Source organism: Neltuma alba, unplaced genomic scaffold, assembly GCF_004799145.2.
Source record: "Neltuma alba isolate B1F8T4 unplaced genomic scaffold, ASM479914v2 tig00002944_pilon, whole genome shotgun sequence".
In the NCBI taxonomy this organism is placed as follows: Eukaryota; Viridiplantae; Streptophyta; class Magnoliopsida; order Fabales; family Fabaceae; genus Neltuma; species Neltuma alba.
Window position 1 is genome coordinate 218,194 of NW_021633078.1, and position 142,666 is coordinate 360,859.

Here is a 142,666-nt window from a genome sequence, read left to right on the forward strand (position 1 = left end):
AACATGTAAAACCCTTAACCTTAAAACGTTATAATTCGTCATAAGACCACTACTATGGTAGAAAAAGAAAGATGTTACAACAACTACCATAGTAGAAAGAAATTACGTAATTTTAGAAATATTAACATTTAAAACTTGGTTCCATCTCAAACGCAGTTGCATACAACTATCATCATTCAATCGCAATCACTGGGCCTCCGAGCCTCCGGCTCGGGTAACAAAAGACAACAAAATTAGCCCATCCAAATGGTTTCCAACCATGTAAATCCAAGTTCCATAATCAGTAAAAAGGGGCCTACGGCCCAATTAAAATAAGAAGAAGATACACTTCCTCCAGTTTACAAATAAACCGGGCAATCAAAATAGTTTAAAAGGACCCTAAACGTGGCAATATACAACTAGCCATACATCAACAAAGGCTAGAGGCCTAAAGCTAACCAAGCTCAAGCCTCTGCGTCTCTTCCCGAAGGCGCACGCCTAGAACCTTCACCTGAAAATATTGTAAACCACGGGGTGAGACAAAGTCCCAGTAACCAACCTTTCCAATACTAGGTACTACTAAATAGATGCTCGTGAGGTGTCAAGTGGGGCAGTTCACAAATCATATATATATATTGATAGCCACAACAATTCATGCAAGTGCAATGATGCAATCCCATCAATCAAATCCCTCGCTTTGGGGGATTTTTCAGGAGCCGAACCCGGCCTATCCCTCACTATGGGGGACGTAAGGAGCCATAAAAGGCCTATCCCTCACTCTGGGGGACGTAGGGAGCCAAAAGGCCTATCCCTCACTATGGGGGACATACTAAGCCAACCATCATGCATTAATGGAGGCCTTACCACGTGGTAGTAACAGACAAGACTCTCACCAATTCCCAATTAATGCATCATGCTCAAATCATAAGCAAAGAGTAACAATCAATTCACAATTAACCTCATTCAGTGGCATATCTTTCACAATTCCAAGATTCATTCATCATAAATCAAAACCCCACAAGACGGTTTTTCCTTTTTATATACAACATATAGTTTGAACACAATTACTATTTGGAGCACAAAACACAAATCTACTCACAATACCACAGAAGCAAGTACTAAGGATTGGAAAGTGGTTACCTCTCGTCTGAGCAAGGAATAACAATCAACAATGTGGCCCTGTGCACCACCAAGACTCACAACCGGTCTACACAAGCACACAAACATACAACCAACATATATTAGCTTTCAAACTAATAATGTGGCCAAAACAACACTTGGGGACACAAAATTCCTATCTTCCATCAAAACTCTACCCAACTCAAAGGGTATAACTATCAAAACAACACTCCAAAGTCCTCAAAGTCTATTAAAACATCAAGTCTCCTTCCAAGCATCAATTAGAGTTCAAACCTCAAGGACCCACTATAGGAATTCAACCTCCAACATCTCATTTGAGCAATTAAGGTTCCAACAACAAATCTAAACCGATTAAACATCCAATTTAACCCTCCTTAACATAACCCAATTCACAAAACTCAAAATCAATCTCTACATTATCATCCTCAATCCCAAATCATCCAATTCCATAAACCCTAGCTCCAAAAATTCAAGATTCTTTAAATCCAAGGAAACTACACCGATTAAACACTTAAACTAACTCAATGCAATCAATTAAACTCAAAACAATCGGTCAAAAACCTCAGTTCCAACACAACCTAGAAAATCCTAGGGTTTCACCATAATTCCTTATAGATTCCAAGAAATCCCAAGAAAGGAAGAAGATTAGAGGTTAAAATCACTTACTTGAGGTAATGGATCCTTAGAAATGCCTTTCCCAAGCCTCAACAACGAAACCCTAGTAGAGCTCCTCTCTCCTCCTCAGATTTTCTTATTTTTCGCACGCTGACTGCTCTCGCGAATATATAGATTCGCGACCTTTCGCCGCGGCGAACTAATCCCGAGAGGAATTAGTCGCCTGAAAACCTGACTTCGCCGCGGCGAACCCCAATTTTCGCCGCGGCAAAAGCTTCTCGAGAGGAAACTCTCGCTCGCCCAGAAAACATTCGCCGCGGCGAAACCTTCCCGAAAGAGAAGCCTCGCTCACCTGAACAACTTCGCCGCGGCGTCCCCTAGACTTCGCCGCGGCCAAACCTTCCCGAGAGAACACTCCCCTCTGAAACTCCCGGTGCGTCGTGGCGAAGTAAACTTCGCCGCGGCGAACATACCCTGAGAGGGGTACGTTCACCTATGCCTCCAACCAACCTCAAATCCAACCCAAACACCACGATCAAGATTAAATCACTAATCTATCCTCAAAATCAACCCAAAAGAGGCCATTAAAACCCGATAAAACTCAGGATGTTACAAAACATATCCGAAATTCTATTACCAAAGTCTTCATTCACAACCTTCTCCTTTCAAGACAGTGTAGTCTTTCTAATTTCTCCATGCTATATCCAATTTGTATATTTCAAATTTATCCCAACACAGATAAGATATTTTTTTATCTTAGAAATACTTCGCCGACTATTGTTTAAGCATTTGACACAAGGACAATAGTACAATCCATCTATTTTACTAAGGGTATTTCTCTGAGTAAACTCAAAAAACCTTTCAACCCCATCCTCATATTCTTTGCTAATTCTCTTAGCTTTCATCTAACTACGATCCATTATTCTATAGAATCAATGAACATAGTTGTCAAGTTCAATTCTAACTCCTTAATTCAAATATTGAAATAATAAAATAATTAAATGTTAGTCAAGAAATTAAAATTGACTAACACTTAATTACAAATTAAAGGGAATGTCTCTTTTTTAAAAATAAAAAATTCGACAAAATTTTCCCTTAAATATATAACAAAGGGAAAATTAGAGTGAAGGATCAAGAAAAAGTTATATTTATTATAAAGAACCTTAAAAATTGTAATTATTTAAAAGGATCATAAATATATTAAATATATTATAATAAAAAATGAAATATATAATTGCTTTTAAAAATTAGATTAAGTAATTTCTTAAAAAAATTGGTATATATAATGAATGAGCGAAAATGTTGATAAAAATATAAAAACAAACAAACATATATAAATTTTGTAAAATAGTTAAACAAAATTATTTTAATCAAAATTAAAACTATTCTTCATAACATATTTCAACATGCATAAAATTTTATAAAAATATTAAATTAATTTAATATAATTTCTTTTCAAACACTTGTTTCTAATTTAAAGTTATAGAAAAAATAAAAATAGATTTGAATATAAAATTTAGCTTTTTGTAAAAAAAAAATTAAAACACATATATACTTAAAGAAGTAAATTTATGTAAAAATATTATTCGCTTTAGGTCCTTCATTCTAATTTTTCCTATAACAAATCCTAAATTATTTAAAAAATAAATAAATCAATCAATCAATCAAACCAACTTAACAATGTGATAAACAAATTAAAGACATGATAAATTTGAAGAAATATAACAAATAAAACAAAAACAAGAATTCAATTTAAACTAATTCAATAAATAAAGATTCTTAAAGCTACAACTTCTGAATTCAAAACAGGAACACAAATGATATCCATTTGCAATGAAATTTTAAACAACATTTTATCATCAATCAAAGTTCATAACGGAAAAAAATTCACAAAACATTGAACAGATTATTTATTACTAAATTATCAACTTTATTACAAAAAATTACAAAAAATTCGAAATAAATATCAAAAAATTATAAAAAAAATAAAAACTTCAAAACTAATCAACTTCAAACATTTAAACATGTTTCTAATACCGTATATAGGAAGGAATTGAGGTTTTCTCACACCAAATGCCACCAATCAACAACTCAAGCATATAAAAAACGCAAAATCAATAATAGAAGCCAACCACAATGTAAAACTAACAAACCCATTTGAAATACAACAAATTTTTATGGTCAAAATATTTAAGAAACCAAGAAAAATTGAAAAAATGGAAAGAAGAGGATATTCACTCAGTAGACATGATGCAAAGGCGTGAAGTTGGACGTTTAGACGGCGGTAAGATGCTACAAGCTAAATAGAGGAGTTTAAACAATGGAAAAGGTTGGGAAATGGCCGGTAATGGAAGTTTGCTGGTAGTGGGACAGAGGGGAACCACGGCGCACTAATACGAAACTATGAAAATGAGTAAAACTGAATCCTATTGTGAATTATTTTAAAACTTTTCACGGCGGTTTTCTTAATAACCGCCGTGAAAAATCAATTGTCAGGCCACTTATTTACAAAAATGCAACTGACTTTTTTTCTACGGTGTTTTTTTTCTTAACCGCCGTTATTTTGCGACGTTAAATGTCTTTTTTCTAGTAGTGTCAAATAGAGAGAATAGCCTTAGGGAATAGAAAGGGAAGGGACGAATATGAGGCAAAGCGATTTCACAAAATTCAAAATGGAGTTTGATCTTGAAGAAAATAAATATAAAGTGAATTCAGCTGAAGGAAATAAATCAACAGTCGCGTCTCTGGAACCAAAACATAGACTCGGTTCAATCAAAGGACACAATTTCTATCTATCTCGATTCAGCATTTGCAAGGTACAACGAGGTAATTAAACACTAAATATTGGAATTCGCCCGAGACCAAACCTCAAGAAACTATGATGCCTAGAAGAAGAGAAATCCATGAATTTTCAGTAGTCTTTGTCCAATAAGATGGTTTATGCCTAGGCCTTAGCATATATACAAGCATTCATTAACGGAAGCTGGGATGGCTTAGAGGTCAATGTTGATGAGGCCCGCTCAAAATCTACGGATCTCGTGAGTTGTGGGGGGATTATCTTGGAATCTGACTCGTTGGAAGCTATTGGATAACCAAGAAATGCCCTTACAAGTCATGTTGAGTCTAATATCATCAACGACATTGGGCCCGTGTTGAAACGAGGGTGGGATGTGGATGGTTAAGGTACAACACGTTGCATGGGATGCGAATTGGCCAACAGGGCTCTTTCCTAGAAGTAAGTAAAACCGAACCGTAACCGAAAACCAAACCGAACCAAACCAAATTCAATTTTGGTTTTTCGGTTCGGTTATTTCGGTTTTCAATTATATATTCGGTTTTTATTTTTTAAACAATTCGATTTCGGTGTTCGGTTCGGTTAGTAAAAAACAATTTTGGTTATAACCGAATAACCGAAATAAATATACTATATATTTATATTTAATAAATATTATTATAATAAATATATATGTGGTATATATGAACTTTTTAAATATATTTATATTCAATAAATATGGTTATAATAAATCACATTGAATCATGAAATATTTATTAATTAATGGTTGTAATTGTGTTTTATTATTATTTTTAATTTAAAATCATTTTTCATAGTTATATATTTCAGTTAATCGGTTAATCGAACCGAAATTTTCGGTTAATTCGGTTAATCGGTTTCGGTTCGGTGTTTAAAATTTACTCTATTCGGTTATTCAGTTAATTCGGTTATCACCGAAAAACCGAATGCTCACCCCTATTCTTTCCTATATATTCCTGGATTTCACCCTCAATCCAATAGCTTTATAGAGTTAGATGTTCTTTTCAATAAGGACAATATAATGAATTGCTAGTTCAATCTTGTACTATCGTACATGCTAGGCTACGTTGATATGTTTTTATAAAATAATGGGTTAATATAATCTTTGGTTCTTTAAATTTGTCCTCATTTCGGTTTTAGTTTCTCAAATTTCAAATTATAGGTTTTGATCGTTGAAGAAGCAAAATGGTCTAAATTTTTATTGAATTATAGGGACTAATATTATAAATAAAAAGAAATTTGAAAGACCAAAACCTATAGTTTGAAGTTTGAGGGACAAAACCAAAATGAAAACTAAAATAATGTACTATTGCTCTACATTTGCATTATTTAAGTGAAAAATAATGTTGATATATTTCTAATTGTAAATTTGTACTAGGACATGTAAATGGTAAATGGTGAGTATTAAATTTAAAATTTTTCCTAATAAATAATTTGCAATTTTAGTCTGCATTTATATATATATATATTTAATTCAACTACATATACAATAACATGAACTTGTTAGCAGAATCAAAACTGCAACATCTTATTTTGGCTTAATACCATTTTTGTCCTTCAAATATGATATTCTTTTGATTTTAATTTCTGAAATTTGAAAACCTTTTTTTATCTCTAATATCATTCTTTTTTCAATTATAAGCACTAGTTTTTATGGTCATAATTTATTAATTATGGCTAATGTGAATAATGACTGAGTCCATGTTAAAAAAAAAAAGACTATGAGAAATGCAAATTGCTAGAAAATACCATCGGTTAATATAATATTTGTTCTTTTAAGTTTCAAACCATAGGTTTTGGTTATTCAATAAGTAAAATAGTTCAAGTTTTTACTAAGTTATAAGAATTTATGATTTGAATAAAAAAAACTTGAGGCACTAAAATTTATAATTTGAAATTTGAGATACTAAAACCAAAATAAAGATAAATTTAAAAAATTCAATAAGGAGAATTGGAAAAGAAAAAATTTGAAGAAAAAAAAGGAAGAAAAATAAAGCAGTGGATCGCAGCGGACAGCAAAGGGAAAGGAGGGAAGCTGTGCGCCGGGAGTGGAAGTATCCCAAGATCAACCTTTAACATGACCCTTTCATGATTTACCCCGTCAGCCGTAGTTTCTCCTCGCCCCCTAACGCCACTCTGCTTTCTCTTCTCCGGAGGCAGAAGGTTCGAACTCGATAAATATCAAAGGCAAGCGCTTTGATACTCTCCACTCTAAGCTAATTCTCTCTTCATTGCCCCACTGATTGCGTTGACGCTTGCGGTTCGTTTCGTCAATAATCTAATTAGGTTCCCCTCTCACTCTCTTTTAGTTTCCTGGATCGTTTTCATTGATATTACTTCTCCAGAATATTATATGCGAAAATATAGTTCTTTGGTTCAGAATTGAGTTTAAATTTTGGCTGAGCTGCGTTGCCTTTTGGGGTGCTTCCTTATTATTTAAACTTCACTGCGTTGTTTCTATTCTATTTTGCACTCGGAATTTTTTGCCCCTTTTGGACTAATGTAGCCCTAGGGTTCGACTTTGCCCTTTTTTATGTTTTCAAGCTAACAGATATATTAAGTTGAAAATGTAACGCTAATATGAAGTTTGAGTTTTTGTTTGGATAATGTGGTGTGATAGTTCTCTGATTACTACGATCTACGAATCCCTGGCAGTAAGAACTTGGAAATAAACTCAACTTTTAGAAGCTAAACTCAGCTGCTTTCGTACAAAAGTGCCCTCTATGTGCTCTTCATTTATTTCTTATTTTGTTTGCTGCCATTTAATTCTAGTGTCTCCACCCGAGCAAGGACTCGCCCTTGCTGAACCTGAGATGGAGGACCACTATTGACCAAGAGGCTGTTATGATGAACCACCATTGAAGTTCATAGTTACAACCATGCCATCTCCCAGCCTCTTTCCCCGTTACGCTTAGTAATTTACAGAGTTCATTCTTTTCCTCTGAGGAATCAGATCTCTTTTCTCTTTCTCAAGAAATCAGACCATTATTCTGAAAACAAAGCTAAACATAAAAGAAGGCTCCATAGTGTTGCCTCTAAACTGCAAAGCTGCGGTTAAACATGGTGGCCTCAAAACGAAACTATGAAAGCTAGCTGCTCTATGTTTTAAGGTTCAAGGGGACTCTTCGTTTGCTCTGTGAGAAACCCATACCTAGAAATTTCAGAAGACAAATTTCATATCTTGGTCACAAAATATAAATTCCAGAAGAATTTCATACAACAAATTTCAAGCAAGCAATAACTATTTCCACCAACTTTTGCTTAAATCTCCTTCCAGCTTCTTATCTTATATCTGCTAGCATATTATAGTGTCACCACATCATGAACTGGTTTCTAACCTCATCTAGACCAACCCCACAACCAAAAAATTGACATTGCTGTTGATGGGTTTACTCCCCATCTCAAATTCTAGCGCTAAATTACTCCTATTATTATTGCTCAATGATAATTACCCATTTTTATTATTTTTTCATTTTGGGGCGTAAGAGATAAATTTCATCTGCAAAGTCATTTTTTAAATTCCATTTTGTGTATCAAATGGGCCTTCTCATGTCAAATGCTATTTGTAAGCTACTTCTGTTTTACGCTTTAATCAAGTGAAGGCTTCCAGTGGCCAGGGATCATGTCGGTACTGAGGTATTAGCCTATTGTTTTTCTAAATTCCTTTTGTATTATGCAATATCCTATTATATTTCTTGGTTATTTGAATTTTTCATGGCGTTCTACGGATTAAAACCTGGGAGTTGTGTTTTTCCTGATATTGCACACCATATTGAGCTGAACCTTATGTGTGTCTATATATATATATATATATATAATGTTTTGGATTTCTTATTGTGTAGATGGCATCGCCAGCTTGGTTTGCTCAGGAGGCACGTCCACCAGTCTCTCAAATTCCTGTATCTGGTCAAACTTCTGGAGAAATATCTGTGGCTTCAACTTCAAGTTCTGCTTCTACACCTTCTGGTGCAGGTATTTGTACATGCATATTAAAGTTTAAGCTGCGTGACATGTGAATCAATGCAAAAACCTGCTTTTTCAAAATTCATTAATGTAGCTGGGTTGTTTATTCCAGTACAACCAGTCTCTTATGGTGTGCATCAGAGTTTGAATGCATCCGGGAATTCTCAGCTGGTATTAATTCATTAATTCATTATGTTAGTACGGATATATTTGTTTGTCCATATTGCCAATATATTGTTGTTATTAATGTATTCTGATATTTTATTAGGACTCTAATTGCGGAAATGCATCAACACTATGATGTTTTAGCTAGTTTTGTCATTTGGCTTTCAATGCAGGTGATGAATTCTGCTGTGCCACCAATGGTTGGTCAACCTCCAGTTCCTGGCCTCTCTTCATCTGCTGCACCTTCATTCTCATATAACATCTCGCAGAGTGTTAAATTTCCTACCGACCAGCATTCACAATCTAGCGCAGTAAGGCTTGTTCACTTTATTAACATGAGATCCTGTCTAGTTATGCGCTAATTTCAATAGTCTAAGCCTGTTCTTTTACTGATCAGTCCTCTTGTTTGAAAATTGTCTACCCAAGTTGGAATTATTGATGTTTCAAAATTCAAATTTACCAACTTGCTGCCATATTAGCAGTTGGCTGTCCGGTCCTAATAAGGGCCCCATCAAGTAGCGTCTTTGACAGATAATCAATTGAAGAAATGAATCTTAACCTGTCAGAGGGAAGTATAGAATTGTTAATCTAAACGTTTTGGAGGCAATTTGCTTAATAATTCAGTAGTGAACTTTGTTTATTTGCATCTACATAAAACATGTGGAAAAATTCACATAGAAACAAGGATGATACAGTCACACACATAATCACCCAGACACTTGCTCCCTAGGCAATCAACCACCTTATTTCTAAATTCTAATTTACAACTTACATATAACCTCATGAATTTACAGTGCTAAGTAGAGGCTTTGATTAGTATGACGACTGACTAGTGCAGCATAAAGTAATATCTTCCCTGAGATAATATTCAACTAACATGCATGGCTTCTGGGTTCTTGAGATTAGAGAGTCTTGTCTGAGATGAAGCCTTATTTAGTGAAATATTTAAGTGGATTTGAGGACAGGTGCTTCAATGTGGCGCTGACACCATGTAGTTGGTGTTGCATTCTGGACCCTAAGCTTCCTTACCCTAAATTTGTTCTTTCATCTTTAGGATCTCTTTGCTTTTTATCTGGCAAGTTCTTTTTGAAACTTTTATGTTGTAGAACTAGGAGGGCGATGGCAGAAAATAGTCAAATAGAGAGAAAATTAGGAAAAAGGGATAAAGAAGGGAGAGGGAGAAATAAGGGGATGAGAAGGAGGAAGAGCAAGAGGAAGAGGGAGAAACAGAAGAAATAGAGGGAGGAAGAGAAATATGATGATGGGGACCAAGTATATCATTTATAGTATAGCAACTCATGCACTCGGTCAAATGATCATGAGCATTGGCTGATGAACTTTGGTATCAAATAATGAATAATTTGATAATTAACTCTGTACTAATAGTTCCATCTGTCTGTTGCAGAATAAGTCTGAATCCGTTGGACAGGATGTTGGTAAAGCATCATCTGCCTCTAACATTCTACATTCTGCTTCTGTTCACACGTCTATGTCTGCAATGTCCGTATCATCAGATGCCAACTATCACGCTACTTCTTCTTGGATGCCACCTACTCCATCTTTTCCTGCACGTAACATAATGCCTGGAGCACCAGGAACTCCTGGTCCTCCTGGATTAGCTCCAGCTTCTTCAATATCCTCCAACCTAGCAGCTCCATCAGCAAACACAGATTCTTCCTCTTCCTCAGTACCTAGACAAACTATGCCAACTGCAGCCATTGCTTCAAACCCTGTTGGCTCCCATGTAGGCTTAACCTATCCGTCAATACCTTCTATGGCTGCTTCTCAGGGACTTTGGTTACAGCCGCCGCAGATGGGTGGTGTACCTAGGCCACCATTTCTTCCATATGCTGCTGCTTACCCTGTTCCCTTTCCACTTCCAGCACATGGTGTTACTCTCCCAGCTGTCCCAGTACCTGATTCTCAACCTCCTGGTGTTACTCCTGTGGGAACCACTGGTGCCACTTCTGCATCATCTTCAGCACATCAGCCAAGGGGAACTGCTGATTTGCAGACAGAAGTAGTTGAGGGGCATTCTGGTATGCGCACTGCATTATTAATGCTTCACTGATATGTTTGATGTATTAGCTCATGTTATTTTGCAATCCTATCCTTTTTATCTGTACTTCGGTGTTTTGTGCAGATGACAAGAAAAAATTGAATGCTACTGGCACTCAGGGCAGTGATGCCATTAATGATCAACTGGATGCATGGACTGCCCATAAAACCGAAGGAGACATTGTTTACTATTATAATGCCTTGACAGGAGAATCTACTTATGATAAGCCTGCGGGCTTTAAGGGGGAGGTACTGATGCGTATTGTTTACTCTCTTGGTAGATATTTTCCGGAGGTCACCTCTTTTGCATTCACAATTTCCGTCAAAATATCATATCTTAAATTGTCTTCTGGCATTAAAAATTTATTTATAATTCCAGTTTAATGATTTGAAAATTGTATTCTTGCATTTAACTAATCCATTAATCTCAGATTTTTTTTCTTTCATTTATTTATTTTCTGTTACGATATTGTTTCAATTTTTTTTTTAAAGTGATTTATATTCTTAGATTCTAGTAACTTTGACCAGATCTCTCTACTCTTCGGGGATTATTTGGAGAATGGTATCTATTATTGTATATATTTGACAGAGATGATTGTGCAACTCTTCGATATTTACGTATTTACATACTATTGGTAAAATTTACTTGTATAATTCTCGTTACTTTGCTGGAGCAATGTTTTTTTTTTTTCCTTCCCAATTTACTTATGTTTTGAATTTTTATGCAGCCTGATAAAGTCTCTGTGCAGCCAACTCCAGTTTCAATGTAATTTCCAGCTTTTATTTTCTGAGCCTGACTAATTCTGTCTTTACCGTTTCTTTAATTTTGTTTTGTGCCAATTTGCAGTTATTTACTTATGTTGTCTAGCTTTTTTAATCCTAGTTCTTGGTGACGGCATATGGAAGTCTCTTCTGGTTCTTTTTCATTTATAAACGAAAAAAATAATATAACTGTTTTGAGTTGTGTGATAGACTGATTGCAAGGTTTTTTTGTTCTTTTTTTAAAATTTGAAGTTACTGTTGCATTTTAATGGGGATGATTTTCTGAACATGTGGACATTGCCAATGCGGACTGCAAGGGTGACTTGACATGATTGTGGAATCCAGAGCAACAGCAATATCGCCTCTAACATTGCATTTGCTGACTGTTCTATAAACTTAGGTGAAAGCCCTAGTAATTTGACTTAGAAATGAGACAGATGTGTATTGGTAAAGCCTAAATATTTTTAGTCAATGCGTATCAATCTTCATGTGCCTAAGTTAGCAATGAATGCATCTCAGTTAGCAAAGGCATAGGGTAGGAAGAAAACCTAAGTAGCACCAATATGGGTATACATATAAGATACAATGCAATATGATCTATATGTATATGACAATTTTTAAAATTTTAGGATATTGGTATGGAGAGAGGAGAAGACAATGACCAAGTATGGATAAGGATTGTTGGAAAAACCCTTTTCATACGCTCTCACTTGCTGGCCCTGGGAGCCAGAGTGTGGTGGTGTGTGTTTGGTAAGTTAATGCTTCATGGGTCTGCCCAGACCCTTTGGGGATGATGAAGTGGTCTTGTGACAAGAAAAAAACTGGTCAGCTGTGATGTAGGAATCACAGTATTATGGAAGTAAGAACTTGTTTTTTTCCACTTGTGTTGTTGATGGAAAGTAGGACATGGGCTGGAAGGATACATGGCCAGAGGAAGGGGCACTGGAACGATCATAGTAGTCCTTATGCCATGATCAATTTGAAGAGATAAACAAGTTGTAAGGTGTTTTTGGCTCCTTACAAGATTTGTGGTTTAAAGGTAAAGAATATGTGTAGAGCAAGTGTAATGTTGTTCAAATGAACATAGACACTAGCGAATCTAGGCTAAATATGGATAACATTCCAACAATAGTGAATGTAGATTACGTCATGTATAATATTCCAACAGCTACAATTCAGAAATTCGAAAGCCAATGACAACTGTTGGTTTGGTTGCTTTCCCAAGTCTACACATCACTCATGATTTCCCTTTTTTTTTTGGGTTGAAACTATTGTTCTACTATCTTATTCTTCAAGATATAACTGTTATAATCTATTACCAGTTTTGTTTCCCTTGAGAGTGACTATTCTCTTCTAATGGTCCTCTTATTGCCATCATGCCCTGCTTCATAGCCTAATAATGAGCATTAGCTGTTTATTCCCATCAAGATCCAGTACCAGTTTGAAAAACAGAAGCTTTTTGTATGATCTCTGAGCCTTGTTATTTTTCCCTAGCATGCGGTCTTTAAGATCTGATACTTATAATGTATTTGAAGTTGATTTTTCCTTGCAAGGGACTGTTTATTTATGTATAGGACGGATATCCTTTCCTTCTATTGTCAGCAGAGCAGTATCAATAAACTGATCTATATTCTACATGTGACAATACAAAAGGAGGCTCATGAGGAGTGTGAAATGCTCTGTAGCCAAAACTTTCATGAATAGTGAGACATTTTTATTCTTTACAACATCGGAATTTGGATTCACTAGCATGGAAGGGTCTGATGGCTTGTGAAAAATTAGGGGGCTGCTCGTATTCACTATTGTTGAGCTGACACAAAATATACTTAGTATTAATTGAACTTTGGGAGCATGCCTCGTTGTAGTGCTTGATAGAGAGGGGGCATTTGTGAGATGATCTTTTTTCATGTTTAGGTGACTCTTCTGTTTTTACCTTCACATGAATTTTATTGTGTCTGTCTGTCTGTCTGTCATATTTACTAGAGGTGTAGTTATATCTAGTATCTAGCTTTTGTTGCAATTAGGAAGCTTTCTTTTACAAAACTTTCTGATTTTTCTTCCTCTATTTTTTGGTCCCTAAAGCTTTGATTATGATGAAACAAATATCTGTAACATTGTCTTGTGTTTTTGTTGTGTTTCCTTGTAATAGGGTCAATTTGCCTGGTACTGATTGGGTACTGGTTACCACAAGTGATGGGAAAAAATATTACTACAACAACCGAACTAAGGTATGATTCGTGTTGAAAATTGAGTTCAATCTTTAGATGTAAAGCCCTTATGGTTTCCTGTATCTGTTATTACAATATTTCATAGTACATAAACCACCAAATATATGGACTAACTATGAGAAGTAAGTAAATAGAATTCTAATGCTCCCTCCGGTCTATAACATAAGAACTAGTTGGAGACTCAATATTAATGGGTAGCTCTAATGCATATGATTAACAAGGACATTTTAGAAAATACAACACTCATTTATTACAGCTAACTGACTTAAAGTAATTTTGTTAATTTTCATTAATTAATTATCTAGTTCTTATATTAAGGACTGGAGATAGTATATCCTTAGTAGAAAGTCACCCCAAAATTGTGAACAATAATATTATTACTAGAGTAGCAATGCATGTTACCATAAATATAATTAGATATGCTTGAGTCAATAACCAGTGGCCTTTAAAGATGACTGTAAGTTGTACAGCTGAAATTGTCAATCTTTGGCACACAAGTGTTGACGTCTATGGTACTATGGGTACTTATTGAACATAGTCAAATAAAGTGGTACTCTATAAAGATTGCCCTTGGATTAGTTGGAGTGAGGTTCGACGGTAGCTGGTTCAAGTATTGCAGTATGTTCATGGAGGATGCTCAGGTTAAACTGTTTGATATGCTATGCGAATAGGGAGCTACATTGCTCAGGCAGACGTATTTTATTTTTGTTTCTTTCTCGATTTTTAATTGTATGAATTTATTTATTTTTTATCAGAACACCCCAATTTTTCAATGGGGAGGTGAACAACATTGAAATCTCCCCTAGCACATGTTTTTTGGGCGGGGGGAGGCTGCATAACAATGCAGTCTAATTTTAACTGTCACTCCCTTTCTTTTGACAAAATGTCTTCTATCTCCAAAACTAAAAATTCCTGTCTCTATATTCATTTGATAAATCAACTTTCTTAGTTGTCATTGGACCCTAGTGGCAATGTAAGTTGAGTACACACGAATGCAAACTGTTAACAATTTATATTTAGATCTTGATACCATCCTTTGGTTTCTTTCTTCAGACAAGCTGCTGGCAAATCCCAAGTGAAGTGACTGAATTGAAAAAGAAGCAGAATGGTGATGCTACTAAGGAAAATTTAATGTCAGTTCCGAATACTAATGTGTTGTCTGAAAAAGGATCAGGAATGGTTACTTTGAATGCTCCTGCTATTAATACTGGTGGTCGTGATGCTGCAGCTTTGAAATCCTCTAGTTCACAGGGTTCATCAGCATTGGATTTGATCAAGAAAAAATTGCAGGATTCAGGAAATCCTGTTAGTCCCCCTGCTATTCCTTCGCCATCTGGTCAGACACCATCTGAATCCAATGGTTCAAAAGCACCTGACTCTACTGCTAAGGGCCTACAATGTGAGAACAACAAAGATAAACAAAAGGATTCTAATGGTGATGCTAATATATCTGACACGTCATCTGATTCAGAAGATGAAGATAAGGGACCTTCAAAAGAGGAGCGTATCATTCAATTTAGGGTACCGTTGTTGCATTCTTATATGGTTAAAATATTGTTTGTATTTTTTAGCATATCGACCTTATAGTATTGCAGTATTTCATAAAATGTCAGCTTCAGCCCGTCTTGTCTTCATCACAGTATATCTGTAAATCTGACTTATAGCTAACTAGAGATAACTAACTAGGACTGAATTCCATTTCCAACATGCTCTGTGTGAAACGGTTACAGTAGGATGCATTTTTGGGTGTGCTTTTTGAAATGTGATGAAGTTGTTTATTTGTTTCTGCCTGTTTATTTTACAGGAGATGCTTAAGGAGCGAGGAGTGGCACCATTCTCAAAGTGGGAGAAAGAATTGCCAAAGATAGTATTTGATCCACGTTTTAAGGTTTGTTGAGTCTAAAGATTATAGGTTAATTTGTTCAGGAATTATTGGCCTTTCCTTCACCTGGAACTCTTGCATACAGGTTGGTTGTGCATGTGTTCTGTCTATCATTGAATTGGTAGATTTATTTATATATTTTTGTTATTTTCATAATTGTTACCATTGTTGTATCACACTCTGAATGCATCTGATGCAATTAAGGATTGATATCCTTGTGGTAGGAATATTTCCTGTAGACATTTATTCTATTATTTAATTGACTTGTTCAAAAGCAAGTAAGACGAGGAAAGATGTCTCATGAAATTAAGGGGTTTTTCCCCTAGTGGTTGAAGTTGTTAGATTGAGGTGCAAATCTCATCCATATGTCTTGTGCCATGTGGGATGTTTCATAAAATAAGGATTTTACTTTTTGCTGATTTTCATGAGTGTTGTATAGATTGTTTTAAATAAAGCCTCATATACATTTTCTTTAATAAAAGATCAATTGTTGTTCTAATTTTATTTATTCCTTGTACTTATGCCTTGACATGAGTTTGGATGTTGGTTATCTAGGGATTGAAATGTTTCGGGTGTCTTATCCACTTTAATTGTTATTGTTGTACTGAGTGTTCATTGTGCTATATGTTGAGTTTACATTTCCATATTCTGCTAAGAAATCTGGATTTAAATATCTGTTTTGTGCACTTTGGAGCATTAACTTTGGATTCACTATTTTTTCTTCTGAGGAGTTGGTGGTAGGGAGGGGGTGGCAGAGAAGGAGGGTTTTAACTTGTGTTATTTTCAGGGGAATTTGGTGTATTTTATTATTGTCAAGGCTGGACTCTTGCCCCTCTTTATTCCTTACACGATTCTGGCGATAGGGTTGTCTTCTATGGGTTTGAATTCATTGATCTTTAGTGAGGTTCTCTGTTGGACTTGCTGTGAGATTCAAAAGCTCCTTGAGATTTTATATTTTTACGTTTGCGTGAAGAGTATTTCTTTTACTCCAACTCTATATTTGTCTTCAGTTTTCATTATCTATGTTTTGTTTTTAAAATTTATACTAAGGAGATGATGTTTAGAGTTTTTAATTGCGGAGAAAATGTGCCACTGCAGGCTATCCCAAGTTATTCTGCCAGGAGGTCCTTGTTTGAGCATTATGTTAAAACCCGTGCTGAGGAGGAACGTAAGGAAAAACGTGCTGCTCAGAGGGCTGCAATAGAGGGATTTAAACAGTTACTTGATGAAGCCTCTGAGGTTTTATGCTGTATCCAATCTAACCTCATTTATGCATCTATGGTTTCTTTATGAAATGGCTTTGCCTTGAAGTTAGAACTTTGGAATGCTGATAATATGTTTGATATTCAGGATATCAATCACAACACTGATTATCAAACCTTTCGAAAGAAATGGGGAAATGATCAACGGTTTGAGGCATTGGATCGCAAGGATCGAGAGCAGTTGTTTAATGAAAGGTGTTACTGAGCTTTACACTTTTGATTTGAGTTATTTGTATTAGTTACATGTTATTATTGCTATTATTTCATGGTCATTATTGACTCCTCATTTGTTTTTAGTCAACTCATCTCTTAGAATTCAGTAAAGAGAGCTCTTTAAGAAACAAGGATATTTTATGGTGATGGAATTTAGGGTTTAGAGCTCTTTAAGAAACAAGGATGTTTCATGGTGATGGAATTTGGATGGCAGAATAAGAGAGGCATTGCAGCTGTAGTAATTTTCTTTTTCTTGTTGTTGGATGAAAGATTGAATACACTTCGGGTCAAATTGACCTCTATCAATCTTTGATGAAGTGGCAATCAACCTCAACTTTTTTGTACAGTCATTTTGTATGGGGTTCTCAGTTATATTGAGTGTTGTGGTGCTATATTGTCACAAATGACTTGAAGTTGCATCTGGGTTTCCACTTATAACTCTTGGAGTAGTCTTTTCACCGATTGTCTGTGCAAGAGCCCTATATTTTGCTCTTGTGCTGCTCTTTGCGATAACAGATTGTTTCTTCTGTGTAACCTAGTTTTCCTATACATCTGTTCACTATTTGCCGGTTGATCTTCTGTCAATTATAGAATCTCCCCAGTTAGCGTCACAATGAATTTCTGTGCTCCTTTGAATGTCTTTCCTATGGTAACTTTCTTTTCTAGTGTTCAGTTTTGCATACTTTCATAGTTTTGATGTCTGCTTCAAGGAGGTACTTAGTGGATTTAGTCATGTTGACCAATAACACTTTCTGGAAAGCTAATGCTAGTTCTTGTGTGAGTTGAGTAGATAAGCTTCCCTAACACATTGAAGTTGATTGTCATATTATTAGAGAAAATATCTTATCTAGAATGATTGCCGCTAGCCACATCAACTCCAATGGTCGACTAATGTTCTTACTAAAGCATTAAGCGTACCCTGCATTTCCTACATTTGGAAGGAGCTTGTCACATAAGACCTGACATTGCTACTTGAGGGGGATTGTTGATTCAGATGAGGATTTTTGTTGATTGACTATTTACTGTGATGGGTCACAATTGATTAGGATTGACTGTATATAATTAGGGATATTTGATTATGTATTTATATTTTGTAATTGTTCTGTAACTTTTAGCCATTATTACATGGTATTAGGCTCTCACTATAAATAAGATGCTCGTGTAAGTCAGAACTCACTCACCTTTCCCCCTTTTTTTGTTATATTCTCTCTTCATACTCTTACCGTAGAAGATCTTGCTGCTCTTATGCCCTGAAAATGTTGGAGAGCACCAAGGTCGGTGATCTCAAATTCCTTAGCTAGTGCTCTTTTGAATCTCTTTAAATGATTTTCTATGAGCTTGTTTGGTTTTTTGTTTTGAAAACAATTTTATTTTTTTTTATTTTTTTTTGCTCTTGTCCCTTCATGCTCAACCTTCATTACCATATGACGTTGTTGGTCTTATAACAATTCAATAGAACTTGAGCTCTGTCGGTATTTTGCCATTAGGTTTAGTTTCTTTGATTAACCATTAATGTTCTCTTACCCTTTAAACTCTTTGGATTTGCTCGGTAAATATTTTATATATGTCAGTGTCACATTATTGTTATACTGGGTGACCTGTGTTATATTTGTTTCAGAGTACTTCCCTTGAGGAAAGCGGCTGAAGAAAAGGCTCAGGCAATTCGTGCAGCTGCTGCTGCCAGTTTTAAGTCGATGCTCCAGGAACGAGGGGATATAACTGTCAATTCCCGTTGGTCAAGGGTATGGAACTTGGAATAAGTTGCGACATACCTTTGTGTTGTGACAGGTTTCTAAAGCACTTGTGTTCATTTGTTTCATGTTTAAATATCATTTGTGGGCCCGTTGTATCAGATTCAACTTCTTAGTTCTTAAAATCTGTAGATAGCATTCAGATCCCTTTCATCGAGAGAACTTTGTTATGGAGAGTACAACCTTCTTAGGCAATATTTTGGCATGGTTATTGGGGAAATTGAATCCTTGGCTTGTGATGCCTACAGATAATTTTTGTAATACATATTTGTCTGCTAGCTGGTGTAGATTGTTGCCCTGAATAGATTTGCTTGTTGATGCAGTACCTAGCTGAAAGGGAGAATTAATATCGGTGGGGTGATTGAGAGAGAAAAGATGGAGGACATTATCTCAATATTCAATTATGATTTAGGGGGTGTTTGGATAAAACCAAATCATGGTTTTAGAAATGATTTTATGGTATACGCCGTAAATATATGGAAGAGTTTATCTCAATTTGTGGAAAAGTGCTTTTCAAAAGCACTTCTCATGCCATCCAAACACCCCCTTAGTGGTTTTGGCTGTTATTTTCCTATTAGTTAGTATCTTAATTGTAATATTAAATCTGGGTCTTGCTTGATGAGTGACTGGAGTTTCTAGTATTGCAATAAATGTTTTGACTATGAAGTAGAGGGAAAGAAGTTAAGTTCTTCTATATTGATAGTGGTCTTGTCAGAGTCAAACTGAAGTTAAATGCTTTGCATCATCATCATCATTTATTGTAACAGTTGTCATGAGAGAAGAAAATTTTGAGAAATGGTAAGAACAGTACAATTCTATCTCAACTGTGGGAATCATTCTCCTGCTAGCGAGCCAGATACAAAGCAAGTTGCATAAACCACAAAAGACAAGACTTTGCTCTCATTCCTTCTTCATTTCATTAGATTCTTTTATATTGTTTAAATCCTTCCAGTGTATTATGCACATAATTTCAACCCCCCTCTCATATTATGGCATTGGGTTGTAGGTTAAGGAAAGTTTAAGGAATGATCCAAGATACAAATCTGTGAGGCATGAGGATCGGGATGTTCTATTCAATGAGTATATATCTGAACTAAAAGCTGCAGATCAGGCAGCAGAAAGAGAGACCAAAGCCAAGAAGGAGGAGCAGGTATGTGTAACCTGGTTAATTGCATAATATATGATGAATGTCTTTTAGCATGCTATATCCATCAATAAACAAATCAACAAGTAGCTGTGGTGATAACTACCTTCGGCTTGTCTTATGTTTGAAGTGGGGCAAAAAGTGTTGAATGGTTTATGCTGAAGTATTTTTGTGATTTTTTTCTCATCGGTGGCTAAGGTTTCTTAGAACGATCTTCCCTTGATATCTGGTTTTATATCTGTTGCTATTACTTCAGGAGGCTTATTTATTATTTTACACGTCTTCAAAGTTCAGCTAGGAATGTAATGCAGTTTATGCATATGTGCGTGTAAAAGCAGATTTCAACTCTAGAAACTGATTTACAGGATAAGCTGAAGGAGAGGGAACGGGAGCTGCGCAAAAGAAAAGAAAGAGAAGAACAAGAAATGGAGAGGGTGCGACTTAAAGTTCGAAGAAAGGAGGCATTTACTTCATTTCAAGCTTTACTTGTGGAGACAATCAAAGACCCTATGGTGAAAATTTATCCTTGTGTTCCTTCCTGTTTTCTCGTTCTTAGGTGTATAAAAATTATATTTATGGGATTGTGGACTTTTTCCATAATCCCATGAGGGTCAAATTTTACTTGCCTTTATTTTTTGCGAAGAATTTGGTCTCTTTCCTCAAAATTAATATTGCCTCAGCTGTATTGCCTTGGCTCTTTTCAACTATCTCTATCCAATAAGAGATTATAAGGACTTAACGTAAAAAAAATTTCGAAAAAAAATGGTAGACAAAAATTAGATGGAGGACTAAATTGGATTTCTTAGCTACTTGGCAGGTGTTCTGAGTAAATTATTCTATTGGCGATAACTAATTGCTTGCAGGTTACTCTTGGTCCTGCAAAGTTAGATGTTGATTTTTTATTTTTTTTTTGGGTCTATGGTCAAGAAGCTAGTGAAATCCTTGTTAATTAAAATATAATCATTTCTTAGGCATCATGGACTGAATCAAAGCCTAAGTTAGAAAAGGATCCTCAAGGCCGGGCAACTAATCCTGATCTAGATCCATCTGACACAGAGAAGCTGTTCCGGGAACATGTGAAGATGCTTCAGGAGGTAAGTCAAATATGGCTGCTTCTTCTCATAGTAGCAATGTGTTCTTGCTGCAATGTCATGTGCTTTATTTTATTTTGTGATTAATGAATTTCATTTAAGTTGAAGCTTGGACAAATAAAATGTCCCCATTGGTGAGGAGGAGAATTCTGATATAGAGATGAGAGTTTGCGTGGATGGATGTTGTGATTAAAAATGAAAAGTGCATACTAATTTTAGAAGCGTCTTGGTTTAGTAATGTCGATTTTCACTTTATTCCTTAAAAAGTGGATAATTTTGCAAATATCATAAAAGAAAATAGATATGGAGATGAAGAACATAAGAAGGCATGGGAGGAGGGGCAGTCACAGAAATCTCGTTTTCCTCCCTAAATCTCTCCATATATGGAGAGAAAATGAAACATGAGACGCACCTTATGTTTCCTCCCTACTTTTTCTTCCTCTCGCATTTTCTCTCTTATCCGAGCAGGAAAAAACTCATTTCTCCTCCTATTTTCCTCTCTAGTTTTCTCTCCCTAATTTTCTCTCAATCCAAGTAGGGGGTTAGCAAACAAAAAGGCAATTTATCCCCCCCCCCCAAAAAAAAAGAAGCTTATGTTGATCAATTCTGTGAACCTATTTCCAGATAGTCAACGTTCTTTAATTAACTGAGTTTTGGTCATGCGTACAAGAAACCTATACGTTGAAGAGCCTAATCAAAATGCAAGTAAAATAGAGTTATGAACAACAGACTCATGTTTAGACCCAAGCATAGCGTAATTGGCTTAGGACTCGTTTCCAAGTTGTGAACCTGCTGTCTGATTGAGATCCAGTGCTTTCTGCAAGTATTCCTTGACCCCTTGCGTTTAAATGTGCTACTGATGCAGCGTAAACAGTAAACTTGATACTGGTGATCTTCACTTGGGCAGCATTAGAAATATCCCAAGATGTCATGAACCATGCTTTAATGACTATCAATTGATACAAAAAGACTTGGGCAATCAAAAAAACAAAAAAGGGAACAAAGGAAGATCTGAAAAGAGTTAGAACTGGTTTACCATACCATTCTGTGACCTGCAATATTCTAGTGCCTCAAGGACTTTGCTAATTTGAGACTTCATTTCAGTAGGTCCTTAGCACCTCTTGCTTATTGAAGGTAACACATACATGTTCATGCATTACTTTGTTTTTTGTGTGTGTAGAGAGAGTGAGAAAGAGGATTGCTCAACACATACATAGTAATTGAATTACACTTGGAAGGGAAAATATATATTGAGAAGCAAAAGAAGAATGGAAGGAATCCCCTAGAAGCAAAAAAGCAAAATTTCTGATGGGCTTGATCTCACTGAAATTGCTGGCACCCGAGCTGAGGTTTCAGAGAGATTCAGCCCCTAATAACTCCCTTTTCCTACAGTTGTAAAATTTTGTCGTCATAAATATGATAACTAAGGATGAAAGAATATTGATTTAACCAGCCCTTATGATCTACGTTCTGACTGTATTCTTTTTTTCTTTTCTTTTTTTTTAAATTATTATTATTATTATTTAAATCAAGAGGCAAGTTACAACTTGAAAAGTACAAGACAAACAGAAGAAAGAAACAGATCACTGTAAACTAGTGTAGGATGTTCGCTTTCAGACAGACCCCACAGCCAGGATGGGGTTCTTTCAAATCATCATTCCCGTATTTAGCTGGTGAACTTCCTTAGCCGGCGAATCTGCACATTGAATAGCTTCCCGTGGTGCATATCTGATTTCATGTCTCAGTCCAAATAGATCAAGCTTCAGATTTCATTGATTTCTGACCACAGTGGGTGATGAGGTCTTCCGTCTCTCATAATCGGCTGTTGCATGGTGCATGGCGTTGATTGTTAACTGGGCCGTTCTGACTGTATTCCCAAACTTTGAAATTAACTGTCTAACATATCAATCGTATATTATTCCTGAGCGCAAGCCTTTCACTGTTTCAAAATCTGGTCTATTCATCAATCAAATTCATTCATTATTCCTCTACCAAAATACTAGTAATTTCTGACTGCAGGCCTACGTGGTATCTTAATCTGGTACGTTAACCAGTCAATTTCATTAATCATCCATCGTTCTTTCAAGGCTTTACCAAGACACCCTCTTGTAGCTCTGGTCTGGGTATTTGATTAATTTCAGGTGCAACTGGTTCCCCTAGGTAGTTACTAACAGATTAAAATTCTTTATTCCTTTACCACTATATTTAACTGAAAAGGCTTTACTTCTTCCTCACATGCATAAAAAATGTTTGCTTTGGTTCAAGTTAATGGAGTGGTCATGTGCTGGGAGTCCGTGAGGTTTTAATGCACAATTGGTCACTGTTGCTTTTTTGAATTCTCTTACTGTCATACTGACATCAACAACAAAAAGCCTTATCCCACTAGGTGTGGTCAGTTACATGAATCACACGATGCCATCATGTTTTGTTAACAACCCAGTCCTTAGATATGTTGTTGATAAGGAGATCTCATTCAATGATCTCATTAAGCGTTCTTCTCGGTCTTTCTTTGCCCTTTTTTATGGGACTCCATATTGTCTTATCTACCTTTCTTATCGGAGCCTCCAATAGCCTTCTCTGCACATGTCCAAACCATCTTAAGCAGTTTTCAATCATTTTCTCTTGGATAAGTGCCACACCGATTTTTGCTCTGATATTTTCATTTCAAATCCTATCTTTTCTTGTATGTTTACACATCCATCTCAACATCCTCATTTCTGCTATCTCAATTTTGTGTTTTGTTTTTTTTTTATTGCCCAACATTCACTATGATACATCATAGCTGGTCTTATAGCAGTCCCATGAAATTTTCTCTTAAGCTTCTTAGGTACCTTCTTATCGCAAATAACTCTGGTAGCCTTCTTCCACTTTAACCAGCTAGCTTGTATTCTATGAGAAATGTCTTCATCAATTTTCCTATCCTCATGTATAATAGATCCTAGGTATTTAAATTTTGATATTTGAGGAATGATCTGATCCCCCATCTTCACCTCCAAATCTCCATTGTTTTGCCTTCTCCTAAAATTACAATGCATATATTCTATTTTGTTCTTATTTAAGCGGAAACCTTTCGACTCCAAAGTCTTTCTCCATAACTCTAATCTAGTGTTAATCTCTTCTTTTGATTCCGCCGTGAGAACTATGTCATTTGCGAAGAGCATGAACTTAGGGATTCTTTCTTGAATAGGTTTAGTTAAAACATCCAAAATAATATTAAACAAGTACGGACTCAAAGAAGATCTCTGATGTAGGCCAATCTTAATGGGAAAGTCCTTTGTCTCACCTCCAAGCGTTCTTACATTAGTAGTTATCCCCTCATACATATCTTATATGGCTTTGATATGAGCAACCCGTACACCTTTCTTTTCCAAACCCTTCCACATTACTTCTCTTGATACACGATCATAAGCTTTTTTCAGGTCAATAAAAACCATATGTAAATCTTTTTTTTTACTCCTATATCTTTCTATTAACCCCCTTAGTAAATAGATTGCTTCTGTTGTGGATCTCCCTGGCATAAATCCAAATTGGTTTTTTGAAATAGAAGTATCCAACCTCAACCTATATTCCATCACTTTTTCTCACAACTTTATTATATGATTCGTAAGTTTTATCCCTCTGTAACTTGCACGGTATTGAATATCTCCTTTATTCTTGTAAATAGGAACTAAAATGCTCCTCTTTCATTCATCCGGCATATTCTTAGAGCATAAAATTTCATTAAAAAACTTGTTTAGCCATACCTCACCCTTATCGCCCAAACATTTTCAAATTTTAATAGGGATATCATCAGGTCCAACAGCTTTATCATTGTCCATTTTTTTGAGAGCTGCCTTAACCTCTTTGATGCAGATCTTGTGGTAAAAAGCCAAATTCTGATCATCTTTGTTAATTAACAAGTCCTATAAGTCCTGAGTCGCATAATTGCTTCCTTCATTAAACAACTTGTAAAAGTAAGCCTCCCATCTATTCTTAATATTACTATTAGTAACTAGCACTTTACCATCTTCATCGTTTATATACTTTACTTGGTCTAGATCTCTTTTTTTCTTCTCTTTTTGCTTTGCAATCTTGTAAATATTTTTTTTTCCCGCTTTTGTTCCAAATTCCTGATAAAGCCCCCCGTAAGTTTTAGTACCTGCTTCGCTCATTGTTCTTTTCGTCTTCTTTTTAGTCAACTGGTACTTTTCCCGGTTTTTTACACTATTGCACAAATGTATGGTCTTAAAACAGTCTCTTTGTTGTCTGACTTTCTTTTACACACTCTTATCCCACCACCAAGTTTCCTTATCTCTGTGACCAAGACTTTTGGATTCTCTCAAAATTGCTTTAGCTATCATACGAACCCTTGTAATTGTTTTTTCCCACATCCTGTTTGCATTTTCCTGCAACTCCCAAAGCCCTTCTTCCAAAAAGGTCCTTTTGTATAACTCCCGCTTCTCACCCTTTAACTGCCACCATTTAACCCTGGGTTTTACCACTTGATGGTACTTTTGCCTGATACTCTTAAAACGTACATCAAGGATGAGTACTCTATGTTGGGTAGTCACCCCATCTCCAGGAATCACTTTGCAATTAGTACACAATCTTTTATCTGAATTCTTAACAAAAAAAATCAATTTGTGATTTTGAGGCACTACTCTTGTACGTGATTACATGCTTTTCTCGCTTCTTAAAACAAGTGTTGACAATCTTGAGATTGTATGTAAAAAAAAAGTCAAAAATAGATTGTCCTCCACTATTAAGCTTCCCAAAACCAAAACCACCATGACCCCCGCCCAATTGTCCTGTTTCCTTACCAACATGTCCATTAAGATCCTCACCGATAAAAATTTGTTCTTCGAGTGGTATGCTTTGAATCAACCCCTCCATATCTTCCCAAAACTTATCTTTAAGGTGTGCCTCTGCCCCAACCTGAAGTACATAAGCACTAATGATATTGATAGTATCCTTTTCAACAATTACTCTTAAAGATATTATTCTGTCCTCAAACCTTTTAACCTCTACCGCATTTTTTTTCTATGTTCTATCAACGATGATACCAACACCATTCGTTGCACTCACCTTTCCTGTGTATCAAAGTTTATACTTTCCAAGTTTCTTGGCAACTTTTTCAGTCCATTTGGTTTCTTGGAGGCACAAGATATTAATCCTTTTGTCCCTCATTATTGTCATACTGACATCCAGAAGATAAAATCTATTGAACTATTGACGTTAAGGTGATTTTGTATTTTAATAATGATCTACTATTTACATGGCTCTAATCTATAGATGAGTCTTTATGCTCTAATCCATAGATGAGTGTTTATGTATACCTATTTAGTTGTAGAATTGAAAGTGATCAGTTGCTTTTTTTTCTTGCCGCCAATGGTGAAGGCTAATAAAAACTTACAATTTCACCAAAATGAATGAATGAAGGCTTACAATTACAAATGGAAATCTAGACTGAGATTTGACATGACTAGTTCTGGGCCTTCTGTTTTTTTGAAGGTATTCAATGGAAATGTGAGCTGCCTTAGGCATGTGATTTAATTTTACAATTCGCCATGCGTTCATTATGCATGAATCACGATGCTGGTTTAAGGAGAAACTCCGATACTTGCTTTTGGCTTGCAAACTGATGGGTTATTTATTGTTTAGTGTTGAATGCAATACTGCCTGTTTGAAGGCCGTTTTAACCACAGTACATTGCATATTTCCAAGATTCAGTAGCCGTATGTATTTTTTGTAAGTTAGCTGAAGCATGTGTAATCTTAACGTTTTTGGCATTCTGGCATTAGAAAAAATGGTTTCTTGCGTGTATATGCTAAACCCTAACATAAGTGATCTTTGTGATTTGGCCAGCGTTGCGTGCAGGAGTTCAGAGCTCTATTGACTGAAGTCCTGAATTCTGAAGTAGCATCTCAAGAAAATAATGATGGGAAAACAGTTTATAATTCATGGTCTACTGCTAAACGTTTTCTAAAATCTGATCCACGATATAACAAAGTTCCAAGAAAAGAAAGGGAAGTTTTATGGCGTCGGTATGCAGAGGATATGCTAAGGCGGAAAAAGTCAGCTCATGATCCAAAGGAAGATAAGCACGATTCTAAAGTTAGAAGCTCTCTTGATTCTGCAAAGCTGCCTCTGGAATCAAGGAGATCGGTTGATAGAAGATAATTTTTTTGTTTTAATTTCTTTTTCTTTTTTTGGATATCTCCCGTCTAGTTAAAAGTTGAAGTCATCTGTACCCTGGAAGCTGATATTGGAGCAGTCAAGTATTATTTTAAAGTGTCAGACGATGTACTTGATCTGATTCCTTTTAGATAACAGCTCCCCTGAGGCATGAGTGCTTTTGATGGCCTAATTGGCATATGCTTTATGTCATTGCTGGAGTCCTGTCGATGAGGGGATTTACATATTGTTCCATATAGCTCTGCCTCGGTAATGAGGTCTAGCGTCTCATTTGGTTGTATTTATTCAAAGACGCTATCATTAGTTGGTCAGTTAATTTCTCATAGAATTTGATGATTGACTTGCACATTATCTTTTTTGCTGAAGGTCACGGGGGATTGAAGGCTAAGTAATGCAATGAATGTTGGCTGTAGGACCAGTTTCTGGCTGTTGATTCTTATATCAAACCGTTGACGTTAATAGACATTGAAAATTTAATTGCGAGTCTTAAAATTCTAGTTCTAAGCAATCGATTTTGCAAATGGAATTGTTAGATTTCAAGCCGATTTTATAGAGCCATGCAATCATATAGTTAGTGCTTCATTGTATAACATTGAAAACAACATAATATCATGTTAAAATAATTATGTTTTCTCCATAGATGCCTGTAGCATATGGTTTGTTACGCGGTCTACTACGACAAAGTCAATATTATTTAATAAATGTATATTTTCGTAGAGTTAATTTCAGTAGTCATATAGTAATTTTGTTTGTTATAATATTTTATCTTATTGTGCCAAGATTAATATAGGACAATTTTGGAGGTTGAGTTTTGAGAAAATAACAATAAAATACTTTCGGGAAATTTTATTTTAATCACACGACAAAATAGGAATTTAGAAATTTGTTAAAATAACCACATTGTCCTTATATTATTTGAGCTTATACTATAGAAATATTTTGAAAACATGTTAGTTGTGTTACCAAACTTGTTAATACTGTTACATGCCTCAACAATGTTATAAAAGTTGAAAAATTCCTAATTTATTACGTATTCAGAAATCTCTCGATGTCAAAATATCTTTCAAATCACATGGTAAATGACATTATTAGAGTTATTAATATCGTTATAAAAGTTATTAACTATTTTACTAAAATTGAAAAAATCTCACTTTCACAATTCTCTTTAAAATAGGTTATTAATTGTGTTGCCAAACTTATAAATACTGTTATATGACTTGTCAACTACAAAAGTTAAAAAAATTTCAATTTATCATGCATCTTCTAATCTCTCAAAAACTAATATGCAAGGAAGTAGTAGATTTTGCTACAACTTGTAATGAAATGTTATGTCGTTAGTTCTCAATAGAGTGGGTTTCGCAAGGAAGCGGTATTAACATAGTATACTATTAAATTCTCCTCAACAGAGATACAACCCCAATAACCAAACAAAGAGGAGTAAAGTGAGGCGCGCCCACATGCTATCATATGCTTGAATCATGATAGGTGAGGAAAAGGCTAAGCATTACCAGAAGATTATCAAAATTTATGACGCAAGTCTTTTAAGAGAGTAGTCAAGCATGTAGAATAAATAAAATAATAAAAGTTCGCAGCTACATGTAAATCCTCTAAGGGGGTTTTCTGGTGGTATTCATCGGTATTTCAGTTGACTATCTATCGTTTCTTTGCGTCATTTTCAAGATCGGTCATTCAGGTTTCGTAGTGCACAATTCTCCCAACCAGCACTTGTTATGGATTTTTTTTCCCGGTTTACATCAAGCGAGATTTCTTCAACAAAATGATGCCCTTTTTCTTCACCCTAATAATGATTTTTTATTGATTAATCATTGTAATGATAGTTTTCGTCCGGTGTTTCGTTCGCTCTTGATTGTGGTTTGTTAGAGAGATAATTTTCATACTATTATCAGTGCTTCTACTCGTTGGACTTTTACTTAATACATATTTGACTTTTTATGAAAGAAAGACAACGAGAAAGTTTGAGAAGGTCCGTAGGCCATCGTGTCAGAACAGAAAATCTGGCTTGATGCAACTATAGGCCCAGATATGCTACATAAAGAAATCCATCCCAGCCCTCAAAGATTAAGCATGAAGCGAGTGGACGTGATGCAGCAAGCATAGAATACATTGGATGCCAATGTTAAGCCAACCCCAGACTTAATGGAACATAGGTTGATACACAAATCAATCAATTCAATATGAAAATAATTCAAAGCAAACTAACTGAGTCTAACTTCAATAACTCCTTTATCAAAATTTTCCATTTAGTATATTTCAGATCGTGTAAAATGATTTTATTTGGCCAATCCATCATTTTCATTACTGAACTTTGAACTAAATTGCAAATGGTCCAGCAGCTACAGTTTTTGCTCATCTTGTCCTACATTTTGAAGAATCAAATACCAAATACACGATTTTCCTAGTTTTGCAACTTCAAGCTTTTTTTCCCGCCAAAAACTTCAAGCCCTTCCAATGAATCATATTTCGGGTGCTATTTTCTAATATACAAGCGTTTGGGAATTATTTCTACAGCTGAAATAAATCTACAAATTACAGTACATAGGGCAAAGAAATGGTCCTCAGGGCCAAACCAAATGCTTCATTCCGTCTTCACTCAAGTTCCATGCCCCTTGGGCCATCTCATTGAACAACTGATTCCAATTCCAACTAGCGTACCCCAAGAAAAACCAGTGATCCACAATTGATTGGCCTGCCTCCGATTTCATTTCTTCTATTTTACTTATCGTGGCAAGGTGGTCGAGGAAGTAAACTCCCGGAAGGATTTCTGGTAAAGAATTTATGGAAACATTCCGGGTCAAAGATAAAAATGGCATTCCACTTTTCACAACAGGACCCCCAAAAGAAAGGGGAGCTTCTTTAAGTATTTCAAAGCCGCCTCCCAGCTCAGGGAGAGAACTCCATTCTATATGCTTGTTTATGATAACACCCTGAAACCCACTTATTTGATCGGCTGCCACAATGAGAATCTTTGATCCATCAAATGGCTGAATCCCCAAAAGCTTCTCTGTCGCAATTAGCACTGAACCAATCATTACTGGAGGTAACGTTTCATCCGGTCCGTTTGACACAGATGGTTTCATCAGGTTGAGTTTGGCCACATTGTCCAAGTTCCTGTCCCAACCTTGGGCTCCATGATATTTGACGTTCACATATAGTGATTCCTGGTGAACATCAGTAGGTAAAGTACTATACAGATTCTTATTCCTGTCTCCCCCTGGATGAAGCCGCAAAACTGCTACCAGAAACATGGAAGATAGTGAGCGGAGTAACTTCTAGTGAGGGATGAGAAGAGTAATTAAGTTACAATACAAATTGGCAATCAAGGTAATTGATTACACGATTATGCGTGCTGCATCAAATTACCTTTATCACGGATAACATGATTAAAATAACTTGCATGCTCAGCCACAAACTTGATTACATTAATTACTGCAATATCTCCTTCATAAAGTAGAGGTTTCTTCTCTTCTGCTGGAAATAAAACCAGAGTAGGATAAACTTCCCTCTGCATATTTGAAACACACCAAGTCAAATTAACTAGAGAAGAGAAAAAGAAGACCTTTTGTTGTCCAAATTGCAAAATAATACAAATTATCAATCAGGGCAATTGATTATTTCAATACAATATATTCCACTTGCCAGACAAATTAAAGACAAGATTTACATTTTTGTTTCCATGTTTCTCTAACTACCACTAGATCTTGAAATTCCAAACAATGTCAATGTCGTCATTGTTTTTGCATGCAACTAAAGTAATCCCTGACAGGTGCTCAAAAGATAATGAGAAAAATAAAGAAAAGGAACTCTAATAAAGAAAAGAGAGATTAAATAAACTAAGATAAACTAATTTAAATTTTCCAACATCGTCTAAATAACTAAAAATAACAAAATAATCTAACTAGATAACTAGAAGTAACAAAAACTAATTAAATAAGCTAATGAATTTGCTGATAAGTGCGTCTCCTTGTGCATGTCCAGATTGGTCTCTTATCATGACTGCACATTTAAATTTGTTGGTTAGCACATGACTGCTTGAAGCAACGCTTGTTGAGCTTTCATCTGACTTGCCTCCATCAGCACATGCATGGGCTTTTATCATTAGGATAAGTCAAGCAAATTAGTCATCAGTATTTTAGGATAACTGTTTAAGTCAGTACATTATCATTCTCTAATTATTTTTCAGTTAAGACAGCCAACAGAGTTTGAATTGCATGAGCACTAGAAGGGTTAGGAAAAACTAAACATAAAGCAACCTCTCACAACTAACTTGCTATTCGAAGCTTTTCTTAACTAACCCCTTCCTTCTCACTAATTAGTACACTGAACACTTTGTTTATAAAGCCACTTGTCTTGTTTCAATTTTCCTCTTTGCCCAATTGAATGATTTGTAATTTGGCCTCTAATGGGTAATCAAGTGGGATGACCAACTGATAGATAATGGAAGACCTATACCAGGCATAGGAAAATCTAGAATTTAATTTAGCTTATTTTATGATCTATTAATAATCATCTTTATTTTAAAACTTAGGTTTTTTAATCCATTTTAAATTAGGATTTAGTCTATCTTATTTAGGTTCATCCTAAATTGAGATAAAGCTTTATCAATATCTTATCTAATATTAGTTTAGATTATTGCTATGTTAGTAAATGTAATTAGGGCTCTATAAATAGGCCCAAGGATTAGCTTGATGTTAGACTTTTTGCTTAAGAAATAATATTGGTATTCTGTCATACCCACTCCTCAAAGTTCTTCCTTTTCTCCTTCCCCTCTCACCGTTTCTCCCTTCCTTTTTCCTTTCCTCTTCATTATTTTACATTTGGAACCTCCATAAAGACCTAGTTGTTGAGGTGGAAGAACCCTCCATAGATGACCCTTTCCGAAACCGTTGACCATGAGCTCCAGTACCAATTAATACACAATCAAATGAGATGGGGGGTCCTCTCCCAAAAACTAATTATTATGGTGAAAGAACCAATTCAATTAGATACCTATTAAACATTCCATACTACTCAATGGGGGACTTGGGCATCTTATTCTACCTTAATCTCCATCAACTCTTTGGCTCTGATACTTGCTCTTCTTAATTTAAAACTTTCGATTTTGATTTATAGTCCAAATCCCGTTTCTCCTTTTGTCCGAATTTTTTGGGAGAGTCAAGGCCCCTTCTAAAGTAAGGCTTTTTGTTTGGAGAGTAGTATTTTATAGGAGTTAAGTCGTCATTGATTATTTACTAAATTTTGTTAACATAATCAATTCTATATATTAAATTAAATATTATCTAAATATTCTGTATAACACGGGTAAACATAATGAACTAAAATTAACTCATAAATATGGCAAAATATTGAGAAAAGTATAATAAAGACTAATCAGAAAAAAATTTAAAACAATAAAAACCTAATTGCAAATATTTAAACTACAAGGATTCTCCCTTTTTTTCCCGCCTGAATTGAAAACTGAGTAAAACTACAAGGATCAAAAGTACATTTTTTCCCTCTATTAACTGAATAAAAATACCCACATAAAATCCATCACCTTGAACTTATCTACACATATTAAGAATGTAGTATTGCTATTATTAGGAAATCTGGGAGCCTGGGATAATAGCATGATCAGGAAAACGAAACGCATCTGAAGGAAGGCATCCGACATGTACCTGATTTGCAGATTTTAATATCAAATCACAGTCATTCAATGTACAGTCCAATAAGTATATCACTGGAAGCTTTATTGTATCATGATCCAAGTTTTCTGCCACATAACGACCTATTGTCAAACTTCTATAGAATGCACAAACCATTTAATCAACAAATTTATACCAGAAGTGAACTCAAATAACATACACATCAATTAAGTCTATCAAATAGGATCAGAACCATCAGAAATTTAATAAGGTCAAGATCAATTTCTTCTCCCAGAAGATAGAAATCAAGTATATCAAACATGTGCAAAGGGCACTCTAAACATAAGATGGGTTCACAGGCAACAAATTAGCTGAAGAATAAATATATTAATTTCAAGTCTAAGTGATCATCGTAAAATCAACTGTTGAAGAGTAAGTAGATCATATTCCGAGAAGTAATCAATGTAAGTAGGATTAATTAGCATCAGTTTTGATTCCGTTGCAACTAGGGGCAGATTGTAGGCATGGTTCTTTTTTGTAATTATAAAAGCATGTGAATTCCTGACAATAATCACCTTATAAGAAAAACAATAATAAGCCAAGCTTAAACAAATAAATAGAGAAAGTCTACCGGGACAACCCCCCCCCCCAAAAAAAAAAAAAAACTAAAGAGTACAAGAGAAATTCCCCAAACAAAAAGGCTCAAAATCAAATTCAAATCAGCAAAACAATTCTGTTTCATTATAAATTGCATTCAACCTCTGCTTCTTAAAGTTTTCAAACTTTACTCCTCGTGAAATTTTGAGTAATTAAAAAGGTATATCTTCATAAGAATTAAGCAAATCAAAGAGAAGTACCAAATCCTCAAATCCTGTGTCATTGAGATTCTTGAAAAGGTAAATGGTTCAGACACAAATCATTTAAAAGTCAAATTGTTTTTCCTCGATCAAGGTCACAGCCAACTTAGCAAGATCCCATCGTTTAAGGAAAAGCATTCAAAAAGAACCTGAACATCCTAATCCTATGGTGATACAAATTCCTAATATAGAAGCTGCAGACAAGCTTGTATAGCCAAAAGTTGCCCGTATTTTAGTTTTAAAAAGAAAAAAAATAGTTCTAAAAACCAACAACTGAAAGAGCATTTTATTAGGAACAAATGAAGTTATATGCATACAAATACCAACAACCTTACCGTGATCAGAAATAGCTTTCATATTCCTAGATTCACTTTTCAACATATCCATGTAGCCCTTAAAGGCTCGATGTACTTCACGGACAACCATTTCCATTCTCTGGCAATATCCACACCAACTATAGCTAAACAAGACTAAGACATCCTTATTCCAAGCATTATCTTTATCAGAGTGGTTGAACCCAATGGCAAGCTCAGAGAAAGTATGAGCAGTAATCCTAGGTAAAGAATCCACCTCATGAAAATCCAAATTAACAAATGGTGGACGGGCGGCTTCCCTTGGGCCTCGAAGAACATGCTCAGATTGTTGGTAAGGAAGCAGTGTATCATTAACAAACCCAGAAAGAAATCCATTTAGAGAAGAAAAGTTGAAATTTTGATCATCAGGGAAAACATAATGTTGCTGCCGAACAGGATCAACTATAACCAAAGTTGGAATTCTAAAATTACCAGTCAAAGCTTTAAGTAACTGGTAATTACCTTCAGAATAGAAAAAAGAACCATTGAAACCAAGAAATTGATCAAATTCTTCACCAACCTTGCCACCATCCAAATAAGAGTCTGTTTCTGCTTTCACATTTTTAGCAGCAGGAAGTTCATGAGCCACATTGGATTCTTTCCCAGACTGGCCTCCATCTGAAAAATCCCCTATTTCTATTTTCATATTTTTAGCAACAGAAAATTCATGATCTGCAATGGATTCTTCCCCAGACTTGTCTCCAGCTGATGAACCCTCTTTTTCTGCTTTCATATTTTTGGTAACCTGAAGTTCATGATCCATTAAGGATTCTTCAGGCTTGGCAGATTTTATCTCTGTACTTGAATCAACATGAGATGTCATCGCTTCATCATTTTGAGAAGAAAGCTCTGTCGATTTGGAATTTTCTTCTGGCTCTCCAGCAGATCTACTCAGCAAATTTGGGTCATTATCCAGGTTTGAATTACCTGTATGGCCAACATGAGAGGTTTCTGCTGACATTGGATTAGACAGAACTTCAGAATGGGATTGTTGTGCATGAAATGGTTTGATGTCAATATCATCAGATAAAAGTTGGAAACCTAAATCCTTTGCCAGGGAGCTTAATCTTCCATCCTGGTTTTTCTGTAAAAGGTAGCCAAGAATCTCATTCAAAGAAGTCACTTGAACGTCAGAAGTTACTTTGTCCAAACTAACATGCTTGCCTTCATTTATAACCATGATTGTAGACATCTTCTCCTTTAGTTTAATCTTCTGAGCTGTCTTAGACAGCTTTAATCTAGGATGTTCAGATGCACTCTTCAAGCTTTGATAATCTTGAATTGAAAATTTTTCAAGACTATCATCATCCTTCTTGCCCATTTGGTTCAAAACATGATAATGCTGTGCCAGTTCTCTAAAAGCATTGAGAGCTTCTTTACTTTTTCCCCTAGTTTCAGAGGTATCAGATGATCTATCAACAAACAAAAGTACTGATGGTTTATTTGCAGGCAAAATAGTCTCTTGATCTTGTCCTTTACCTTCCAGCTGCATGATCACAAACAAGATATTGTAAGCAATGGAAGGAATAGTTAATTGTGAGAAGCATGCATGTTTGTGTCATGGTAGCATATCTAGGGCTATGCATCCAATACTTCTATTTTTTCAGATGCTAAAATATATTAAAATGGCCTCAAGCTTAAAGGATCTACAAAGGGATTGGAAAGTTCTTCTAAGCTATTGAGTCTGAAGTTTTTTCTTTGTTTAGTGAGAACTTGCTTTCACTTCTCTTCATTTAATTCTTCTCTTCCATCAAAAAAACACATATTATCCTATTAGTTAACTTTATATCCATACAAGTAACCTTTTATTCAAAATTTAAAGAAAAAGCAAACTGAATAGAGCAAAACATATGGAGCTACCTTTGATAAAACAAAATTACAAACCACTGGAGTTAAAAGATAGTGGGTAACATCTGTAAATGTATCCTGGAGTAAATAACGTTTGACTGGTGGTCAGAGAGAGATCAACTCTAGTTTAACTTTAATCAGGGACTCAGTTCATAAAGCAGATGTTAAATATTTAGACATGACAAAACAACAGCAAAGATACCAATGAAGTATAAAGGAAATTTTTTTGGGCAAAAGGCTCATTAAAAAAGACCCCCCCCCCCCAAAAAAAAAACCACTCAGCGTATTTGTCAACAAGAGTCTCAAAAAACCAATGCAAGGAGCAATGATTTCATTATGACAGTCCTATCCCACAATAAATCTTAGAGAAGCCATGGACACCACATAAGAATTACTGACTTGGAAGACGGAAGAAACAATACAGCAAGCACCAAGTGGTGTGTGAAAAAGGATTTGATAAGTTTATGAAAGCTATGATATAAACAATAATCCATATTCTATATATCATATAAATTCTGCATAAAGCCGCACTATTTACAAGCCAATGTAAATCACATCAAACTCAGTGTAAAGCACGAGCCAACAATCTAGTTTCAACTATAGCTGTAGTTTAATTATCAAATAACCATCAAAAGTTAGAACTTTGAGATGATTATTTGTGAGAGAGAATTTTCATTGAGTTAAGAAGTTTTATTTATTTCTCATCTTAATTAGTTTGCTGTTTTAGCTTATCTCTAACTGTAGGGAGTTACTTTTTTCTAAGAGTTAGTTTCACTGTCTAAAGAGTATTTTACATTTGATAACCAAAAATATCCTGATATAGAATTACATCTAATCTACCTGAGATGTCGGAGATACAATGCACAAGGATACCTTGATAACGCCAATCTTGGGATTTATCTTTTGAGCATGCTATATTGTGGTGCAGTTATAAAAAGTGAAACAGTTCCTAAATGCAATCACAGATATGATTGAAACCAAATGTGGTACAAAATGTTTTAAAAAATTAATGACAAACGCAGGAACTGGAGGAAAAGTTAGCAAGGTTATATTCACCTCTTTGACAAAATAATCATCAATATGTAAGAGGTTCTTCAAGTCATCCTCTTCTCTAAGAACTTTCAAACAGCTTGGACATCCATCAACATAGTGAATCGCAAACCATGAACCAGAATATCCAACACCTAGGGATGAAAGTATTGATCTTTCTGAGACCAGACCAAACTTATTCCGTTCTGGAGGCAGAAAGAATTCTCTCACATAGGTCATGAATTTTGAGTAGAAAGAGTGAAAATGTTCAAATTCTTGTAGGGTGCATGAAGGTAGAACATGAGAACTGCTATCCTTGGCCTCCTCCAGCACACTATCATTCATTGAGGTGAATGTCCCAAGCCAAGGAACTTCACTAAACCCGTTACTGATGCTGAGTTCAGCTTTGCACATATCCTCTCCTGGTAAATTGGCAGAATAAACAAAAACAGGGTTAGTTAATAATTAATAAACATATCATAATGGATAAGTAATTTTATCTTAAAAAGTCTCATATCGTCATGCATTCAGGTAATACCAGCCACCTTCAGGTTACTCTTCCCTTTGGGTGCTGGGGTTCTATCATGTTTTCCACGTAAGCCCAATCCAAATCTATCCCCTGCAAGAAAATTTTTCTGTTGTGTTGTCTCAAATAATCAATCAGCATGCAACACAATCAACAAAACCACTTTGAAACTACAATGGAAACTCCACATAGCAAAAGCAGAAGATTTGTGATAACAACAGATTTTATCAAGAGATCTAAGGGGGTGTTTGGCAAAACCAAAACCACGATTTCAGAATCACTTTTCCGCAAAACGAGGTAACCTCCTCCACATATTTACTTCGTAATCTGTAAAAGCACTTCTGAAACCATGGTTTGGTTTCTATCCAAACACCCCCTAAGTCAAAAAAGAAACAGAGTCGCAGAGAATAAGTAACCCTTGTATAACAAGTGTGTGGAAGGGAAAAAAGAAACCAAAGCAAAACCACAAAAAGATAGAACATTCAAAGCAATAGATCCAAGTCCAGTAACCATTACGAGACTCAGACAAACATTACTATAAAGTATTCTCCTTTAGTGATCATACAGTTTAGGCTCTTTGTCTGAATCATCATGGATTTATGCTTTTGGTCTTTTCTTTTCTTTGTAACTTGCTTTCTCGCCCTGTATCTTTCATTCCATCCCATCAAATCAGCTTGCATTTCCTATTAGCTTGTTTTAGTTTGATAGCCATAAATTGTGGAATTTTAGGCCAATCAGACTACGTTAATTGCCTTCACTGGTGTCCTCCCATTTATGGGTTGATAAATAAGATTTCATGACCCTGACCCTTCTTCCAACAACTCACAATACATATAAAATAGTTTACAAAAAGAGAAACCAATTAAAGCCAAGATGAAAAATAAAAGTAAAAAAATTAGCACATCCGAACTTTAATCAAATGAGAGCTGTAATAACCAAGGGATTAAATCATCTTCATGAAACTGAATTTTATTGGAGTCATACATGCTGCCATGACTTAGACTTACCATGCATGCTATAACTATTTTCTGTTCCATTCTGCTTTGCAAGTAACTTTGTAGCCCATCCACAAAAATCTACGAGAACTAGAGCCTTATCAGTTGAATCAAGGAACATTCTTAATTCTTTTGGATTCTTGAGAGCCTTAAGGGGAACCTCCTCAGGTATGCTCATGATATAGGGATGCAGCGAAGATAATATGTTTTTTGCTCTAAGTCTTCCTCGATACTTGTAAGATATAGAATAATGGAAGTAAATTAATGTTATTTCCTCAGTATGAGCACCTATAGAATCTGCTAGCATCTTCTCTGTATTTCTATGCATATACCTCAGTTTTAGAGGACCAAAATCTTCCCTTTTACCAGCAAGTGCAAGTGCCACATCCTTCATAAGGAACCGAGACTCACCAGACCCTGCAATTCAAAATGAAAATCAAATACGTTAGGATCACTCTACTAATTGCAGAACATTTAAATAGGAAAATTATAAGCAGCCAAGATAACCAACAACTACATCAATATATATATTCATTATCATGACTAATCATCCAACTGTAAAGGAATACTGAAAAATCAGTAGTTCAAGTAAAAGAAAAGGAGAGATTACAGGGAAGAGTGACGAGAAGAAGGATATGGGGATGGAGTCGGATCTGAGAAGAGAAATTTTGTTTTGTAAGGATCTGCCATTCTGCCGAGGCGGAGGATGCGCACTGAGTGGATAAGAATGATAAGAGTATTGAAGCAAGGAGTAGGAATAGATGCTTCATCGCGCTCTCAGAGCTCTACGTGATCTAGGGGCACTGACACTTCTTCATAGCAGGTCGCCTCGCGTTTCCGTCTTCTGGAAAGAAAGGAGGCAGGCTTATAAAAGTGATTTAATGATTGTACGGTATATGAAAGGTGTTTTTTTTAATTTAAACCAAAGATCATTCTCATATACTTATTTAAAATACTACCAATTCTATGTTGGTTGACTAATTTAAAAAAATTTAAAAAAAAGTTAAGTTAGTTATTTGTAATAAATAAGTGTTATCTTTTCTAAAATATTCTTACTAATCAAATGTATCGGTTAGAAGTATTATTGTTAGAATAAATATATTGGGAAAAAATGTATAAATATAAGAAACAAAGTGGATTGGGGTCTTATATTTAAAACCAAAATAAAAATTAAACAAGGTCTTATGTTAAAAACCGGAGATAGTAGTTTATAAATTACTTTTTAACCATAATTTATGAATATAAGATAAATATGTGAATGAAATTTTATCTTAATTTACGTAAAACATACTTATAAGTATTTATAATCAAGGAAAAAGACAGAAAAATGACACTTGAATTTCATACTGCCCAAATGGTCTGCTGAATTTAAGAAATCCTAATTTGGTCTCAATAGACCAAATTGGGATTATCATGTTAAAAAAAAGACCAAACTACCCTTTATGTTATTTATTGTTTTTAAAATACCAAAACCCCCCACTAGACAGTCGACAATTGGTCACCGGAGCTCCGACAGTCAGAAACAATTTTTTTGAAAATTTTTACAACTTCAGTATAACGGTTAACAACTTTTATAATACTATTAACAACTTCAGTATAGCAGTTAACAACAGGTTTTCTGGGAAATTCAACAAGCTTCGACGGTCGGAAACAGTTTTTTTGAAAATTTTTACAACTTCAGTATAACAATTAACAACTTTTGTAACACTATTAACAATTTCAGTATAGTAGTTAACAACAGGTTTTCTGAGAAATTCAACAAGCTCCGACGGCCGGAAACAATTTTTTTGAAAATTTTTACAACTCCAGTGTAACAGTTAACAACTTTTATAACGTTATTAACAATTTCAGTATAGCAGTTAACAACAGGTTTTTTGAGAAATTCAACGAGCTTTGGCAGCCAGAAACAATTTTTTTGAAAATTTTTACAACTTCAATATAACAATTAACAACTTTTGTAACGTTATTAACAACTTTAGTATATCAGTTAACAACATGTTTTTCGGAAAATTCAACAATTGGTCACCGGAGTTCCAGTGACAGAAAATAATTTTTTTGAAAACTTTTACAATTTCAGTATAGCGGTTAACAATTTTTATAACTCTATTAATAACTTTAGTATAGTGGTTAACAACAGATTTTTTTAGTTTGTTAATGGCATTACTAAAGTTGTAAAATGCTACTTTTTGAATTTTTCAAAAAACCTGTTGTTAATTGCTATATCAAAGTTGTTAATAAAGTTACAAAAGTTATTAATCGTTATACTGAAACTATAAAAATTTTCAAAAAAATAGTTGTTAAAGTTATAAAAATGCATTTTTTTGAATTTGTAAGAAAACATATTGTTAAATGCTATGCCGAAGTTATTAATAAAGTTACAAAACTTGTTAATGACATTACTGAAGTTGTAAAAATGCTAATTTTTTAATTTTTCGAAAAACTTGTTGTTAACTGCTATACTGAGGTTATTAATAACATTACAAAAATTGTTAACCGTTATACTGAAATTGTAAAAATTTTCCAAAAAAAAATAGTTGCTAAAATTGTAAAAATGCCTTTTTTTTTAATTTTTAAGAAAACATATTGTTAAATGCTATACTTAAGTTGTTAATATAGTTACGGAATTTGTTAATAGCATTATTGAAGTTGAAAAAATACTACTTTTTGAATTTTTTGAAAAACTTATTGTTAATAGCGTTACAAAAGTTGTTAACCGTTATACTGACATTGTAAAAATTTTCAAAAATATTGTTTTCTACCATTGGAACTCTGGCAACCAATTGTTGAATTTCCCGAAAAACTTATTGTTAAATGTTATACTAAAATTATTAATAGCGTCACAAAAGTTATTAATTATTATACTGAAGTTGTAAAAATTTTCAAAAAAATTGTTTCCGGTCGCTAGAACTTGTTGAATTTCCCAAAAAAACTTGTTGTTAACTGCTATATTGAAATTATTCATAGCGTTATAAAAGTTGTTAACTGTTATATTGAAGTTGTAAAAATTTTCAAAAAAATTGTTTCCAGTCGCTAGAGTTTGTTGAATTTTCCCAAAAAACATGTTGTTAACTGCTATATTGAAGTTGTTAATAGTGTTACAAAAATTGTTAGTCTTATACTAAAGTTTGTAAAAATTTTCAAAAAAATTGTTTCTGGCCGCTAGAGCTTGTTGAATTTCCCAGAAAACCTATTTTTAATTGTTATACTGAAGTTATTAATAGCGTTACCAAAGTTGTTAACCGTTATACTGGAGTTGTAAAAATTTTCAAAAAAATTATTTCCAACCGCTAGAGCTCCGGTGACCAATTGTCAGTTGGTCGCCTAAGCTCCGGCGACCAACCGGCCCGGCCAGTGGGGGCTTTAGAATTTCAAAAACAACAAATAAAATGAAGGGTAATTTGGTCTTTTCTTTTAACATGATAATCCCAATTTGGTCTCTTGAAACCAAATTGGAATTTCTCAAATTCAGTAGACCATTTGGATATTATGGAACCAGTCTAAACGAGCCTAGAGTGTTTTCACCGTTTTTGCCCTTTTCTTTTTTCTGAAGAGGGAAAAATGATAAAGTTATAATGATAACGATGATTTTGTTTTGTGTCGTGTGAAGAAAATATTAGTAATATGAATTTAAAAGTCAAGTAGTTTAAAGTTAAATTAGTTGTTTTCTGTACCAGTAGAGCTTTTTTCTTGGAAAAATTGCAATTAGGTCTTATCCTTGCATCCTAAGTTGTTAACTACTACTCTTTCAGTCGTCGATGTAAACTTTAAAAAAAAAATAATTTGGTAATTAAATAAATAAAATTTATTGTAAAAAGGTCGCTTAGGACTTTAGAATAATTTCATGATTTCAATGGACTTTTTTGTATTTAATTCTCTTGGATATGATCTAATTTCAATTCTCCTTTTTTCTTTTTTGCCAGACGTACAAGTAGGGCTTTTTTTTTTGGGGGCCAAATACAAGGAGAGCTAATTAAACTCTCCTTGCTTAGCATCAACAACCTCCTAAAGTCAAAGGAAAGATTAGTAAAATAGAAAAAATAGGCTGTTGGCAAAAAGAATACAAAATGTAAACTTTGACATCACAAGCCGAACTGACTAATTAGTTTACATAACTGGTAAAAGATAGTTTACTTGATGAAATGCCTCTTCAATAAAAAATTAATTTGAATATTAGATATAAAGATATAGAAGTTGATAGGCGCTCTCATGAACAAAAAATTCGGGAAGCCACATGCATGGATTAACGCCACTTTCTCATGCAAGCGGACATTTTTTGTGGGCGCCTGTTATGATTTACCGAGCAGAATCTAAAGCGGACATGTCTTTAATATAGTTAAGAGTTACTTTGAAATTTATTTTCATCATAAATATAAAAACTTCAATTCACTGTATCTTTCATATTTATTTATTTTTTAAAAATAGTTCTAAAAGGTTCTATTAAATGATAGTTCTAGCTAATATATGATTAATAAAAGTATTTTTAAAAAATAACTAATTTAATAAATTTTTTAATCTACTCAAATTAATTAATTAGCTCTGTATAATATATTGATGATGGCCATACTCAAGCAATACTCATTTAATGCATATAATGCCAAAAACACAAAAATAAAACGATAAGGCTAGAAATGAGGGTGTATGGTATTGAGTAAAAACACTTAAAAAAGTGTTTTCACTCAAACAGAGATAAAATTTGGAATCGGTTTTTTTGCTCATCATAATAATAAGCATCATGATACTCATTAAATCTCAATTGTTCAAAATTAATATGGATGATCAAGATTTAATTTTTTATTTTTTTTAAAAAAATATTTTTAATAGGTAGATAATCCAAAATAAATGTAATTTTTTAACTAAAAGTTTTTTAAAACATAATTTTTTTATTTAAAACTTATTGGTTAAAAATTTTAAATTTAAACTATTAAAACTAGATCTGAATGGTGTAGATTTTACTACAACAATCATTATCATGGTACTCATAATTGTAATGAGCACTGAAACTAGTTCCGACAAAACTCCTCTCATATACTTACTCTGTGTATTGTAAAATCATTTTCAAATGAGAAGGCTCTAGAAGGAGGTACATATGGTGATGAAGAACTTGGGGGGAAGAAAAGGAGGGGGTCATGAGAGAAGAAACCACGTCAATTTTTTAGCACCTTGGGCATTGTCCTTCTCTCTGCTTCATATGGTCATTTCCATATCATATATTATCTCTGATGTTTAGTATGAGAGTTAGATAACTAATTTAAAGATATTAAAAAAAGAAAAAATTTCAGTTAAAGACCGCAAAAGAGAATTTATATCAATCAACTCCTAAAACATTATGAAATATCACTGTAGGACCAATAGACCAAATTGAAATTAAAATTTAGAATAAGATTACAATAATACCCTTCCCTTTTATTTTATTAAAAAATAAATATTAATGGACGCCACTGTTCCGGCCACCGGAGTTCAGGTGGCCATCGCCGGGGGTTGGACCTCCTTTTGAAATTGCCTAATTTTTGTTGTAAATTGCTGAATTTTAGTTATAAATCGTCGAATTTTATTTATTCACTTACACTAAAACATTTACATTTTGGATTGTGAATTTTCTTATGTTTGCCAAATTTGAGTTGTAAATCCATAAACTTTTACTGTAAATCTTCAAATTTCACTTGCTCATTTGCATTTAAACACTTGTATTTGAGGTTATGAATTCTATTATGTTATTTATAAATTGCTTAATTTTCGTTGTAAATTGTTGAATTGCACTTGTAAATCGTCGAATTTCACTTGTTTACTTATATTTGGACAATTGCGTTTGTTTTGTTATATATATTTTTATTTGCATTACATGATTGAATGGCTTGCTTGACTTGGTGGTTACAACACTTTTGGTGTGTCAAGGGGTCATGGGTGCAAACCCTCCCTTGGCCATCTTGTTTTAAACAAAAAAAATTCCGGTCATTGGAGGTCCAACCCCCAGAGGCGGCCACCTGAGCGCCGGTAGCCGGACGTCGACTTTTGGTGGCCGGAACAGTGACGTCCATTAATATTTATTTTTTAATAAAATAAAAGGGAGGGGTATTATTGTAATCTTACTCTAAATTTTAATTTTAATTTGGTCCCTTAGTCCTGCAGTGATATTTCATAATGTTTTGGGGGTTGATTGATATAAATTCTCTTCTGCGGTCCTTAACTGAAATTTTCCCTTAAAAAAATTAGCCTAATTAGTTATGTGTATTGGACAACTCTGTGGGAACCCTTGCAATCAATAAGAATGTTTGGGGAAAAGATGGGAGACAAAATTGATTAAGATTTTATATTTGTGACCCTATCTAGCCCTTAATTATCTCTTATATTAAAAACCGGAGGTAGTATGTGACTTCCACCCACTTGATTCCATCTAATAAAGCCCGTTTCCTATATTATGCCCATTTGTTGCATTATTATTGTTACAATGGCATTATTATACCCCTCCGGTCCTTAATATAAGATCCATTTAACTAATTTGATTAGATTAAGGAAGTTAGATAAGTTAGTTAATTATAAGAAAAGTGATACATTTTTCCTAAAACACCATAATCATCTTTTTTAATACCCCTCTTCCTCTTCTACTTGATTATGGTTGATGAAGTATCTATAGGAGTAATTTAGAGAAAATTGATAAATATGAGAAATGAGTCTTATATTTAGGATTAAAACTAACTCGAGAATTGAGTTCTATATTAAGGATCAGAGGAGTATATTAACAAGAAAAATAGAATGCTAGCTAATCAGGTTTGTCAATATTATTATAAGTAGGTTGCAAGGATTATTACCCCTAATTTCTCCGCTACTTCGGATAACTATAAAATAATTTTAGCGGGTAATAGCACCAGAACAGATTGGAAGGATAACAGCTCAGGAAATTATACACGGTGATAGATGAACATTTATGATGGTGCTTTTCATTTTAGGAACGTTGAAATGTAACCTCCGCTTCATATAACATTTATAATGGCAGGTGGTAAGAATACACTACTTCTTTCATCATTCGCGTCCTCAGTATTCATCAGTGGTGCCGCATATTTTAAATTCACATATAGCTAATTAAACCTGAAAATTTTCTCATAAAAAAGCTGAAACTTTTTTCAGAGCAATTTCTAAATATGTCATCAAGAACATGATTTAGAAACAATGCTGATGACGGCAGCATTCACAAGGATTAGACAGATGCTAGCTACCTATAGGAAATAAAGCGGTTCAATATCGACACAAGTTTGGTATATCCAGTGGCCAGTGCCTCAAAACGGTTAAGAAAATACTACCTCCGGTTTTTAATATAAGACCTTATTTAATTTTTATTTTAGTCCTAAATATGAGATCCCAATTTAATTTGTATATCATATTTATGTATTTTTTTCAAGATAGTCATTCTGTTAATGGTAATTCTGGCCAATACACTTGATTAGTAAGGATATTTTAGGAAAAATAACACCTATTTATTATAAATAACTAACTTAATTTATTTTTTAATCTCCTCAAATTAGTCAACTAGCTTTCATAATTAGGACTGGAGGTAGTAGTAATTTTCACTGAAAGTGGTAGTTACTACTATATTGTAATGAATTAGAATGGATCCGAAGTTATTATAGTAAATCTCATTAATAACTAATTACTCACATCATATGGTGGTTACTATAATCGATCGACCGTTAAATTAAATTAAAATACGATCACCTCTGTATAATTTCTCCTTGACTAATTATTTAACAGTGGCAGTGTTCATGGCGATGAAAAACCATCTATGTGCGCGCGCGCGCGCATATTATAGGTTGCACCTATCCCTTATGAAAAGAAACCAAGGGAGTATTTAATAATTTACTACCCGCACATTTTAAAACTTTGAATGGTATATTTTATTCCATAATCTAATATTCCATACGCCATATGTGTTCATAAATCACCCAAAAAAAATTAATTAATAGATAGTTTTTAAATAACCCAAATTCTTATTTAGACTATTAAATTAAATAAGATCATATGACTTAAAAAAGGATTTTAAAATTTTATGAAATCATTCTGATATGTTTTTTATTCGAAACCAAAAGAGAAGAATTTTAAATCAACATGTTTTATTTCACAATTAACAAGTTTTAATTTTAAATTAATAATTTTCTGTCTTCATAACATACTTGCACAAGTTTTTAAATAAAATTTGATTATAATACAACATAAAAATTAACATGTTCTATTTTATAGTTAACTTGTTTTAATTCTAAGTTAACGACATTTTATCATGATGAAACCATTAAGACTAGAGAGAGAAATATTTAATATAAAAACTAACGTATCATTGTTTCTTTAATAGGTTTTCTAACTTGTAGATGCCAAGTTTTCCTTATCCAAAGCTTTTACACAATGTGGGAATAATTAAAAATTCTTATATCTATGGGTTTTTAATGAAAAAGATATTATCTATCCTGAGTCCAGTGACCTGATTAGAGTTTTGGCAAGTTCAATGATTCAAATAAGAATTTGAGTTATCTAAGTACTTTTTTCAAAAGATTTTTCCCAAAAAAATATAATGTAAAAATATTTCTTAATGCCAGTCTGTCATAATCTGTTGATAGTGACGGTTGACGAACATTTCATTTTAATTTTAATATTTACAAAATAAAAAAAAAGAAGGAGAAAGAACATAGTGTAAAGAAAATTACGAAATTTACACATTTTTGTAGCAAATAAGATTATTTTAAAAAAAATTTTGGATTCTCACTTTACAATATGTTCCTCTGATCTTATTTATAGGACAGAGAGAGAATGTATTTTTTGGTCCTATTTATAGATATTGAGAAATTTTTTTTATAGATGTATAATTTTACCCCTCATTTATTATTGTGTTGATTTTATTTATATGAGGTATAATGTATATTAAATAGAGATAAAGTTGAAAAGTCATTAATTTTAAATGAGAATTAATAAAATTTAAATTTTTTTAGTTTGTGTAAAATATACTGGAAGTGCTTTATAAAGAGAAGCAGAAAAATACAAAGACAGAGAATATACTACGAGAGCTCGTACGATTCGTTGGCTTTAAGACCAGCCCAGCGGTGTAGGTTGAACAGCATCATTTCCCCCAGCCGAAGCCCCCAACGGATCACGTATTATTATTCACGGTCACGGCCTTGCGTTAAAACTATGACGCCAATTGTATGACCCGATTCTTCGGTCGGAAAGCAACGGGAGCTCCGCTCCTTACTATCCCTAATCCTTTGTCTCTTGTAGGCTGTAGCTCCCTCTCCCGCCTTCCTGGCGCCGCTATTCATCTTCTCCCCGTTCACTTCTAAGCCACTTCTTGCTAGGTTCATCAATAATTCTCTCCTGCAAACGCCATTGTTTCGTCCCCTATCGTCCTTCTCCTTCTCCGCCACCATGCCTGGAACTGGGACTGCTGGAGTGGAGTGGCCAGCGAAGCGTGTCAGGGACACATTCCTCAAGTTCTTCGAGGAGAAGAATCACGTTTACTGGAAGTCTAGCCCTGTCGTTCCCCTCAATGACCCGACCCTTCTCTTTGCGAATGCTGGTCTGATTCTTTTCTTCATTGATTATTAAGTTTCGGAAGTTGCACGGATAATTCCTGTTCTTGGCGTTATATGTTCTGTAAATAAGGGTTTTGGGTTGTGCTTTGATCAAAGATTCAAGCTTTCGACTTCTAACTAAGAGCAATTCTTGATAATAATCATCTTCGCTCTTAATCTATCTACTGAGTTAGTTAAAAAAAAGGGAACAAGATATAGTTTATGTGGAACTTTTGATCTATCTGCTGCCTCTTAACTCAAGCTTTCTTCTGCCCATGTTTGTTGCTTAGTGAAAGCTGGTATGTCAGATATAATGAAACTTTTAAGTTTACGTGGCTTCTTAATTCTAATGTGGTGTAATATGTGAGTAAGAGTTAGCTGTATATACACTGTTACTAATTGTAATATCTGCGAAATTAGTGTAGCTGAATGTCTGTCTTGTATCGACTATCAAGTATTTCTATAATCACTGACTACGTTTCCCATCAAAGGGTTTTCTCTTCATCTTTTTTGCATTTTGTTAAATGCAAGTTGAATTTTTCATCTGTCTTCCAGATTTAAAATCCATTATACTCCCTTAGTTTCATATACTCCCCTTAATATATGTTCTAGTAGCAGCTTGCGCCATGGTTTCAACATTAAAGAGGAGGATGTTTTATAGCCTCTTCAACTTATCTGTCTGCTTTTCATTATTATTTCTATTTCACATTGAACCTCTCTAGTTGATCGTACTTTATGATGTTGTGTTAACATGAAGTAAGAAACATATTCGCCATGCAGAATCCAAAGCTTCATGTGAATTAACAATACTTTGTATTTCTTTTGTTATTCATATTTGTCTTTACCCATGGGCTCTTTTTTCACCCTTTCTTTCAAGGAAAATATTATAAAATTTACTGTTGCAATCCGTTTGGAACTTGGCAGGCATGAACCAATTCAAGCCTATCTTTTTGGGAACTGTGGATCCTAATACCGGCTTGAGCAAACTCACTCGTGCATGCAATACCCAAAAGTGCATACGAGCTGGTGGCAAGCATAATGATCTTGATGATGTAGGAAAAGATACTTACCATCATACCTTCTTTGAGATGTTGGGCAATTGGTCGTTTGGTGATTACTTCAAAGAAGAAGCCATTGGATGGGCATGGGAACTTCTAACAAAGGTATGGGCCTTCACTGTTAGTGGAGGTATAGTTTGGTACATTATGCTCTGTGCTGAATTTCTGTCTGCTTCTGCTATGTTCATAGTTTTGGTTTGTCTTATTTTCTCTTTCCTTTAAATTTTCCTGATTCAACTACCTCTTTCTCTTGCTGCCTTCTATGTTCAATTTTTATATTTGAAGATGTCAGGCCAGCAAAAAAGTTTTGGCTCTTTGTGGAAAAAGAATTCAAAACTGATTGAACCCTGAACTGGTTTGATTTTGACCTTTTTATTGTCGATTTTTTATAGGCCAGTTTTTTTTTGGTCAACTGACCTAGTTCAGTGACTGGTTCATTGGTTTGTCAGCTGAACTGATTAGGTTGGTTAGATTTTTAAAATTGAGGGCTGTACTATCAGCAAGATGTTCAATATATATTTATAATTTGATGGTTATTCATATCTTTGATGACCCACCTTCGCTTGCCTTCTCTTCGGTTGCAGGTTTATAAATTACCAACAGATTGTCTTTACGCAACGTATTTTGGTGGTGACGTTAAGTCTGGTCTTGCTCCTGATATTGAAGCTAGAGATATTTGGCTTAAGTTTTTGCCAGCTGGACGTGTTCTTCCTTTTGGTAGTAAAGTATGGTTTTTTTTTTCCTTTGGTTAAAAACTGTTTTTATCTGATCATATGATTTTTATGTTCATCAAGATTGTAGTTAGTCTGAAAATGCATATTGTGTGGATTTTGAATTTGCAATATAAAATGACATGTTTATTAAATTCAATTTTTTTCCATCTTGAACATGTAAATATCAAATACGTTGACCAGACATTAGGGAACCGTCCATCCAATATTGAAAGTATAACTTGTGTTCTTCATATCTAACGTGGTTTATATCTCTGATCAGGACAATTTCTGGGAGATGGGTGATACTGGTCCTTGTGGACCTTGCACTGAGATACATTATGACAGAATTGGTAGCCGTGATGCTGCATCCTTGGTCAATAATGATGACCCTACATGCATTGAGATATGGAATCTTGTGTTTGTTCAGGTATGATGTTGACTGTCTTACTGATCTTTTGAGTCATTGCCATTTATGAATTTGATGATCTGGTCAGAGTGCACCTGAAGATGCAAACCTACTTTTCCATCAGAATATTTAACTTGCTTTTGGGTGAAATGTTTGCTAAAGTTTTTTCTGGTCTTCTGTTTTCCTTCTTTCCTAATAGTTCAACAGGGAGGCTGATGGGTCTCTTAAACCTCTGCCAGCAAAACATGTCGACACAGGCTTGGGATTTGAAAGATTGACCTCTGTACTTCAGAATAAAATGAGTAATTATGACACTGATGTCTTTTTGCCTATCTTTGATGTCATTCAAGAGGTATGATGGTGACGGTTTTCCATTGAAATTGAAGATATTTTGTCCCATATGTCGGTTCACTTTCCAGTCTGCTAGATGATGGTTATAATGCAACATCTATGCAGGCAACTGGTGCTCGGCCCTATTCTGGAAAAGTTGGACCTGATGATGCTGACAAAATTGACATGGCATACAGGGTGGTTGCAGATCACATCAGAACTCTGTCATTTGCCATTGCTGATGGATCTCGCCCTGGTATGATGTTGTGCATTGGCATATTTATGCGTGTTTTTTTTCCAACAAAAATAATGAAAACAATATAGTCATCTATGGTCTGCAATTTTGCCATTTTTTACCATAGTATTTGTATTACGACTTGCAAGACATTTAATATTTTTGCTGTGATTTGAAGTACAAGAAAACACTATCTAATTCTCCCCCACCCTTCTTTCTCCCTCTCTTGTCCGGTTCTTTTTTCAGTCCAAACTTCTACATCACTTGTATTTTCATATGCTAGAATTAGAACACTCTTCCTTAATTGTGTCATATTTACTTGTTTGCAAGGTAATGAGGGACGTGAGTATGTCCTTAGGCGTATACTTCGTCGAGCTGTTCGGTATGGACGTGAAGTCTTAAAAGCTAAAGATGGGTTTTTCAATGGGTAGGTATAATTTTGTTTTGGGGGCTTAGTTTCCGTGGTTGGTCAATGAGTTTCTTGATATAATCTCTCTCTCTCTCTCTCTCACATCTGGTCCTACAAAATATTAAATACTTTTGTGTGCTTGTTGAGTACTATTTCTAAGTAAAAGAAATTGTTTAGTAGGAACAATCTTGGTTGACTTTACAAGTTGAATTTGTAAACAGATGCATTGTCCTTAGCCTGTTTTTTAATATCATGTAGTCTACTTGTGGCACTAAGGGTTCCAAAATGCTATAGCACAGGGCTCATAGCACTTTAAAAATTTCAAATTTTGATTGATACTGATTAACATGTGCGCAAACACACAGAGTCAAGCTCATTTAAAAAATAGTGCCTCATCACAATATAATCATCCGTGAATTGCAATTGTATTTATTATAAAATAAATTACTACTGTACAAAATTGCTTAAACTTAGCTTTATCTGGAGACATCTAAACTAGTTCTCCTCTTCATCAAATGCAACATCATCATAATGATTACCATTGAGTAATTTCTCTATTTCATCGTCTCTTGAAGAGTCCATTTGTTCATCAACCGTAACAAAAATACAAGAAAAGGAGGATGCCATTGCCTTCTTCTCATGGTCTTAATGTTGTCAAATGAAACCTAAATTATTCAATACTATTTGTCTAAGGCTTGTTGTTGTTGTGTTATTTGTCCAAGGATTAGTCAAGTAAATATGCAGTGCTAGGCTTTGTAGACTAACTCAAATTAAGGCTTTTCTGCCCTATTAGAGTATTCTTATTGTTCTGAGCAAATTTCTTAGTACAGGTTGAAGGAAAGCAGCAATTCTGATATAAGAGCTTGACAGACATGTAGGTCATACTCTGAAAAAAAAGAAATGAAATACATAAATGCTAACAATAAGATGGCTAGGGAGAATTAAAAGGAAAGAAATACTAGAATTTAAAAGTGGCAAAAAAAGGGTTAACTAGTTGCAGATACTCCTGGATTAATGGTTGATTTATCTGTGGTAACGAGTTCCAAATCTGGATTATTTTTCCAGATTTGATCTGATTTTCTAAAAATACATAAATGACCCTAATAATTATTAGATCATGTGTCAATATTCCTACGCATTGAATGTCTGTTTCTCTATTTATAGTTGATTTAATGCCGATTTCCTGCAATATCTCTATTGGAGCTGTAGTTGCATTGCTACACAAGTGGCTGTGTCAGGAGCCATAGAGTTGACCTGCTGGTTTAGAACAGGCTATTAAGCCATGGTCGTTAATTTTCTTTTGTCCGCAATGTTGTTAATTACAGGCTTGTAAGTATTGTGGTGAATATAATGGGTGATGTTTTTCCGGAGCTAAAACAACACGAAGTGCTTATCAAGGATATCATTAAGGAGGAGGAAGAAAGTTTTGGGAGAACCTTAATTAAGGTAAGAGTTATTATCTATGAACTTAAGTGTTAGCGTGGTGGCCATGTTTTTTCCCCCTTGTGTACTTGAGGAGTTATGGTTTTTGCTGATAGATTTTCCTGTATTTTGTTCTTTTTATGGTCAAGGCCAAGATTAAATCTGATTAATTGTTTTGCCTCTTCAGGGGATTGAGAAATTTGAGATGGCTGTTCGTCATGTTCAGGGAAAAGTATTGAGTGGGCAGGCAAGTAAAGTTTCTCTCTCACTGTTGTTATGCATGATATTTTGCACCATTGTTGGAAGGAAATACCCTTATACTCTGCCTTATACATGCATACATATATATATAATATGCTTGTTTCCAATCCCATTGAGACACGTGGATTTTTAGTATATTATTTATTATGTAACAAATTCTTACTATTGATACTATGAATACTTCTAAAATCTATTTGTTTTGTTTTGATTTGACTGGACAAAAGCATATCAAGCGTATAAGACTAAACACCCAAGTCTTTCCCTGGTTGGAGTATACATGTTCTCATAATTATGAGAACGTGTGAGACTCTCTTTTAAATCAAAAAAATATTCGCATAATTATGACATAGTACCTCTGATAACTGCTTGAGTTTTGGGGATTTTCCTATGTGAAAAACAAGTTTCATCGAAATTTTGATTTTCTGGTGTTTAAATTGTGAGTCAATTGAAACTATTACCCTTGTTATTTTGCAGAATGTCTCATGGTGATCTTCATCCATTTATATCTCTTGATTGCAGGAAGCCTTTATCTTGTGGGATACATATGGGTTCCCGTTGGATCTCACTCAGGTAGATAGATGCTTTGTTGTTTACTGTCTGAAATTTTTGCACTTTAAACCATTTCTACATATTTCACTCAGCTGAATTTTCCTTCTATCAGCTGATGGCAGAGGAAAAGGGTTTACTTGTTGATGTTGAGGGTTTCAATCTTGCCATGGAAGAAGCAAGAGAGAGATCACGAAATGCTCAAACAAAGGTACTGTGCTTTTATTAGCGTCTTTAGAATATTACTAAGCCTTCTGGAAATTGAAATAACATGCTCATGCTTGAAGGCGCTAAATAAACTAACTAAAGGGTGAAAATTAATTTTAACTTGTACTGATTTATTCTAATCCCCTCCCACCCAATTCATGTATTTTAATGTGGCAGCAAGCTGGTGGTGTCATTGTCATGGATGCTGATGGTACTTCAGCTTTGCACAAAAGGGGCATTTCTCCAACCGATGATAGCTTCAAGTATGTTTGGTTCAAGGTGAGTTTATGTTTTCTTTTCCTTTCACTTTCTGTTGGATTTTTTTTTTAAAGGAATAAAACACAAAGTGGAGCAACTCTTTTTATAAGAAATTCTTAGATGAAGAATTATGCAAGCAGATGAACGAAAAAAGGAGGGGATGAGATGTTTCCTTGGAGTATACACACATAGAGACATTTAGAATGAAGAGTTATTCTGGTTATCATTTCAGCGGTTATATAACTTATTGTTTGCTATCCACTTTCTTGCTAATTTACTTGACTATTTTCAGAATTAGGCTAAGTACTTTTTTCCCCATATATTGTTCTTTTAGGATCATGAGAGTGTGGTGAGAGCAATATACTCAGGTTCTGAGTTCTTAGATGCCTTTGACACCAGTGGTGATGTTGGTGTAGTTCTGGAATCTACAAGCTTTTATGCTGAGCAGGGTGGCCAGGTATTAAAATATTCTTAAACTCGTTCTGTTAACCATTAAAGGTTTAGATAAAGGGAAAAATTGGTTATAGAAAAGAAATAATATTATGCTTAGTATTGGTTGATATGGTTAACGCTTTGCACAGCAAAAAATATTATTTGAAGTTTGTAAAGCATTCCATTGATCATCTAAATTTGATGCTTTGGCACTTGTGTAGTTTCATATCTGTTATTAATCCTTTTTTTCCTCTGATTGACAGATGGTTAATAAGTTTAATAAATAGAATATAATATGCTAGAAAGTTAAGAGTTTTACTGAATGATAATCAAGATCTTGTCAGAACTTGTTAATATTGTATCTAGGCTAACGCAAAAAACTGCTTTGTAAGTTTTAGTTGTATCAGAAATAGAAGTTAGAGTATGACAGCTCTTGATCATGACGAGCTTGATCACTGGATAAAGTGGACTATTTGTATCTTTAGTAATTGTGGTATAATATGTAGATTTGATTATTAAAAGATTTCAAGTCTAAATTAAGTATGGGCAATGTGGAAAATTATTCATGATAGAGAATAATTGAATTACTGCTATATAATTTACTCTATAAGACAAATCTTAAACTGCATGAGGTCGATGAACATACAACAAGCAGCTTTATCCTTTTAAGCAAGATTGGCTATGTGGATTCGTATGATGTCATTAGGCTCTAACATTATATTCAGGACAACAAATCAAAGAAGTGGAATTTGAAGTGAACGTATGCAATAAAATGCAGTTTGGTTTTGTCATCTCAATATTTTGTAAGTGGAACATTTGTTGTTCAAGTAGGTTTAAATTGAAAAATCAAATTAGAGCTTTTGGTAGATGCTATCTCTAGGAAATTATCAAGCAAACAGCCATCTTTTTAAGTGTGGGTAGTAGACTATTTCATTGAAACGTAATCCTAAATACGATAATTCGAGCTGTTTGACTTGAATCTAAGCTTGCTGAAAACTAAGGTTGACCGTAAAGGATTGCTTTTTCCTATTCTATTAAAATCTGAGTTTCAATTTCGTGAAGCATCATTTTATGATCAAGTTTCACATAAAATTTATATCTAAATTTTATTTGTAGTTCCGCAGTCAAATCCTTGCAAGTTTGTGAGTGGACAATGTTGTGACTTGTTATTCATTACTCCATCAGTTGCTCTGTCTTCTGAGATGTTGTGGTCTTTGTTAGTCTAGTGTATTTGATTTTTTTTGTTTTTCCGTTCATAGGTTTTTGATACTGGATCCCTGGAGGGTCCTCTTGCCAAATTTCAAGTTAATAATGTGCAAGTTTATGGAGGTTTTGTTCTTCACATTGGTTCTTTTTCGGGAATTACTGGCAAAATCTCCGTGGGTGACAAAGTAGTGTGCAAGGTAAAATTCTGTTCACTTTTATTTTTTTTCTTTATTTTAAATGCTCCTTTGTGTATTTATCTAGTAACTCAAGCAGGTTGACTATGAGAGGCGTGCCCTTATAGCCCCTAACCATACCTGTACACACATGTTGAACTTTGCTCTCAGGGTATGATGCCGCTCTATCAAGCTTTATGAGATTCCACTAATTAGTTTGTGTTTGCCATTCTTGAGATTTCTTATGATGTAAATGCAGGAAGTACTTGGTAATCATGTTGACCAAAAGGGATCTATTGTTCTTCCTGAAAAATTGCGATTTGATTTTTCTCATGGTAGGTTTTGCTCAGCTGGGCTGCTTGAATTACTTGAATGTAGAGCTATGGTAAAGTGAAATTTTTCTTTTTGAGTGAAAGTAAAGCGAAAATTTTAACAGGCAAGCCAGTAGAAGCTGACAAGCTGAGGAAAATTGAATCAATTGTAAATGAGCAAATAGAAGCTGAATTAGATGTATATTCAAAGGAGGCAACTCTCACTGATGCCAAACGCATCAACGGTTTACGAGCTGTTTTTGGAGAAGTAAGTAGTAAATACTTCCACCTGTTATTGTCTTACGAAGGTCACACTGTTAAATATTCTGGTTTGGATGCAGGTCTACCCTGACCCAGTTAGAGTTGTAGCGATAGGACAAAAGGTTGAGGATCTCTTAGCTGATCCAGAGAATGAAAAATGGTCATCTTTATCATCAGAATTATGCGGAGGTTAATATCATAGTATATAGATTCTTTGAAAGCTTTCCGAATTTCTCTTAAGCATTTCACTTTACTTGATGTAGGGACCCATATATCAAACACACGAGAGGCTAAAGCTTTTGCTCTTCTATCTGAGGAGGGCATTGCAAAAGGAACACGCAGGATAACTGCTGTCACAACTGGTTATGCATATGACGCTGTGAAATTGGCCAATGAACTTGAGCAGGAGGTAGATGATGCAGCTAAGACTGAAGGAAGTGCCCTAGAAGAGGTTGGTATTTTATAGACTCAAATATTTTAGCTTTATATTTGCTACTTTTGTTCTAAAAGAAGCATATGTCTACCCACAAAAGGGTCATTAAACTGGGGGAAAAGGAAACTAAGGGACATCTTTTTAATGATAAAAAATGTTTTTTTTTCTAGGTAAGATATAATATTCTTTCAGGTTAATATAATCTTTGGTCCCCCAAGTTTTCCCTCATTTTGGTTTTGATCCCTTAAGGGACAAAATGGTCCAAGTATTTATTAAATTATAGAGACCAATGTTTTAAATGAGAAGAAATTTGAGGGACCAAAACTTGTGGTTTAAAACTTGAAAGACCAAAACCAAAATGAAGGCAAACTTGAAGAATAAAAAATTGTATTAACCCTATTCTTTATGTTACCAATTTTAGCTCCTGTGAAGGGGCATTTCTCCTTTCTTCCTTTTAATGCTGTTATTTTTTGAGCTTTTGTGAAAAATGTCTTTGAAAATGGAGGGAGTGAACCTGAGATATTGCACAAAGAAAGGTACATCTTTTGGATGGGATGAAAATAACAATTATGAAATTTTTTTATTTAAGCTTTGAAAAATAATTTTGTTCATTTTTTATTTTTTCTCTCAAGAATTTGTAATATCCTTTCCGTGCTTCTGCCCTTTTATTTATTTATTTATTTTTAACTGAAATTGTTTTGTGCGGCAATTAATTGTATCTTTGTTTTGAACTAAGAAATTGACACTTGTGTACTTAATCGTGCTAACTGCAATTTCATAAACATTGCGTGAGTTCTTGCTTTTGTTTACGGATCAATATTATCAAGTACATTTTTTTGTTTCAACGGGAGGTACATGGTTTGTCAACTAAATTTTATTTATTTTGTTTCTTTGATGAAGGAAGTTTTATTAAGATGGGCAAGAGTATAGAAAGCCTGATGGGAACAAATCCTCAATCAATTTGTAATTAGGTTATGCTTATTGAATCTAGAGCATAAACGTATTTGGAAAGCATGAACCAATCTTAAATGTGTAACTGTTTATAGCTTGGGCTGACACCTATTGATTGCAAACGGAATAGAGGAGACCTGCCATTTCCATGTGATCATTTTGTAAACAGGAGTGGAGGTCAAAGGCTAACAACGGCTTAATTTTAATATTTATGCTGTTACTGCTGACCAAAAATAGTTTTTAGATTTCTAATGTAAGGCTGGTAATACGTGCTAACCCACGGGTTTCGGGGTGGCTCGTGACTGGTTGAACCTATATGGGTAGGGTTGAAAAGGCTTGTTTGAAAGCGGGTTGGCTCCCGTCAAGGGCCCACCTACCCACACTTATTTACTTTTTTTTTTCCTTCAAATTTTTTTGCGTTTTAATATTTTTCGTTATACAATATCCAGAAAAAATGTAATGAGATTTTTGTTTTTCCTTGAAATATTTGATCGAAAGCACCAATATAAATTACATAGGTATTTTTTTTAAATTTTTAGATAGAATATAATATATATAATAATGTAGTTATAATAATTAAAAAATTTTAAAAAAGTACAAAAAAATAATTAGCCTGCGGGTTGGCAAGCTAACCCGTAGTGGGTTTCGGGGCTTGGCGATGCAGATTAAAAATTCTCATTTATTGGCAGATTGGCTTTTAGTGAACTCTAACCCCCCATTTTTGGCAGGCTGGCGGGGTTCAACCTATACCGGCTCTAACGTACATTTTACATTTTAGCGTATCTTTTGAGATTTCATTGGTTGAACATATGTGATTTTGGCACAAGGAAACTATTCAATTTATTTCTTTTTATAATGGCGAGAATATGAACTGTAGTCTGTAAGGAGTGTCATTTGTTCTCAATATGAAATTGAGTCACTGCATCTTAATCTGTCTTGTTTCATATTTGATAGATATTTCGTTTGTTTCTTTAAATTATCTATCTGGAATGTGATTGACAAAAAGCTTAATGGTTATGATTATATGAAACTGAAAAAAAACTGAAGCTGTGGACTGGAGAAGAAAGTTGATATCCTTAGTCCTATGCATTTGACATTCGGTTCTTATTAATTAAATTCTGATGAGAGACTTTGATATATGGAAAATAGCTCATAAGCATGAAACTACGATTTTAGATAGGTGGATCAACCACTTGTGAGGGCCTCGTCAAAACTAGTGAAGCATATTATTATTATAAGTCAGATCTCACATAAATTCTGTTAAATATTGATATTTTTGTTCTGCTCTAATGCATTTATGCATCTCTGTGCAGAAAGTTTCTTATCTTAAAAACCGTGTTGAATCGATATCGATACCTGCTGCTAAGAAAGCTGATATCAAGACCAAGATTTCCCACCTTCAGGTATGAATTTGTGAGTTCATGCTTTCTTCCTTTTTCCACTTTGGTAGTTTGTTTCTTATTGATATCCTCTCATCTCTTGTATGAACTCGTCCTAATTTGTATGTAATAACCTGTAACCTGTTCATAGGATCAAGTGAGGAAAGCGCAAAAGCAGATTGCTGAAGAAAACAAACGGAAAGCTGTAAAGCTGACGACTGAGAAGGCTGAGCTTGCTGCCTCAGATGGAAAATCTTTCTGCATTTCTCGTGTTGATGTTGGTCTGGATGTAGTTGCAGTTAGAGAGGCAGTTGTGAAAGTCATGGAGCAGAAGGTTCCTGCCAATATCTCAAATAAATCATATATAATTGATCTAAATGGGCTCTAGGATTGTATATAATGATCAGATTATGTTAATGCATATTCTGTTGGGACTTCTATATCAGTAGATGTCATCATATGTATGCAGATGCTTCAATTATTCTGTTCACATGTTTCAATTGGATTTTATGATGACCTAAATTTCTGAGTTGTGACGATGCTGGTCCATCCACAGGATTTATCTGTGATGGTTTTTAGCATTGATGAAACTACAAACAAAGCTGTGGTTTGCGCTGGGGTGCCAGAGAAAGGAAATAAAAGTAAGCTCGATGTGTCAGATTGGCTGAGTAATGCTTTGGGACCTTTAAAAGGAAGGTGTGGCAAAGGAAAAGGTGGCCTTGCAACCGGACAGGTTAGTATTTACTCATTATTCATATAGGTATTTAGTTGCAATCGGCAGTGCTTGCTTTTTTTTGGCAGTGCTTGCTTTTTTTTGGGGGTATATTAGGCTTGGTGTCTCTTTGATATGCATGCAATACATTCAGGTAAAATCGAAACAATGCCCTGCCTAGGTGAGGTTTGAAAATTGTGGGATATAGGTTTCAGAAATACATGTTAGAATTGAACAACAAAGATGACAAATGTCTGGTAAAATTTCTGATACGTTGAAATGAGGAATTACGGGGTATTTATTCACATGGGAGGGAGCTGCTAATAGCTGCTAACAGAAGAGTAATTCCTTGATTAGCAGTCTAAGAATAATTCCAATCAATAGTAATTATGTACATCAACAAGAACTCTTATTCCACTAGGTGAGGCCAGCTACATGGGTGCACGGTGCTCTATGCTCTATCCACAATCAAATCTTTGGATATGTTAATTATGTACATATTCTGTCATACTATATATGCATTCTATGGAGTGGATGTCTTTCATTCCCAGCTTGATTGAGTCCATATAATGCTTTCTTCAGCTTGTGCACTGTGCATTGCTCAAGATTCAAGTTGAGCCCTGGGGCTGGGGGTGCTTCCATATAGAATATCTTCTCTAAATCATTTAAGGACACATTTTTGACATCAAGACTGTGAATAAAACTTAGACTATTTATTTCAGCAATCGGCACAAAGTTCTCCATGTGGTTTGTGCTATAGGTTTGGGTATATCTTCTGTCTCCGTCTTACTGACTTGTGCAATGTATGTCATGTTTCAGGGTGTGGATGCATCACACATAAATGAGGCCATGGATCTAGCTGCGGCATTAGCGTCCATGAAATTGAGCTAGTTGATCCGTATTGCTCTCTTCCTATCTAGCTAAGCAATATTTCGAAAGCTATTGGCACATATTTTTAGGCTCAATTGACAACATATATGCTGCCTATTGTACTTTCTGTTACATTTTTCCCCCCGAATTATTGGCCTCTTATTGTGAGGAAAATTTCATATAGCTTTTATATGCCTATAAAGGAATCACAAACACATTGTTTCAGTGGGTAGATCCCATAATATATTCTGAATATCTCAGCTGTTCTGGGGCATGATCTTTTGTTGTGACGGCTTGTGTCCTTGAATGTAGCAGCACTTATTCTATTACGTGTAACCTTAAACTTACAAATTTACGTGGTCTGTGTGCTTAAGCCAATAATTTCTTTTTATTGTTCATATGCGAGTATACAATTATTACAATCTCTGATACACAAGTCACAACTACATGCTTAGATTAAAATAGTAATTAAAGTTAGTGTTTCTTGTTTTATGTTGATTTTGTTTTTGAAGTTTCTCGAGAGAGCTATTTTTTTGTTAAAATTTAAAATAAGCATTTTATGATAAACAGGGATGTTTGTGAAAAATAAGCTTTTATTATGGACGTATCAATTATCACGTATTAGCTTCACAGTGAAATGAGAATTATGCGCATTGCTTTCATCTCGTGTACTTGATTTTGCAGATCCAATTGACTCAAACAAGCATTTATAGAGATTTTTTTTTTTCAAACAATGTCGTTTGTTGTACAAGTCGCATTTTTAGCTTGCTTAAATGGGTATGGTACTTTTCTGCTAGCATCTGAGAGTGAGGAGGGAGAATATGACGGAGCTACAGAAATGTCTTGATCCTCATTGTAGCGTTATTTACTCAACATTAAAGAACTTCCTCCCACAAAAATATTTATTTCTTTAAACAAATACGTTTCAAATGTTCGAGTGCTCACGCTAATTTGATAATTTTTGTTTTTGAAGGTTAAGCATATATCATTATAATTGTATAGACTTGTCATCCACTAATATATTAGTCTTTATCTTCAGATCAAATAGTGAATGGGATGACGTCTGTGAATGAAAAATAGTAAAGAACGATGATATTACTCCTAATTGAGGTTAATATAATTTTTCATCCTTTAAGTTTTTTTTTATCATTTTGGTTTTAGTCTCTTAAGAAGTAAAATAGTTCAAGTTTTTATTGAATTATAGAAACTAATTTTTTAAATGAAAAAAATTTAAAAGACCAAACTTATAGTTTGAAACTTGAAGTACAAAAACTAAAACAAAAACGAATTTGAGGAATAAAAATTGTATTAATCCTATTCTTTATGTTACCAATTTTAGCTCCTGTGAAGGAGAGGGGCATTTCTCCTTTCTCCCTTTTTTTATTTTTCGGACCAGAGACTGAAGGGAAAACCACCTAACGCGGGTAGTACCAAACAGTCCGAATGTCTCCTTTCTCCCTTTTAATACCGTTATTTTTTGAGCTTTTGTGAAAAATGTCTTTGAAAACTGAGGGACAAGCGTAAAATATTACGATCGCATGTATCTCCCCGTCAAACTTGGACGGTGGAAGCTCCATACCAACCTGAGGAACGCGCTAGTTAAATTTATTTAGTTCTATATGCTCAGTTAAGGTTAGTTAATACTTTTAAATTTCAATAATTTTTGTTATGAATTTGTTTATTAGTGAAGAAATATTAACATTAAAAAGCAAGTGAAAAACCATTTCCCGCGAGCCAGGCCATGCATGCATCATGCACGTACGCTCTCTCGTCAGGGCAATAAATAAAGTCCGTTTTAATATGAGAAATATCCGTGCCAAATTAAAGCCACGAGTGTTATGTTTTCCGTTATCATCATCAAATGTACATTTTCAATGACACAATGATAATTTAAACATACGTACGGACGCCACATATATATGGCGCCGATCGGGAACTGAACTGGAGCGCTCCTCGGCCATTTTGGTCGGTTATCAAAATCATTCTCGCCATTTTTTCGTTTCACATTTGTTTGAATGATGAGCATCAAAACCTGATCGTAGACCCTGTCAACTGGTGGTTCCTTCTCCTTTATTTCTCTTTCTTTCGCCGCCGGGATGCGCCCTGTAACCCAACTCTCTGTCATTCGTTACCTGGACGGGACAAGTTTAAGGGTTCCTTGGAGGTAATTTTCTTTCTCAGAGATGTCTCGGCAGCCTACAGCCCCAGCATATCAGAAATCGAAGACCCTCGACAATAAATATGTAAGCAAGGGACAGAAACTCGGTTGATATGCTCATTTCTCCACTCTTGTTTCGGTCTCTATCTATGTTTTATGCTGTTGGTTATTCTGTTTTGGCTTCGTAGAAAATGTGGTTGTAGAAAGGCAGTATTGAAGTTTTATTATTCTCGATTTCATCCGGTAAACTGAGGAAGCATATGCAAATACAACCCGGAGGAAACTTATCACAAGGAATTTAAGCAGCATTTCGATTTTCATTATGCCACCGTCCAACTGCAAGCTTATTCGGACTATATTATTATTTCTGCCTTTTAGTTCAAATTAAATTTAGTTTGTGAATATCATACTGTTCATTTTCTTTTGGTTAGTTTGGATTGTTATATTGAAAAAAACAGAGAAGAGAGAAATTAGCCAATAAGAAAAAAACAAACGGGCGACGATGCTGTTATGTCGATTCCAGTACGCAGAAATATCTAGGCGCTGGTTGTGATTCTGATACTGAACCTCTGAAATAAGGGAACAACGAAAGAAGTCTGATGGCGGAAGTTTTATTATTCATCTTAGTAGAAAATATATGTCTACGAGAAATAAGTTAGGCTTTTAATAGTATAACGAAGACATTTGTATAATCATCACCATGTTTTTTTTTTTATGTATATAATCATCATTTTGAATAGACAAATTGCTAGCTTAATGCCTTGGTAGCACCAGAGATCTGGAGGTGGGCTGTGGTCGTATTGATAGAATACTCTGGTAAAATAAAACGGTGGTAAACAGTGGCCAGATCATGAGGGAGAACACTGTTAACGGAGAGTGCGCGAACAAGTGATATGAAGAGACTAATGTCGGTGGCAGGCAGTAAGAACTGGGCTAGTGAGATCAGGATGTCCGGAGAAAAAGGGAGAAAGGCATGAACAATGAGGGATAAATCGTTGATAATAACTCTGAATAATCAAATTATAGGAAGCAACAATAAATGGGGAAAAAAAAAGCAAAATAAATTACTAAAAACATGAAATAAATCTTTGCAAGTATTAAAGTACAAGGTCAATTCAATGCTAATGGCTTTGCAGTGAATACGTTTTGGCGGAAATTGGATTTGAGGGATGATATTATTGATTGTAGCCAAATGTTTTCATTAAGGAACGAACAGTTATTTTTTCCCCCATTGTCCTTGTAACTTGTGAATTTTCTCCAGTTGTCAATTACCATTGAAAGTTTAATATGGGCGCATCTTGGGTATAAAATATCACTTAAAAATATGTCGAGCTTCTTTTTCTGATGTTGAAATGGGTGTGATAAACCAGGTTCTTAAATTAGCTTATTGGCACATTTCTTATGTTGTACTTCTTTGTGATATCCCAACCTCAGTGAGTGATAATTTGAGCTACGAATTTATAACGGTGCTTCAGCGACTCTCAGTGACATATGGGAATGGTCATTTCCCTTACTTCTGTTTATTGTTCTTTTCATAGTTGCTTGAAGGAAGTCTTTTTGACCTACATGAATAGGGATTGGGTGGCATTGTTATTTTCTTAATTCGTTTTACTCTGTTCTTTTTCTTTAACAGACTGTCTTATCCTCCTTTGTCGTGGTTCTCATCTTATCGTATAAAGTTTACTTTCCCAAAAAGCTAGATTGTGTCCTAGTCTCAGTTTTCTGATTCCAAAAGTAATGGCTTATGTTAATTGGTCATGTATAAATTAACGATCGTGTCTTGTCAGACTTTGCTTAGTCTTGCTTTTACTTTGTTGGTTTTATTTTCTTGTTTGTGATGAGCATGGCTCACTACCTCACTTCCAACTCTGATTACTTTTCCTCTTTTGATTTTTCCTTTCATGTGAAAATTTGAGCAGCTGCTGGGAGATGAGATTGGGAAAGGAGCATATGGTCGGGTTTACAAGGGTTTGGACTTGGAGAACGGAGACTTTGTTGCAATTAAACAAGTTTCCTTGGAGAATATTGCTCAGGAAGACCTCAACATCATCATGGTATGAAAACTTGATTTCTCTCATTTTATTTCTGTATTCTTTTCCTCTTTATGCCATTATGGTAGCTGTTATTTTCTATTGCATTTATCTACTAATTGGGTTCTGTTTTGCCTTTCGTGACTGTCAATGGATGGATCCATTAATGTTTCCAGCAAGAGATTGATCTGTTGAAGGTATTTATTTATCAATTTTTATATGTGATCTAAATTTTCTTTTGCATATTCCTTTTTCTTAGTAATTGTCGTGGTATTATCTTGACCTGTGAATATGTTGTGCGTGGAAGCTTTAGGTGGTAAAACATTCAACATTTTGGAGGTGATATTGCAATGAAAAAGACTTATGAACTGATAAATTTGCAGTGGATCAACTGCGAAATATCTTTTATGAAGTGGCAAAATTGCTGTTATTTGATCGATGTGCATGATTTAAATTTTTAACCATATCCACACTCCATCTCAAGACTCTGGTGCATGTGATCCAAAGATCTGTTTTTTAACATTAAACGTGACAAGAACTTCTTTGTGCACATGGTTTCTGAACAATATAGCAATAACTAGTATTGTGCAAACTGCCCAGTTCTCTTATTAGTGTTTAAGAAACTTAAATTGACAATTACCAGTACATGTTTGCTCTTTATTGTTGGTGGATGATTGCTGAGTTTATCTTACAATAAACTTGGGATTCTGATTTGCAAGCTCCTTTGAAAAGGGCTTGGCCTCATTGTGTATTGCCGCATATGGAAACAATCACTATTTTGCAGATGTTGAATCATAAAAACATTGTAAAGTATCTCGGATCTTCAAAGACAAAGACTCACCTGCATATAATCCTTGAGTAAGTAGGCTCAACTCATTCTCACAGTGTATGGTTATAATTCATCATTTGGAAGTACTTAAAAGTAACACTGGATTTTACTGCATGTTTGCAACTGAAAAGATATGTGGAGAATGGCTCACTTGCGAATATTATCAAGCCAAATAAATTTGGACCTTTTCCAGAATCATTGGTTGCTGTTTATATTGCACAGGTTGGTTAGTCTAATACTATTTGAAGTTTTTCCAGTCTCAGTTACTTCAGTTTTTATGCTAAGCGTGTCATATGAGACAGGTATTGGAAGGCTTGGTTTATCTACATGAACAGGGGGTAATCCATCGAGATATTAAAGGTGCAAACATATTGACAACTAAAGAGGTAATGCTTCCCTTTTTCCCTTTTTCCTAGTTCTGATATTTTAGGCAGTTAGTTCTTACTGTACCTTAAATATTTCTCCTCCCTTCCACTTGAAAAGGTTTTATTGTGTTTGTGTCTCGCATTTCTTGTGGTGCATAAGTGGCATGGTTCTCTACCCTCATGAACTGATTTTTAGAGGCGAAGAAGGTATTGGGAGTCGAGTGCAGTTGCCACAAAGTAAAGGGCTACCAACGGACCAGTTCTTGTAGAGTAGGCTACCAACTTTGGCTTTTGAATAAAGGTGCATTGTTATGAATCTTACAGTAAAGAGCTTTAGCTACGGAGGTGGGCTTGTAAGTCTAAGAGGTTTAACCATCTAGCAGACTAGCCTAGACTAGCCTTTTGAAATGGGCTTTTGATGAAACTCAAGCTACAAACGGTCTTCAAATAGTGAAATAAGCGGAGAACACTTGAGCAAACCACCTTAAACTTGTATTTAAGAGACCAGAGACTCTCATTAACACTATTCACGTATTACTTACCTTCATTCACCCTATCACCCACAACATATTCCCCAATACCCCCCCCCTCTCTCTCTCTCTCACACACACACACCCACGCACATACTCATCACACCTTAGAACCCATGAATTAGTTACTAGCCAGGGCCAATAATTATGGTCCCATCATTTCCTGGCCCACGGGATTTTGCTTTGCCCTTGAGGTGATAAGTTGAAGTTGGGACCTGTGGCTTCTTCCCTCAGCTTAGATGTATTCCCTTCAGATGTCCTCTACCTCATACCATTCATCAGCCAAAATTTGAAAACCAAGCACTCACAAGTGCTTCTCAAGACTTGATTCTGTCCTATGAACTCCATCTTAAGGTCATCAAGTTTCAAAAGCCATAGTTCTTGAATATCAAAGGCAACCATAACATCTACTAAATCACACTCCTGTCCCACCTTGCTAGTTTCTGAAATTGCGGAGTGGTGCAGGAAACCCAGCGGTCCCCATAAAAGTATCCTCATCATCTTCAATAAGTGTAAGTGAAGAGTACCTACTGGCTAGACTTCTATAACATTTTGTTAGCTCCAAAAATAGCACTGAAATGGAAGGTTGGCCTAATGAGAGATGCTTCCTATGTTTTCATTAAGAATCAGAATTCCTTGCCTGTTCTATTCATTCTTCTTCTTCTTCGACAGTTTCCCGCCTCCCTCCATCGTCTTGATTTGGGTCTCGTACATGATGTTAGATACTTTCCTCTTTTATTCATCCACAATTAAACCCAAGGTTGTGTGGTTCCTTATAGATTTTACCTTGTAAACTGATATTGGTTGCTATATTGATTATATTGATTTTGATTCTTGATCTAGACGTGATTTTTAATGGCCTCTTCTCTCATTATATTGATTCGGCTTTTTCATAGCATATGTTAGCAATTTGAATGAATCTTACTAATTATATTGCAACATCTGCCTTTAGGGTCTCGTTAAACTTGCTGATTTTGGTGTAGCTACAAAATTGACTGAGGCTGATGTCAATACTCATTCTGTTGTTGGAACACCATATTGGATGGCCCCAGAGGTATTAATTGTGCAATATTCTGTAGCTAAATTCTGTTCACTTAGTATAATGATCATTTTCATGTTTTACATGGATTTTATTAGCATGCTAGGGTTTTTCACGAAGTCACCTTCATCCATTTGTTTCTCATAAATACTATTCGACTTTTATAACGCTTTATTTACTTGACTTGGTTGTTTCTGTGCATATAAATTCTAATTTTCACTTGTTGCCAGAAGCAACAGCTTGTATAAACGTGCTATGTAGTTAATACTTTATGCATTCATTGACTAGGTATTATGTTGACTTCGATTTTATTGGTATCATCCATCTGTCTAAAATATGCATCCCTACGGTTTACAGGCTTGGTTTGATCATCTGTATTATTTATAGAAATTTTTATTTTGTTATCTATTAAACTAAGCTGCCTTAATAATTCATTTTATATTACAAATTTATATCTTGGCACTGTCTGTGGCATTTTGTCACATGATCAGCATCTTCGGCTTTGGGTTTTATTTGCCATTTTTTAAGATGAACGGAGGAAATGTTGACGAGAAGAGGAAACTATGCAAAAGTAACAGAACAGAGGATAGGGAATCCTCCTTAAATAAAAGCTGATGCTAAAAAAGCAGCACGGGCTGAAGTGTTTAGGAGCCTAACACATCACTAACCAGCAAAGACTGTACAATACCATGAAGCTTTGCTTCTTTTGCCTGCCAAAATCATAAAATTGATGGCTAGCTTCTCTATTACCATCAGGAACTAGGGCATGATAAACTTCCCACCTAAGTATTTCACTCTACCAATGTTAATTCATATATTGAGATTATTTAAGAGCCTAACATGATCTATCTACTAGATGTTCTTATAAATAGTTTACCGCAGACGCCACTAAAGTGGTCTTTTTCTGAAGTCATAAATGCGTCTTAGAACTATGTACCGTCAAGTACGCTAATGGACTCCCATAATATTGCATCGAGAGCTTGTTTAGGTGATTTTGGTTTGATTTTCAGGTTATAGAGATGTCTGGGGTTTGTGCTGCCTCTGACATTTGGAGTGTTGGCTGTACTGTTATTGAACTTCTTACATGCGTACCCCCTTATTTTGATCTACAGCCTATGCCAGCACTCTTTCGTATTGTTCAGGTGTGCTTTTCCGTTTCTTTTTAATTAATGCTCAATATAGGATCATTCAACCTTGCACTCTTCAATAATTTAGCCAGATAACAGCATATGGATTTTTTTGACGCAAAGATCTTTTCGTTAAAAAATGGATCATTTGAGGTTCATATCTTGTTTTATAGAATCGTAATTTGGTTTGATTTATGCTGTGCAGCGCAAGCTTGCTTACTTTTTACCCTTTAATTTTTCCTCTCAGGATGAACATCCTCCACTTCCAGATAGCTTGTCTGCTGACATGACTGATTTTTTGTGCCAATGCTTTAAGAAGGTAAATTGGATAACTTTTCATGAGTTTGAACGTGTTCCTTAATCTATATAGTGTTGCTAGTTGATGTTAGGTGAATTGCTAGTTGATAGAAAAATTGCGCTAAAATAAGAAACAGATAGACCTAACTCTAAGCATTTCCAATTTTAGGGCGTATTGGGAATTACAGATTTTCCTACATGACTTTTAGCATCTTATTTTCTTTTTCTTTTTTTTTAATTTTTTTGGGACCAGAGACTGAAGGGAAAACCACCTAACGCGGGTGATACCCAAACAGTCCGAATATCTTTTTTTTTAAATTTTCTTCTTATTTTTTGGTGACTACTTTATCTTCCCCTTGAATTATGGCTTAATTTGTGTATGTTTCTACAGCTTATGTTTAATCAATGGCTTATTTTGTGGAATTAGACGCCAACATTTTTGCTTGATTCATGGTTTGTATTGTGAGATTCGAGTGCAGAACTTGGTCCCTATAAATACTCTACCGTTTCAATTAAATATTTTTAGCCAGAACAGAGATCCTAAGATTTTTCTTGAAAATTCTGCTGCACATTACAGGATGCTAGGCAAAGGCCAGATGCTAAAACTTTGCTCTCTCATCCTTGGATACAGAACTGTAGACGTGCTCTGCAGTCATCACTTCGTCATGGCAGAACAATAAAGTAATTAGTTTGATGTCTTATTTCTCAGTTGCTATGATATTTCTTGTGGACCAACCTAGAAACTTCCGAGTGTTTTTATCAAAATTTTGTTATTTGTAAAATTGCGTGTATTTTTTACTTGGTTAGAACAAAAATTATATTAGATACGGGAGAGAAAAAAAATCAGATGAGGATAAGAAAGCATCCAAAAAGGGAAAAGAACCAAAAAAACACAGGGAATGAAGATAGAAAATGAAAAACAAGAAGCTTAAGAAAATAACCATGCAACTTAATATCTTCTTTGGTTTCTCATGAGTATTACTATTCAATAGGGCTGTTCATGGGACGGTATTGCGACCAGCCCATCCCGATCCCATCCCAGTGAAGAGGGACGGGATGGGATTTTTGTCCCGTGTCCTGTCCCATCCTGACGGGACTGAGACGGAACCTGGATGTCCCATCTCTCTTTTTTTTAAAAAAAAAACGCAATAATTTTTTTGTATGAAATTTTTTTTATATTATAATGTTTATTTTTCATTGAGCTTCTAAAGATAAAAACATTATAAAAAAAAATATTATGTTGAAAGCTCAATTATATAGTATAAAAAAAGATGTAAAAATAATACTGTAAAAAAAATAGGGTAAAAGAAACACTATATAATGGTTTTATGAATTATTTTATTGAGGAAAGAGATTTTATTGAGATAATACTACAACTTAAGAGTTAAAAATCACTATAAAAATAATAATAATTATTATTAATAAGTAAATTGAGTAATCTAATAATAATTATTAATAAATAATTTTTAAAAAAAACCCCAGAATGGGACAGGACGACCCCATCCCGCGTCCTGTTCCGAAATTTTTTTTGTCCTGTCCCGAACTCACCAAGACCGGGACGGGACAAATTTAACATCCCTATATTCATGTCAGTTTAAGATAAGCGAAAAAAGAAAGAAGTGCATAACACCCATAGAAATTTTAGCTATTTTACTTACTGTGTGATTATTTCTTGGATTTATTGTAATTTTTTATTTTTTAACCCTGTATTCAGGCATAGAATCAAGGGATTGGCAATTATAATTTTTTTCTTGCACCTTAAGTGCCTTTTCCTCGGATAGCTTCACTTTTGGATTTGAATACGTTTTACTCATTCCATTTGAACCATAAAATAGAATTCCTTTTGACGTGTGTTATATTGATACTAGGGACTAGTGCTCATTTTTGTTTCTGGTCATTGTTACTTTAAAGCTGTTCTTCATAAACACTGTTCTGGGCGTTGCATTAATTTTGTGATATGTACACGATTGCTATCTCATGCAGAAATATAGTGGAAGATGATTCAGTGGCCGCAGAGGTTCCTGGTGTTGATCATATGAGATCTGGTGAAAGTTCCTCTGTGGGGAGATTGGTTATTGATGATGTAAATTTCTGAGAATCATTTCTCTATAGTGGAATTTAATCTGGCAACTATTCACTTCAGTTCCAAGGTATTTCCATCACGTCATGACTTCTATTTTTATGGTTATAGGATTCAGCTAAACAGTTGTCAACTGAGGCTTCTGATAGAAGGAAACCTGATGCCAATAATTCAAATTCTCATTTGCTTGATGAGTCAATCGAGAAGCCAGTTCCATCTGATCAAGTTCTTGCCTCGTCCATTTCTGAGAGGTCATCTCCACCAAGTGGTCCTAACAAAATTTCTTCTAATGAAGAAGAGGGAAGATCCGAGCTCACTGGTGATCACAACATTGCTCATCCAAGAGAGAACGAAGAAATGATGAATGGATATCAGCAATCAGAAGTGGACAGAAAGCTGGGAGGAAAAGGCAGTTCAATTAACAATGGTGATAAATCAACTATTTTTGGACTAAAAAGTCAAGTTATTGTTTCCCTGAAGGTAAAACATCATATATTATTCTAGTTGGTTCAAGCATTTTATGTTTTCTGGCTTGATTAAATTAAGAATATCAAAAGTTTCCTTGAAGATCTCCTGTTTTCTGTTTCTTTTTCTTTTCCCTTGAATGTTCTTCATATTACTTTTGGAGTTTGGCGTGACTGAATTTCCTGCTTATAGACGAAATTAAATGTATACACACAGCGGGAGCCTATATCATTATGGCTAATTATTATCCTAAATTCCTATGATTATGCTATCCCTACTATCAAGCAGATTACAACGTCTGCAATAAATGAAAGGATATTTCCTAACTCTAACATAAATCTACCAGTATTTTAATTAGATTCCACTACTGTCAATTCTGTATCATTTCATCCTTAATTTGGTGCCATATGATTTAAAAAATTAGTAATCACTTTTGAATGGATCTCTCAATTGTTCTTATGCAATAAATTTCGTTTTTATGTTGCAGCCCATCCATTACTCTATGAAGGGGCTTCTGACCTTCACATTCTCTTTATCTGTGCTAAATTAATTAAGAAAATGTTTCGTTGATTTTATTTTTCAGAAAAGAAAAAAAAACAACTCTCATGAGACTTGTCTGATTGCTATATGAAGGCTAGGAAGATGTCACAACTTATGGAGGGAAATGAGCTGAGTAGATTTACTGACCCTCCTGGAGATGCCTCTTTAGATGATCTGTTTCATCCGTTAGATAAGCACCCTGGGGAGCTGGCAGCTGAAGCTTCCACGTCTGCATCCACGTCAAATGTTGGGAAAGCTATTGCATCTATGAATAATCCTGGGAAGAATGAGCTGGCTAGAGAGTTGAGGGATACAATTGCTCGGAAACAGTGGGAAAAGGAGAGTGAAATTGGACAGGCAAACAATGGTGGGAACCTGTTGCAGCTAATGATGGGAGTTCTAAAAGATGATGTGGCTGATATAGATGGTTTGGTACGTTACTCAGTGCCGAAAACTAATCTCTTTCTGAGTTCCACATTTTCAGTCTTTGAGTTTTTCACTTTCATTTTTTTTTAATCAGATCTTTGATGAAAAACTTCCTGGAGAAAATCTCTTTCCTCTACAGGTACCAAACATCTATTGAACAGCAAAATTCTTTCTGTAATTTTATTATTTTGACATAGGTGTGTAGTAGAACAATTCTTTAGACGTCCTTAACCCTTGATTTGGATGGAGAGAAAATGACGGAGGAAAGAAAACAAGGGAGAAAAATTAGGGTAGAAGTGAGCTTTTTCCCATTTAGATGGGGGAGAAAAGAAAATGAGGTAAAGTGAAAACACAGGACTTATTAGTTATTTCCCCCTAGTCCCCTACGGATGATGGAAGCCCCTTGAGAAGCAGCACCCCATTTTCTCCCATGGAGAGAAAATGAGGAGAAAGCTCATTTTCCCTTCATGCCCTCCATCCTTCATTTTTATATTATGTTTTTAGCATTTATTAATAATATTGAATAATATGTAATTCATTTATTTCCTTTTATTACATCTAATTTCAAAACATTATCCACTTTTTATTTTTTTACCTTGAAAAATAACATTTTTCTCTGAGTTATTTGGTTTAAAAAGATAGTAATATGAAAATATATCTTTATCAAATAATTTGATTTTAAATTATTTAATGATGCTAATGTTGATATGATTTTTTCACTGTGTTATTTAATTTGATTTTAAACATGATATATTTTAACATAGAAGGATATTTTAGTCATTCAGGTATTTGTTCATTTTTTTTATTATCTATTTTCTCTTGTTTATCTAAACTGAAAAAGTGATCACATTTTCTCTCCATTTTCTCTCATCTCATTTTTCTTGCTCCCGACTTTTCTAAACACGTTTAGATGTGGGACTCCTATTCTCCAGGAATCATAGACAAACCATCCCTTGCAAAAGAAAGAAGGTTCTTCTGCTTTTAGATACTTTGTCATTTAATTTTCTTTTATTTCTTGTCTAAGTGTTTAACCTTTTCAGTACTACTAATCTCTGCATCATTTTTTAAATCAATTTTATGGTATCCATAATCCATCTCTTGATTGCCCATCAATTAAGCCTTGTATATTGGAAAAACTACCCTTTTGCAGATGAAAAGTTCTTTAACGCAGGTAATATAAGAAGTGAGTTGTGGGCATAAGGGTGCCATATAAATTGAGCTTGACTTATGATTTTTTTAATCATAATTTTGCTTTTAGGCTGTTGAGTTCAGCAAATTAGTTGGGTCATTAAGACCAGAAGAACCAGAAGAAGTAATTGTTTCTGCATGTCAGAAACTTGTTACTATCTTTCTGCAACGTCCAGAGCAGAAGATTGTTTATATTACTCAGCATGGCTTACTTCCTCTAACAGACTTGCTCGATGTTCCTAAAACTCGTGTATGTTGTCTATGACCATGCCGTAGTTGGCTTTTACTGGTGTTATTTTTAGGTGCAGCTAACAACTCACTTTCTAGCACATGAAGACACTTAAACTTCTTTGGTCTTTGCAGGTTATATGTTCGGTGCTTCAACTTCTAAATCAAATAATCAAGGATAACACTGATTTTCAAGAAAATGCTTGTCTAGTTGGATTGGTAAAGACCATCAGTGTTCTTTTTAATTCTTTCTATATATTTTTCATGTAACCTTTACTAATTTCTTTGATTATCTATATTTGCTAATTAGATGTTTACTATGTTTATATATGATTATCTCATTTAGTAATGCCTGCAAATAACCTAGGATTAGATTCGTTGAAATTGATGGAATAAGACTTATTGCAGAGCATGGAGAAATTCAGAGACTGATTGTTGTGTGTGTTCGTGCTATTGAATATGGAATACATAAACAAAAACAGTGGTCACACTGTTTGGCCAATTTAATTGCAAAATGTCTGCACTTTAAACTGGTGTACCTAAACTGATCCTAACTATCCAATATACCCAAATACATGAGTTGACACAGAAATAAAATGCAATGATGAGGGAATTAATATTCACCAAGGCAGCATGCAGCACCATGTGATAATAAGAGCACGATGTCAATCAATGCTCCCCCTCAAACTGGGAGGTTGTATTGATCATGCCTATCTTCGAGCTCAATTTCCCAGATTTGATCCGATGAAATTGGAAGGAGAGAGAGAAATTGAAAAGTGGATAGGAATTGTGAAAAGGAATGATGTTATGAGACTAGTTACCAATGCCTGAGGAGGAATCCGGTGACTAAGGTCATCACATCCGGAGAGGGGTTTCAAACTCTAGAAGCAATAGAAACTCTATCTTCATACGGTTCCAAAAATGAGGGCATATAGTAAAGCATAAAAAATTTGAGATTGCTCCGGTAACTTGTTAAAAATGAATACAAGGAGAATAGAAGTTGCGAAGAATGATAAGGGGAAATATAGAGTTGTATTCTCTCAATGTGGACTTTGGTAAGCGCAGGTAGAGGCTCTATTTACAGGCATCTCTTTTGCCTTTAATCGGTGACATTTCTTTTACGTTGTTTTTTTTTTTCTTTTTTTGAATTGAAACTCGAAATCATTACAAAAGAGCCAGAAGACAAAGCAGTTCAACCCTTCCTCCTTTTTTAAATAGGTGGAGGGTGGTCAAAAATACAGAGAGGATTGTCTAGAGTATGAGACATTTTAGCTAAAACATCGGCTAAAAGAATTTCTTCCTAGAGAAAAGGTAGGTAGGACCCTCCAGTTGTAATTGAGGAGTATCCTAGTGTCCTCAATGATGTCTTGCAATGGGTGATTCTGAGAACAGCCTCTCAAAATGAGACTAAGAGCTTCAGTACAATCAGAATAGAGAATGACGCTTCAAAAACCTCTTTTACGTTGTTTCATTTACTAAAGCTTGGTTTTTTCCTTGAACACTCAAAGGTGTTTCATCCATCAAAGTATTCTTCTTAGATCAACTCTGAGATTTTTCATGTTGTGTGAAGGCACATTAATGTTCTTCTAATGGTGGGTGCCATCAAATTCACCAACCATGAAGACGCCAACAAGTTCTTTGTCCGCCAATAAGAAAAATGCTGTTGCATTGTTTGGCTCAGTCTCTTTTGTATAACCTATGAGGTACCCAACCCTGCGTCTCCCCTCAGTACCAAGCTCCACTGCTTGGGACACTCCCTCAAATTTCTTAAATTCAATTTCTCAATGGCAAGTTGATTGCAAGAGACGTTGAAAGCCTAAGCTCATCAAGGGAACTTAAGCCTAACCTGGATTCATCTCCCGTAGCGTTTCTTGAATCTTGGCGTTTTCCCCTGTTTGACTCGCAGTTTAGAACCTGATTCTGATACAATGTGGGATTATAGAGCCTAATTTCATAATTTTTGTATTTATACAAGGGGATACAAATTGTTTACATTCCATAATAATATTAAGGGACAAAATCTCCAATACTAGTGTCATCTGCAAACAGCTATCAATCAGCGTCCTATTTATAGCCTGATTACATTGACTATTTACATTAACTATGCATAAATGCATGAATTATTACATTGGCTGATGTCAAATACCTTAGCGGTGCATCGATTTTGTCGAAAAATTACATGTCAGATTCCCGTTATAATGAGCTTTGCCGCACCTGATCGTCCTCGGGAGATTCGTATACAAGCAGCTTATTTTTTGCAGCAGCTTTGTCAATCGAGGTATAGAGTTATTTGTATATAGTTTAGTTCGATTTCTTTATACTTTGGAAATAATGAAATTTTGATTCTTGGGGTTTGATGCAGCTCTTTGACATTGCAAATGTTCATAGCTTGCCGTGGAATACCTGTTTTGGTGGGATTTCTTGAGGCTGACTATGCCAAGTATAGGTTAGTTTTTTGTGCTATGAAGGAAACTATTAGTTATTGCTGTTTTAATTTTTAAATGGTAGAGATTATAATAAATCAATTTTTGAAGTGGTCGTTGACACAGTACAAGAGCTTCTCCGTCCATATGGTCTACAGTTCGATCTTTCCAGTTTTCTTATGAAATTAAGCTTCAGCACAAGATAAATTGATCTGTGCTTCATCCACATTTCGTAAGAGATAAAACATTACATAGTTCTTGACAGCTTAAGCGTTTTAGTTGAATGGTCCTTGGCAATTGGCATAGCCTATATCATTGTGAGGGCAAATCTAGTAGATGTTTAAAAATGCACCAGAAGTGGCACAAATGTGGCGTAATGCACTTTTTTCTTTTTCCGCCAGCAGTAGTGTAATGTACATCAACCTAAATGCCTTCCATGTTTATGTTCTTTCAACATGCTTCTATCATGTATATTCTGGGTGTGCCTGGGAATATCTTTCTTAACCTACTCTTTCTATGATAAATGTTTTTGGTAAAATGTATATTCTAAAGTTAAGCACAATATTAGCTGACAGAGGAGTTCATATCTCAGGGAAATGGTTCATCTGGCTATTGATGGCATGTGGCAGGTCTTTAAGCTTCAGCGATCTACCCCTAGAAATGATTTCTGCTGCATAGCTGCAAAGAACGGAATACTCCTTAGGCTCATAAACACCCTTTATAGCTTAAATGAGGCAACTCGACTAGCTTCAGCATCTGTTGGGAGTGGACAGAATGAGACACTGTTATCTTCCGTAGATCAGCAAGATCTCCCGTCAGAGAGGTATGGAATAATTGATCATCAATTGGAACCTTCACATGCATCGAGCTTCCATCTTCAAAAATCAGATGCTAGTTACCTTGTGGGTGATATGACTCAATTTAACATTGCGGCTGCGGAAGTTACATTGTCAGAAAAAAGTCCAATTCTAGTTTCTAGGGATTCATCAGTTGATCAATGGAAAACTGATCCTTCTCAGGGAGATCTTGAACTTAGACAGCAACGTATCAATACTACCACTAATCGGACATCAACTGATTGCCCTCAAAAACTAACAGAACGTGCATCAAATGGTTTATCAATGTCAGCTACCACACAAGAAGAACAAGTTAGGCCTCTTCTTGGCCTGCTAGAGAAAGAGCCTCCGTCTCGACGCTTCTCTGGACAGCTCGAGTATGTTCGTCAGTTATCAGGATTAGAAAGACATGAAAGTGTTCTCCCTTTATTACATAGCTCTGATAAGAAACCTAATGGCGAACTAGAGTTTTTGATGGCAGAATTCACAGGTAACACTGTTCTAATTGTGCGCCACATACCATGCTTCTTGTTTCAATAAAGAATTTATAAGAGAACAAGATGCATGAAAGAAGATACTAAGCCAAGCACTCTATACCTATTTGTGATTGTCAACCGAGTTTAACCTGTAGAGAAACAAAGAACAATATTTTAAATCGGATTTTTTCACTTTCTTAGCGCAATCCTTTTTCTCTATTTATACTTGCAATGTAGGTCAAGTCGAGCGTTAGTGCATGAGGCAAAAAGGAGATATAATGTTCTGATTTATCATGTCCTAAAAACAGAAAAATCTTCTTCTGCCTCTTCGTTATGACTTGCCGATGGAACCCACAACACACACTAGTTCCTAACTTTTAGGAGGCTAGAGTCTCTCCCGTCTGCTTGTTTAGCCCCCACTAATCCCGTCTCCCCAAAAATATACAGCGAATGACCCTTCTCTCTCTCTCACACGCACCTCACACACATGACTCAGCCTTGGCCCGTTGGCTACGGATCCAACACTTGCATCGGAATCTCCATGATTTTTTTCATTTATTGATCTTCCTCACCTCACTTTGATGTGAGTCTTGACGTTGAGCACAGTATTACCCCTAAATCATGTTTTTCTCATACTAACCACCAACTTATTTTTTCTCAGGCTATCCATTGGTTGGCTCTGATGGCATTTAGAAAAGCAGAGAAATGATGTGATATTCTAGATACCAAGTGTGTTAGTGGATACGAATTAAGCGAGCATGCATGGAAAAAATAAAAGCCACATGAATTCAGAAATAAAGGCTTGCTAAAAAAGGAAATTACTAGTCTAACACTTTTTTCATAAACCACTTGCTTCGCATAAAACATGTGCTTAATTAGGTCATAAATTAGAAGGTCAAATTTGAATTTCAAGTCATAAATAATAAATCATAGTCAAATTTGAGCAGTATATGTAGTACAAGTCCTGCCTGCTAATCACAACTTATTCTAACCTAGCTGTTGCACACTTAGATTAATGAAATATGCGAAAAGGCGATCTCTCATGCAAGATAAATATCCAGGAAAATTTTTGCTTTTTCACCCCCTTATACTGAGCAAGATGCACCAAACTACTGTGAGCACACTGGAAATCCTAATAGAAATTATCAAAAGCATCTTCCGTCCGGCTGAAAGTAATCATTTCATTTTATGATTACAGAATGAGTTAATTTAAATGATGGAAGAAAATTCTGATTTCCAATTTGTGGTTCATAATCTTTTAGGTCTTCTACTTATAACAATCGAATTGAAATATTTAGATAATTGTTTAATAATCTGCGTATTTACATATAAATAATAGTAAGGAAGGAATTGGTAGTAGTTTATGACCTTTATGAAAGGGAGGGAAGTACAACTGACTTACTGTCAATTAGTTACCATTTAATAACAGGTCGAAGGAGATGGAATATAAATTTCTATTCTTACGCTTATATAAGTGAGAGTTATTGGATTGTTGGTTGTTTGAAGACTACTAAAGAAAGTGCTGGATGCCAAAATACCTGCCATTTTGATTTCAGCATCCCGAAGCTTCTGGTGTAATATATTTGGCATCCTCTGTTGGTAGTCTGCACCTACGTTGAACCCAGTTTTAGCCTGTATTAATGAGTATATTAACATAGTTCTCTGCCTTCATTTTTTGTAGTTTGTCTGTCGCTTGTGTTTCCTTGTGAATATATTACTTTTATGGTTATGAAGATGTAGCTCAACGGGGAAGAGAAAATGGGAATCTTGACTCCAGTGCTAGAATGTCTTTCAAAGCTGTTCCAAAGAGATTAGGGTCTTTAGCATCTAATTATGTAGCTGTTCCAACATCTGGGAGTGTATTGCGGACAACTTCAGGTGTATTGAATGCTAGACAAGGTGATGAAACTTCTACTGGGTTACTTTCCCACACAGTGTCATCATCGAATGCAGATGATGCGAGGGAGTACCTGGAAAAAGTTTCAGATCTTCTTTTGGAGTTTTCTCAAGCAGATACAATAGTAAAGTCATACATGTGCAGCCAAAGCTTGCTAGGTCGGCTTTTCCAGATGTTCAATAGAGTGCAGCCTCCTATTCTGTTAAAGGTGTGGTGCAAAACCCTTCCTTTGACGATATCCCACATAATATGTAGTTTAACTTCCAAACAATTTTTGCTGTTGCCATTTTTCTAGGTACTGAAGTGTGTTAATTATCTGTCAACTGATGCTAATTGCTTAGAGAATCTTCAACGTGCAGAAGTAATAAAGTACTTGATACCGAATCTTGAACTCAAGGAAGGGTATCTTGTATCACAAATACATCATGAGGTATATAAAGAAAATCTTTTTGAGCCTTCCATTTGATGTATGAAGATCCAATCATGACTGTGAATAACATTTTGTTTGACTTTTGGGTTATCGTCTATATCAATTATGTTTATATTCCTCATGAAGCTTTTGTTCCCTGCTTTTTAAGTCTTTCATGGTAATTGCGAAAAAGTTTAGTTTTGGATTAAGGGGAAAAGTTCACTTTCAAGAAGACTGTAAGTCTAGCATGTATAACATTTCACAACCTCTTACTTCAATACATTTCAGGCTTTTTTGACTCAAATTTCCACTTTTATTGCCCTATTGCTGGTTTTACGAAACTATTTTCCTTTCTTTCTCCAAGAAATATCTGCATTACTATTTTTTACCTAATACTGCTTCTTGACAAGAGATCCTGATTTGACTAGAGCTTAATTTTGTTGATCTTTTCTCAAGGTCCTGAACGCACTGTTCAATTTATGCAAGATAAATAAGAGAAGGCAAGAACAAGCTGCTGAAAATGGGATCATTCCCCATTTGATGCACTTCATCACATCAAATTCTCCCTTGAAACGATATGCCTTGCCTTTATTGTGTGACATGGCTCATGCTTCTCGCAATTCAAGTGAGCAATTAAGAGCACATGGTGGTCTGGATGTGTATTTAGACCTTCTTGAGGATGAGTTTTGGTCTGTCACAGCATTAGATTCTATTGCTGTTTGCTTAGCTCATGACAATGACAATAGGAAAGCTGAACAAGCGCTGCAGAAAAAAGATGCAGTTCAGAAGCTCATTAAGTTTTTCCAGTGCTGTCCTGACCAGTACTTTGTGCACATTCTGGAGCCGTTCTTGAAAATCATCACGTACAATATTCTAATTCCTCTGTTTATTTTTCCTATAATTAGAATCTTATTGCGTTCTGAATATTTGATTGGCAACTTAGTTTTGCATGAAAAGCTTATGAACAAAGAACTGCCGCCCTAAGGTCATTGCATCTTGTTTCATGCCTGATGACCCTTATATTCTAAGTCGAATTCTGAGGGGGAATGTCAGAGAATGCTCATGTAACTATAGTATGGAATCACTGAATCGGCAAATGTCATAGTTATTTGATATTGTCTATATTATTTAGCATTGATTATATTGGAGCCTCTTATTGTTATAAATGAAGAGTCTCATTGTTCGGATCCCTACGGATCCCTAGTTTTACACGCATAAAGTCCAAAACAGTCTTTAATTTTGAAACAGCAAAACCAAGAGATCTTTGTATGTACTATATATTTTGTGAGCATATGACCACCTGGAAATAGTTTTATATCTCTGTCTTCCATTTTGTCGCATTCCTTTCCTTCTTTGCTATTAGATTTTCATTTTAATTAGTGTGATCATATGACTTTATTGCAGAAAATCTGCACGTATCAACACCACACTAGCTGTAAATGGTTTGACATGCTTGCTCATTGCAAGGCTTGATCATCCAAAAGCTATCGCTCGTCTAAATTTACTAAAGCTGATCAAGGTAAATCTCTACATTTTTTGTCATTTATTCTCTTTGAAATGCATATAATTGCTGATTGGTATGCAAGCTTCAGTTTTCAGAATTGTGAATAACCTAAATTTGGATGTTCACTGTGGGCTTAAACGCATTTGAGTTATCAATCGCAGTCTGCTTGGGTCCACTAACAAAGATTGCAACTGTACAGTACATCTTCATGAAACAGTATTTCTGAACATCTTTATGCCCGAAGGCCTGTGTTAATCAGCTAAAATGACTAGAGTTTTTTTAAAAATGAAATACTCTTCTTTACATTTTGTCCTAATTATACGAACCTCCTATCTATTTTGATTAACTCTATTAAGAATATTTTTAAAAAATTATTTTTTTAGTTAAAATTTATATTAAAATTCTTTTTATTTAATAATTTACCCTTCATAATCCTAAGTCTCTAAATTTTGATTAAAAAGTTTTGAAGAATTTAAATTTTTTATTTTTGCTTAATTATTTTTATTTTTACAAACAACTGTTTAATATTTTCATCATATTGGAATAGAAAATTAAATAATTTATTTAATGTAGACATAAAAAACTTGAATGGAAATTTATGAATTTAAATAATTTCTATAATCTCTCAAACTTAGATAATTTATATTATATGATTGAAAGCCATTTAAAAGAAATCTAAATAAATAAGTTTCAATATTTGTGATGAAAAATTAAAATTATAAAATTTTATAATAAAATCAAGGTAGTCCTTCTAATAATAATAGCTCTCACCAACACATTTAATTAGCAAAGATATGTTAGAAAAAAATAATACACATCAATTATAAATAACTAACTTAACTTGTTTTCTTAATCTCCCCAAATTGGTCAGTTAGCTCTTATAACTAGGACCAGAGGTAGTACATTTTATTTTTAAAGGAGGTTTATATATGCTTTCAAAATAGAATGGAGGTTTTCGTAATCTAAGTAAATCATATGAGTAGCTAGTGTATTTCACTTCTTTTTCCTTTTTTGGATAGGCTTTAAAATGACTAGAGTTAAAACATGGGGGATAGAGGTGTTCCTCGTGCAAATGTCCCATTTATGAATTGTTGACTGTAATTATCTATTGTTGATTTGAAACTGATTGAGATAGAACGGATGACTCCTCTCAACATGTACGCACTATAATGGAACTCTAAGATGCTGCATTGAGTAGTTCTGACGGGCAAGTATGGTTATATTTTTGTTTATATTGTACAGCTGAAACATTAAATGTTAAAGTGAGTATAAGTTTCTGTTCCAACAATGTGCATATGAACTCATAGCAACACTGAAAAGGACTCTAAAAATTATTTGGTAGGCTGTCTACGAACACCATCCACAGCCAAAGAAGTTGATTGTGGAGAATGATTTGCCTCAGAAACTTCAGAGCTTAATAGAGGAACGGCGAGACGGACAAAGTTCAGGAGGCCAAGTGTTGGTCAAGCAAATGGCCACTTCATTACTTAAAGCTCTGCATATAAACACCGTATTATAAATGTAGGTCCCCGAATCTGTTCCCTCTCGAATGTATTTTTATGGAAATCCAATCATTAACATGTAAATATTTGTAGTTATTAGAGATAGGATTTGATAAAATTTATTTTTATCTCTCTATCTTCGACCCAAATTGATTCCGGTAGCTGTATTTATTCCTTCATGAAATATAAGAAGTTATTTTGACTCCCTTTCCGCATTGTGTGAGAGCCAGGAACACCACTGGTATGCAGCCAATTGGCAGCTGCTGCTGGTCTCGAAGGCGCAACAGCGTCGCCCATCCCAGACAAACTCAATGACCCAAAATACTTTTGAAGAAAGCTATAAATCTATAAATTCCACAAGAACCGTTGAACTCTATCAATGATCAAATACTTTTTAAGCCATCAGGCATCTATGACAAAAAATTTTAATACACATATGGTACACTTAATCTATGACCCTAATATATGAATGACTAATTGCTATATTAAAAATTGATGATAATCAATATTCATTAGGAACTTGTCTTGCAATGGAACGAAGGAAACGAGTGAGAGCCTTTTCAGCCCGAATTTTCGCTGTTTCTACTTTTCTCTCCACTTCATTAGCAACTTCCTGTTCTTGTGCTGAGTGCACCATTCTTACAAGCTTCCGTAACTCCTGATCCAACTAACCCATGAGAACTCATAGGGCATTATACCGCTTGACGGTAAAAGGACAGATTATTGATTGCCATGAAGAAATTTTGGGATGACAATAAAGTACAAATTTTATCGGAGTAAAAGTGCAAATGACTTTCTCCGAATTTTCAAAACACAAACTTCTCTCATTATTCTACTAAAAGTACGCAACCTAAATAGGAGAAAACGGAAGACTTGTGTAAATTCACAAGGACTTGAAAACTCACGAGAGATATGTACAATTTATCCTCCATTTTCAAGAAGAAATTATGTGAGCTACGAAAATTTACAAAAGAAAAAAAATATATATATATATATAATTAACCAGAAACTCAAAATAGTCCCTGCAATTTATTTTAAACTAAGAAAAGTCATTTGAACAAAATTTAAGAAAATTATGTTTACCTAATCAAAGAAGAGTTGAGCGAACAATATAGAACCCTCTAAAAAGAAGTAGAGGAAGGCCGAAGACAACGCTTAAGGAAATCATTGATAGATATCTTTCAATTAACAACCTATCTAAAGATTTGGCTTTAGATAGAACTCAATGACATCGTGCAATCTATATAGCCGACCCCACCTGGTGAGACAAGGCTTTGTTGTTGTTATTGTTGTATGTTTAACTAATCAATTTTTAGTCTACTTTAAGCATATGTTGGATAACTTGTGCGTAAAAAAATTGTAGTTTGAATCTTCTATAAGTTAAATCTTGTTTTTAATAGTGATGAAAGTTTTGAGGTCATATTTGAAAACATTTCTTATATAGCATGTATGAAATATTACACATCCAGCCATACTGATGATCATTAACTCTGCCAAATGTGTACCAGTTCAGCATGGCATCCAGGACAAAGAAGACCGAAATGTTTCATTCGGTTGTATTCCCTCTATGAAGTATATCAAAGAAGGTGACGTGTTTTACCGGTTCTAAAATGTGCACCCAAGTAAAAATGTATCATGCATTTGAAGCTGCACTGGAAAAGTGGGGGAAGAGAATCCCACAGAAAAAGGAAGAGGAAGAAGACATTACCTGACGATCAAACTCAACCTCCTGCAATGAATAAACTTCATTGGTGATTTTAACATCTTTATTGACCAGACCATCAAACCATCTAACTGCTCGAGCAACGTGCCAATCAGAATCCTGATAAAATACTCCAAAAGTAAGAATGTAATCATACGACATGAAATAGATCAGTGACCAATACCCGAGGAATCCAGGAACATTTATATTCCACCTGCTATGAAGAGACTAATTAGCCACCAGAATCAGAAAGCGAGAATTGATTTTTTGTATCCCGAGGGATAGGGTCATTTGAAGGATTCAATTAACTCGACATGTTGAACAAAAAGTTGTGGATATGTTATGGATGTGTGCGTGTGTGTGAGAGCACATTGTGTAGCATGAATACTAATATATAAATGAATACCTCATCATCCTCGTCAGGCTCAAATTCCGTAAGTTCGTCGTCGCCTTCAAGAACCTCAGAATCTGAGCCACATAATTTTTGTAGCTCACTGTGATTGCCATCTTTTGTTGCTTCTATTAATTTATCCATTAATTCAGGTTGCACTTCCCGCAGCAATTTTCCTGACACAAATTCGGTAAGTATGCAGCAAAAAAAAAACTGCATCAAATAGCAAATGAAGGTCACATGAAATTACCTTAAAATCTCAAATGGTAAGTGCAATTCAATCAACTGGTTAGTAGTACCATGATTGGCCCGCGACAAATTCCCATGCGTTAATTCAATTGAATATACAGTAAACCAGAGAGGGTTTAAAGAAAATAAGTTAAATAGATAACAGATGATGCCCAGAACTAGACATGGGAAGAAGCCATAAGGAAAGAGGGTCTGAAGAAGTAGAAAGGAGGAGGAAGAGCATGGAACTAAGAAAGGTACACAAAACACATCACTGCCATAAGAATCAAGCGAAATTTAAGGAGGAAGAGCATGGAAACTGAGAAAAGTACGCAAGACACATAACTGCTATAGGAATCAAGCGAAATTTTCAAGAATGGAGAGCTGGCTTTAGAAAAGGGGTGTGCATTATCAGCAGAAATAGAATCAGATATTGTTCTGTTAGAAGCCAATTTTTACCTATTTTCTTCGAAGATAGTATAAGTCAGAGGAAGGTTGACGAAAAGTTTTTGTGAAGTATGTGGATACTTACCACAGCTATATATTGAGCTCATCATAGTGTAATAAACATGTTGTTCAGGCAAAGGCCCATGTGCAGCAAGTTAGAACGATGAGCTGAGCTGAGCAACTAAGTCATGTAGAAAAACAAATCCAATGGCTAATGCATTAGGAAGTATATCTTTCGATGACCAAATTGTGTATCTGTTTCAGTTAGTACGAGCATATTTCCCCAAAAGATGCTTTCAAGACAAATAAGCATTGGTCTACATACCGCAGCTTATCTTTAGGTAAGTTTGCAAGACAGGTAGCCAATACAATATTCTGCATTCCAAATAAAAAATTTAAAGAGAAATGAAAAAATTACCAATATAATTGAACTGCCTCCTCCTTCCTTCGCGGACATCCGGTCTTAATCTCTATGGCAAAACAACAAACACCTTCTCTTCAATAGTAGATTAAACAAAAAAACAATTATTCCAGAGGCAAAGGGGGAAAAAGACAAGCTAACTAGCATAACTCATCTTCATTATTAAAATGGAAAATCACCTTAACCAGCATTAGAGCTTCAAACACTTCTCGGTCCACAGAAACCACTCTGCAATCCAAAACAAATTACAGAAACCTTCAACCAGTGATACATCACAACTTTCTAAAAGTAAGCACCAGTAGAAAGGAAGTGGCAATGTCTGCTAATTCAACCTGAGTATTCGCTTGATTTGAGGAGCAGAGAAAGAAGCCAGCTCCATACCCCAACGCACAGCACGCTTAGCCTCGCGTTTCAGCTGATTGCGGCTCTTCTTAACGTCAGCACTCGATTCATCACTGTCAGCTCCATCTTGAAGCACGGCGTCGTCGGAAAATCGAAGAGAGCCAGAGCGAAAATGGAGATTTCGATTAGATGATGAAACAAGAGGGACCAAAGAGAAATGAGTAAAAGAGGTTGGCTTGGCGGGCTCAAGAAAACAGGGCGAGCTGAGGAGATGGTGAAGGCTGATGCCACAACAATGGTTCGGCATGCGCGACCCCCGCCATGGCCATTGCCTCATTAGAGGTCGCCAAAGTTGAGCCATTTGCGCAAACCTGCTGTTTCTGGTTGGCTTTCCTGATTGCCGGGAGTGTTCGAAAGCACACAGAAGGCTAGCAGTACTTTTTCGTAAAATAAGAGAAACTCTTTGGCATGTTTATTTTGTATAATATAAAAACATTTTTAAAATTATAATCTTGATTTAATCTAAACACTTTTTTTATTTGAGGTAAAAACAAGAGAAAATGGCAAAATAAATACTAAGAAAATAGAAAAATTATAAATAAAAACTCGTGAAATATTAGTTTGAGTTTTGACGATAAAAATATAAATTTTGACAATAATTTTTACAAACCGGTCTCTATATGTAATTTTTCTATTTCAACAGTCTTTTTTTACTATTTTTCTTTAAAAAATTATAATTTTAAAAATACTTTTATAATATATAAAGTAAATATGTGAAAAATTTGTATTGATTTATAGAAAAATGATTTTCAAAAGCATCCAAACACCCCCTTAATTGAAAACAAATGTGTGTGTATAAACAAACAAAAAATGAAATAAAACAATAAAATTCGCTGATAAGCCAACAAATACCATTTCATTAAAATTTAAATGTAAACTTAAACTTACTAAATATGCAAGGACACCCTTTCATCCATGGACTTTTAACCATGAAAAACTCAATTTAGCGTTAGAATGGCATAAATCATTTGAAAGTTTTGAAGTTAAAAATAAATACTAGAAAGCTACTTACTTGGGAGTCAGAAGATAATGTAACTAAACTTAACAGTGAATTGAAATTTGAAAAGGCTGCTCTTTTATCCATATTACAACAAGTCATAATTGCAATATTCATAACACTGCTTTTTATCTACATTAGCCTGGTTAAAATAACGAAGATGCCTAAGGGACAAAAATTGAGTTTAAAGAGAGAAGTTAGAATGCAAAGCATTTAAACATTCGTTGAAAACATCTCATATAAAGCACGGAATTAAAATGAACAAGACGAGAGCAAAGACTACGAAGGAAATTCTTGAATTCTTTTTTTCAATTTGCTTGTTAATAATGCCTTTGGGAGCAGATCGTCACTTTAGCTGAAATCGTACAATTTTTGTTGTTTTTATAATCTTTTTTTTTTGGCAACTGTTCACATGATCTGCTGGTTAGTGTGCAAGAAGGGGGCACAGAGCAGCATAAATGTTAACAAACGCAAGAGAGCCCATATCGAGTATTGGGCCGGTCTAGTATTGGGCTGCCATTTACACTGACGGTCCCCGGGTTTATTAGAAGGCGTTTTAAAGGCAAAGAGAGTGAGTGAAGGAGGAATAGCGCGGGTGCGTAAATAAAGCACAACATTCGGTTTTAATAGTTAGAGAGTTGAAGAACAAAATCAAATGCCACATAGGGCTATGGACAAGTCCAAGTTAATAGTATCTTTGCCGCAGGAAGAACAAGACATGAACGACATGGCCTCACTCATTTCACTGTTGTTAGTGATTGTATTATTGCTCCTCTTTGAGGATTGGTTTGGCAGCGAGAGGGATAGTGAAAGCTCGCACCCTTCTTCTGCATCTTCATTCTTCGCCCCTGAACCAACATTTCCGCCACCTAATCCGCTGCCCTGCCAATCCATCCAAACAAATATTACAACTCACAATTACTATCACTGGCATCTTAGGCTTTTTGTCTGAATAAGGGCAATAATAGCAAACGGCCATTTTGACCAAGCCATTGCAGGGTCCCTGCTCCCAATAATTTGAGAGGACCACCGATCGCTTAAAAGCGTCCAAAATAGAGGGCATTATGATATATGACAGCGGCCAGTAAATGTTGGGTAATCCTATTACCATCATGCTCATTTCATCTTGCCAATAAATATACGACTCATCGATGACAAATTTACTACAACGTAAGCCCACAAATCTTTTATTTTAAATTATTAAATGTGATTATACATACTAGTACATCAGATTAATTTAGCATTCTAATTAGTTATAATATTCATTATTAACTTAAGTACTAAATTCGTTGTTTTAAATTTGATATACTGCATAAATAATCCAAAAAATTAGCGTCGCGAGACTTCTAGCACTTGGCCTATGCATGTCCCGTAAGCCTCTTTTTTCCTACTTTACAATCTTTCTTACCTTCTGCATACTGATGTAAGCTCTTCTGAATGAACCAACTTTCTTAAAATACGAACAGAAAAGGCATCAAAAGTGAGCCACCTTCACTCACTTTCAACGGGAGAGAAAAATGCAGGGTGGAACATTTTATAGGGAAAAGAAAGAGCGTAGCATCTGGTATGAACTTGTGAGAAGTTTGCAAGCTTAGAAGTATTTTGCCTCCTCTTTTGGACCCAAAGTTTTGGAGCATATGAACACAGAAAAAGCACAAGGTAGCTGGGACGAAAGTAATGGTTTCCCCTTTAAGATGTAAAAACGGGATCAGGAAAAGTTTACAGCATTTGAAAAAAAAGCGTAAAAAAACCCCAATAGTCTCAAGATTAGTGTTTCCATTTCATCATCTCAGCACCAACAAATAATGCCATAATCAGTTCATTTTATTTTCACATTTATATCTGAGTATGATTCCTTAACCTATCATATATTTGGCAATATAGAGGTAAAGATTTAAAGCTATGGTTAAAGCGTTTCTCGCCAAATAATAATCAAACCCTAACATAATATTACAATAATTAATACATTATCACATCAAACCATACAACTTAAATATGTTCCATGAATAATGAAGGTTGTGAAACCTCGTAAAATATATCATAAAATTAGGTTGAATTTATTTATTATATAGATTTTTCAATAAATACGTAACTTCATATGGGAGGGGGAAAAAAAAAAGTAGACTTGCATATAATTCTTTATAGAAAGGGTTGCAAAAGGAACGAACGAGAGGACGGAGTCAGAACTTTTGACTGTAATTTGTTAAATATATCATGTAATATCCACGAAATTTTAAGAATACTTTTTGAATCAGACGAGGCAGGATTCTCTGACTAATTTCTACTAGTTTTATCCTTGATCGGTTTTTACACGTTTGTTAGACAGCTTCGAACCGCCGGACCGAAGCAAAACCTGATTCGACATTTCGGTGCCGCCTGACTTTTATCGTATTTAACTCATTTCATAGTCAAAAACAAATAATAAAAAAGTAAAAGGGGAGAAAGAGGGTGGAATTCGTGTTGGCATGAGTACCTGAGGATAATCAGATTGCTGGTGGAAAGAAGTGAGGTTAGGAAAATGTGGCAGAAGAGAGAAGGGTTGATTCTGCCATATTGATATTGTCGCAGCAGCAGAAGATGAAGAAGAAGCCTCCTTTATTCCCTTGCGCTCACCCGTTACCTGCACATAATCATAAAAGCTGTACGGACTCGCCACTGTTCCTGCTTCACATGTTCTTTGCCTCTCTGCTACTGATATGCAACTCCTCGTCTCCATTCTCGCTCTGACCACCCAAGAGATTCCAGACGGAAAGGAATTTCAAAAACCACGCATACAAAAGTAAAAGTCACTTCACACGCAGAATTATAAATTCTGAGTTAAAGCAAAACCCTCCCAGGCTCTTCTCTCTTCTTTTTCTTCTCTTTCCTTCCCCCCGTCACTTTTCTTGACACAAGAAAAGTCTGTTATCATGTCAAAAACATCATAACATCTATTTATTTATAATAATGAAGCTAAGCTGACCTTTTAGGTGAGAAATCACTGTAGCTCCTGGGGGAGTCTGATTCTTTCCTCATGGATTTTGAACATCGTTGAATAATAGCTCTACCAGCATCTGCATCATTCACTTCATCAACACACCCATCATCATGTTCCTCAAAAGATTGCTTTCTATGGTGGCTCGAACTCCCATCTGTTACAGTACACGAGTATTTATTAAGGATGCATAGATGAAAAACCCCACAGAAGTTGCAAGGGTAAAAAGCTTTGGGTTTCATCCAAGTTTTTCATCAAGAAAGGATTCAAAAGTACACTGGTTTCCCTCTTTCTCTCCATGTCTCTTTTGGCATCAACCAAATGAAAAAAGGAATTAAAAGGACTAATAAATGAGCAATGCAGACGCAGATTTCCCAAACTCGTTCATAAATGCTACCTCTCAGGTTTTGCTTTTGAATCCGAATACGTGCCATTAGAGGAAACGGTAATAGATAGAGATCTCATCATCGTCTTCTTTTATTGTGCAAAGCGAAACGAGTATTTAATGTACGATACACAAAAAAGTCCTACTTTCAAAGCAAAAATCATACGCAGCATGATAGCAACACAACTTATAGTACCTTGTCTGCCCAAATTACTTCTCATGCTTCTGTACATCTGGTTTAAAAACAACAACAAAACATCAAGTAAACACCACAAAAAAAAAAAAAAGTTAAGCATGATTCCATCACCCGGTAAAACCACAGTACTAGGAAATCAACCTGAAGATGGCTCTTCACGTGTGAGATAGTGAGACCTTTGACATCCATCATCTGAAGAACAAGCTTAGGCGTCGCCTCTACAAAACCACAGAAACGAGAAGTCATTTCATCAAATGCAGACGACTATGACTCGGGAAAAAAACTGAGAACACAGAAATCAAAAGCGGAAGCGCTAGAGAAAGACTGAAAGAGGAGGCAAGGCAAAACCGCAAAAGAGACTCACTGTGATGACCTCCGAGGGTGTCAATGGCATGAACAAAGCAGCGATGCAGTTCAGGAGTCCATCTTAGACGAGGGACTTTCGATCGTATATACTGCCTCACTGACCCTTCCCTTCCACAGCTGCCCATGGATTTTCTCTCGATCTGCAACAAATACAGAAACTACAGCTACTTTAGAATCCGAATCCCTTGTTCTGACGTTCCAAAACCTTGTTGAAGACGCTAGCTATTCGTCCAGTAAAGATCTCATGCGCCTGTGATTATTTATAGAGCAGAAAGCAGAGAGAGGGGGATGAAAATCGAGGAGAGAGAAGGGGGAAAATCAGGAGAGAAAAGGAAAGGACGAAGCGAGGAGAGAGTGAGAAGGGTCTGCAAATGGAGGAGTCTCCCTGATTATACCTGCTGCTCCTACTGTTTCAACTTTCTAACCCCACCTGGTAGCGTTGCCAAGGCCATTAAAAGTCATAAAACAATTGCCATTTTTTTGGTGAATTCCAGAGACCTTTTCCCCCCAGCAATAGTTATAATTATTACATGCTGTGTAATTAATAACCAATAAAAATTAGGAAGTCATTTATTTTAATGCCTAAAATAATAAAAATCATATATTATTCTCATCTCATAAAAATTCAATTTTTTTAAATAAATTAGAATAGACTTTATATATTTGCATGGAGCTCAATGAAAATGAAAAAGTATAGCATACGGTTTCTTACCCATTTTTGTATAATTGATGTTTATAATGTCTAGTTGGAATGTTTATGGACAATTTTAGGAAATAAAGATACAAGCTCAAGTGGGTCTATGATTCCCATCTACTCTTCAGGTATGCGTTGTGCCCAGATGATAAAGCATTCAATTAGAAGATATTTTTTTTTAGGCCTGAAAAATCAGAAGAGGATTCAATATTACCCTTGGTCAATAAAAGGAAGAAAGAAAAAAAACCCCGCGGGGTTAGGTCGACTGACTAGGGTCGTCCTAGCTTAACCACGGATCTCGGGTTCGAGACGTGAAAACGCAGCACTCCAAGGGATCAGGGGCGCCGTCCGTATGGATCCTTGCAAGCCCCCGAATCCGGATTAGTCTAGGGACGTTGTCACGGCTGAAAGACGCCTATTTTCCTGGATACCGGATGGAGTAATCCAAAAAAAAAAAAGGAAGAAAGAAAAATAAGAAGAAGGAGGGAGGAAAAAAATCACGAGGAGGGGTGAGCAGGAGAGAAGAGGCAGGAAATGATTACGAGCCTAAGCTACGTGCATCCTAACTGCTCCCCATTGACCTTTGCCTTCTCTCTCTCTTTCTGGGTCAGACTAGCTGCTCTGCTAATCCTCACGCCAACGTCCACCTCCTCATCATTTCGCGTTTCCCCTTTTCCTGCTCATTCCATTCTCTCCCCCCTACTATTATTCTCTTTTGTAGTTTTGTACTTATTACAAGGATTGTCTAGTTATAAATTATTATTAATCATATAAATAATTATTTATTGGCACCACAAAATTTGTTATAATTTAATAATATAATTATTATTTTTTGATTTGTGTGGATTAATTCGTTGGCCGGGACAAGGCCACAAGAGGGAGTATCATCCACTCTCTCCGCTTCTCTTCCCTTTCCTTTCATTTCTATTCATTTTTTCACCTCGATCATGGGATTGAAATTTGAACCATGCATATCTCACATTTTATAAAATTATGAATAAAGTCTCAGGTTTTTTATTAAAAAAATAAGGAGAAAATAGCCGAAAATACCTCTTAAATTTCAAAATGATCAATAGGCAATTTAGTTATATTTGAACTTGTTAAAATTATTACAAGAGTATTATAAGCCACTTCAAAAGTAATTAGCATAACATATTTTTCTTTTTTAAATTTAACAAGTATTTTTCTGTAATTTTTTCAAAAATAAATAAAATAAACACAACAACAATAATAATAACTAATAACAAAATACAAGAAGATACAACAATGGTTTAATTATAACAATAACAAAATACAACAATACTAATAAATTAGATCTTTAGGATTCATCAATAACTAAAATTAATAATCATTAATATTTAAATCATTATTAAAATTCATTCAAATTTATAGTAGCTAAGATATTACAAGTTGTATGACCAAAAAAAAAAGACTAATGACAACATATTCATTCAAACCGATTTTTACTAATTCATCCCGATTTGGTATTAATTCAATTTCTGACTAATTTAATGGTTTTCCAGTTGAACCAGCCACTTCAGTCTGATTCCGGAGATTTTATTAGCATCACCAATCTCTTCTTTTCACCGCCTAATATTTGAACTCTACAGTAAGCAAGCATGCACGTTTTACTTGTTCACAAAGCATATGCATTTCTGCATCGAATATTTTTTTGGGAGAATTATAATGAAATCCTAAATAAAAAAATAATTGAAAAATAAGTCCCAGAAATTGTTATTTTCACTGTAAAACTTGTCATTATAAGCTGCTCAGATTGTTATTGGACCTTGTAATAGTTATTTCTCTTCTATGAAACTTGATTGTAATTCTCCCTTTTTTTTTTATACTTCTCTATAAATTAAATAAAAGAAATAAAAGTTGCCCAAAAAAAAAAAGAAATAAAAGCATGATCAAATTTACGCCTTTTGCCATCATGGCTCGCCTATATGGCTATGTTGTCCCATCTGATTCCGCCTTTTCTTTTCCGGGGTGTCCTGGGGAGCCCAGCTCCACATTCTTTCCCCGATCCGTTTAAGAAAACTAATTTTAGACTCAACTATGATTTTTTTAATAAATTTTGACTCTACCTTTAGCTTGTTGCAACCTCTTTTAGCATATTAAAATATTATATGTAAAATTAAATAAGAAAAAATACCAATTTTTTTTTGAAATTATCATTTCTCAATTCAGATACTTAAGAGTTGAAAATAAAATAAAATAAAATTGTGCATGATCTATTATTTTGTAAATTTAGTTAAATAACTAAAATATTCTTGTATCATATTTGGAAAAAAAAAAAGCTAACAAACCTATTATTATCAGTAATGTTATTAAATTGTTCAATACTTATTATTGTTAGTTCACAATTTGTTAATAAATAACTTATCATTACGAATACATTGCTTATCATTTACTATTCAACACTTGTCGTTGTTAATTCATAATTTGTTAATAAATAACTTTTCATTACAAATATATTTCTTATCATTTGTTATTTAATACTTGTCATTGTTAATTCAAAACTTGTTAATAAACTTTATAATATAAAGAGATTTTAGCTATTTAACTACATTTAGAAAATACTATATCAGATATCATTTTCTTCTCTATCATTTTCAATTCTCAAGTGTCAAATTTGAAATATTATATTTTTTAACTTATTTATTTGTCGTTTTTCCTTAAAATAAATATTTTACCTGCGTGGATCGGGGAAGTAAAATTGAAGAATTTGAAAACTGGGAAGCTATGAGAATACAAGGCCAAAGGCTGTCTGAATTGTCATAAATACTTATAAACACATTTTATATAAATTAAAGTAAAATTTTTTTATATACTTATCTCGTATTTTTTTAACTTATAATTAAAATATTATTTATACATTATTTCAAGCTTCTGAGGTCGAAGGTTGTAAGGAATAAATTGATTTGAGAATTGAAGGAGTTATTTGAATAAAATCAAAATTATAATTTTAAAAATATTTTTATGATATACAGAATAAATATGTGAAAAAGTTTATTTTGATTTTAAAAAAATATTTTTTATATTTCCCAGACGCTCCCCCCTTGAGAAGGGAAAAAGGATCCTTGAGTGGACATTTGGGCTAATTCTCAAGGAGAAAGGGGGACTGCTTTTCTTGTCATCGAAGCAGGACGTTTTAGAAAGTCAAAGACGCACCTATGCGTTATTTAAGAAGAATGGGTTTTTAAATCAGGCAAAACAAACATCAAAATCAACCGCAAAAAATGGCACATGCATCTACTATGCAATTTTTTTTCAACCGATATATTCACACAGGTAGAGTACATAGTTGTTGAAATTACATAACTCCCCTTTTCTTTTGAACCTTCACCTAGCTTGTGTTTAGCTGGAAAAAAAAAATGAGTAGACAGATTTTAATGAAAAAAAAGGAAAGAAAAGAAAACAGAGTAATTTTAATACTCCCTCCGTTCCTTATTATAAGAGACGAATAACCGAATTACGTTAATAAAAAAAGCAGTTAAAATTAGTTAAGAACAATCAATGTGCAAAAAATATAATTTTTTTCTAAATTCTCCCATTTGGGAGTGAAGAGTTACGAGGGAAAAGCCGAAGAAGAGGAAAAATCTTAAAAAATATTCTCTCTCCTCCTAAAAATTTAAATAACTCAAATAATGAGAGGAGAGAAAAACCCCTTGTATCCCTCCCCTCCCCTCCCCTCTTCTCATACCAAATAAGTCCTAAAAAAAAAGAAAGGATCAACTCCTAGATTTGCTGTTGAAGTTATGTGAATTATTCATTTATTTTCAAGACCTGCTATTACTTAACAAACATAAGCCTCGCTCCCACTTCTTAATATAAAACCTAATTAGAAAATTAACATTGATCCTTTATATAACATCTATTTTACATATTTATTAATTTTTTTTCAAATTAATCTTATCGATATTCTCTCAACAATAATCAAATAAAAAATGAAAGAAAGAATAAGAAAGATGCTTAGGATATTTTAGAAAGAATATATCATCTTAACTAATTTAACTAATTTCATTAACTTACTCAAATTAATTAATTATGTCCTATATTAAGGAATGAGGGAGTATTAGTTTGGATTCTTAATATAGGAACTAGATAATTAATTCGGAGAAATTAAAAAAAACTAGATAAATTAGTTATTTGTAACAAATATGTAGTGAATTCTCTAAATTATCCTATTTAATCATATGTATTGGAATTATATTTTGATGAGAACTTCTTATAATCAATAACGATATTTTGAGAAAAAAATTATGAATTTAGAATACAAAATAAATCAAAATATTATATTTAAGAGCAAATTCAATCCTACAAACTAATTATTACATTTAGGACTAGATATAGTAGTATTTTTAGTTAATTAATTTGCTTTCAACATGTTTTAATAGAGTTAAGAAAAATATTAAAACTTATTAACTTTATATTAAATTTTAATAAATTTTTAATTTTTTTTGGACTCAATAAATTTTTAATTTTACTCTTATTTAATACATACACTTTCTAAGGAAATAAAATTTTATATAATAATAAATGAAAAGTAAAATTATATATTTATACAAAAAAAATTTAATGATACAATTTATAAGTGCAACAAAAATACGGCCTCTTTGAAATAAGACTAAAATAGTAAGGAAAAAATGTTACAAAATATCTGTTACATTTCAAAATAACAAATAAGGGAGACTAATCATTTTTATAAAGATATCGATTTTTTTGATAAATATTTTCACGTGTTAAAACTTAAAACCATCTATTTAATAATTTAAAATTCAACGGATATTTTTTCATACGTTTTTGGAAAAGTAATTTATTAAAAAATAATGAAAGAATAAGAATGAAAGGTGTGAGATTTGGGAACGTGGAAGAGTGATGGGAGCTGGAGATGGGAATTTGACGGCCGTGATTTTGTCCGTTTTGGGGGACAGGGAGGGATGAGGGGGTGTGCCGTCACGCATCACCCATCAAAAGTCAATCCGTCACGTTTCTCCATTTTTCCAAGTTTATTTAAGTAATTTAGGCCTTTTGGGCGTTTGAAACCAGGAGAGGAATAAATGAGGATGGACTTGGGACGTTCCAGGTCAAACAGACAAGCGTGTTAGCGAAAAAGGAGTTACTTGTGTCGTTGGGGAACTTGCATGGATCCCATCGAAGAGCGGGATTAGCTTGGAAGGTAAGAGAACTAATGTCATGACGAGTTCAGTTCATAATTCGGAGAATCACAGCTTGGAGCGCAACGGAACATGCTAGTGATACTCCCACTGTAGGGTGTATAGATAAAATTAAACTATAATTTAGAGAATAATTTCTTAAAAAAATTATTTAAGAATAGATTTTCAAAGATATATTTTGTAAAAAAATGATTTTGATAAAGTGAGAGTGTTTGGATAGTTGTTATCAAAAATACTTTTTATATATGCGAATTATTAAAAATTATATAAATTAATATAATAATTACATAAAAGATAGATTTTATGGTATATTTTTATTTGAAATAATAAAATTATTAATAATATATTTTTTGTCAACATAATAAATGATATATAAACAATGCCAGTAATAAATAATTAATATGTGTATATGTATTTATAAAATACAAGATTAAATATTTTTAGAAGAATTATTTGTTTTTTGTCAATTGAAAAATATTATTTTACCTTAAAGATTTTAAATATAAAATCCCACAATATGTTTTCATAACTTTTTTTTTTAATAATATACTAACTCTGATCTTTAATATAAGAGCTATTTTGATATTCAATTTAGTAATAAATATGAAATCCTAATCCATTTTATTTTTCATATTTATTTATTTTTTTAAAATAGTCATTGTAGTAGTTACACATGTTAAATATTTTATCAAATGGTACTTCTAACAAATACACATGATTAGAAAGGGTATTTAAAGAAAGACAACACCTATTTATTACAAATAGCTAAGTTAACTAGTTTTTTTAATCTATGCAAATTAGTCAATTAACTTTTATATTAATGACTGGAAGTAGTATTACAATGTAAAAAAAAAAAAAAAAGACTACATTTTCAAAAAAACAACATTTTTTTGCTTTTCATAAAACCATAGTTTTAGAGGCCAAAACTTTGGTTTTGGACTAAACTAAGGTTTTCTGAAAAATCTGCTTGTTTGGATAATATTTGGCCAAAACCATAATTTGAGGTGAAAAAACACTTTTTTTTTGAAATTGCCAAACACCCCTTATCTGCATATATATATATATATATATATATATATGAAGAATAACGTTATCATAGTTGTATATTTAACCACCAAACGAAGAAATAGTCCTTAATATAGGACTTAATTATTAAGTTAATCTTGATTCTAAATATAAAATCTATTTGTCATATTTATCAGTTTTTTAAATTATCCCTATAGATACTCTGTCAACCATAATCAACTAAGTGAGGAAGAAAGAATATTTAAGAAAAATGATTATGATTTTTTAAGAAAAACATGTCATATTTCTTATAATTAACTAACTTATCTAATTTCTTTAGACTAATCAAATTAGTTAAATAAATATTATATTAAGGATCGGATGACTATAAAAACAAGTTGATTGATTTTAATAAATTAAAAAAATATATTAAGTTACTTATTTATAATAAATACGTATTGACTTTCCTAAAACATCTTAGTAATTAAATTTACTGGTTAGAGTTACTATTATTAAAATGAATAATTTGAACAAAATAAATATAGATTTTATATTTAAAACTAAAATAAAAATTAAATAATATTTTATATTAAATACAGAATCTGCAATTAAAAAAAAGGCATGCTCAGCTGAGGAGCTAGGGAGATGAAAAGACGAAGAAAGCCGCGGAGACAAAGCGCATTAAGTAAAAGTTAGGGAGGGGGGTAGTGGTAGCCTAGTAGGCACAGTACAAGTGTGATGAGTCTATCAAAATATATGAAGCCATTATGCTGGCTGGGACTTGGGAGAAGGAATGATCGCCTGCGCTGCGCTCCTTGGGATGCCCACTCCCTCCTCCCTCCTCCCTCCCCCCTCGCTTCACTTCACGCGCATTTATTCCCGTCCTGTCATCTCTATTCTATTTTATTCTATTCCCCATCACATCGCTGCAGCTCTTACCTCCCTCTCTCCCCTCACAACGGGTCTCCCCCCACAGCCACCGCTCACAACCACATCTCTGTCCGTCCCAACGGAATTCCTAAGCCATCATCACAGATCCAAAAACGAACACCCGCTGCAGAGAAGCTAAATGGCAATGCAAGCCTCTTGTTGCTGAAAAAAAGAAAAAAAAAAAGCTAAATATTTACGAGAAACGGACTTCTGAATGAATAAAAAGTTGGTTCATAACTCATAATTTATCAATGAATCTCGGTGTCTTACTTAAGAAAGCGGACTTGCGAATTAGATGGTCCTTGCTCTTTCGCTGGGGGAGATGGCCCACATAAACACAGTCTAGGTAATCCTGCTTGATACAAAGCATTAAAAAAAAAAAATAAAGATTAAGATTAATAGTAAAAAATAATATTAAAAGGATGTTTAATATGAATAATTATTTAATACTTAGGATTAGATAAATTCATATATATGAAACTGAAAAATACCATGGAGGGAAGTAGTACTTTCCAATCCAATCTACATAAGATTACTTAATCCCATGTGATAAGAAATCACTCATGTTAAATATATTTTAAACATATACTTTTAATTCCAGTCTTAATTTTTACTTATTTTTAATATTTCGTACTATTCGAGACCTATTTGTTATGATTGCAAAGTCTCTTTTCAATTTGATTATTGGTACGGCCAATAATTCTGAATTAAGGGTTTCCGGGGACTTTCCATGGTACCAATTTCAATTTCTATTCAGCTATTCTGCATCAGCCCAACAATGGAGGGAGACAGCTTGAGGGAATCTTGTTTTGGGGAGATTCTTTTTCCGGCCAGATTATTTTGGGTGGCCGGTTGGGAATATTCCAAAACTGGCAGAATATATTGTCATTTTTGGTGAGAAATAAAAGGCGCAGTGAATGAGGCAGTCACTATTGTTTTGTTCCTTCTCACTCCGCACTGGAAATCATTAATTTTAGAAGCTACCTAACTACTATGGATATGCTACTTTAATTATATATATCGAATGAAAGATTTTTGGAAAAAAATAATCCTGATAGATTTTATCAACTTATAAATGAGTTTTTACCATCAATATTGCTTGTCAGAAAGGTTTTGAATGGGGAGAGAGTTTAAGAAATCCTTTATAAGCAAATTTCACGTAAAACTCTTTTTATATACTTATCTTATATTCTATAAATTACTATTAAAAAGTTACTTATAAACTGTTCTAAACGGATTCTAAAAATAGAGTCCGGTCCCTTGGCGTCTGACCCTCCGTTTCGAACCAGCAAATTAATTTGGTTTTGCTGTGATAGTAGTAAAATAAGGCGTGTTTTTGTTGGGCGTGTTTTGTGAATGAAATTCAAGGAATGAATAATACATGTATAACGGAAACAAGTCGGGTAATTTATAATTACGAAGGATGAACAGTATAAGTAGCCGAATTGTTGCTTGATTTCAGACGACACACTGAGACCGGACCACCCATGTTCCGAAAAACGTAATAACAACGCGGATATGATATTGGATACTGGAATGAGTTGACAAAAAAGTTAAGGTAATAAATACGAGGGGCAAAAGGGGCATCATGATTCAAGCCTTTGTGCTGACATGCAAAAGCAAAACCAGAAATCCAGAATGGATGGATTGGTTTAGATATAATAATATAATAAATGAGGGAGGGGAGAAGGAATTGGGGAAAAGGTCAACAGAAAGAGAATGAATTAAATGGGGGGAGAGAGAAGGGGGGAAAGAGAATTAGGGGAGGCAGGAAGTGCAGAGGGCAGAGGAGGAGAGTAATGATAACAGGAAGAGGAAGAGGGCAAAAGGGATGAAGAAGAAGGCGGAAGGCGACCTCACAGGGAGAGATAATGATGAAGGTGGCAGGAAAGGAATGATGAGGAATTGGGCAGACGGGGGAATGATGCACAATGCAACAGTCCAAATCTCATTTAAGTTGCCTACTGTTGGGGACTCTTGTTGGCATGTCAGCCTGCAACCACTCCATGCATTTCTATTCTATCTCTATTACTATGATAGAGATTTAATATTTAATAATTTTATTTTTTTAAAAATACTTTTTAATAAATACATAATGTAAAATACATATAATCTCTTGAGTATAATTTTTTTAAAAAATAAATTTTTTTATTTGAAAATTATTGGTTAAAATTTTTTTGGAAAAATATTAGTTGAAAATTTTATATCTAAATCATTAAAATTAATTTTAAATAATTTAGATTTCATCACAACAATGACCATCAGCACCTAAACTCGTTTCTCCTTCTGTTTCCTCCAAATCACATCTCTCTTGTCATCAATATACTCTTCCGGTCCTAAATATAAGACCTTTATATATATATTTAGGACGGGAGGAGTATTATTTCCCTCTTCCCAACTATCTCCGATCACACTAATGCTTAACTATATATTCATTACATGAGTATCTTGCTCTTGCGTTCGCATGCATGATTTGGTGTTATTTTTTTTTAAAGGAAAAAAAAAAGTGTTTACAAGTGTGGGGCCCTGGTTGTATTTTTCGCTCAGACGATAGTAATTATTTTCGTGGGAATTTTGGGGGGCAAAGAAAAGGAAAAGGCGAGAGCGAGGTGGAAGGGTTGAATGATGACGGAGGGGAGGGGGAGTGGGGTGGGCTTCGAGGACGCCGCTACTTTTGGCTTCTGCACACTCTACCTGCCCTTGCCCTCCTAAATTACTACACCTGTCCCCCCCGGAGGAAAAAAGACAACAACAAAAACCCCATTTTCGTCTTTTCATTCTTATCCATTTATGTTACTATTATGTCAATTAATACACTAGAATTCATATTTTTTTTCATGTGTAAATATAGATTCTTTTTGGATATCTCAATGGAAAAATACATCGTTAACGAGATACGCATTTTTGCTAAAGCATCAGTGCGGGTTTATTGTATTTTATTTATATTTTAAATTTTAAAATCATTTCGCATTTTCTCAATGAAAATCATAGTGAATCATAATTTCGAAATAATTAAAATGCCGAATTGAATAAGTTTTAATATTAATCGGGTGACATTTTGGAAGAAAAGTGATGAGTTGGAGACAAGCATCGGGCCCACTAAATTGAATTTGGGGTGATGGGTCTTGTCAATCACCAGTTTCAAACTCTGTGGAGTCTGCTCGGATCTGCATTACCTCATTGGCCCTTTGAAATTTGAACCTCCGTTGGGTTTTGTTTCTTTATATGTTAGTCTCAACGTTTCTTCATATATTTATTCATGCTGTATAATGACCGTATTTAGAGTCCGCATGCATGTATACATTACATTCTCCTATATTTAAAAAATACACAAAGTTACATTCTCTTATAGTCAATTTTTCTTGCATTTTGTTGAAACTGATTCCTTTGTGTTACATATTTAAACAGAAGCTAGAAAATTTTTTCAAAATTTTGCTCAAATTAAACAAAGGTTAAACCACACGTATCTGCAAGATATGATGTTGTTAAGTTATACAGACATGTCTATTTTCAGGATGAACAGAAACATAGTATAAAAATAAAAGGAAAGCCCATATGGTTGAAGGAAAATCCTAGAGTTATTGTGTGCACAATTTTTTTTCCCAAAAAGGGCTTGTTTGTGCAGGTCTCAAAATGTAGGAGGCGATCAAGTCTCTCTTTCTCTCTCTATCTATGTAGACACACAGACACACGTGCGAATTTTGTGGATGGTGTTTAATTAATTATAGAGGGTTTTGAAATGTTTAAGAGGGGGGAAAGTGAAGCAAAGCAAAAGAGAAGATGAGCACGCAGGATGGATGCAGCCAAATTGTCAAAGTTGATGAAAAGGCAGAATGGAAAGTTGAAGAATTGATTCATGCATGCAAATAACAGAGGCCAATAATTGAAGCTTTTTGTATGATATGTTGCGGTAGCAAAGTGAGAAGCCAAAGTCAAAAACTGGTGTGGCCACTCTATATGCTACGCTTCGCTCTTCAATCATTGTTTGCTTCCCTTGATCCCAGATATTCTCTTCAAGCTCTTCTAATATTATTCACTTTCTTCGTTCTTCCATCTTTTCCACTTTAATTCACTGTATTCACCCATGAATTAATAATTACGTTATTATTGTTTTTGCTCCTGCCTTCTCTTTTGAGCAAAATATACGGTTTTACACAGCCTTTCTCCTAGATCTGAGAATAGATTTATATATATAGCTGCATAAAAACTCCTGGGAGATCCGTACGCCTTTTTTGATTTTTAGGGAGGTTTGTATTTAAGCTTGGAAACGAGAAAGATAGACGGAAAATTTTAAAGAGGTATCCAAGTTTTAATTAACATAAAGAAAATGTTTGCATAATGGTGAGAGGGCGAAATCAGTTTCAGTGTTCATTGCTTTGATGAGTATCTCAAATTTATCAAATATGGATCGTCTATATATAACTTGAATGGTCCACATTTAAAATTTTTAATTAATTATTTTAAATAAAAATTATTTTTTAGAAAAATGATAGTTAAGAGATTATCTTTATTTTAGATTTCATCCATATCAAAGTAATTATTTTGAATAAGTAAAAATAAAAAAAAAATCAAATTCTAACTATCTAAATAATAAGATATAGATGATTTAAATTTGATGAATTTAAAATGTTTATCATAATAATGCGCATAAAAACCCTGAGATGAGCATAGAAAACCGTGAGAGGGCCTTGTGTTCCTTTCTTCTTTTGTTTATTCAGAAGTCAAGTCATCAACATTGGGACGGGGATCCAGTTGGCAGGAAAACATGCAATTTTAAAATTGAGTATGGTTTGGGCCTCGTACTGAGTTATATTGTTTTTTTAACTGAATTGGGTTAAAATTTCAAAATTAATTACTTACTAGTAAAATGTACGCCTTTGCACGTTGCTAGGCAAGTCAAGATTTCGATGAATTGATGCAAATTCAGAATTATCTTAATACTTTTCTCTTTTTTAATATAAGATTTATTTAACTAATTTAATTAAATTAAAAAGTTAGGTAAGTTAGTTAATTATAAAAAAAAAATGACATATTTCTCTTAAAACAAAATAATCATTTTCCTTACTATCTTCATTTCCTCTCCTATTTGATTATGGTTGAGGGAGTATCAATATATGTAATTTAGAAAAAATTAATATATAAGAAATATGTCTTATATTTAGTATCAAAATTAACTTAATAATTACATCTTATATTAAGGAGTATAATTAAAACAATCTTAAGCTATTTAATCGAAGAATTAATTAGGCCTCCCAGGGTCTCACTCAGGAAAACGAAAAGCAAAGGAGAACGATGAACGAGTCTCGTGTTTATGAATGCAAATGGACAAGGCATACACTAGCAGGGTCAAAACAATTGTCTTTTCACAAATCCCCAAGCCAACCAATAATAATGGAGACGTGTCCTTAAATTCATAAAATATGGGGCTAAATATGATCATAGCGTAAAAGCCATAGATTTGGGAAGAAAACTTGAAAGCGGATGCAAATACAATATCATGCCTGGATTTAAGTGTGTTTGGGACATTTGAATTTAATTAAATTTGAGGTTAGGTGGCCTTGAATCATGGGAAGAATGTACACGACTTGGGATGAACGTGGGGTTTGCTTTGGGCAGATTGACTTTGTCTGTTGACTTTTTTGGTTTTGCCCCCACAATGTCAAACTTTTCACTTTCTAGGGTTTTAGCGTAGCAGGTTATCGAATTGTGCTACGCCTCACGTGCATTGCATGTGGGGTCCCACCAACGACGTGCTACTATTTGTGTGTTGCCGGAGGCAGAACTTTGGGGCGAAAATTTATGTGATCAAGTATTTGGAATTGGGCTTAGCGAGGTTGGTAAAGCCGGAGCATAGATGTTGGCCTGGGCTCAGGCCTGGCCCACTCTGGACGTCTGAATAAAAATAGTTAGGGTAGGGCCATAAGATGAATCATGAGCACAGTAGCGGACAAAATAGCCGAGTAGAATTCAATCATTGGATCTTTTAGAGAATCTTGATCAATTATAGGAAATCATGAAAAAGAATTTATGACACTGAAATGTTTATGACCAAATAAAAAGTTCAAAAAGTAAATGAGGGGAAAAAAGAAAAAAACCCTGAAAGAAGGTAATGGGCCACAGCCCATTATCCCTTAAATAATACTATTTTCGGTTTTAATTACAAGACATCGTGTAGAATATAAATAAGATTTTATAATTAGGACCGGGGAGATAGTACATGGTTTCAGTCGTTCATATTTAGTTTTTCTTCTTACCGCGAGCGTCAGAAAGCGTGGCAGTCTGCCTTTTTGGTGAGGTAAGTTTCTAAACTTCAAAGCACTAGTTGATGCTCATAACCATTCCCACTTACAAAACCCTCTTCCTAAAAGTCTCTCCATCTAATTGTATAAACATCGTGGGGGAAGCAGAGCAAGTTTAAAGATTTTGACTTTAACCAGATATTGAGTTTCAACAAATCAAAACCATCTCGTTGTAGAAATTATTAAGTACTTAATTTTAATCTGTTTAACTTGTTGAATAATGTTAAAAATTTTTTACTTTTAGATATGTTGAGAAGAGGGATTTTAATTTTTAGAGTAAATTCTTACTTTGGAACTTAGATAATTGATTATGGTTAATTTAAAAATATTTTTGAAAACTTGATTTTGTGCCTGAATTACAGGTTTGTCTCTTTGTGAAAGAAGTATTGCGAATTTTTTTGGTATTCTCGATATGATCAATCTGAATATTATTTGGCTAAGAAATCTTGCTGTCTAACACAGATCTTATATTTAAGATTCCATGTAAATTGGACTTGATCTGAATTACCGTGAAATACTCAGAATTTTTACTTTAAAAAAGAGTTTAAGTATAATAGTGAAATTAAAATTTGTAGGTTTCTTGCACTTTTTATTTTTTAAAAGTGATTTATGAGCAAATAAGAAGTTATGAAATATTTGAAAAAGTGAAATTCATTTGCTATGTTTAAATTGAAGTTTGTTATTTAATTTATATTACCAGAATAATCTAAATATCAGGTATATAAAGTTTTATTCAGTATATTCAAATTATAATTATATTTTTTTAATTAAATCAACGTTTGATTCAATTATTCAATATTGTGAATATATGATAGAGATTTAAATGTGGGATGAAATTCAAATCATATGTTGTATGTCATTGATTGAGATAATGGAAAGATTATAATAAATCAGCTAATGGATATTACCTTCTTAAAATATCCTCACTCACCTCTATATATTAATCTAAAAAGGCTTCTTTCCCTGCGCATCCCAGCCTTGGAGAGCTTTTTTTGGGGGCTATATCGCTTCTCCATATCCAAAGCCAGTAAGTTCCCTTATTTAGTGACAGTGATACCAACAACTGAATCTTTCTGTACAATGTTTGCTTCCGATGGATCCCAAATATAAATATTCTCATCAAGCGCTCCTCATATCTCTATTCTATTATTGCGCCCTTTAATTTCCTTATTATTGCTTTTGAGGGAAACATACACAATCCTAATTTTGACTCTAAGACACGGCTGACTCCCCTTTGAACGCTCACCACAGACCCCTCTCACTGGCTCTTAAATTTCCTTATCCATCGCCCTTCTGAATTAATCTTAATAGTATAAAGTCAACATATTTCGTAAATATGTAATACTTTTTTTTTATGAAAATAATTAAAAATTAATACGATAAATATTACTACATGCATTGAGTTCTTCAAAAATTGCACCAACATAATAGAAGGAGATGATAACATGTTAAAGCCTGGAAGAAGAAGTCATTAAATTGATATTTAAAAATCGTGACAATGATTTAGCACTGGTTTTTAACTCTGTGATCCCCACGATATTTTAGAATTCAATGCCCACTTCAGTTCTATTCTGAAATATAACATAAAAGTAAGCCTGAAAACAAACCTCTTTAATTTTTGGTTTGAACATAAAAATTTAATTCATATTGCCTTTATTAGCGGTATGCAAAAACCTAATGATCCGGTCTACTCCAATCCAATTCAAAGTAGTCCGGTTTGGTCTAGTGTAGTCCAAATAAGCTATATAACGAAATCACCCCAGGCTGATTGGTTGGCTGGACTAAGTTCCAAACTAAGTGATCACACCACTTGGATTAGTCTAATCTAGTCCAGATAATTTGTTTTTTACTTTTGATAATTTGTAATTTAGATGTACCTTTAATTATTTTCAATATTATTAGAGATTCTTATATATTTATGATTAAGTAGAGATTCTTATATATTTATGATTAAGTTTTAATATTTCAGAATGAGTTTTACATGATTATATGTATTTTTTTATTGTCTTAGTCGAATCCACTATGTTAAAATCATGCTTCCCAAAAAGCAAAAAAAAATTAAAAAAATAGAAAATTGGTGATAGTCCACTAGTTTAGCAGACCAAGTTCAATCCAACCCAATCTAGGATTACTTATTATATTGGATCAGATCACATACCACCAAACCCAACCTGATAAAAAATTAGACCAGACTTTGGGTTAGGGTCTCAACTATTACGGTTCATTGTGCCACCCTAGCGTTTATGATGATTATGAATTGGGGGCAAGAAAGGATTTACCTTCCTAATATATCGTCTGCCTCATTTGTTATTCACTCCAGTGCAGTTATAGGGTTTCTCGACTGCCTTTGTTTTTCTCCCTTGTCTTATTTTTTCCCCTTGTCTTTGATGCACCTGCAGCTTTGACCCAAATCCGACCTGGTACGTTTATCTTCCCTTCTTTTATTTTCTGTCAAATTCATTCATATGTCACTTCAAATAAAAATAGAGAGATCACATGAACATATCTGCATGTAGGTTTATAATCATATACATGTGTGTGTGCGTATCGGGAAGAGATGCATTGCTATTACAGTTTTTGAGGTAGCAGTAGATAGAATAGTCTTAATGCAGATGCAATTGATTTGATTTTAGTTTCATGAAATTAAACAAAACCGTGTAAATTAAGTTTCACGTTTTAAGTTTAAACAAACAGGGGTGATTTGTTGTGATTTGTTTAGGGTTTAGGGTTCTAAGAAGACATTAGGCCAAACAGAGATTACTTTCGCACAATCATATGATTTGTTAATTTTTAATAAATAGGAAAATGGAAAATATAATTAAGGAATGTGACATATTATATAATAGGGAAAATCCCAAAAAAGTAATTGTTGAATTTCAAAATTCTAAATTAGTATTAGTTACTACACTCGTAAAGAAAATAACAACATATTTTTGTAGTAATTCCTGATTTGGAATTTTGAAATTTAAATATAATAAACTGGATAAATGTACTTAGTATTATATGCACAAGGTACCTATTTTCAATTAAATCAAGATGTGTCATTCTTTTGTTATGTTATAAATATTTTACAATACACGCTCATTACGTTTGTTATTAATTTTAATTACCCTCTTAAATTTACTTGCTTTGATATATTACATGTTTAATATAAAAGCTACATAATTTGTGAATATTAAGAAATTTAGCTATATTTGTTATTTGTAACAAATATATGTTAACTTTTTTTTTTTTAAATCCTTTCTAATAATGTACATTATGGTTATCCTCTTGATGAAATCATGAAAGCCCTTTTACTATATTTATAATTAATGGGGATATTTCAGAATAAAAATTATAAGTATTCGTGAGTTCACATGTATTTGCATATTTGGTGAATTGGACGGTTTGGCAGAGGAAGTAGCTGGTGTCTTTCGTTTTGTCAACTTAATTTTATCCATTTCTCTTATCATTTTATTTAATATTGATACAATTCCTATGATTAATTATAAATATGCTTTTGGCCTAAATTATTATTATTTTTGTTCAAGAATTATAAATTTAAATGCTATAAACATATTGTAATAAATTTTTATAAATAATCACAATGTGGGAAAAATATATTGATAATTATTTTGAGAAGGGATAATTAATCCACAGCTCTTTATAGTTTCAACTAATTTTGAATCAGGTTCTTATATTTTTTTTCTTTTTATCAGGTCCTTATACTTTTACCTGTTTTTAATTAGATCCTTGTATTTATTTTTCTTTTTATCAAGTCCTTATAAGTTCACCTTATTTTTAATTAAGTCCCTGAATTTTTTATTCTTTATTTTATAAATTCTAATAGTACTATTATATAAACATAAAATAGTATATATTATTTAATATTAGTTTATAAACAATAATATTCTAAAGATATTGAATTATTATAATGATTTTAATTTTTTCAGCAAAAAAATTAATTGTTCTAAAAAATTTTCCTGAATTAATTAATTCTATTACTTTTTTATTACATAATTATTAATTTAATTTAATTATTAATATTTTATATTTCAGTATTAATCTATTTAAATAAGCTTATATTTAATTAATAAATAAAAATTAAAACTACATGGATCTGATTAAAAATTTAGTGAAATTATAAGGACTTAATTAAAAGAAAAATAAATACAAGGACCTAATTAAGAAAAGGTAAAAGTATAAGGACCTGATAAAAAGAAAAAAAAACTATAGGAGCCTGATTCAAAATTCATTAAAATTATAAGGACTTACGGATTAATTAACCCTTTTGAGGATCTACTTTTGGTAATGACATCAATGTAATAAGTACTTTCCTCAGCACTCATATTTAGATGAGTTTACACGCACACACCCCCCAACACCCACATTTTACTCATGCACAAATATTCTATTATTTCTGGTCCTAATTATAAGAGCTAGTTGACTAATTTGAGAAGAATTAAGTTAGTTATTTATAATGAACAAGTATTATCTTTCCTAAAATATCTTTACTAATCAAGTATGTTGGCCAGAACTATTATTGTTAGAAGGATTTTTTTGAAAAAAATGCATAAATATGAGAGAAAAAGTGGATTAGGTTTTATATTTAGGACCAAAATAAAAGTCAAACAAGATCTTATATTAAGGATCGTAAAAGAAAGAAAGATTCAAGATGATAATTTACTTGTGATTCGTAAAAGACATTCCCAGAGTATAAAAGAAGGAAGCTAACAAATTTCCCTAGCTAAGTTGAATTGGAAAGAGAATAGAAGACGCAAACTACTCCGTTAGCACTCACCACCAGTTAAATAAACAAATCGCCTTGATCGCAAGTGTAAGACATAGAGAAATATTCTTTATTGTTAGAGGAGTTGCAAGTTTTAATTGGATGCTTTATGGCAATTTAGTATTTGTAAAGTTTTGACATTTCGTCTTTCTAAATAACTATAATTTTTAAATTCTTCTTAAATAAATATCATCTCCTTTGGCAGTTTAACATAATTTTCCCTTGATCTCAACACTAGTGATGGAGGCAGAAGCTATGGAATCTTTGCTAATATCCAATTCAGACAACACAGAATCATCTGGCAGTTCAAATCCAAATCCGACTAATCAGTAAATTACCTTGACCACTTAACTTGTGGCATTCATTTTCTATGGAGTTGTTATTTTCACTCAAACTTCAAGTATTATCCGCAAATAATTTTACTCAAGTGTTCTCCCACAGATTGAGTTTGGACCAGAGGTTTCAAATCGTGAGGAGTGTTGGGGAAGAGTGCATTCAAGAAGATGAGCTCCTAAATTTGCTGGCAAAAAAGCCTGAGCCTGTCTGCTATGATGGGTTGGAACCCTCTGGTCGCATGCACATTGCTCAGGTACCCAAATTTACCAAATAGTCTGAAGTTTAGTTGACTTTGATTAATCCGTCATCTGAAAATGTAGTTGGGAAATGGACACTTTTAAGCTGTTGGATAAACTGAATGGAGAATTAAATCTTTTGTTCTGTGACTTGTGCAGGGAGTCATGAAGACCATAAATGTGAACAAGCTCACATCTGCAGGGTGCAGAGTTAAGATATGGATTGATGATTGGTTCGCAAAGCTAAACAATAAAATGGGAGGAGATTTGAAGAAAATTGAGGAAGTGGGCCGTTATTTCATTGAAATCTGGAAAGCTGCTGGGATGGATATAGACGGAGGAAAGGTAGAGTTTGTGTGGGCATCAAAGGAGATTAATGCAAGAGCTGGTGACTACTGGCCTCTTGCATTGGAGATAGCTCCAAAGAACAAAATAAATGATGAAACCGGGTACTGTTGGTTGGGTGCATTATTCATTCAGATGCTCTAGTAATAACGATTTATTTGGTATCCGACGTCTAAGTTATTCTTTATTTCCGTCTTCCAAACTACAGCCATCGTCAAATCATGGGACGAAGTGAACAAGATGAATTAACTGGAGCCCAAATCTTTTATCCATGCATGCAGTGTGCTGGCGTGTTTATCCTCAAGGTGCATTTTTCATATTTCAGTAAACATCTTAAGGTGCCTGCTTCCATTATAATATTAAGTCAATATATTAATATTAATTGTCTAACTTTGTCTGTCCCAAGTCAAATTTTTTAAAAGAGCTGTTTCCATGTATACATTCCTAATTATTGTAGTTTTAGAAGCGATCATAGCGTTTCAAGATCATAATTGCACTTTTAGATCCTTAAAAGCCTAGTGTACAATTATTGTCTGATAAGCAACTTTTACTTTTCCATGATTGGTGAAGCATAAAAATGGAAATTTCTAGATATTAAATTTATAGTTTATTTGGCATGCTGTCCTTTATTGAAATAGTTTGTGGTTCCATTTGTACATTTCTTGCAGTTTCTCTTCTGAAACTACATTTTTTCATTTTGCTTGAAACATGTTTGTGAATATTCCATTAATTTCTTCTTTTAAAGTAGGCCGACATTTGCCAAATGGGAACGGATCAGCGTAAAGTGAGCGAACTCACTACAAAGTATTGTGATGACGTTAAGGAGAAGAATAAGCCTATCATCTTGTCACATTGTATCATCCTTTTTTCCTTTCCTGAGAAATTTTGTATTTTGGTTGGATATATCTCTTAATAATTGTTACGGTGTTGATTTACAGATATGTTACCTAGCTTACAAAAAGGGCGAGAAAAAATGTCAAAAAGCGATCCATCATCTTCCATATTCATGGATGATGAGGAGGTAAGCGTGGGGAGGGTGTTAAATTTGTCGTATAGAAAATGTGAAGATGCATCGTCCCATGTATTCCGTAATAAAATAATCTGTTTTAATTCAACTGTTCATTCAGCACTCCCATTCTGACATTTGAACTTCTTGTTTGGATAATATTAGGCTGAAGTGAACTTGAAGATAAAGAAGGCTTATTGTCCACCAAAGATTGTGGAAGGAAATCCGTGCTTGGAGTACATTAAGAATCTTATCATACCATCGTTTAATGAGTTCTTAGTGGAGCGCAGTGCAAAGAATGGTGGAAATAAGTAAGTTTTGCTGCCTTTTGTTGAAACAGTTTGTGGTTCCATTTGTGGATGAGTGGGCTCCTATTAGTTCTCGTCATGTAAACTCCCCCCCCCCCCTATTAATTACCACTTAAATTATTTTGGTTTCCATGAGTTTGTTTTCTCACTGCCTGGGTCTTGAATGGTTCTCAAGATCTATCATTTGTATCATTGTTTTTAATGTAGGACATTTAAGAGCTTTGAGGAGCTTATTGCTGACTACGAAAGTGGGGGGCTACATCCAGCTGATCTTAAACCGGCTTTAGCAAAGTCGTTGAATAGACTTTTGGAGGTAATTTTTGTACCCAAGTTTGTGCTTATTATGTTTTCCGCCTCCAAGTTTTGAAAAGAGTTCCAAATTTTTCAATTCGGTTGTACAAGTATTATTTGTTCTTAAACAGATTTATTCTAAAAGACTTTGCCATATATTTTGCTAACATATATCAATGCCACGTTCTTGTGCTGAGATAGATAGATATATATAGAGAGAGACCTATGTGGTCTGCTAACCCTGGAGAGATAATATATATCAATTTTAGAGGGGGGGCTTTGACGTGTAGAAAACTTTTGTAAGAAGACACTTCCGGAGATAGCATTAAAGACTAAAGAGCGAGCGAGAGTAGGGGTAGTAGCTGCAGCATCACCAAAGATCTTGGACTCTTAAAAAAAGAAAACCTCCCCCCCCCCCCCCCACACAAAAAAAAAGAAAAAGGGGAAGAATAAAGTCTATTTGTTCTGTAAACCTAGGATATGTAATCTGTATTAACTTTGATTTTATGACTTTTAGACAAGGGGCTCAGACTTGCAAAATAGTTTACCAATAACATATTTCCTGTTTGAAAATGTGTGCATACGCACACCTCTTACTTTATCTCCTTTTACGATATGGTGCAAGGTGAATCCCTCTTTGTTTAAATGTGCAGCCTGTCAGGGAACACTTCAAAAAGGACAAGTATGCTAAAGATATTCTAAAAAGGGTCAAGGTGAGTGATGGAACCTCTAAAATATGGAATTCCAATTCCAAGTAACATGAAACTGCCGTGACCTGTAGCATGCATACTTATCTAGACCTTTCAGGCTATTCATTTGGCTAGAAACTTATATTACACAAATATGCATTATACATTTTTTTTCCCACGTCTTTACCAAAATTTTTTACAACTTTAGGATATGGATACCATCAAGGCTACCCCAAAAGAACCACCACGAGAAGCTATGGAATCTTTGTCCATACCCAATTCAGACAATGCAGAATCATCTGGCTCTTCAAATCCAAATACAACTGATGAGTAAATTTTCTGGACCACTTAACTTGCAGGTTTAAATTTCCATGGAGTTGTTATTTATACTCAATTTTTAAGTGTTCTCCACAGATTGAGTTTGGAACAGAGGTTTCAAATCGTGAGGAGCGTTGGAGAAGAGTGTATTCAAGAAGATGAGCTCCTAAATTTGCTGGCAGGGAAACATGAGCCTGTTTGCTATGATGGGTTTGAACCCTCTGGTCGGATGCACGTTGCCCAGGTACCCAAATTTACTGAATAGTCTGCTGTTTTCTTTGCTTTGATTAATTCATCATCTGAAAATGTAGTTGGAAAATGGTAAAGTGTATTGTTTCTTACACTTTTGGGCTATTGGATAAATTGAATGGAGAAAGGCATGGCAAGAGCACCGCTTGACATTGACGGCATTCTTGCTTTTTAGTGGAATCAAATCTTTGGTTTTGTCACTTGCGCAGGGAGTCATGAAGACTATAAATGTGAACAAGCTGACATCTGCTGGGTGTCGAGTTAAGATATGGATTGCTGATTGGTTTGCAAAGTTAAATAATAAAATGGGAGGAGATTTGAAGAAGATTGAAGTAGTGGGCCGTTACTTGATTGAAATTTGGAAAGCTGTTGGGATGGACATAGATGGAGGAAAGGTAGATTTCATATGGGCATCAAAGGAGATTAATGCAAGAGCTCATGAATACTGGCCTCTTGTATGGAATATAGCTCAAAAGAACAATGTTAAAAGGTTAATCAGGTAATTGTTGGTTTGGTGCATTCAGAGCTTAAGTAAATGACTTATTCGGTGCCCCACATCTAAGCTGTTCTTGATTTCTGTCTTCCCAACAACAGGTGTAGTCAAATCATGGGACGAAGTGAAAAAGATGAATTAACTGTAGGCCAGATCATTTATCCATGCATGCAGTGTGCTGACGTATTTTTTCTCAAGGTGCACTCTTCATATTTTAGTAAACATCTCACCATTATAATATTAATTCAATACGTTAATATTAATTTCCTGACTTTGTATGAAGTCATTCTAGAATTAAATTAAACAACATTGAGTGATAAGTGTTGATTTTTTTTCCCCCAAAAGAGCTGTTTCCATGTAAAGATTCCCAATTATTATAGTTTTATAAGTAATCATAGCGTTTCAAGATCATATTTACACTGTTAGATCCTTAAATGCCTAGTTTACTGCCAATGATTCTTGACGGAGAAAAGTGGAAATTTCTAGATATTAAAAGGGTTCCTATTGAGTTATAGTTTGCATCCTTAATGCCTAAGGGAGAGTTTGTCGGGTAAAACCTTCCCGAGTGTACTTTGGTCTTGAGATTTTTCTATCATAGTTCTTAATTTGATTCTTTTTTTTTTTTTTTCTTATTTGTTATGACTGTGTAAATGGCTTCTTCTTACAGAGCTAGAGATTTTATGTTTTCATTCTGGCATTATCATGCAATGATTGATCTGCATTACTTCATTCTTCCTTTGTTGGTTTTTAGTAAATAAATTCATGGATGTTGTTACATTTCTCGCGGTATTCATCTTTGATGTTGCTCGTATTTTCTTTTCTGAAAGTGCCTTCTCCATTTTGCTTGAAATATGTTAATGAATGTTCCATTAATTTCTTCTCTTAAAATAGGCCGACGTCTGCCAAATGGGAACGGATCAGCGCAAAGTGAATGTACTCGCTAGAGAGCACTGTGATCACATTAAGAGGAAGAACAAGCCTATCATCTTGTCACATCGTATCATCCTTTTTTTCCCTACTTGAGCAGTTTCGTATTTTTGTTGGACATATCTCTTAATAATTGTTTCGGTGCTGATCTGCAGATATGTTACCCGGTTTACAGCAAGGGCAAGAGAAAATGTCAAAAAGTGACCCATCATCATCCATATTCATGGATGATGAGGAGGTAAGTGGGTGGAGGGTGTTAAATTTGTCATACAGAAAAGTGAAGATGAGTAGTCCCATTCTTTTATATTGTGTAATAAACTAAACATTTTTAATTGAATTGTTCATTCAGCACTCATTCTGACATTTTAACTTTTTGCCTGGATAATATAGGCCGAAGTGAACCTGAAGATAGAGAAGGCTCATTGTCCACCAAAAATTGTGGAAGGAAATCCGTGCTTGGAGTACATAAAGTACCTTATTATGCCACAATTTAGTGAGTTCTTAGTGGAGCGCAGTGCAGAGAATGGTGGAAATAAGTGAGTTTTTTAAGTTTTACTGCCTTTTGTTGAAGTAGTTAGTGGTTACTGGTTCCATTTGTGGATGGGTGGGCTCCTATTAGTTCTCCTAATGTAAACTTTCCCTCTTGTTAATTGCCACTTGAACTATTTTGGTTCCCATGAGTTTGTTTTCTCACTGCTTGGGTCTTGGATGGTTCTCAAGATTTATTATTTGTATTCTTGTTTTTAATATAGGACATTTAAGAGATTTGAGGACCTTATTGCTGACTACGAAAGCGGGGAGCTACATCCAGCTGATCTTAAACCAGCTTTAGCAAAGTTGTTGAATAGAATTCTGGAGGTAATTTTTCTACCCAAGTTTGTGCTCACTATATTCCTCCTCCGGCTTTTGAAAACAGTTTCAAAATTTTCAACTCGGTTGTACGAGTATTATTTGTTTTCAAACGGAGTTGTTATGAAAGATTTTGCTATATATTTTGCAACCATATATGGATGCCACATTCTTGTGGTGAGATAGATGCATAGATATAGAGAGAGCCCTGTGTAGTCGGCTAATCTGGGAGAAATAGTATGTATTAACCAAAAGTTTGGGGGGCTTTGACTTATAAAAAACTTCGGCAAGAAGATATACTTCTTGTTTTAACTTCAATTTTATGATTTTTAGACAAGGGGCTGAGACTTGTAAAATAGTTTGGCAAGTTTGAGAACGTTTGCAAACGTATAACTTTTACTTTATCTGCTGTTAGTATATGGTGCAAACTAATACGTCTTCATTTGTGTGGGCAGCCTGTCAGGGAACACTTCAAAAAGGACAGTAATGCTAGAGATCTTCTAGAAAAGGTCAAGGTGAGAGATGGAACCACTCAAATATCTTGTAAACAATGTTTTCGATGCTGCCTAGCGATTTCTGCTCTTCTTGGGACCTCCTTGTTGCATTGCGTTTTTAAGGGAATTGGTGTTTGGTGTGCAGGCTTACAGAGTCACCAGATGATCCCATACGCTAATTTGGACTCCAACTTCAGTATATTTAATTTTTCAACAGCCACCAAATTTTGCATCACCAGATTTACCTTGTTAATTGTAAGACACAGTGGCATCTCTCTAGAGAATTATGTAAATTATTGGTTTAAGATACATTCTGAATGAGTATGGTGGTACATTTTGCTCAGAATGTTTGCTTTCATTTCATGTTTTCCCTGCAGAAGCCCTTGTGAGCTCCGTATTAGTGGGCATAAAATCAACGATGCGATGAATTCTGCTACTTTTTATGGCGTCCTCAGGGTTACAATTGCATACGCATCCATCTTCTTAGTCCTCCATGTTCAATGTCATGTTATTGGAGGTTGTGCACATTCACATTAACTTACCATTCTATCTTAACAAGTTAAAATTATGATACTCATAAATATAAAACCCATTTTATAATGCAATATACTACAAAATGAGTATTATATTTAGGATTAGAAGAGTAATGTTCTTTCTCATATTGAATCAACTAGAGTGGAAGGGCCATATTCACACAAAATAAACTCCAGACTTGATTTAACATTGAGATAAATTACAAGGGCCAGTGAATTTTCGTAAAATTAATAAGAAGCATCAAAATTAGTGTAGGTGGGAATCACACAAGTTGCTAAACATTAAATTTGATAATCGAACTATCAAGTCTAAAAAACCGGCCTGATTAATCCATCAACTCATAGTAAATTTTATTCCTATTAAAAAGTAAATATTTACGAGTCGCCAACAAAAAATTAATACTCGAACAATCTGTGCATCCATACCAAAACTCAAACACTAAGATGTCTATGAAAACAAGTGGGATAATGACATCCTCAAATTAATAGATGTTGGCTTCCGAGTCTCAAGCCAAGATTTAGCTCAGCATCTCTCTTGCTAGTATTTATATACAGATCTCATCATCAATGAATAAGGAGAGAGATTTCTCATTCAAATTCTGCTGTATATGAAAAGATTTTGTTAAAATATGACTATGTAAGCCAGAAGAAGCCATGGCTGTGAATTTGTTACACTGCCGTGTCCAACAGAAAGGCCCAACGGTAACAGATAAGTAGCAGAAGGCAGAATTACTAACCTAAGTGAAGCGAAGATTCTGCCAGAGCACCTATATTCTCAGCTCAAAATCAATATCATCTTCTGTTTCAACACATTATAGAAGAGGGGCAGGGAAGGGAAGGAAAAAAGTCCACACCTCAGCGCACCCCAAATATCTCTTCAGGTGGATCATAAATGTTCTGATCAGGAAAGATCTCTTCAAAATCTTGTTTCACTTTATTTCTCAAAAGCGGATACGGAAGGAGTCCTTTCAACAAAATTCTGAATGGCAACTCCTCTGGTGGATCTGGAGAATTCTTCATGTGTTCATATACGTTCATTGCATCTGCAGGAGATCCATACTTCAAGAAACCCCTAATAACTTCAGTATATGTCTGAGAATCAGGGAACTGGTTCTCCTTTTTCATGCTTTCCCACAATTGCATTACTTCATCCATCTTCTGTGACCTCGCTAATGCAATAATCAAGTCCTTGTACACGAATACATCAGGCTTGTACCAATCTTGTTTTTGTATCACCTTAAACATCTAAACATTCATTAAGGGATCTGTCAGCCCAGGGATATAAGAATAGCTAGCATTAAATACCAACATAAAACATAAAGATGTTCATCAAAGAAACTAAATCTAAAAAAAATCGTTGTGTAAGCTAAAGATTTTCTTATGACACCAAGAAACTATATCTAAAGATGTTCATCAAAGAAAGTAAAGATTTCATGGATGCATCTTTGGGCATTTTAACAAACAAGTTAAAGATTAAATCACTTCCGGTTTTGTATGACCGAAGTCGTTTAACATGTCAACAATTGAGATATTCGCCCCTGTAAGATAAATTTACTTTCTGTCAGCTAAATCATAACCCAATGACAAAGAGGGACCAGACGAGGGAACCAGTTAAGAACTAACTAAAATTCTAAAAATAATGAAGTTTATTAACTAGAAAGAAAACGATGAAGCCACATAAGAATCAGAACGAAAACAAACCATGACAGCCAAAGAAACTTCTTCCTGGCGCTCCAACTCACTGAGAACGGCAATCATGTCCATCTTCAAAAGCCTCAACACGTGAGACTTTATGAACTTTTGAAGCTTCTCCTCATCATTCTTAAACCTCTTCAAACCCAATACTACAGAAAGTGCTTCTTTGCCTATAAGCTTCTTTCCTCTCCAAAGGGGTCCTCTTGGCCTTCCATCGTGATATTGCTTCAAAATCCACATCGTTTTATCTGAACTGCATTCTACTTGTGGAATCATCGATCTACTGGGCAAAAAAGACTCTTGCGTCGGAGTTCTCATGATGTTGCGAACAAATATGGCAGACAAGTAAGGGATTTTCCATCTTGAAATGGCACGACTTGCCATAAGAATTAACTGGATGTTTTCTAGTGACCCTAACAACTGATCAGAAGCCTCCTTCAACAAAACTGAGGAAAGAGGACGAACATACACGGGACTCCAATTGCAAACTTAATATCCTGGAATTCACAAACAAGAAGTCAATTTTGTTTTTAATTTATAATTCAACCATTTTGAGTGAAGCAATAAAAATGCTAATGACAACTATCGGCACAAACATGACTATGGAAGGGAACACTAATGACAACGTAATTTCTACCAGTCCACTGAAACTAGCAGACGAATTAACCAAAGACATACCAGAGCAGGGGGGAAAAAAAAAAAACTGGAGCAGATAACATGGCCATAACAAATTAAACCCATTGTCTATTAGATAAGAGGACAATTTTAAGCTAAAGGGGAACCCGAAAGAAAGAGAACTAGAAGCTTCAATAATCTTGTTTCAACTCACAAGGATGAAATCAACTGCAAAGATAAGCGGGGGAAGGGATTTCAAACTGTCAAAAATGTATCAGATGTAACAGAAACCAAGATGTACCCCATGCTTCTCTCCATAACAGTCGGCAGATGAAAGTTCAAAAGAAAGAATTGAATGGGTCCTGATTGAACATGAATAATAAGGTCGAGAAATCTAATGTTACCGTAAAAGACAAAAGAAACGGCAAGAAATCGAGATATAAATGGAAGTGAAACGCGCAAAATCGATTGGAGAACATACGCGCACATAATACGCAAATGTACACGGGACCGGAGACAGTGACGACGCCGTGAGTCCGTAACCGAAGTGGAAGAAATTTGGAAATGGATTCAGGGTTTTAAGGAGCGTCGGGTTTTTTTGTTTTTGTTTTTGTTTTTTTATTTTTGGGCAACAAGGAGCATCAACCTTGTTCTAGAAAATAAAACATACAAGTAAAACCGGATGTTTTGGAAAAAATCATAAAAAAAAGACTGTCAAAATAAAAAAATTATAAATAAGAACATATTATAATATTAGTATAAGTTTTGACAATAATAGTATAATAGTATGGGTTTTGACAATGATTTTTATAAACTGAAGTAGTAATATATATGACATATTTTTGTTTATATTCTAAGTATAATTGACTCCGTAATTTATATTTTGGTTTTAGTTCTATAGACACTTGAAACTGATGATTGAGTTTATAATATTATTGGATCTAGTGTACTTTAAACTAATGCCATGATAAAAAATTATAGAATCAGTTTTGTATACAACAGATGCTATATTTAATTAAAAAATCCTAACCTTTTAAAATTAAATTACAAAAATAAATCTATTTTAAATATAACATGTGAAAATTTTAATTAAATAAAAAAATTAAAAGACAATAGTATTATAGTTACATTATAACTGATTTTTTAAGTGGCTCATTAACAATTTTTTTTAACATTTTTGGCTTTATTATGGGGTCAGGCTTGAGGGTCCGTTTAGTATGAAAGAAAATGAAAAGAGAGGAGGAAAGGAAAAATTTTGATAAGCTCAATTTACAAAATTAAAAAATAGAGTTAAAAGCTTTTAATTAATTTTTATTACTTTTTTCTATTACTTCTTCTCTTTATTAAAATTTCAAAACCCCACTTCTCTAATTTTTTAAACAGAATTTATTAAAATTTTCCTTCCCCATCCCTCTTCTCTATTTCTCTCGTACTGAACAGTATCTTAGAGAACTTGTTGCCATAATGTTAGCTGAGGGCCTCCAAATGGCCCACAATTTTTTATTAAATGGTTTTAATTAAAAAAAAGTTCCCTTTACAAGTTTTTGGGCTTTACATAGTTTCAAGTAAAGGTAGTAATTGAAAATGCTGTAGACACTACTGCCTTAATACCATTTTCTAATGACGAGGCAAAAATAGTAGGAGCTAAACAAAATTTTATTTTTTTGTCTGGGAAGGCTAATCTCTAAAGTTGCAGTTGATGTATGAATAACGTTATGATTTTCTTTCATTCGCTAGTTAAAATGGTATACATTTTTAATTTTTTTATTAGTTACAACAGTCGAAAGATTTTTTGGGTTCAAATTCTTTACATGCAACCGAAGCTAATGCCAAAAACAAGTAAAATGGCTGGAGGCGATTGGCTTTTGTTGTTGTTGACATGGATGATTTCATTGAATTAAATAGGGTTAATTAATCTGGAAGTCCTTATAGTTTTAACCAATTTTGAATTAGGTCTTTATAGTTTTTTTTCTTTTTATCAGGTCCTTATACTTTCATCTATTTTTAATTAGGTCCTCACATTTATTTTTCTTTTTATTAAGTCCTTATAATTTCACTAAAATTTTAATTAGGTCCATCTAGTTTTAATTTTTATTTATTAATTAAATATGAACTTAATTAAATAAATTAGTACTGAAATATAAAATATTAATAATTATATAATAAAAGATAAGTAATATAATTAATTAATTAAGGAAATTTTTTTAAAACAATTAATTTTTTTTGCTAAAAAAATAAAATTATTATAATAATTCATTATTTTTAGAATATTATTGTTTATAAACTAATATTATATAATATATACTATTTTATGTTTATAAAATAGTACTATTAGACTTTATAAAATAAAGAATAAAAAATTCAGGGACTTACTTAAAAATAAGGTGATCTTATAAGGACTTGATAAAAAGAAAAATAAATGCAAGGACCTAATTAAAAACAGGTGAAAGTATAAGGATCTGATAAAAAGAAAAAAAATTATAGGGACCTGATTTAAAATTGGTTGAAACTATAAGGACTTGCAGATTAAATATAAGGAAGGAGATTGTGGAGCGCCCTTTTCTTTTCAATTAAGAGTCTTCAAGCAGGATGTCATTAACATCATTTCTCTTGATTGGTTAAACATATCAATAATTCAATTTTTTCGTATGGTCTTTTTTTAATTGAACATTTATAATTTTTTATTTTTGACTAACTTATTTAAAATTATCATAGGTATCTCCACAATATGTGCGAGAATTTGGGTAACATTAATTATTACAGATTCTTGTACCCATATCCTATCTAATTGTGTAGAAACAGTAGTGTAAGTGAGATAACGTCCTATATTGGGGGTGCAATTCAAGAAAGAAATAAAAAGTGTCGGTTTGTACCATTTATTGAAAGGTATTTAATTCTAATTCATTTCTTAGTTAAGTAAAAACTTTCTTAATAACATGATATTAATATAATCTCATATTTTAGTAATTATTGGAGGCTCACTGTTATCTGCCCATGTGAGCATACTCTATATCGGTTTTGTTCTTTACAATGGGGAGTGAGTGAAGACACGAAGAGTTTTTGAAACAACCGTATTATGTGTAATTTTATTTTATATTATTAGAATATTATTTTCTTACAAGTATTTGACAATAGATCGTGCATTGTAAGTTGGTGAGAAAGAATAGTCAAAGTGATGTCAACTGGGTCTTTTTGAAAGTAAGTATTTTAATTTTAAATAATGATTAAATTAATTATATTATTGACTTTTTTTAATTTGATTATTCTTATTTTTGTACATTCAAGTGCCATAAACAATCAAAAAGTTTTGAATACAAATATTATGTGATGATGTATTTGTACGATATCATCACTAAGGGCATCACTACCTCATTTGACAAGGTAATAATATTTTATAAATATCCTATTTTTGGTTTAGACATTGAAATTTTCTTAGAATGTTGCTTACCTAAAGGTTTTTTTAATTTACAATATTTTCAAAGTTTGGAGCCATATTCTGATGAGAGAGAAACATAACAATTGGTCAGAATACTTTCTACAATTAACAAGATTAGAATAGAAGATAAGCTTTACATGTTTATTTTTTGTAACTTGTTCATATTAGATGCATACTATTGCTTAGCCTTTTTTTTTTTTGTATATTGATTGTATGGAATATTAGATGCATATATAGTAAATTGCATGGTTGTACATGGGCTACATATGATAACAAGTTCTGTAGTCTAGTTATTAACGTTTTTGGATGCGTGAATCGCCAATTGCACATGTCTAACTAATTTGTATATTAGACTTGTTAGAGAAAATCCTGTCGAAGACAAAAACTTAAAACATTGCCAAATAAAATTGCATATGTGTACCCTAAACATGTACACACACCAACCCCGTTGCTATATGCTACTACCTCCGGTCCTAATTATAAGACCCAGTTGACTTATTTGAGGAGATTAAGGAAGTAAGTTAAGTTAGTTATTTGTAATAAATAAGTGTTATCATTCCTAAAATATTCTTGCTAATTAAGTGTGTTGGCTAGAACTATCATTATTAGAAGGGTTATCTTGGAAAAAAATGTATAAATATGAGAGATAAAATGGATTGGGGTCTTATAATTAGGACCAAACAAAAAGTCAAACGGGGTCTTATATTAAGGACCGGAGGTAGTATATAATTAAGTGCCAAAGATGTTCACATATGAAAGGAGGAATAGAGAAACACACTAAAGAAACTCCCTATTTTGCTATCTTATTAATTCTAAAGTCTCTCTGTTGGGCTAACTAAAAAAAAAAATCTCCATTTGGACTGTGATCAACATTTCAAAATCTGGGGCAATAAACACTCCAGTCTCCATAAGTTCAGGCAGCTCTGAATAGCTGAATCAAATGGGTGCACTATAGTTGTCAAGAATTTATTGACCAATCATAGTTTTGATACGAGATGTGAACAGGGCCGCCATCACCTAAGAGATGTGTCAAGAAGCCTGCTTTAGTTGGATCCAAGTAATGGATTACCCACTTCAGAATGTCTTTGCCTTGTCCAAAATCCATATCATACCTGGCAAATAGGATTTTCGTTGCAATCGAAACCAAGTTAAAGAATTAGGCTTCAATTAGACTAAACTGCATGGATTTTTTTAATCTAGATTTTGTTGAAAGTATTTAGATTTCTCATTTGTTTTCCATACCAAATTAAAATAATGGATCTTTCCTAAATTTTGCTAAATTACGCAGATCTTGGTCTATTTTCAAAATCCAAGCAATCCCCTCTCAAGAGAACAAAAAACAAAATACCTCGAGTTCTTATGAAATTATATAGCCCTCCAAAAGATAGTTGTATACATTTTGAAAATAGAAACATTCATATGATTTATGTGAAGTTTAAATGAGGCATGTATCGACTTTCAATCATGAAGTACTGTTGGCCAGAAAACATTTAGTACCAGGCTCTTAAAAAAGGGCTGCGCCCTCATTTTTTAATGTGCAAAACTAGAGTTCCAGAGTAACGCAAAAAGTGCACCTTTTTCCAAAAAGTTTGAATTCTCCACCTTTAATTTTCTCAAAATCTGTATTAAAAAATTTATTTTATACACAAAGCGTTATAGATCTTCGTTCTCTATGTCTCTACCCAGAAAACTATAGTTCCAGAGTAACTGAAAATGAATGGTTAAAAGGGGCTTTCAAGTGCTTACAACTTGATAATTCGAGTGAGATAAACAGTCCTCTTCTCCAGATCCACTTCTACGCCACCCTCTTGGAAGAATTCTTTTGCAGCGCGTCTTAGTTCTTCTACAACTCCTTGAGGTGAAAAGAACCTCACCTTTGGGCTCGACTTTGTACCGTTACAAATCCCAAAGTGAATTAATGGATTCACCTTGACGAGGGCAAACTGCAATTTGCTGGAACGAGTTAATAACCTTTCTTCGTAGTCAATCAGATTGTACAAACGAGGGACCAAGAAACACACTAAAACTTCAGGGTCGTTAAAGTCCGCAGATACGAACATAAATTGTAGCTTTTTTTCTTTTTTATAAAGAAAAAATTCCAGAAATTAGGCATCCTTGAGAAATTCTCAATGAGATCCTTGACCTCCGAAAGCCTCACAATGTTGTTAAGTCCTTCCGTTTGTCAAAATGACGTAAAAGCGAGTCAGTACCCAAGATTCAGGTCAGGTTAACAAATAAACCGAAAAAGGGGGAAAAACTAACTCGATTGAGAAAAGTTCACTGCCAAACGAAATTGAGATCCATACACTTTGGAGGATCACATTTAGAATTTTAAAACCCTGTGAAGACAATGAGGAATTTATAATTGAACACTGTTTACCTCTAATTGCTTGTGTCCTGAACGAAAGGTCTTCATCAAAGAATACGGTGCCCTCTGATTACATCTGAGGATACCATTTTTAATGGAGTTGAGACAATAAGGGAGCCCTCCAACCACATACTGGAAATCAGAGTAGAAGAAATTCCTGTCCAATACTGTCTGCGGAGACCCTACTCTGGTAAGAGCATGGATGACCATGGCATTGTACAAGTTCATGAAGAAAGCAAGCCTCTCGTTTTCTGACAGTTCCCCGACGTTAATTCGTTGAAGATCCTGGGCCGCAATTACATACCTGCAGTTAGGAAAAAGAGGAATAGACCCCAATTAGACGTTGGAAGTTCCCATGCGAGTACGCATTATTTCAATTTCTCAATAACCAAAGCCACCTTCTTGTTTAAATGAAATGAGAAGTTCTACTAAGACATGTTACGAGGTATAATTGTATGCCATGTGCCAAGCATATCTTTTGAGTCATGCAGAAAAAAACGTGGTAGTGTGTCTGAGTCTCTGCTTGATAAAAGGTAAACGATACAGCCACCATAAAACTGACACAGGCAACACAGAAGAACTCAGGTTCCTTGCAGGGACTTCAATAAGCCATCTATCTCCTTTAAGCAGCGGAAGTGTCTCAATAAAGTGAAAAGAACAGTCAAGGTTTCCTGTTTTTTGCAAGGGGAGAGAAAGATGGGAAGCAGAGGTTGAGTGATAATTCTACTTGTTCGTAGATGCTTTTCCCTCCAGAACCCCCCTAGTTGTAGGAATGAGAGAATATAAGAGCGAATAACTATCAAAGAAGGGAAATGATTAAATTATTCACCTTCCTTTCTCTTCCCTCCATTATCCCCTCATCATCAACCCAAAAGAATATCACACTACTTTCCCCAAAATCCAGGCACTTTTCGGAATGGACTAGAAGAGACCTTCAAATTGCAAAAGCACAAAACATAGAATTGGAGGAAAATATAAATTCAAGTGTGAAAAGGAGCATCTATGATTAATAAATTCGAGAAAAGAGTTCGAAATCAAAATTAAATTCAGAAAGTACTGCCTAGAATAAGAACAGCCTACGGAAAGGTTGTAATATTCGAAGTGACGAGTTTAGCATCAAATTTTGATTGCCAATTTAATGCTGTCTTAAAGCGAACACCAACAACTGGTTGTTTATGAATGCTCAAAAGCTCTGGAAATCCGGTATTAGACAGAGAAGAGGTTAATTTATTCATTGTTCATTCTTAAATAAATAACACGGGATTTGAACTCAAAAATCTTGTGAGGGAAAATGAAATCCAGAAAATCAGCAGGAAGCCGCTGAGGAAATGGATAAAAGAAAGGCATATCCGGGTCTGATTCATGTCACTCAATTATATTAAGCATCATGCAATACATCTACATATATAGACGAACATTTCATTTTGTAGTATCAAATGTCAACGTGTCTGTTAGGAACAATTAGTGAGTACGTGACTTCAGAGCCAAGATACTAGATGCAGCATACTATGCGATTATACATGTTACAAAACCACATTTCACGCAGATACAAATTATTCACCAAAATAAACCATTCAATTCCATTCTGAACCATACAACTAATATCCTACCTGCGAAATTCTTCGCTTTTGCCAATGGCTGAATAGTCAAGGTATCGCCTGTCATCAGTAGCATAAGACTCGAGAATGGCAGACATGAACTTGGTAAGTCTTTGGCATACTGCAACTGCAGGTTTTGGTTCATTATCATTTGTGATGGTCCGGAAATTAAAGCAACCGGTGACATATGGTTCATGCTCAAGGAAACGGTAGAGGTGGTTTCCATCCTCAAAATCATTTTCCCTACATTTGAAAGTTGACATGGACATGAAAAAACCTCCTAAAGAATAGTGCGTCATATAACTACATAGGAAAAACTTGTATGTATTATTTATACATTTGTTATTATATTTTTCAATCGAAATGTGATAGCGCATGGTTATACTGTAGCATTAGAGACAAGTTTATAGTAAACATCAATATCAATATCAATATAAATTATTTATAAAAAAAAGTGAAGAAGTGTTCACAGGCTGAGAACACTTAGGCTCATCTTGGGCCTGGTACACGTGCAAATACCGGAGGCCCATGTTAGTTACTTGCTAAAGAAGAAATACTAATTATATTTTCTTTGAAAATTTTAATAGTCCTTAGATTTAATCTTTTTACTAGTACGTCACTAACTTTAAAAGTTATTCTCTTACCCGAAAACACGATGAATGAAATGCTTCTTGGATAACTGCTTTCCGATCTCAACCGCCTGATGATAAGTTTCGAAGACAAACACTTAGTGGAAACATTACAGATTTCACTGTTGAACACACAAATACCGGAAAAATTTTTATTTCAAAGTGTCACATTCAACCGATACAGAATACTAAGAAATTACCATTACTGCTGGCAAGGTCAGCTCTAGAAGTTAGAAAGAGATGGATATCTATGGTTGGATCGTGATTAAGGTTTCTTGGGGAAAAAAACAGCTTGCTTTTAGTTTTTGTTAGCACTTGGAATTTACTGGACTCGAAGTGATGGACAAAGAATAAGGTGGCACAGGAAGAAAGAGGAAGTCGAAAATTTAGGAGAGTGGAACATAGCAGGGTGAATGAAGAGACACTGAGAAAGTTATTTTCTTACATAAAAAATATTTAACAACCTCATATTTTACAAACAAAATGATATACAAATTCAGAAATGAGATGACTAATAATTAATAAGGATTCAAATGGTTAGAGATGTATTGAAAACTTTTTTTAAATAAAAGATAAAAATAAAAAAATAAACAAATAGCAATATTAGCGTTAACGTAGAGCCATGCATAATTTTCATTTTTAAAGAGATAAAATAGTTTTCAAGTATTGATTATAATTTTTAACAGCAAACTCCTCTAATAACAGTATCACCTATCATGCTTAAATGAGATTTTATGTTTAAACCTAATATTGATATGTTTGTGTGCGTATATATGTTTAAGTATATAAAATAAAAAAAATATCAACTACAATTTCTTTTTCAATAATCAGCATTAATATAAAAATTACAGCAATGTGTAGTCAAAAGTCAGACAATATAAAAAAAAAATCTAAGAGTTCTAATTTGTATCTATATTTTATACGTTCCATAAAAATTTATTAAAAAAAGTCAAATTTTTAATTGTTAGTTACAATGTTTGTCTAAAAGAAATTGACGATGTATGGCCCCACTTGCTTAGAACAGGCATTAGGCAAAGGTCATCATTGGGATTTCATTTTCATTTTTTGGTGCATAAATTGAAAGAGAAAGACAGAAGACGCGCATAAAAATGAAAAGTCAGAAACCGATGCTAGTGCAATGGGCATTAAAGAAAGAAAATAAGTATGTAAATGTTTGTAGTTGCTCCATGATAGCCCCTTTTAAAATCTGAAAAATATATTAATGGAGTGGCAAACTTAAAGTGCAAGAAATCATGAAATACATGTCATCATTTAAATCATAAATACACGCACAGTTATTCTCTCTTATTTTTAATATTATTTATTTTTTATGTATTAAATATAAAATTTTTTTATACTTCATAATTTTATATTTTTTGCAAGTTAATATTCAATATTTTTATATTTTTTAAAGTTACGTATTTTCCCTAAAGAGTATATTTAAGAAACCAGGACTCTCTATGCTTAACAATTATTTTTTCGAATAGGAGACCAAAACAAACGACTATTTGCATGACATCGCCATGTGGGGTGATAATTAGAGCGAACGTTATAGAAAACAACAACAATACACAAGCTTCAGGACACCAGGAAGTTTCCGTGACATACCTACCACTTAGAGATAGAAAAAGACGATATAATGAGAACAATCAATAGCATTAACTTGTGATAACTGATATTTATATTATACCTCATTTATTTGAATTATCTTATTCTACAGCATCATCTAATTAAAAAGAAATAAAAATTGTGTGTGCACGTATATATAATTCTCTGTTGCTTTTTCATTCCTACCCTTTTCTAACGTCTAGTCCGATGGATATTCAACACTAAGTCTACGTTTGGTATGAAGGATTTGGAGAGAAGGAGAGGGATGATGGTGGATTTTGATTTTTTTTTTTTTTGTGGCAACATAAAAATTTTAGAAGGAGAAAAAATTTTTTATAAAATTTTCCTTTCCCTCTCCTCCTAACTCTCTCCTTCAAAATTAGAAGGATTTTGAGGAAGAGAGTAATATTTTGTTATGTTGTGATTATTATGCCCATATTTATTTTTAATATCCGTATATCATCCTAAGCCCTTCCCTTCTTCTCTTCGAACGCAGACACTACTCTCTCTCTCCTTTCCCATCCCCACACAAATTCAATAAAATAACAAATGGATTGTCCATGTCATATTTTGAAGAGTTCAATTAAAAGCCAATAAAATAACAACCAGATAAGAATTAAAACATATAATAATAATAATTATTATATATTGTAAATATAAGCATAAAATATAATTTTTGCTGACAAAATATTATAGAATATTTTTTATATATTAAATGTTATATATAATTCTATTTGATTAAACGTTCCATAAAATTTGAAAAAATATCATTAAATAAAATAAAGGTAAAATTGTCCATATTAAAATATTTTTCTTCCCTTTTCCTCATGAGCCAAACAAGGTAACATTAAAACTCCTCCCATCTCCTCTTTTTTTTATAAATCCAAACAAGATAATATTAAAACTCCTCCACTCTCTTTCTTTTCTTTTTCCTCCATTAAACTCTCTTTGTTCCTATTAAACCAAACAGACCCTATACATCATACAGTAAAAAGGGGAAAATCCATGCCTCATTCTCTTCCCCTTAATTACAAAAATGAAACAACAAAGAGATATAATCAGGATAATGTCATTTGAGGGTTCTTTATAAGAAAATTATAAATACTTTGATCTTTTGAAATAAATACCTTTTTCGATAATGGCAACAACAGTATAGTCCATTAATAGTGATGAAAGTATTAATAATTTCTTTACAAAGGATCCAACTATCATTCCCATTGTAATCGAGGCAGTTCAAAAGTACAAAACAAGTGAAAAAAATCGTTCAACGATGAGATAATAAGATAGTAAGTTAGGTAAATTTTTTACTTGTACATGTGTGGAAACTAAATTATGTTGCTTCAAGTTTTGAAACTCCCATTTCCCGCTCCGGTGTCGTTATTCACCAGACCCTCGTGCGTGTCATTATTCCTATTGTTTATGTTGGGCCTCGGGGGAAAAAATTCATTATTTTTTATCAATTTTATTAAAGTTGTAATAATAACCATTTTTAACATAAATAAATCTACTTCATATTACTTCAAGTTTCCAAACACATACATTAGGCTTATCATAAGTAAGAAAATAATTTATGCATAATTTTAAACGTCAGATATTCATTTTAGTAGTTTGATGGAAGTTTATGTATATTAATTAAAGTAAATTAAATTAACCAAAAATTCATTCACAGAACCAGAATTGACCCAGGCAAAAATAACAGAGGAATAGAAAAGTACTAAGCATGAGGCATGCGTAGCGCACCTTCTTACGGCCGCAGTCCAAGTGGTGAATGAGCACCTCCACCAACTCTGCCCCAGAAAAGCAGTTATGAATGATTTTCATCTTCATCGCCATCACGCGGTCCTGAATGGGTAATTTCTGCCTCAGAACCTTCACGTATCCCACCAATTCGTCCATCTGATCATCCAAGTTTGCATAATCGAAACCGTACACTGGCGGTGCGGGCGCGTGATCGGGGCATCTCACGGTCATCACCTCCTTCCACAACTTCTGCTCGAAAATCCCACTGTTCCTCAGAGAATTCAACGCAACCAATCCCCCAAACAGCTTCTCGTTGAAGAATATCGCCGGCACAGCTGTAGTACCCGTCCTCTCTCTCAGCTCACTCTCTCTCTCCGGGTACACATCGATGTTGATCTCCACATATTTCAGGCCCATCTCTCTAAAGAACTTACGCACCGCCGTGCTGTCCCTACAGTTCGACCTCGAGAAGAAGCTTATTCTTCCTTTCATTACCAGCTCGTCGCTAGTTTTTTCCTTCACCACGACCTTGAGACCAGAAAGATTGAATTCCGTGACACTCCGATTATTATTTTTCTTCGATCCCTCATCGTTGTCGTCCATTAAAGACGAAATCCCTCTCGCAAGCGCCACCGTACGCTGTCGAATGAACTTTCCGATGGCCGGCATGTCGACGGTGGAGAAACTCGTAGTGTCGTCATTTTTTGCTGAAGGAAGATTTTCTATCCCTGGAGGCATTTGTGGCTTCGGAAGATTGGAATGAGGCAGCACAAATCGCAAATGGCCGTTGGTATTATGATTGGTGCCAGAAACGTCGTTGTTTTTGGTCGCCGAATTCAAATTCTCCGTTTGTTCGTCTTGCAGATTAATTTCACCATCAGCGGAAACATGATCACGCTCAGGAGGAACGTTATCTCTTTGAGTCGTTGACGGTGGAGAATTCAAACCCTCCGCTCGTTCTTTTGTGAGATCAATTTTATCATCGGCGATAACATCGTCACGATCTGGCCGAACATCGCTGTCTTCGGTCGTCGATGCTAGAGAATTCTCGGAACGAGATTGGGCGATTCGTTCTGTTTCGTCAGTGATAGTGGTTTCAGAGTGAGTATTGGCTGATCTGTTGGCGTGAGTATCGGCGGAAACAACGTCCAGGCGAGGATGGACGTCGTCATTCGTGGTCGCCGATGATTCATCTATTTCTGTTGATGTTAGAGGTAAGCGTGATTGCTCGGCTAATTTGTCCAACTCCGGAGGATTCGGATTGCTTTCAACCTCGGAACCCATTTCCGGAATAAGATAGAGAAATTGCCAGCTAGTCACATGAAATGGAAACAGAACCAGAATGAAATGAAAAGAGGAGAGGACGAGGAAGAAGAAGAAGATCAAGAACAAGAACGAGGAAGAGAGAAGAAGTTACAGCGAAGAAAACAAGGAGCGGAAATGGATGGGTGAATGAGATGGACGATGAATTCGGAGGGGTTTAGCTTTTGTGGAGGGAATTTATGGAAATGGGAAGAAGTTTGAGTGCGAGGCTCAGTGTGAATGCACAACAGCACAAGAAGAGGTCAAGGGCATACATAGTCCTTTTTCAAATTTTTTCTTTCCAATTCCAAAAGAATTATTTTTGAAACTTTCAAAACCAACATACCGGAATATACATTTTTTTCCGTGGAAAAAAAAAATCTAAAACACACTGGAATGAATTAATTAGTGGGCCCAGTGGGCCGGGGTACAGATTTTCAGCCGGAGAGACGAAACCACCCGTAAAATCTATTTTATTTTTGAGTAAAATACTTTGACCCTTTTATATTTTATCCTAATTATACTAGTTTTCTTTCTATTTTAAAATCATACACTTAAATCTAAACGGTTAGCTTCATTAAAAATATTCTAAAAATATATATTTTTAATTAGAATTTGTATTAAAATACTTTTTATTTACCAATTTTTTCTTCATAATACTAAATTCCTAAATTTTGACTAAAAGGTTTTAAAGAATTTAAATTTTTTTCTTAATTTTATTTTTTATTTTATAAATATTTATTTGTTTATTAATTTTATCATATTGATGGAAAATTAATTAATTTGATTAATTAAAAATGTAGACATAAAAATCTTGAATAGAAATTTGATTAATTATTTAAATAAATATATAATAAAGTAAATACCTTATAAATGTTTTCGAAAAAATTTTAAAAAAATTTTAAATTATAAATTTAATAATTTCTATAATCTCTCTTAAACTTGGACAATTTATATTATATGATAAAAATATTTATTTAATATATTTTTTAGCCATTTAAAAGAGACTTAAATAAATAAGTTTCATTATAAGGTGAAAAATTAAAATTATAAAATTTTATAATATAATCAGAATTAATAAATTTTAATGCATATTAAAAATTTGAAAATACATGTGTTGACATTATTTTTATTGTATCAAAAATTATTTTTTTGACAAATATAAATGTTTTTAATATTTTTTTATGATAAGAAGGAGTATTTTGGTTAAAACAAAAATTTAAAAGTCAAACTTAATAGTCACCTCACAATTGGATGGATGAAAATAAAATCTCAAATATACAATAAATATTTCTATAACATGAATAAAGATTGATATACACTTTCAAAATATAGGAAAAATTTCATAATTTAGAAAAAATAGATGAGCAGTCAGAATATTTTACTCTTTATTTTTATTTTGCTGAAGCGTCTGCTGTAAATATACACATAGCATAATGATAAAATAAAGAGAAAATCGTACCAAAAGATAAAGGAAAATTATTAATCAAATGTTGGATGCTTGATAGACCTCGTAATTTTGTTGTTGTGTTAAATATTTAAAATTTTTTAAAGAATAAATAGTTTTTAAATTTAGTTTTTGTGAACAATTTTTTCTTAAAACAAATATAAACAAGAAACATAACAATAAGATAAAAAATGATGCATAAAGCATATTCAAAAAGAGATAAAAAATTAGCAAAGTGGATAGAAGTAAAAAAAATTGATCACATACAAGAAATTTGGCCAATAAGATAATTACGTATAAATAAAATATAGTAAATCACACGTAGAGTACAGAGAAAATGTAATAAATAATTGAATTTATGAAAGGGGAACAAGGAATTCAGAGTCGGAGGCGGTCAGTGACTTGGGGAGATCACTGAAAGTGGCGCTGATGTCGGGGGCTTATGGAATCCGTTGGGTGAGTCACCAAATATTATGAAGGTTGGCATCATCATATGGGATTTATGCGTAAGCTTTGATATTATTATAGACTTTTTTAATGTTAGCGGGAAAAAAAGAGGAGAAAATTACACATAGGTCTCACAGAAGATAATTTATTCTGAAAAAATCTCTTAAAATCCAGAAATTCTTTCTAAGTCCCCAGGGACCTACGGGTAATAAATTTTAAATGTGATATTACCCATGTACCCCCATTAATCTGAGTCTGTATTTTCCCCGCCTCAAACCCTCAGCCATTCTCTTTGCCTATCGGGAACCATCTTCGTCTTCATATTGTCCCAATCACTCTTAGTGTCATCAGTGCCAAATCTAAACCCAATCCTCATGGCTTTATCTTGTGCGTGGATATGGTCTCTTGGGTGAAGCAAGGAACAATAGCATAAAGAGAATAGCAACGTTTCAAGAAAGGCTCTCTCAGACTACTTTTTTTTTGGTGATTGATGCTCTATTTTTTCGTGATTGATGTTGTGCTTCTGATAAAGATGAATGAAAATGACACTGTAATGCGATGGTTAAATGTCTTGTTAATGGGTACATCGAAGGTTATTAATGTAACTGTATGACTTGTTATTAACAAGTGATTGTCACAGGTTGATATGAAAGATGACAACTTCAAGTGGAAAGTATTTGTTCTGTTACTTCTATATAGGGGGACAATTTATTAATGGTGTAGAAAGTAAAATACAATATGTTGGAGGTAGTATGAAAACAAAAATGATAAAGGAAGGCACATCATATGAAGAATTTAGAACAATGGTGGGGAAAGAAAGTAATTGAATGGTTATAAAATTCACAGTAACTTTTGATGAGCGTGCATTTGTAGACCTTGTAGATAAAGTGTAAATTTGGTGTAGTTACATTGTACATATATATAAAGTGGTAAATGACATCTAGTTATAATATGATATAATATCATATCTCTATTTTGCTGTACTTGTAAATAGTTTGTCATGGACTTGTTATCAGACGCAGTGAAGGTTGTCATTGGCAATCTAAATTAATTTACTGATATAAAGTGACAATTTCTCCTACTTGCAGTGTTCAGTGATTTCTTAACACATAATTTTAGTGTTCAAGTTGTAATATGATATGATGGAGAGGCTGAAAAGAATTGGTTTTGATAAATTTTTAATTAATGCTTACTAATTACTTATCATTTACTACTGTTAAGGTTGTCAATGCTTGCTGATTACTTGTCATTCACTACTGTCAAGGTTGTCAATGCCTGCTAATTACTTACTATTCACTACTGTCAAGGTTGTTAATGCTGCTGCTTACTTGCCATTCACTACTGTCAAGGTTATTAATGCCTGCTGACTATTTATCATTTACTACTGTCAAGGTTGATGCCTGCTGATTACTTATTATTCGCTACTGTCAAAGTTGATGCCTATTGATTACTTGTCATTCGTTACTATCAAGGTTGCTAATGCCTGCTGATTACCTGTCATTTGCTATTGTCAAGGTTGTTAATACCTACTGATTACTTGTTATTCACTATTGTCAAACTTGTTTTTTTTTTTGTTTCTTTTTTACAGAGAGATTGTTTTTACCAAGTTCTTTATAGAGTAAAGCTAGCACTATTTGACGAAAAGAACAAAATTAATAAGGAAGTCACATGGGTAAAAGTACATGTGCAATCTAACATATGAGTTGTTGTTGTTGTGCACAAAAACTAATTGTGTTTGAGTTTTTAGGAGATAATGTTTATTGATTAAAGTACTAGTATTTTTTTTCAAGGACTGTTGTGGGTTTTATGTTTTGAGTTGGTTACAAACGTGGGATGGCATGGAATATGGTGATGATGGCTACACAATGCCTAAGTACTTTGCTCAAGAAATCCATATAACGTGAAGGTTGGATGCTAGTAGTGGCTTGTAACTCATCAGAACAACTTGCATGGTGATCAAATGCTGTCTTTGCTACAAGCAAACCCCTAAAACAAGAGGAAGAAATAAATGACCAGCATATATTGTATTTAGTTTTTTTTTATTTGACAGCATAATGACAACTGAATGTAAAATTCAGAGTTTTTTTTTACTTGACAATATAATGATAGCTGAATGTGAAGTTATGTTAATGTGTATTGACATTGTTTATTGGTTATTAAGTTTTTTTTTAATGACATTCATGTGTTTTGATAACCACAAAATTCTTCATTTCAAACCCAGATCATGTCCAGAAATAAAGACTTAATAAAACTGGATAAACAAATGTTAACCATGATGACATGATAGGTATATATCACAATCCTCTCTGTTAGATCCATTTACAACCTCAACAGCGGCTTTTGATAACCTGAGGAGAAGTGATTAATAGCTTCGGCAGTGCCTCTAACAACTCACTTTGTAAGATACTATAGCTTCTAAAAAAATTGTATTATCAGCTCATATAACGACCTTAACAATATAAGGGGAAGCATTTTTAAGTCATTAATAGCTTTAAGTGAACCCAATAGGATTACAGCAGATTTTTATTGTAGAGGTTCATTTACAACCTCAATGGCGACTGTTGACAACTTGAGGAGATGTGGTTAACAACCTCAGCAGTACCCCTAACAACTCACTCTGTGGGATACCACAACTTCTATAAAAATTAAATTATAACCAAGTCATATCATATTACAACTTGAATACTAAAATCATGTGTTAAGAAATCATTGAACACTGCAAGTGAGAGAAATTGTCACTTTATATTAGTAACTTAATTCAGATTGCCAATGACAACCTCCACGGCGTCTGATAACAAGACCATGACAACCTATTTACAAGTACAGCAAAATAGAGATATGATATTATATTAGATTACAACCAGATGTCATTTACCACTTTATATATATGTACAATGTAACTACACTAAATTTATACATTATCTATAAGGTTCACAAATATACACTCATCAAAAGTTACTATGAATTTTATAACCATTCAATTATTTTCTTTTCCCACCATTGTTCTAAATTCTTTATATGATGTGTCTTCTTTTATCATTCTTGTTCTCACACCACCTCTAACATATTGTATTCCACCTTCTATATCATTAATAAATTGTCCCTTTATATGGAGGTAACAGAACAAATGCTTCCCATTTGAAGTTGTCCATCCTTCATATCAACATGTGACAATCACTTGTTAATAACAAGTCATATAGTTACATTAACAACCTTCGATGTACCCATTAATAAGACATTCAACCATCACATTACAGTGTCATTTTCATTCATTTTTATCAGAAGCATAGCATCAATCACCAAAAAACAGAGCATCAATCACCGAAAAAGGAGTAATCTGAGAGAGCCTTTCTTGAAACGCTGCTATTCTCTTTATGCTATTGTTCCTTGCTTCACCAAGAGACCATATCCACGCATAAGATAAAAGCCATGAGGAATGGGGTTTAGATTTGGCACTGACGACACTGAGAGTGATTGGGACAGTTGTGAAGACGAAGATAGTCCTGATAGGCAAAGAGAACGACCGAGGGTTTGACGTGGGGAAAGTACAAACTCAAATTAATGGGAGTACGTGGGTAATATCACATTTAAAATTTATTACCGGGGTTCTTGGGGACTAAAGAAGAATTTCTGAATTTTAAAGGACTTTTTCTGAATAAATTATCTTCTATGGAACTTTGTGTAATTTTTTCAAAAAAATTATAGACTTTTTTAATTCTATTTATGAGATAAAAAAAAGATTTTTGTTGATTCTATCTGGAAGCCACTTCATTAATTTTTTAATATAAATATATTATTTTATTATTAATTTATTATAGTGTAAATAGTTATATTTTTTAAAAGGTGTATATTAAATAAGATTAAAATTGAAAAGTTATTACTATATTTTAAGATTTTTTTTAATCTGTATAAAATATATGGAAAGTATTTTTGAGGATATTATTAAAAGGCCGTCGTCCCCATTTCTCCAAGTGGAGGCTCATACGTAATTCCAGACTATTTCCTTGTACTTTCCCTTTGCTGATAAGCAACACTCCTTCCGTTTTGAACCGTCAAACATATACCAAGGGGCAAGCAAGCAAAAATGAGTTTGACCAAAATGAGAAACTAAAATTTTTTTAAAAAGGATTTTTTTTGTTTAAAAATATTAAATCTAATGTTATTGAATAAGATTTGACTATTCTCATGTTTAAATGAACTGCAGTTTTCTCATATCTGTTTTTTTATTTAAATAAAATTAAGCTGTAAATTTGTCAGGAAAAATTTCATTTAACAATATTTTGGATGAAAATAAACTCATTTAATTTCTTGCACGTCAATAGTCATAAGTCTTTTATAAATTAATTATTAATAAATAATAACATTTATTGACTTATTATAAAGATATTGTCATTCAATAAGCAATTTGAATTTTAAATTTGAGGAAGGTTTCGAAAATTTTCATTTAAATATTTTAAAGAAAATTTAATACCGATTAAATAGAATATTTTTATTTTAAGGTGAAATCATTTAAATTTTTGTAATTTATCTAATTGACATTAGAAGATCCAAAGTTTCCAATTAATGAAATAAAACAAAGAAATTAAGGTGCAGTATCGAGCCCATATTTTCACAGGCAAACCAGTTTTCTAAATTGGATACACTTAAAAGGATTTTGAAGAACAATTAACTTCCGCCCAATGAAACACAACATGAATTATTGTTTCTGAGCGTATTTAATACATTTTTTGTCCTAATTATAAGAAATAGTTAATAATTTGAGGAGACTAAGAAAAAAGTTAAGTTAGTTATTTATAATAAATATGTTTGTCTTTCCGAAAATATTTTTACTAATCAAGTGTATTAGCTAAAACTACTATTGTTAGAATGACTACCCTGAAAAAAAACATAAATATAAGAGACAAAGTGGATTGAGATCTTATATTTAGGACCAAAATAAAAGTCAAATAAGATCTTATATTAAGGACTAGAGGTAGTATTTTACAGATCAAATGTACAAAAAATACTTTGTGACAATATCCGCATGATAAAATAGTCACATATTTATCACTAATTAATATGAAGATTATGTATTTATTAATTTATTTTGGACATGAAAAAGTATTTTTGATCTAGCTGCTGTAAAAAACTAGAAATATGTTTTGTGTGCTGTGTGATTTTGAAAATGAGGTATATTGTCCACAAATTGTGAATATATAACGTAACTTTTCATAGATTTATTATATATATATTGATATATTAAAAATTTGTAGAAACCCTGAACAGCAGAAAAATATATCTAATTGGTTGATTATCGCATTGGAGTCATTATTTCTGAGTCAAGTATATATTTAAGAAGATAAAAATGAAAAAGATGCAAGCAGTATCCATTTTAACTACTTAGACTTTTTGGCCAAAAAGACAACTATTTGACTTTAAAAAAAAAAATTGTTCAGGTCTCATGCAATCAAATAATGTACGATATTTCTAGTTTTGTGAAGAACAGAGATTTTGTGATCAGTCAATATAAGTGTCACTTTAACAACCTTATCATAATTATATTGTCTGTGAAGGTGAATAATCTCCTATCATAATAATTTAACACTAATGCAACAATGAGACAAGAACCATTATCGTTAATATTTTACTATTTAACGAGTAACAGTGATTATACGGTGAAATTTAATTAGTTTAATGGTAAAAATCAAATGTTTTTTATATTAATTTATTATTAGTATGATAGTCTGATTAGTGATTACACGCTTAAGACAAGGGTAGGACTATAACTTTTTCGAAAAATTAATGTATACAGAAGCTAAAAATTAATCTTTTTTTAAGGAAAAAAATATAGAAGCTGTCTCTGGCAAAAAACCAAAGTCCGACACAAACCTATACTCACTGAAAACATAAATTCCGTGTCTATGTCTCAGTAACTAGATTGAATCACTCACGTTTGCCACATTATTATTTTATTTATTAATTACTACCAATTGTAATACAAATTACTATGTCCATGGGTCATGACATATTCAAATCCAATTACTAGAATATGTCAAACCCAGACCCAGGCAAGTGTGCTTGTATTTTTAATGAACAATAAAGGTTTATTCAAACTAACATCGGACTAAAAATAAATGACCCACGTTTCTAAAATAGTTGGACATTTCAAAGAATCAAAATGTTATGAAAAGTTATAAAAAGCTATACGTTTATTATTATTCGAAAAGAAAAGAAAAAGTATAATATGTCATTGTCATGTAGCATCATAGGCACTTGGTCGTGAAAGGAACCGGGATGGCAGTGAAGAAAGTTGGATTAAGCACCAAAAGAACGCAGCAGGATTTGACTTGGATTTGGCAACTTCCCACCAGCCAATCTGCCGCCAATCTGCATATAATAAAAGTCAACCCCACATCATCGAATTCATCTTTTTCGTATGAGATAATTGTAATGAAGTGCTAAATAAGACATATACCATATCCAATTCTTAACATAAGAGCTAGTTAATTAGTCTAAGTAAATTAAAAAAAATTAGTTAAATTAGTTATTTGTAATAAATAAATATTATTTTTTCTAAAATATTCTTTGAGATCAAATGTATTGGCTATAACTATCATTATTATAATAACTGCCTTGAAAAAAAGATAAATATGAAAGACAAAATAGACTGTGGTCTTATATTTAAGGCTAAAATAAAAATCAAACAAACTCTTATACTCCTCCGGTCCTAATTATAAGACCCAATTGACTTATTTGAGGAGATTAAGGAAGTAAGTTAAGTTGGTTATTTATAATAAATAAGTGTTGTCATTCCTAAAATATCTTGCTAATTAAGTATATTGGCTAAAACTATCATTATTAGAAGGATTATCTTGGAAAAAATGCATAAATATAAGAGACAAAATGGATTAGGGTCTTATAATTAGGACCAAATAAAAATCAAATGGGGTCTTATAATAAGGACCGGAGGAGTATTAAGGATATGAGATAATACTACCTCCACTCCTAATTATAAGAGTTAGTTGACTAATTTGGAAAGGCTAATGAAATAAGTTAAGTTGGTTATTTGTAATAAATAGGCGTTGTCTTTTCTAAAATATCCTTACTAATCATTGTGTTGACTAGAACTATCATTATTATAATGACCTGCCTTGAAAAAAAAAGGATAAATATGGGAGACAAAGTAGATTGGGTTTTATATCTAAAGTTAAAATAAAATTCAAACAAACTCTTATATTAAGGACATAAGATGGTAATTACTAAAAATCTCATTAATTTATAACTCTCCTTTTCCATTTTGTGTTTTATCCTAAGTTGTGGCGTGAGTTGTGACATGCGTCTTTGTCACTTAAACAAGTGCTCCAGCACCAACAAGTAATCAAAGGTAACAATAAAATCAAACACACATAATATAAAATATGAACAAATATTCTTTCAGTTCGAATCTACATTAATCATTCAAATTATGATTTCAGTATTTAGTAATTACATGAGCCTTTGTTCGTGGGATTTCAAGATCCATTCACATCCACAATAATATTTTAATAAAAAATTATAATTATAATGAATGAACTGTATTTTATTCTATAGTTTTTTTTTAAAAAAGCAATGCAATATAAGATTTCAACAAAATAATTAGATAAGATGCTTTATCATTTGAGAGGGCCATATCTCTTTAAATTTGTCAAAGCACTCACGAAATTAAAGTGGCGTTTGGCACCTAACATGTACTCGACCTGCCTTTTGTAACCTTGAAATTAATGGTGAGCATTCTCTTTTACTCTATTTAAACCCTTTTTAATGAGTAAATATTGAATAATCAGACATTAATTTTTTTCATCAAAATAATCAGACATTATTTCAAATGAAACTAATCATAACAACTGTTTGTGTAATATGATATTTGTTATGTCAACTAAGTGCTGCACAACATGCACAATTATTCTTAAAATAACGATCGTGAATGTTTTTTTTTCATAAAATAGTTTAAATATTATCAACATTTCAACTATTCTATTCTTTTACTATTGATTATTATTTATTTTTGTAATTAAGAATTTTTATTTGCTGTTATTCCTAAGTCTTATATCAACATTCATCGTCAATAAATCAAATTTTCTTTTTATTTTTATACTGCCCATTATTTCTTTTCTTTTTTGATCCAATTTCTTAATTACAAGAACATTGAGGATATTGGATATAGATGATGAATGATGAATTGAATATGTTTGATTGTTAATGAATATATATTATGGTTTTAATGGGCTAATTGCACACCATAACTTGTACGCAAATGTATCTTATAATCCAACATGAATTTAAAACTATATTAAGAATTTACCCTTTTAATAAAACTCCTAATTTATAGTTTAATTCCGTTTGTT

The 142,666-nt window shown here is 33.8% G+C and overlaps 9 protein-coding genes across 21 annotated transcripts; 4 read left to right on the plus strand and 5 right to left on the minus strand.

The window, feature by feature from the left end:
- Positions 1–6,580: 6,580 nt before the first annotated feature.
- Positions 6,581–27,716, plus strand: LOC114739846 (pre-mRNA-processing protein 40C). Of its 4 annotated transcripts, none has more exons than XM_028927937.1 (17): positions 6,581–6,832; positions 8,389–8,518; positions 8,622–8,680; positions 8,848–8,985; positions 10,080–10,713; positions 10,818–10,981; positions 11,461–11,498; positions 13,644–13,722; positions 14,776–15,243; positions 15,527–15,610; positions 16,703–16,843; positions 16,955–17,061; positions 18,698–18,821; positions 19,837–19,980; positions 20,340–20,486; positions 20,946–21,068; positions 26,910–27,716. In XM_028927937.1, exons 2-17 carry the CDS (start codon positions 8,389–8,391, stop codon positions 27,222–27,224), a joined length of 2,895 nt encoding a protein of 964 aa, XP_028783770.1. In that variant the 5' UTR covers positions 6,581–6,832; the 3' UTR covers positions 27,225–27,716. The 4 variants fall into 4 exon arrangements, with proteins under 4 accessions (XP_028783770.1, XP_028783771.1, XP_028783772.1 ...); XM_028927938.1 differs by having other exon boundaries at positions 6,581–6,733; XM_028927939.1 differs by lacking the exon at positions 6,581–6,832 and adding an exon at positions 8,081–8,182.
- Positions 27,717–29,482: 1,766 nt separating this feature from the next.
- On the minus strand, positions 29,483–39,321 carry LOC114739839 (uncharacterized). 5 transcript variants are annotated; one of them, XM_028927922.1, is made up of 8 exons: positions 39,100–39,321; positions 38,502–38,906; positions 37,507–37,587; positions 36,996–37,390; positions 34,074–35,577; positions 32,915–33,009; positions 30,621–30,762; positions 29,483–30,489 (listed from the first exon to the last, which is right to left on the minus strand). In XM_028927922.1, exons 1-8 carry the CDS (start codon positions 39,257–39,259, stop codon positions 29,816–29,818), a joined length of 3,456 nt encoding a protein of 1,151 aa, XP_028783755.1. In that variant the 5' UTR covers positions 39,260–39,321; the 3' UTR covers positions 29,483–29,815. The 5 variants fall into 5 exon arrangements, with proteins under 5 accessions (XP_028783755.1, XP_028783756.1, XP_028783760.1 ...); XM_028927923.1 differs by lacking the exon at positions 37,507–37,587; XM_028927927.1 differs by lacking the exon at positions 39,100–39,321 and having other exon boundaries at positions 37,514–37,587; positions 38,822–38,877.
- Positions 39,322–47,643: 8,322 nt separating this feature from the next.
- LOC114739840 (alanine--tRNA ligase) lies at positions 47,644–61,008 on the plus strand. Of its 2 annotated transcripts, none has more exons than XM_028927928.1 (23): positions 47,644–48,042; positions 48,962–49,200; positions 49,680–49,820; positions 50,089–50,235; positions 50,414–50,566; positions 50,671–50,800; positions 51,110–51,206; positions 52,514–52,634; positions 52,798–52,857; positions 53,391–53,441; positions 53,533–53,628; positions 53,802–53,903; positions 54,217–54,339; positions 55,574–55,717; positions 55,794–55,865; positions 55,953–56,028; positions 56,130–56,272; positions 56,346–56,454; positions 56,529–56,716; positions 58,963–59,052; positions 59,180–59,362; positions 59,585–59,761; positions 60,560–61,008. In XM_028927928.1, exons 1-23 carry the CDS (start codon positions 47,892–47,894, stop codon positions 60,629–60,631), a joined length of 2,865 nt encoding a protein of 954 aa, XP_028783761.1. In that variant the 5' UTR covers positions 47,644–47,891; the 3' UTR covers positions 60,632–61,008. The 2 variants fall into 2 exon arrangements, with proteins under 2 accessions (XP_028783761.1, XP_028783762.1); XM_028927929.1 differs by having other exon boundaries at positions 50,414–50,562; positions 50,667–50,800.
- A 1,603-nt stretch (positions 61,009–62,611) lies between these two features.
- On the plus strand, positions 62,612–83,174 carry LOC114739838 (MAP3K epsilon protein kinase 1-like). The gene is made up of 24 exons (XM_028927921.1): positions 62,612–62,853; positions 64,688–64,822; positions 64,975–64,995; positions 65,583–65,656; positions 65,759–65,849; positions 65,930–66,013; positions 67,475–67,576; positions 68,572–68,703; positions 68,936–69,007; positions 69,563–69,666; positions 70,969–71,068; positions 71,177–71,545; positions 72,164–72,502; positions 72,591–72,635; positions 73,755–73,934; positions 74,048–74,131; positions 76,099–76,190; positions 76,275–76,358; positions 76,928–77,661; positions 79,382–79,752; positions 79,840–79,974; positions 80,410–80,816; positions 81,358–81,472; positions 82,800–83,174. The coding sequence occupies exons 1-24, from the start codon at positions 62,794–62,796 to the stop codon at positions 82,974–82,976; spliced, it is 4,107 nt and encodes a 1,368-aa protein (XP_028783754.1). The 5' UTR covers positions 62,612–62,793; the 3' UTR covers positions 82,977–83,174.
- Positions 82,882–86,866, minus strand: LOC114739841 (UPF0307 protein plu4061-like). Of its 2 annotated transcripts, none has more exons than XM_028927931.1 (6): positions 86,481–86,866; positions 86,328–86,376; positions 86,146–86,197; positions 85,068–85,228; positions 84,668–84,781; positions 82,882–82,952 (listed from the first exon to the last, which is right to left on the minus strand). In XM_028927931.1, the coding sequence occupies exons 1-6, from the start codon at positions 86,849–86,851 to the stop codon at positions 82,941–82,943; spliced, it is 759 nt and encodes a 252-aa protein (XP_028783764.1). In that variant the 5' UTR covers positions 86,852–86,866; the 3' UTR covers positions 82,882–82,940. The 2 variants fall into 2 exon arrangements, with proteins under 2 accessions (XP_028783764.1, XP_028783763.1); XM_028927930.1 differs by lacking the exon at positions 82,882–82,952 and adding an exon at positions 83,445–83,617.
- A 1,039-nt stretch (positions 86,867–87,905) lies between these two features.
- LOC114739842 (putative Myb family transcription factor At1g14600) lies at positions 87,906–91,833 on the minus strand. 2 transcript variants are annotated; one of them, XR_003739644.1, is made up of 7 exons: positions 91,467–91,833; positions 91,244–91,320; positions 91,103–91,139; positions 90,510–90,678; positions 90,021–90,270; positions 88,956–89,234; positions 88,375–88,429 (listed from the first exon to the last, which is right to left on the minus strand). XR_003739644.1 is itself a non-coding variant. In XM_028927932.1 (6 exons), the coding sequence occupies exons 1-6, from the start codon at positions 91,591–91,593 to the stop codon at positions 88,199–88,201; spliced, it is 891 nt and encodes a 296-aa protein (XP_028783765.1). In that variant the 5' UTR covers positions 91,594–91,832; the 3' UTR covers positions 87,906–88,198. The 2 variants fall into 2 exon arrangements, 1 of the variants encoding a protein (XP_028783765.1); XM_028927932.1 differs by lacking the exon at positions 88,956–89,234 and having other exon boundaries at positions 87,906–88,429; positions 91,467–91,832.
- An 18,766-nt stretch (positions 91,834–110,599) lies between these two features.
- LOC114739858 (tyrosine--tRNA ligase 2, cytoplasmic-like) lies at positions 110,600–117,127 on the plus strand. Its single transcript, XM_028927959.1, has 18 exons — positions 110,600–110,673; positions 110,786–110,933; positions 111,076–111,365; positions 111,470–111,566; positions 112,010–112,115; positions 112,200–112,282; positions 112,433–112,578; positions 112,783–112,888; positions 113,520–113,583; positions 113,915–114,117; positions 114,332–114,621; positions 114,717–114,813; positions 115,507–115,612; positions 115,698–115,780; positions 115,933–116,078; positions 116,295–116,400; positions 116,847–116,906; positions 117,031–117,127. Exons 1-18 carry the CDS (start codon positions 110,600–110,602, stop codon positions 117,049–117,051), a joined length of 2,226 nt encoding a protein of 741 aa, XP_028783792.1. The 3' UTR covers positions 117,052–117,127.
- Positions 117,128–117,865: 738 nt separating this feature from the next.
- LOC114739850 (protein THYLAKOID ASSEMBLY 8-like, chloroplastic) lies at positions 117,866–120,237 on the minus strand. 3 transcript variants are annotated; one of them, XM_028927950.1, is made up of 3 exons: positions 120,133–120,237; positions 119,120–119,610; positions 117,866–118,663 (listed from the first exon to the last, which is right to left on the minus strand). In XM_028927950.1, exons 2-3 carry the CDS (start codon positions 119,495–119,497, stop codon positions 118,274–118,276), a joined length of 768 nt encoding a protein of 255 aa, XP_028783783.1. In that variant the 5' UTR covers positions 119,498–119,610; positions 120,133–120,237; the 3' UTR covers positions 117,866–118,273. The 3 variants fall into 3 exon arrangements, with proteins under 3 accessions (XP_028783783.1, XP_028783785.1, XP_028783784.1); XM_028927952.1 differs by having other exon boundaries at positions 120,210–120,229; XM_028927951.1 differs by lacking the exon at positions 120,133–120,237 and adding an exon at positions 119,943–120,037.
- Positions 120,238–123,979: 3,742 nt separating this feature from the next.
- On the minus strand, positions 123,980–132,597 carry LOC114739833 (uncharacterized). Its single transcript, XM_028927910.1, has 7 exons — positions 132,525–132,597; positions 131,108–132,419; positions 127,775–127,830; positions 127,143–127,373; positions 125,545–125,836; positions 124,911–125,107; positions 123,980–124,276 (listed from the first exon to the last, which is right to left on the minus strand). Exons 2-7 carry the CDS (start codon positions 132,389–132,391, stop codon positions 124,123–124,125), a joined length of 2,214 nt encoding a protein of 737 aa, XP_028783743.1. The 5' UTR covers positions 132,392–132,419; positions 132,525–132,597; the 3' UTR covers positions 123,980–124,122.
- Positions 132,598–142,666: the final 10,069 nt, after the last annotated feature.

What these genes read in the sequence shown, in the direction of transcription:
- LOC114739846 (XM_028927937.1), top strand. Translation starts at nt 8,389, where the DNA reads ATGGCATCGCCAGCTTGGTTTGCTCAGGAGGCACGTCCACCAGTCTCT. An exon ending in AGCATTCACAATCTAGCGCA is followed by an intron (nt 8,986 to 10,079) that starts GTAAGGCTTGTT and finishes TGTCTGTTGCAG; the next exon opens with AATAAGTCTGAATCCGTTGG. An exon ending in CTGCGGGCTTTAAGGGGGAG is followed by an intron (nt 10,982 to 11,460) that starts GTACTGATGCGT and finishes ATTTTTATGCAG; the next exon opens with CCTGATAAAGTCTCTGTGCA.
- LOC114739839 (XM_028927922.1), bottom strand. Translation starts at nt 39,259, where the DNA reads ATGAAGCATCTATTCCTACTCCTTGCTTCAATACTCTTATCATTCTTA. An exon ending in AAATAGTTATAGCATGCATG is followed by an intron (nt 37,588 to 38,501) that starts GTAAGTCTAAGT and finishes ATTTTCTTGCAG; the next exon opens with GGGATAGATTTGGATTGGGC. An exon ending in GAAAGCTATTTCTGATCACG is followed by an intron (nt 33,010 to 34,073) that starts GTAAGGTTGTTG and finishes GTTATGTGGCAG; the next exon opens with AAAACTTGGATCATGATACA.
- LOC114739840 (XM_028927928.1), top strand. Translation starts at nt 47,892, where the DNA reads ATGCCTGGAACTGGGACTGCTGGAGTGGAGTGGCCAGCGAAGCGTGTC. An exon ending in TCAAGTATGTTTGGTTCAAG is followed by an intron (nt 53,904 to 54,216) that starts GTGAGTTTATGT and finishes TTGTTCTTTTAG; the next exon opens with GATCATGAGAGTGTGGTGAG. An exon ending in AAGGAAGTGCCCTAGAAGAG is followed by an intron (nt 56,717 to 58,962) that starts GTTGGTATTTTA and finishes ATCTCTGTGCAG; the next exon opens with AAAGTTTCTTATCTTAAAAA.
- LOC114739838 (XM_028927921.1), top strand. Translation starts at nt 62,794, where the DNA reads ATGTCTCGGCAGCCTACAGCCCCAGCATATCAGAAATCGAAGACCCTC. An exon ending in CAGCAGCTTTGTCAATCGAG is followed by an intron (nt 76,191 to 76,274) that starts GTATAGAGTTAT and finishes GGTTTGATGCAG; the next exon opens with CTCTTTGACATTGCAAATGT. An exon ending in TTTGATGGCAGAATTCACAG is followed by an intron (nt 77,662 to 79,381) that starts GTAACACTGTTC and finishes ATGGTTATGAAG; the next exon opens with ATGTAGCTCAACGGGGAAGA.
- LOC114739841 (XM_028927930.1), bottom strand. Translation starts at nt 86,851, where the DNA reads ATGGCTCAACTTTGGCGACCTCTAATGAGGCAATGGCCATGGCGGGGG. An exon ending in CAAATCAAGCGAATACTCAG is followed by an intron (nt 86,377 to 86,480) that starts GTTGAATTAGCA and finishes TTTGGATTGCAG; the next exon opens with AGTGGTTTCTGTGGACCGAG. An exon ending in AGGTTGAGTTTGATCGTCAG is followed by an intron (nt 83,618 to 84,667) that starts GTAATGTCTTCT and finishes TAGTTGGATCAG; the next exon opens with GAGTTACGGAAGCTTGTAAG.
- LOC114739842 (XM_028927932.1), bottom strand. Translation starts at nt 91,593, where the DNA reads ATGGGCAGCTGTGGAAGGGAAGGGTCAGTGAGGCAGTATATACGATCG. An exon ending in AGTGATTTCTCACCTAAAAG is followed by an intron (nt 90,271 to 90,509) that starts GTCAGCTTAGCT and finishes TTGGGTGGTCAG; the next exon opens with AGCGAGAATGGAGACGAGGA. An exon ending in AGCAATCTGATTATCCTCAG is followed by an intron (nt 88,430 to 90,020) that starts GTACTCATGCCA and finishes ATGGATTGGCAG; the next exon opens with GGCAGCGGATTAGGTGGCGG.
- LOC114739858 (XM_028927959.1), top strand. Translation starts at nt 110,600, where the DNA reads ATGGAATCTTTGCTAATATCCAATTCAGACAACACAGAATCATCTGGC. An exon ending in AAAATAAATGATGAAACCGG is followed by an intron (nt 111,366 to 111,469) that starts GTACTGTTGGTT and finishes TCCAAACTACAG; the next exon opens with CCATCGTCAAATCATGGGAC. An exon ending in GCAAAGAATGGTGGAAATAA is followed by an intron (nt 112,579 to 112,782) that starts GTAAGTTTTGCT and finishes TTTTTAATGTAG; the next exon opens with GACATTTAAGAGCTTTGAGG.
- LOC114739850 (XM_028927950.1), bottom strand. Translation starts at nt 119,497, where the DNA reads ATGGCAAGTCGTGCCATTTCAAGATGGAAAATCCCTTACTTGTCTGCC. An exon ending in AAGTTTCTTTGGCTGTCATG is followed by an intron (nt 118,664 to 119,119) that starts GTTTGTTTTCGT and finishes ATGAATGTTTAG; the next exon opens with ATGTTTAAGGTGATACAAAA.
- LOC114739833 (XM_028927910.1), bottom strand. Translation starts at nt 132,391, where the DNA reads ATGGGTTCCGAGGTTGAAAGCAATCCGAATCCTCCGGAGTTGGACAAA. An exon ending in TGGACTGCGGCCGTAAGAAG is followed by an intron (nt 127,831 to 131,107) that starts GTGCGCTACGCA and finishes ACTTATCATCAG; the next exon opens with GCGGTTGAGATCGGAAAGCA. An exon ending in TTCATTCATCGTGTTTTCGG is followed by an intron (nt 127,374 to 127,774) that starts GTAAGAGAATAA and finishes TTTCAAATGTAG; the next exon opens with GGAAAATGATTTTGAGGATG.